Here is a 142,793-nt window from a genome sequence, read left to right as displayed (position 1 = left end):
GCAGGGCGTTGGCAGAGCTGGGCTGCTCTGCTCCTTAGAGAAGGGCTGGCTCTGAAGAGGCAGCGGTTTATTAAACAGGCGGGTAGTACGCTCCGTGTGAGTAACTTGGCCTCTGCAAAAGGACAGCTGCAGTTTGCAGTAGTTGATGTTTTCAGATGCAGTTCGGTGTAGTAATATAATCTGCCTGCCAGCTCCATGTTCTTCGGTGCTCTGTAAGTCAGGCAAGGAAAATGGCTCCAAGAAATAGCGAGCGTGCAGAATTTCAGAGAAGCTGAAAGTGCTGTCTTGTAAAACACAAACACTGATTTTATTTCTGCAGAACAAAGTTCTGCGTAGTGACCCCAAAGTATTGGGGGTTTTTGGTTTGTGAAGCCAAATGCTTGTAGTTCCTTCAAAGCTGAGAGCGATTTATGTCCGCTGAAAAAGGGGAGTAAGAGAAAAGTAAAGCCTAGAAAAAGCTCTTGCATTTTTCTCATCCCTGCAAAGAACAATTTCAGACTTGTAATAGTCCCTGAGTTTTTTCTACTGTACTACTAGTTTTGCTTTTGCTGGTTTCTCTGCTTGCTTATTGCTATAAAGCGCTTCAGCACAGCTCTGGGATTGCTCTTCCTTCAGATCTCCTGGTAACAACCAGGTGGCTCAGTATGTGAAACTGTAAGTCAGTACAAGTCTGTATGTCCAAAATTACATTGATGTAATTAACACACATGAGAAATAACTCACTGGTAACAGAGGGGTGTTATGAACATTTTGCAGTCCATGATTATCACTTGCTGTTGTTCAGATTTTATGTAATTGTTGAAGTCTGTGCTGTAATCTCTGTGGTGCCTCTCAAATGAGGAAGCTTTTTCTTCATATATATAAAAGTAACTTTACTTTTATAATCAAATACACTTCTCTACATTTCTGAGCCACAGCTGCAAGAGGATTTGGCTGATACCTCATTCCTTTGCACCCTAGTTTAGTAAGTCCTTTAAGCATGTGTTTAATTTCAGAAACGTCCAGTTCATATTCAGCAGAGAGTTTAAGAGTGGCCTTAAATCTAAGCATTTCTTACAGTGCCCTGCCATATCAGGATGATAATTAAAGATGGACATTTTTCACAGATTTTCGGTGTTAGGTTGTTGCACTAAATTAATTCTTTATGTAGGCAAAGAGCCATCTGTGGTACAGATTGCTTTCCAAAATCACTCATTTTCCAGGGCTGAAAACATTGCCGACTGCTATGACTTCAGTGCCAGATCATGGCAGCTGTATGTAAACAAGGTGCTTATACCCCCGAGAATGTTTAGGCTGAATCCCCCTTTCCTGGGTGCACCTTTGCCATTACTACAAGCTGAAACTATGTGTGCAAGGCTCTGAGTTTCCCCTTGGTTACTTAAATTCTCCCAAGATTTATTGGGAGCAGGAGGAGGACACAGCTGGGGACAGAAGGTTGCCACCACGCTGACCGGCGATGCTATGTATATTTTATTTCTGGCTAAGCAGAATCAGCGGTTGAAGAGTTTATTGAAGTAATGCTGGTGTTTCTCTGTTCTTCCACCCCAAAACAAGCAACAACCCTTTTTGATTGCTGTTCAGGATGCCAGGCAATAGGTTTAAGGTATGGCTTGCAGTGGTCTGGCGGAAGAGACCAGTTGACTTGGTCTCTGTAAGTGCTGGCACAAGATTAACGTTTCAGGAGGGTTTCAGAACATTAGAAGGGCAGTGAAGAGGACCTGATGAGACGCATGTGGTCAGAGGATGCTGTTTTAGCTACAAAAGCATGGGAGAAGCAGTGATCCAATAGGGGCTCGTTTTGTGGCCGTGTATTGCTGAACTTTAAGGTTGGCCTTTGAAACACTGTTGTTTAATTGATTGATCATTGCAATTAGAAGGATGCTGAGGTGCTGTGGGTTTCTTCTGGCCACAGCAGAGGAGCAGTCTGGGAGCGGGGCACAGGGGAACCAGGTGTAAACCAAAAGTTTGTGTTTCTCTCTTTCAACCTGCTCACCCACTCCGTGCTCCAGCTTTTGCTGACTTCCTAGTGTGTTTCCACATCCCTACGAAGACTTGTATTTTCAGTTGTTGGCTGCCTCCTCTCCTTTCTTTTATATGTTATCTACCTCTAAATACAGAACAGAGAGAAGTGTGTTTTTCTGTACAGTAGAAACAACTTTTTACTGTCTCTGCTATCCCGCTTGGCAATTGGAGGTCCTAGGAGAATGATGCTCATGTAAACAGGCCTGTGATGAGAAAGAAGAGATTTAGAAGGGATTTGAGAAGATTTACTAAGACATGAGAAGAAGATCATTCCTCCTCCTAGCAATCCTGATCCGGAGGTGATCCCAAAAATTATAGGGGCTGTAAGCCCTGAACAGCCTTGTGTGGTTGATAAGTGGTTATGATAGACCAGTTCTGTTTCAGGATAAATTTAGAAATTGCAGAAAAGTGATTTCCCAGAACTGCCTGGTTTTTGGCCTCAGGCATGGGTTAGCTGGATATTCAGTTAGGATACTTGTATTTAGCCTCTGGAGCAGATTTGCTAGAAGTAGTGATGTTCATGGTGGGGACTGAAGTTTGAACAGGTTATTTTAGAAGAAGACTTTGTAAACTGCTGTGTCGGAGGCAGCCAAAGCAATGGCTTCATCTTCGGGTTGTGTTACAGAGTCTGTGGTCACGCTAAGCTTGCAGCACACACAGATGTTCTGCAGAGACAAGTCTTCTTTCCGTATCACTCCTCCTGATCTGAGATGCTGGTTTTAGCTGTAAAGAAAACACTGCTTGATGAAGTAGTCTCCATGACTGTGCTTTTGTGTTTAAAACGCAACAGATGGCATCTGGTTTCACTCTTGAGTGCATTTCATAGATTTACCTTAAATTTCTTTCGTTTACTGATGAGACTCCAAGTTGACATTATGTTCTGTGTTAGACCTGCAGCTCCACATCCTGAGCAGGTTATCTTGTTAGACAGAACTATGAAAATAAAATAAACAGAAAAGTGCATTTAATAGCAGACAGTTATTCTTATGGAATGCACCCCATAATTTTGGGGAAATATAGTTGATGACAGTTTGTAGCTGTGTTTTTATTTTCAGGTATACGTAACATTGGAGACTAAGAAATGCTTGGGTTTAGGAGTGCACAGGCTTTGCGGTAGGAAATACTGGACATGCTCCCTTAGGATACTGTTGAAGGACCAAGCTGGCTTTTCTCTCTTGTATGATTTCCTACTGTATAGTGTGGTGATCAGTGGACTGAGAAATTAGCATTGAATATTTTGAATCCAATTATTAAGTATTTGATCTGATATTGGAGGGTAGGTTATGCAATCCTGAATTCCAGTGTCTGAACCCACTGCATTTCATGTTTGTGTGAGGCACTGTAAGAAGTTAGTCATCATTTCTTGTTCAGGTGAACTTTTACTCTTTTCCTCAGCATCAAAACTATTCAAATTAGTGTGTAATCTATAAAACTTTCTTATATAAGAAACATTATGGGGGTTTTCCTACTTTTCTGGGGCATTTGGAATACTTGGAAACGCCTGAAGTATGAAAGCTGAGTTTGTTAAATGTCTTTCAAATTTATGAATGGTCAATTTGTTTTAACCCATTCTAGCATGTACTAGTTGCACATGTTTTCTGAGTCTCATGTACATTGCATATTGATGGTTACAAAAATGAGGAGCAGCAAGAAAGTGTTTGTGTACACTAGCATTTTGTATTTCACTAAAGATTGTGGGTGCAAAGTTGATCATATGTATACAAAGCCTCTATTACCCAAACGCTTCTGCAAATAGCATTGAAGTTCTATTTTTTCAGATTCCAAAGAGGTCTTGGGTTTAGACGCTGGTGACTGCATTAAGCACCGTGCTGGGGTTTTCACAGGAGCATTTGCTGGCTTCATTTAAATTGCCCCTGCCATGGATGTGTTGTGCAGTTCCAGTATCCTGGCCCAGTAGACGCCATTCTTTGTTTATCCCAGGTCACAGTCTGTCCCATCTAGTATTTTCTGTGTAATATTATAATAACAGTAATAAAAATAACATAAGGTTAAAAATCATTTTAGTTTAATTGCCGTACAGATGAGAGCATCTAAATTGTAGCGTTTCCTGGCTTTTTCACTGCAGCCATAATGCTGAGGGGTTGGTTTAAGAAAAAAAAAAAAGTTATTTTTCTTTTCTTCTTTTCTTTATCGCATGAATCTAGGAGCTGATGCTTTCAGAATAAACCCACAGCTGTTGTCAGACTCGCATTAAGATCATAAGAGCTGGCAACACTACTGAGTTTGTTTTGCTTTAGCCGAAGTCCAGCTCAGAAATCTGGAGGGGATATCCCCAGGAAATAACACCTTGAGTTCCCACACTGCATTCCTTGCCCGTTTGTAAAACTGTGGGATAAATCTTCCTAACACGAGATTTTGCTTAACCTACTAAGGCGTTTTGTTCGTCTTCTGATCTCTTCTGCCCTCCTCTTCCTCTCCCCTCCGTTTAAAACCTGTTATCTCTGTACCGGAAAACACGCCTACTGGCACCACCGAATTTCAGACCCTTGTTACCCAGCACAATTTCTGCAGCTTTTGAATGTGGGCAGAGCTTTCACTTGTGTGTTACTTTTTTTTTTTTTTCCCCCCCCTCTCTCACTTATCTTCCCTCTTCTTAAAAATATCTCTCCCGTATCTGCAGGAAGCCAGGAGCTGCTCTGTGTTGGTGCAGGCTTTCCTCTCCCTCTTTCCGCCGCTCCCTGGCCCTGGGCCATCCTATCTGCTCTCCTGCAAGATGCAAAGAGATTCAGCACAGGAGTACAGTATGACTCCTCCTTTGCCACAGACAAGTCTACTTGGGTGATGCTGGGAGGTTTAAAAAACATTATCTGTCATATTTTGTTATGTGGCAAATGGGCAGGAGGTGATGCTGTGGTTTGAGCAATCTAATCAGTTCCCAGATTGAGTAGGGCATGGGCTTGAAAGTATTTTGTAGGCTTGTTTGCTTCTCCTCTCACCTGGTTTGGGGTTGGCATCCTTCTTTGAGCCACCTTTCCACAGGTGAAGGGCTACCTGGTAAGTCTGTCCTTTCTTGAAGCCATCAATTCCCCTTCTGGGTTTACCTCCATGGGACAGAAGACTGCAGCAGAAGCAGCAGGGACCAAAGCTGGAGAGCTTCTTCCAGGATTTTTCAGTGCAACATGGCATAGTTGTGTGCGGGGTGGAGCTAGTAAACACTGTGAATCTTACCCGTCAGTCCCTGCTTTTTTTGAACCAAGCAAGATACTTCTGCAAAAGTTGGGCTTGGAGATGTTGCTGATGAAATTTTCAGTTCACTGGTATCATTTACATGGGAAGCTGTTGAAAAGGGAGGCTGAGAAAGAATTGACCCAGGACGGTTAAACCTCATAAGATGACAGATTTCCCTTGTTGCTGGCAGACTGCAGCAAACTGAATTTTTGTGTTGAACGGAAGCAGATTTTCTGACTTATCAAATGCTGGAGTTCCTATGTACATTTTTGTTAATAAGTCTTCAGTACGTTACTTGCATATCTGTGTTTATCTCCTAGTAGACCAGCTTGGCTGTGTACTTATATACAACCACTACAGAAATTTGTAATCTGTACAAAATAAGCATCTTTCACGACCAGGGCAAAATACATGACTGCAAAGTGCTTTCTCCTGCAAGAAAGTGTGTTTTTAATATCTCTCAGTAAAACCCAGGGCTTGCAGTAAGACATGCAGGAAAGACAAATGGTTAAGCTCAGTCTACAAAGACGAAAAGCAGGAGTGTTGTCTTGTATGATCTACGTGGCCTTGGAAGCGATTGCATGAACAGAAATGGTGCTGTGCAAACAAGGTAACACTTTGCAAATACCCATTTGTCCTCTCTGCTGCGGACCATCAGTGCCAGGATGCAGCAGTGTATGAAAGGGATGATTTGAAGGAGTCAATAGATTGAGCCATCCATGACCCTACTGCTTAATTTTGTGCAACGTAGGTGACTGCTACTAAAAATGAGAGCTTGGAGTTGTTTGTAGTTGACTGGGTGTAAGAAAGGTCTTGGGTTTTCGTAAGGTTTAAAGCCCTTTATAAAGTGTAACACAGATCGGCAGCCTGAATATGAAAAGACATTTCTGTCTTTCTAAGTAGAAGTGATTATTTGATCTGTCTAGGCCGTGTGAAAGTGGCAGACTGCAGGAGGGGTAGGCGCACTCACAGTGTTGCAGAGGACTCTGCCTGACATCTTGCTCCAGATTTTGAGGCTTTTGAAGTCGCTGAGGGTCCTTTAAGGCTCAGGTCATGCAGGCTGCTTTGTGGGTGCTGATTTCAAGATGCCTGTAAGTGTCCTTGAAGCTGATGAGAAAACGCAGCAGACTCGTCACGCTTTGTTCCTGACAGTTTGGCTGATGTTTTCCCCATGAGTGGGTGAATATGGGTTTTGTACTGACTGCCTCGTTGTACTCTGAGAGTGGCCACCAGTGCGGTGGTTTCTCATATATGACAGCTGAAAAGAAAAATACTCCAGACAGAAATGTCTGTGTTTCATTGATAAAGGAAGTTAATTTCTGTACTCACTTGTAATGGCTCATTGACTTCAGTGCCTCCATGGAGTTATGCTAATCACCACCAAAAACCGGACACTTCCTTCTGTTTCTCTATGGAAATACTGATTCTGTTTAAATCAAGAGTAATTCTGCTGAAGGTCAATTGAGTTAAATGGTGGTGAAGTGGAAGTCATAGGTTTGCTTTGTCTGAATTTCCTTGCAATTTAACCGAAAGTGAGTCATAGAAGGGGGCAGGTGGTTGTGCCAGGGCAGAGAAGAGCAGGGGCAGCCACTGCCACCACCATCATCTATCTGCACAGGTTTCTCTGCTGTATAATGAACCGTCTGACTGTTTCCCCACCCTACTCTGCCCATTCCTGTTGCTGGTCATGGTATGATTTGCTCATTATGACTTTGCTTTCTAAATTGCGTGGCTTCCCAGAGAGGTAGCCCTGTGGTTTGCTAGGCGGGTACTTGCCTATTAGAAAGGTTTACTACTTTTAAAGAAAGAAACCAGTCAGCAAAGGTGCTGAAATCTATGTGTAATTTTACCTGATTGATGATATACGTTTGCTCTATATGTACCTTCTTGAATTCTGAATTATTTGCATACAGCCACAGCTCTGACCCTTCTAGGGAAATCTGTAGCTGTGCTGCAAATGGAGATCTGGAGATGCCTGTTGTGACAGGGGCTGGTCTTCACAATGGGGAGGGGACATCACAGAATCATAGAATAGTTTGGGCTTGAAGAGACCTGTAAAGGTCATCTAGTTCAACCCCCCAACCCAGCTCTCAGCTGGGGCTGGATCATGGTACATGGCGCCCTGGTGAAATTTCCATTTCTCATACCCCTGAGCAGGTCAGCATAAATTCCCATTCTCGTAACATCCCTGTGTGCCTCTGCGTCTGTCCTGGGAAGATTAAAACAGATTTTGGGTTTCCTGAATCTGTTATGATTCAGAATATAATCTATAAACCTGAAGCTTTAGGTGAAGACCTCAAGAGAAATGTTTCCTCATCCCCATAAAACGTGCAGTATAGCCACTGTGCAGCTCAGTGAGACCTGAAGAATTACTGCTTTGAGTCACAGGTTTGTGCAAAATCAGGGTTTGACATTCAAAAAGAGATGACTGAATAAAAATTTCTATTGAATGCATGTAACTGACGAGTTATTTTTTCATTCTGATCTACAACATCTTTTTTTCCTTTCTTTCCTTTTGATTGGTAAAAGGAAAATCTGTGATAGTGCTGCAGAAGGACAGCTGTCTCACAATATTGAGAACATCTCGCACAGAAGCAGTTTCACAGATCAAGCTAAAATTCCTTACAGGAGTAAAAAAATCGCTATGATATGATGGCTGTTGGATGTTTGTGAAGCAGTGTGCTGGTTTCGGTGTGGAAATTGTGTTGTCTGTACCATGATAATCCTTGTACCTTCTAACCTGTCCCTCTGCAGTTCTGTCTTTCAGTTGTCTGTTCTGCTACAGCTGCTTTGGTGATCTTCACCTGCAATGAATTTGTTTTAAAAAGCATTGTGGTGCCCTTTGCTGCTAGTCTCTCTTAGTCTGGGGGAAAAAAAAAAACCAAAACCAAAACAAACAGGTGTCTCTGCCTGAGAAGGACCTTGTGAAAATAAAGCTTGTGGCTGGCATTAACTCAAAGTCACATTAATTTTCAAGACTGAGAAGTGTGCGTGTGTATTTGTCTGTCTGGCCTTGGAGCCGGTGCTCTGTTTTGCTCGGTCCGTTGAGTAGATGACTGTCCAGAGTGAAGAACAGCGTGCATGTCCTGCAGTGCAGCATCCTTCCTCGCCTGCAGGTTAACCCGTGCTTGTTCTATTGCAGAGAGGAAGCCAGGGAACCGGACTCTTGGGGCACCTTGTCTCACACTGTGCACTCGGGGGACTACAGTGTGAAGCATCACCGTGGGCTCGATGTTTACATGCTGACGGCCGAAGCCAGGGAAGGGGTAGCGGCCAGCTGGGAGAGTGACATACGGCACCTTCAGCGGCACATACAGAGCCACCAGCACATGGTAAGGAAAATGCTGATGTGATGAAAGAGAGGGCTTCCGTGCCTTCGGGGGCATATTTACCTAGATGTTTTCTCTGGATGTCATTATCAAACATCCAGGTGATCACCTGCCTATTTTTTTCTCTTTTGAGCATGGGGAGATCTGATCAAGCTGTATTAGGCAGCAACTTTTCTCTCTTGGAAGAGGAGCAGGCTCAGAGCTGTGTAACTCGGGCTCTGCTTGGCCTCATGAGCGCTCTCTGCTCCCAGCTGCTGCTCTCTCCATTAGGTTGGGACCCACTTGGATGGGCAATGAAACCTCTCTGGAGGTGTGCTGTCCCTCCGGTCTGCCTGGCAGCCATCGGGCAGCGTGAGGCAGGCTCTGAGTGAGGTTGGGTTTGCAGGGGATGAGCACGGTGGGTGCGTCTGTTCAGATGGGAAGTTCAGGGTCAAAGAGGAGACTAAGGGAAAAGTCTCTGGGGGTAGGTGATGGAGAAAACAGCTGCTTCCTTAGCACCTTGGCGTAGGACTTGGAGGACAAGCCTGCCCTGGCTGCACGGGCTGTGTCCCCATAGTGGGTTCCCTCACTGCATTCCTCTCAGACCCTACAGCAGTCAGACTGCAGGAGCCATGGGGCTTTGGAAGGGCCTCCTCTCCCTGCCTTAGAATCAATGATACAGGGTCTCAGCTGGGATTGGAAGGTGAAACAGCAGGACACTTTCATTCCACTTCTTAGAAACACCCATGCATCTTGCACAGCTGGTATCACTTGTGGGTGTTCCTTTATCAGATCATATATTCCCCATTACAGAGGTTTATGATCTAAATAACAGGATATTTTTGTTCCTTTAAGAAAGGGCAGAGTTATTGACTGCAGACAGCAGGGGGGACATTCAGAGGTATGGGCCACTGTGAGCCATTTTCACCCTTCCCTGGGTGTCTGAGATGTTAATTACTCCTGAACTCAGCAGGAACTGGTGGCATGAGTGGCAAACCCAAGCTAACTATGAAAATCACTTCCCTTTTCTGTCAAAAGACACCAAAGTATGGCCAGCATATCCAGTTTGCTGCTTTTTTGCTCATGCAACTGCCAGATGGGTGCATTTTGCCTAACAATGAAATCAGAAAAAACAACTTTTTCTTTCCAGCACTATTCCACTTTGCATCTAATCTGATTTGAGTTTGGAAAGCAGCCCTGTAATTATTTCATTTAGGTTCATTTCGGGTCAGTTAAAAGCCAGTTGGCTTCCTTTTGGAGACGGCTCTGTTTTTCAGGGTATCAGCAGAGTGACTTCACCGTGAAGATGCTGGGGCTGCCTCAGCCACTCCTTTTGAAAAAGCTCGCTTGTTCCTAAGCAAGTGTGGCTGCTGTCTGTGTCTGTCCATCCTGTCTGGGAGCAGCAGTGTGGACTCTCTGCTCTGCTGTGGGGTTATAGCCACCAGGTGGCTGGAACACTGTTTCATCCTGTTTGTTTGCTCTTGCAAAAAATAGCTGCCGCCTGCATGTACCACTGCACGCAAAGCCATGTGTCTCATACCCGGTGCTATGTGATGCATGGAGGTGCCATGCTGCCTGCCTCCAATTGTAACTTGTCTGGGGATGCTTCAAAAACGGGGAGCTCTTACATAGGTGACAACATGTGTGGGAGCTGGCTAGCAGGACTATTTCAAACAGGAGATTCATGGCAAACACCAGAAGTACCTTTACTTGTGTGTGATTCAGTGGCAGTGCTCATCATTTGCACACTTCAGTGTGTGGGAAGATGAGTAAATGTGAGATTCTCAATGTAGCAGTGATGATTTTAAACACTATTTGTATATGCCATACCCAGAAATTCCCTTTGATACATCATCATATTGGGTGTTTTAATATTCAGAGGGAAAAGGGGGTGTTTAAGCTAACATTTTTGGTATGAAATTCTATTTCTCTGAGAGCTAGAGGCTTAAACAGAATCTGCAGGGACCTGTTCAAGTCAGGCTTCTAGTGTGCATGTATATGTTTTGGAGTATGTTTACAAATAAATGCAAAAAACCCCAATTTGAAATAGTTCATTAGAGTTTTGCGTTTGTGGAGTCACAGGCACTTGGTGAGAAGCCAGTGTGACCTCCAAAAGTTTACAGTGCAAATGCCCAGGCAAATCAAGGGAGCTCTGTAGGGTGTACATTAGTAGGATTGAGGTTGCTTGTTAATTTAACAAGTTACTTTTTCTAAGATGTGAACATTGATATGCTACAGAGAAGGGAATAAAAAAAGGTGGCATTGAAGCAGACAGTTCTTTTTAAGTAAAGGTTTGAGTGTATTAAACTATAAAAGCTTGGGGGATCCTAGACAAAGCAGATGCTCTGGAAGGAAAATGCAGATTAGACAAGAATTGTATTATTGTGGAACAGTAGTGACATATTCATGTATTAATTTTAATAGCATGTCATAATTTTCAAATTTTTATTTCCATTTGGGAAATAAATTTCAGATATTTAGTTACATATGCAATTCTCAGGAATAGATTAGATGTTTAGTTCAGTCCTAGGAGTAGGAGACAAGCGGTGGTGTTTGGACATGGTCAGCCAGTTCCCACGTCTGAAGTAGCAGTTTTGTCAATATAGGGAAAATTGAGCAATGCTGATGAAAAGTGGAGAGTGCCATCGGGCAGGGATCTAAAGTTGCTCTTGAGCAGCATTTATTCAAGCCCTTTGGGACCAGGCTTGGTATATATTTGCATTATTTGGTAGACTAAATTCTGCTGTTTACTGATCTTGAATTTAAGTGCACTCAAGAAATATGACTACAGCTGTTTGAAGAGCAATTACAAAGATTATAGTTCTTAGTGGTGACAGATGGTGTAACAAGGAGGGTAGAGGGACAAATTTCAACTTTGGGGTGTTCAGGCTGGCCATTAGGAAAAACTTCTTCATGGGAGGGTGGTGTGGCATGGCAACAGGCTGCCCAGCAAGGTGGTGGGTACACCTTCATTGGAGGTTTCAGGGACTTGGCAAGATAACGTCCTGGTTGACTTGATGCTGTGTTGGTGACGGTCCAACTTCATGCAGGAGGCTGGACTAGGTGACCTCCAGATACTCTTCTCAACCACAGTTTCTGTCATTCTAATAATTTCTGTATTACTGTGTAACAAAACCAACATGTAAAACACCCACTGTGGTATGTTTGTTACTCCGTCCCAGGCAACACTTGGTAGAGATACAGAGTGAGCAGGAGTCACATGGGTTATGGAGATAGAGATCTTGTACATGGTGGAGGCAGTGTAAATATCTGACAGAGCAAAGTAATTTTTTTTTTTTTTTGTCTTGTTATAGAGTGCTAGGCAGAACACAGAGCCTGTACTGGGAGATTCTGGAGTCAGCTGTGCTAAAGGAGCAGAGCCAGATGGTCACCCAACCACTACCTCTCAGAGCCTAGAGGAAATGGCAAGAGAAGGAAGGCAGAAAAATCCATCTGATCTTGTTCAACTGGACATTGGGCAGCTCTCAGACCAAAACCACCAGGAGGAGAAATGCAACAGCAGGAGTTTGGGAGCTTTTAACGATGTACCAAATGACTTGCTGAGCCTGGGGGATGCAAAGAGCCCAGAGTGCTTCTGTGAAAGTAAAAATACAGTGATGTTGAGTAAAAAGGAAGAGGAGGGGCCAACCTCTGCTGAAGGCTCTGGGACTGTATCAGATGAGAAGGACTGCACAGTGAGCCTGTGTACAAGTGTAAACGGTGCTGTAAATCTTCCATCCTGTGGAAATACAAATGAGGAAGCTGGAATGACATCTGCTGGAGTTGTTCTGGATCAAGCTGGCTTGTGCACTGAAGATAGTCCCCATCAGGAAGCACAAGCTGCTGAGGAGTGTGCAGCTGACAGTGCTATTACTGAGGTTGAAACTGCCGGCGAAGCCCCAGCTTCCTTGAAGGGCGTGGATGTGGCTATGGGCCAAACTGAATGCAGGAACTGTACAGGGGCGGCCGAGAGGGCTGCGGGCCAGCAGCAGGTAGAGAATGGGATGGCTGAGGTCGGTGAAAGGAGGGCTGCAAACCTAGAAGAGCAATCACCAGCTAAGGAAGAGTCAGCCAGTGCTGCTCAGCCCTTACTTGGTGGTTTTAATGGCACTGAGCATGCAGATGGGGAGGATGCAAATGTGGGAGTGATACCGGCATGTAACAGTACGAATGCAGATGGTGGCACTGGTGATGTCTCTGTTGACCTTTGCAAGACTGGCAATAACAAGGAGACTGGAGCGGACTCATGCACTGATCGGGTAAACAATGGATTCTTGGAAAGCCAAGGCGATGCCCATGTCACAGCAAGGCAGGATGTCACTGTGAGCGCCGGGGCGGTGTTGCCAGCAGTCAGTGGGGTGACGGTTCCTGCATGTACAACAAAACCGGGTCCTGGTCTAGAAATCCATGGCAGAGGTAAGAGTGGGGAGCGAGAAGGGCAAGTGGAAGCAGGTTGCACAAGTGAGAAATACAGCCTGCCTTCACTGGAAGACAGTGTGGGAACTGATGGCCCTGATGCTAAACCTGAAAACGATGATGTTAGTGGATCTAATCAAAGCAATGCAGAACCCACGTGTTGCCAGGAGAGCAGTAAGATCACTGAACACACGGCTGAAGCAATGGAGGGCAGCGAAGCCCACAAAGAGGAGCCAGTAGGAACTGATACCAGCAGCAGCGGAGATGGAGGAAGCGCAGATTCGGCAGATGGAGGTCAGGAAGTTGCTAGCTGTCACCCTTCTGCTGATCAGACTGTCGTTACAGATGAAATGGGTGACAGCTTCAAACCGGACACTGCTCAGGAGAGCAAGCATGAGCCTGCATTGCTCCTTTCAGAAGATGGGAGCACATGCCTGGCAGAAAAAGAGCCTGCACAAACTGAAGCAGAGATAGCAGCGGAAAGTGCTTTGGAGCAGGAGGGGTTGAGCAGTGAGGTGAAATCACTCGCTCCCCTACCTAGAGGAGAGGAACAGGCTGTGAGTCAGGAGGGAGATGCTGCAGTGGCACCTCCCGGGCAGCAGGCAGCCCTGCAAGGTAATGACGCTGGATTAGCTCCATGTGCCAAGGGCGCAGACTGTGCAGAGGATAATTTAATAGGCACACCCTCTGTAATTCATAATGAAGTATCTAAACAAAACCAGGAAGTGGTGGCGGCGGCAGCAGGCTCGGCAGAGCTCGCCTGGCAGCGCGGCAGGGAGCATGGCAGGGTAGCTGCCAGAGCCAGCTGGTCTGGGGACCATGTGGGGGATGAGGGCTCTCCAGGGCAGAGCCTCTCCCAGCAGGCTGAAGGAGGCAAAGCTGAGCCTGAGCGGGAGGTTTGTGCGAGTGGCGTGGAGCAGGTTTTTTCAGAGCAACTTCTTGCTGCTGTTGTGAAACCCTCTGTCTGCAGTCAGGAGGGCCCTGTGGCAGATGGCAGTGGTGTGGATGCAGGGCTGAAAGGGACGGTTCATGCTGAGGAAGTGTGCAAGACTGGGGCAGTGGGTGCAGAAGAAGGCGCCATGCACAGACCTGCATCAGCAGGAGAGTCACCGGGTACAGAGAGCTGCGCTTGTCCGGGTGTGGGGCTGAATCAAGAATACGATCCCAGTCAAACCCTACAGCGAATCTCCCCATGCAGCAGCACCTCTGATTTAAAGGGTGCCTCAGAAATGGGAGCCCTCAGTGATGTCAGTGAGGGTAAGGAAGTGTTAATGCCAGTGACAATAACCCCCATTGCAGTGTATCCAGAAGAGCAGGAGGATACGGAAAGTGTGCTTCCCCGGGCAGCACTTCAGCCCATTGCAGAAGAGCCCACGTGTGACAGTGACTCCAGCACCGACACCGTTTGTCTGGCTGGTGAGAGCAGTGCTGGTCCTGCTGCAAGAACATCTCAGGGGGAGGTCTTGGCTGAGCCCGATGGAAAGCGAAGCCGAGCTGTACCCGAATCGCCCTTCTTGCCGTGTTCGTGCCGTTTACATGCTGTTGAGTCACTGGAAAATGGGGGAGTAAAGAGTTTGGTTTCAGCAGATGATGGCTCCTCTCCGGATAAAGTTCCTAAAATGGTAAAAAGTTTTGATGCGGTGGTTTTTGCAGGAGAGACACCTTGTTCCCCTGAATTACCAGCCTCAGAAAAAGTGGGGCTTGAGCCCCAGGCTGCATTGGATGTGGGAGCCAGCCTTAATGGAGAAATGGATTTAAATTCCTCAACAAAGAAGAATGTGAGTCCAGCAGTGCAACAAGCTGAGCCTGTTACAGGTAGGAAAAATCAGTTGGTTTCCTACTTTTTCGTTTTTTCTTTGTAGGAGTACCTCTAGCATCTCATTAGCAAAGGAAGAGGAATAAGAGCAGGAGACCTGCTTTGCAGAGGAAGGGTGGGTTTTGGGGTGGGAGGGCTTCGTCTGAGAAAGAAGAGATCTGAAGTTACATATTAAAACTTTCAATTCAAATGCGAGTTGATTGGCTGGCACTGGAGGTAAGGGCAGGACATTGTCTCCTATGAATTTGTGCAGAAGAATTTCTAGCACGTGAATTCTCCCTGGGGAAGGAATGAATGGGAGGGAGCTCTCTGGATTACTGTATCTTCAAGTTAAATGCTTTTATGTGAGCATGAGCCTTTATTTACTTAGTGCTATTTCTTTGCTTCTCCCCTTTATTTTTGCTAACGTGGAGTCAGAGCTCTCTTGCATTTTCTTTGCTTGTCTACTCGAAACAGCTGCCAGTGTCCTTCTGAACTGTGCAAAGCTACTTCCTAATTGGCGGTATTAGGTCATTTTAGAAAAGCTAGCAAGCCCTACCCCCACCGCCTTTTCCGGGCTGTAAAACTTTTTTGTCCGGCAGAGCAGCCAGTGGTGTTTTCCAGTGCATTTAAGAAGTACTGGAACTCAGACGATGAGTTTTGCTTGCTGCCATCGGCTGGGAAGTGGGACCGGCATTCCCGGCAGATGAGCGGTGATGGGGGAGAACAGTGGGACTTGGGGGACGGCGTAGACATCTGGTGCCCATGCGACAGGACTTAATAGAAAACGTCACCAGGTAACTGTAGAAAGGGAAATAAAGGGATAAACTGAATGAAACAGAAAAGGATTTGTTGCTTCAGCCTGGAATTAAATCATAGGTGAATTTGCTACTGAAGCATGGAGCTAATCTGATCTTTATATTCCACCTGTTCAGGCAGCTGTTAAATGGAAGCAGCTGAACTTTTTCAGTTGCCATTTTTTTCTTTGCTATGAAAAAAATGATATGGTGCCTCTTGCTTTCCCAGTAACAAACAAACAAACCAATTAAAAAACCCAACAACTGTCACAATATAAATCATGACGCTTTAGAGCTATAAAGCTATTTCACTGCTTTAATGCTGGGAGCTGTTTCTTCAGTCCAAATGCAGAATGGGGTGATGGCAGAGGATTTGTTCTGATATGCGGTTGCAGAATAACTGCGGGCAGGGGAAAGGATTGATTTGAAGGGGGGAGTCAGTGGTGGGTCTAACAAATCCTTTATTTGTGGAGTTCAGGGTGTTTAGAAGGTTTATGTGTCAGGAGATAATGAGTAAACATTAGTCAGGAGATCATTAGTAAGTAACTAGAAAGATTTAAAAGTGGATTAGAAAGCTGCTTTCAGAAAGAGCCTATTTTAGTGCTGTGGCAGATTGACATTCAATAGGACGGGAGTGGCTGTAAGTCAATACCTGGCAGGGCTCCTTTTTTGGGGGAGCCTCCCGCTCTGCCAGCTTCGTCCATATAGTCCAGGTCTTTATCTCTGATTGGGTTCTTGGGGGCATGACGTTGTCTAGGCGAGGTTTTAAAAGGAGAAGGGACTAAACAGTCCAATAAAATAGTGTCTGAAGTAGGAAAGTAATATTAAGGCATCATTCTGTGTTAGGGTATGGAAAGGGTGGAGGTGAAGAAAGAAGGTGATCCTGTTACTGATTTAAAATGCATAAGGATTTAGAGCCAAAAGATCTTGGAATACAACAGTCTGACCTCTCCATAGGAAGAACTGTTTATTTGCTGCTGCACAAAGCAAAATTTCGGCTGGAATATCTTCTCTTCTCTTAAAGAACTTTAGGATTGCTCAGAGGCAAAATATTAGGGAAGCCCAAATAAAATACTAGCTTTAAGTGGAGACAAGTGATTGCTACAAATCCAAGCTCGCTATTTGAAGTATTTTCGAGATTAATCTCCTATAAAGCAGCATCTAGAAGTCTGGTATGGCAGTAATTCAAGAAAACAGATATATTGTTTATTATTATCGCTCTGTACGTTCTTCATGCCAATGTCTAAGCTTTGGGTAGTGCATTTTGTGTACTGGTTCAGTGGCAGCCTTCAACTTTTTGCATTAATTCTCCTTTGCTGTGTCAGTGCTTGGGAGTTCTCCCTGCAGCCTGGGTTTGTGCAGAGTATTTTGTAGCCATGCAGGAGTCGTCAGTGGTCAGAATGAATCAGATCTTTTTTCAATAGATTACGATAAAGCCTTCCCAAAGGAAGTATAGGTCACAAGGCTGTTTCTCAGAAACGCGTGTGGTCAGAGGGTTTATTGTTATGCTAATTTATCAGAGATGTAACCAGCTGGTAATTGCTGTTGCCATTACTCCAAATCATTGAGCTCTTTAATTTTTTCATTTATATTGTGAAATTGCTCCCAAATATTTATCTGTTTATCTCATTGCCTCCACTTAGTTTTAGCCTACCCCCAAAACAGAGACTTCAAAGGGCTAATTGCCTTATCCATTGCCTGAAGGAAGGCGATGAAGCTAGAAGATCCTACTTTCATAAGGCAGCTCCTCATGCTGTTAGCTTCAGACTCAGAACTGCATTACAGCTGAGTATCAGGTTCTGCAAGCACATTATATGCCAGTCAGGCAGATAGATGCTACTCATTAAAAAAGCAGGCAGTTAGGATGTGAAATCATACCACAGTAGCCAGACTAGGTGAGAAGAGAAGAAACGGCATGTGTTTATGCTGACAAAACAACTCCAAGTAGATGCAGCTTCTTGGCAGAGAACAATCCTGGTAAAGTTAGGTTGTATGGTTGGGGTTTGGCATCTTAAATTAACAAATACTGTAATCACAGCTCCCTTACTCTTCTGGGGGAAATATCCTTAGCATTATCTCTTGCAAATCTCAGCATTTAAAGGAAACATTCATTGCCAGGTAGAAGAATATCACCTTATCTTGAATTTTACCAGTCTTTGCCTCATTCTCATCAATGGCATTTTCCCCATGGAAGAGCACATACTACAATTTCCTTCCCCTGTTAGAGTAGCAGGATGAGCCAATAACAAATGTCATTGACGATACCACACGTGCAGTGAGGCACTCTATGCCCCAGAGACCTCTGTGATAGCATTTCATTTGAGATACTTTTCTTAAGAGAAGTTTAGGAAGAAGTGGCAGAGTGCAAAAAGTTGTCCCCTTGAATTTCATCCTGAGGGTATAAGCCTTTGTTCTTACCCAGCGTGGAGAATCACTACACTGCTTGCTTCTCCTGTCCTCAGTGCACCGCAGGTGTCTTCTTTGCATGTTCTGTCTTTGGACCAAAATCTCAACCGTTGTGGCTTTGCCACAACCCCAAGCAGATCTCATTACAACCATGTTCTCTGCTTTGTCAACAAATGGGATTCGCAGAAATTTGTAGCATTACCTTTGAGAATTTGCCCACAAACTCACCTAACTGGGGCAAAATCATGCCAATTTGTCTTAATGATGTTGTATTAGTTTATCAACAGAACACTGCAAAACCATACAGTCCCAAAATCAAAGGTAGACTTTAATGCCAATGGAAAACCCATTGGTGAGAGTTGCTAGAGCAATTTCCCCGTGAAGATGGGAGGCACCTCTTGCAAAATCCCTGAACTGGTAAACTCACTGCAAACATATGTCGCCCTTAAGAAGGCATTGTCATCCATCAAGTGTTTGTTTTTAGAGAAATGAGAGAGGGAGCAGGATTAGAGGGGGGTTTAGCCCTAACACAGCCACTCTTCGTCTGCACGGCTTTGGTCAGATCACTCTTCTAAAAGTCTCCCGTGTGTCATGAGAGTCATTAGCTTAGGGTTGAGAGAGTATTAAGACATTGGCTTACTGGGAAAAGGTGCACAGAAGGGAACCCCAGGGGAATGGTGACTAATGAAAGCTTTGCTGGGCAGTGAAAGCAGCTGGGACATGATGTTTGTACCACTGCGGTGGTGACACTGTCATGGGAGCATGAGGAAGGGGAAAATCAGCTGGGACTTTGTAAACTCCAGCAGAAAAGGGTTTGCCTTCCTAATCCAGGGACCTAATCATCATCCTTAAGGCAGTGCAGGTGGGCTAAATTTTTGAAGCTTGTGGTTATTTTTTTTCAACACTTAAAATACCTGTTGAGAGAAGGCAGGGCTGGTTTCTTGCATTATCTCCAGGTTATGGTAAGAATTAAAACAGCAAAAATTTTGGTTCTTTAATTAGAACAACAGGAACCAAGAAAATACATGGGCAAATACATGCACATTTACTCAGCCTCTCCTAGAGCTTTTCAGGAGTTTTACCCTGTTCTTGCTGCTGTTTCATAGTTCCTTTCAGTCCCAGACATGATAGTTGTTAGAACTCATAACAAACAAGCAGCAAAGTCAGGAATGAAACCAGATGTTGGAAGTTAAAATGGACTTGTTGAAGGGGTTTTTGGGGTTGGATTGTCTTTTTGTTTCGGTTTTTTTTTTTTTTTTTTTGTAGACTGGTTTGAATAAACAGAAAAATAGCAGCAGCACTGAAAAAAGTTTGTTTTTTAAATTGTACAAACCGTCTGTTTTCACAGGGAAGCTGGAAATGAAAACTGAAGATGAAGTGGATTTTTTGAAAGATCATAATGAGAGCACAGCCCATGAGGAAGCGGTGAGTGCCACTTATACAATGTCACCTTGTCTTTTTCTGTGCTTTTTAAAGAAAAGCCACCGCTCCTCCGGCCAGCCGCATAACCTGCTGGTTTCCTTTCTGTAGCCCTTGCAAAGCTGAACGGTGTCCATCACCATGACGTTGCTTTAGCCTTTTAAAAACACTGTGGGCTTTTTTAGACCTTGTGTTTTTCAACCACTGGATTAAGCCACGTTTATGGTGTCTTAAGTTGGTGATGTAATGATTAACCCAAGAGGTTCCTCTTGAGACAGGGTTGTGTCAATATTTGTGTATAATTTGACAAAAGCCATGCCCTGTAATGCGCTTGGAGCTGTGATGTTGCGTGTGGGCCAGCAGCGTCTCCAAGGTCCCTGCACGCAGCTGCCACCTGTGTGGCCCTGGCGAGTCTCTCTGTCCCCTCTCATGCTTTGTCCTTCCAGGGAGCTCTTGGCAGAGGGGACTGTAGCTGTGGTCAGCGTCCGTGTGTGCACAGGCTCCAAGGTCTAAAGGCATCACTGGCTGGGAGTGTTTGTGCCTTTGCTGGGAGAAAATTTAATAATGGGAAGGCATACAGGGAAACCCCATCTTCCTCATGTTGGTGAAACAATGTAAAAAGGTCATGCCAGGGATCAGAAGCCAGTTGGTATTATTTTCTATGACTTGTGCTTTGCATGTTTAAGGACTGTCTCTGATTTATAAAAAAACCCAAACACCAAAACAACCTGCGAGTACTGGGCTTGACAGGAAAGTGGTTTTGGTTTAAAGCACCCCTAATACATATTCTGCTTTATCAAGAGCTGGGGTTTTTTTGGTCTTACCTTTCCTAGCTGGATTTGCATTTGCTCCTATATTTTATATATAGTTTCTTGTTCCTGAAAAAGAAAGTGTTTTGTAAATGTTGAATCGCGCACAGCCTGTGCTGGTGCACGTTGCCATTGAGCAGCTGTGTTTGTGTGTTAACGTACCATTATGAAGCTGTTAAAAGAGAAAATATTGCAGGGATGAGTTAACATTGCAGGGTGGAGCACTAAAAAACTTTGCTCATCCCACAGTAAAGCTCTTTAGGCAGTGAACAGTCTTGCCAAAGCTTGTAATAAAATCAGGTTTATTATGTTTTTAACAAGTTAGGACTTAATTTCTGTAGCTGTTTGCTCAGTGAGCTAGCCAGGGACTAGAGCAAATAACCTTCCAAGCTAAAATTTGTGCTGTCTGATAAGTAATTCTTTTGTTACTGGAATGCATGAGTGTAAAGATGCTGATGATCTTTATTATTTTTTTTTATTAACCAACCCTTTATTAAAGGTAATTTTCATGACTAAGGTATCTGTAGAAAAGTAAGATATCTTTAGAAAATGCAAATGAGAGCACTGCCTTTTCATTTAAAAGAGGGGAAAAAAGAAAAGAAACATGTTCAATGTGGCTTTCATTTTGCATGTTTTACAGGCATTCTGATTTTTTGTGTGTGTGCTTTCTTCTCTTCTTCCTCACCATCCCACCCTGTCAAACACCTCTTTAGAAATGCGGCTTTTCTGGTGCAGGAATGGGAGTGCCAGGGGAATGGAAAGTTTGCTGCAGGACTGACAGGGTTTCCTGTTGCTAAGTTCAACAGAAACAAAATAACAACTGCACTATGTTGAGGTCATGTAAAAAAAAAATCAGTAGAAGACTTAAAAATAGAGCTTAATTCACACATGTAGGTTGGGTAGGGAGCTGGCCGGTAAAAGCCATCACAAAGTGTGCATCTTCTGCCACGTCCTTTCTCTGCTTTATTTAGTGCTGACTTTTTTTGTAGCCAGAAGTCTTTCAGGTGCTCATTGCCTTCTCATTACAGAGTCATTCTGTGGTTGGTAAAAGTGGTTTTCTTAACTTCTTGCAAATAGAAATATTGTTGCTTGCACCTGGTCAGGAGCTGCAGCTATTTAGCAGTCTCACTGCTGCTGTCAGCAGCTTTGGACCTTGGGAACCACACTAACTCCTGTTTTATGGGTTAGAATTTCGCACAATGCTGTCTATAAATATGCAATGGCAATGCAGGACGCTCTGTATGCGCACAGACTATTAAAACAAATATGTGTTGGAGTCTAAAAAGTGCTACTCCTTGTATAGTGCAATCAGGCTGAATGACAGTAAGCTTCAGCACACTGGAAAGAGAAGGGGGGATATCCTTCTTGTGAGCTGGTTTCTGAAGGCTGGAAATGAGCTGGATTAGTGATGCCAGTGTTACATGTGTAAGGTTGCACATGCTTTCTCCTGTGGTCATTTCAGAAAGCTTTGCCTGAGAGAGGCTCTTGCACATGTCATGAAAAAGCTGCAGCTGAAAACTGTTTAGGAAAATAACGGTTTGTAGAGTTATAAGCACTGTAAAGAAAATAATGGAAAAATGTTTTTTTCCAATTAATATGTTTTTTTTTTAAAAGTGCCTGTTTCTTAAATCTCTAGAATGTTTTCTCCGAGGTTGTATTTGTTCAGCTATAGAAATTCTGTAACCAGAATTTCCCAAGCTTCTTTCATGTTGGACAGTGGGTGCTCATCTTGCCAGAGACTCCTCTGGTTCTTATCTTCCTGCTTTGTTTGTGGATCTTGAGTAGAGTTGGGGCAATAACTTGATGTGATCTATTAGAATCAGACCTTAGCATTTTTAAACTTGAATAACTTTAGATTCTTAACTCCGATGAGAAATCTGGTTTGGCTTCAGCATACTGTGATATTAAAATAATTTAGAAATGGCATCTGGTGGCTCCAGCTTATGGAAGTAAAGCGACAGTTTGAAATTAACTGTACCCTGATATACTTCTCTTCTTGTGCTGGTTCCAGAAAATCAGTTATGATTCATTATTTGCTGAATCTTTGTCTTCATGTGGCAGGATGAATAAGGTCACACTGCTGGGTTCATCCGACGGCTTTGATTATCTAAGCCTGTGACTGACAAATTGTAGCTGGCTGACCCCAGAAACAGAGTTCACTGGGAAATAGCCTTCTCGTATTTATTAATTTAATTAGTTAGTTCCTATTGAATTTAATGCATCCTACCTTTACCAGATGATTTAGTTTTTAATTAAAGTCTGTATTTTCAGAAGTTGCAGCCTGCCAGCTCAATGTGGCATGTCTAAATATCTTCACAGAGATTGAAGCTTGAAAAAGATTTGCACTTTCTTCTCTACAGTGATCCAAGTAATGCAGTAATGTGTGATATGTCAGCAAGGGCACTTTCTGGGGGAAAACTTGCAATATTTTCAGTCATGATTTGGAAGATGGAAGTATGTTTATAACACTCTTGCATGACATCAAGTTGGAAGGGGTTGCAGACACTTGGGAGAGCAGGGTCAGGGTTCGGAGTGACCTTGAGAAATTGGAGAGTGCATCCAGATAAGAGATAAAAGCAGCCATAGAGTGCTTCATTTGCAAAAAAGAAATCCAAATGCTCATTTCCTAAGTCAAGTTTAAGCTGGAGAGGGATGGGTAGAAAAAGACTGAGGAATTTTAGTGGACCACAAGTGAATCATCAGCAAGAGGGTATTGCAAAAGAGACACATCTTGTTTTGAGTTACACTGAAGGAGTGTCCTCCATAAGGTAACTTACTTGTGCATGGCCCTGTGGAGGCATCATCAGTGTCATTGAATCTGGGTTTGGGTGCCCTGCTTTGAGGAGGACACAGGCATACTGGAAAGTGTCCAGAAGGAAACAACAAGAAGAGATTAAGAAACGTGAGAAGAGGTCGAAAGAAGTAATTTTATTTTTCAGTGCAACAAAAAGAAAACTGTTGTGCAATCTAGCAGTCTGCCAACATGTAATAGTGGTTATTAAAGTCCTAGATTTCCATGGCAGTTTAATTTACTGATTTGCTAATTTGCCAGGGTGATTTAGGCTAGATGTTGAGAAAACATCCTGTAACCATCATGAAACTGTCGCAAGACCACCTAGGGAGGCTAGGAAACCTCCTTCCCTGGGAGTTGTTACAGATAAGATAGATGATGCTCTGTCAGGACAGAGCCCTAGGTCTGTTGTTGCCCATTGCTTTAGGTTTGTAGGCCTCCAGGTTTGTGCTTTGCTGAACAGTGAGAAGAGGAGGGAGCTGTTTGGCTGGAGTCTGGCAGGGTGTACAAAGAAGGGAGGGAGGGGGCAGGGAGGGGAGAACTGCAGGAGATGGAGGTGGGAAGAGGGGGTGGGCTGGGCTGGGTGGAAGAGGGCTTGTGGGAGAGAGGAGAGACCCACACAGCATTGAGATGGGTGTTGGAATGGACAGTAGGTGTGAAAGATCCAGAGATCTTTTTCTTGCTCCCATCTGTAGTCTTCTGTGTTTCTCTTTCCTGTAGGAAGAGTAGATAATTCCAGTAGATAAATGGAGAAGATAATGGCCCAGATGTACAGTGTCACCCCACTCTAGTGGCTGGTCCTTAGGAGGACAGCCTGGTGCCCATGCTGGTCGTTGGTCAAGTAGTAGAGAGACGCTTCACAGCTTAAAACTGCTGAACCTTGTTGGTGACCCAAGGCAAGGGGAGTCATTGTAGTTCTCCAGGCTCCATTTCCTTTTCATAGGAAAGAGCTTCTTTAATAAACTGCTCACCCCGAGGACCTGCTAAAATTCAGGTTGTCGGTGCTCACTGAAGTTCATGTTCGCCATCTGCCTGTGTGTACATATGTATGTACTATGGAATGGGGATTGCAAATCCCTGTTTTCCAAAGGGCCTGCAGAACAATGTGGGAAGCTTCCCAACAGCGTGGGCAATTTCAGAGCGAGTGGCTGAAGTGCTAGAAATGAATTGGAGCGATGGAAATTGCAGCCTTAACAATAGGCTGCATCCTCACCCTGCCTCTTTAAAATCACTTGTGTAACTCTTTCTTCATAAATGCTGTCCTGTAACTACAGTAAACATGGAAAAACTTAGCCAAATGCCCTAAGCCTGGCATTAGTGCTAAAGGGTGACACACACATACCCATCGGGTCAAGACTCTGGGCTAGTCATCAGTGAGGCCCTTTCTCACACCCAACAGCATCCTGTGTCTGCCCTGGATGATCGAAGCAGAGGCTCAAGAGAACTAGGAGGAGGTTGTGTCAGACGGTCAACCCCTGAGTGAATTCATCACTGTGCCGAATATATTGCCCTGGGCTTTGCTGTTTATTCTGTGCATTGCTGCATAAGCCACTGAGTCCACGGTACATGCTGCAGGGAGTTAGTGAAAGTGGGGGGGAGAAAAAGAAAATCAAAACAGGCTGTAATTCTTGTTTGGCCTTTACTATTACTTGTGCTTTGAAATCTATAGCAGGAAGGCATTTATACCACTATTGCAGCAGGTTTTTTTGGTCCTATGCTTAACTTCTCTGGGTGCTGCAGTTCTGATGCCTTTTTATCCTGAATGCTGCTAATCCTCAGCTTGAGATAGTAGTTCCCAAGATCAGTCACAGGATTCATGGATGTTAGCGAGCGAAGCAGGAACGTAGACACCAAGCCAAATCCCAGACTTGGTGCAAAGATGCTGCTCTCAAGTTTGGCTCAGCACAAGCCTGCGGCAGGATGGGCCAGATGAAGGTGCCCACGCCACCCCCACAGCTTGCTGTGGTCCCAGGGCTTGTGCTAGCCATCGCTGATCTCTAGAGATGGTGAGTTACTTTTCCTCCCCAATGCCTTCCCCTTCAGCCACTACACTGTTTTTTAGAGTAGAGGCAAATATTGCTGTGTGTAGCCCAGATAGTCTGGTTTTTTTCATTACTTCATAATTTCCTCTAGTAAAACATCTGGCTCTGCCATCCTCCCAGTATCAACTGCAAAGGAAGTTTATCCCTCAGCTTCTTCACACTAATTGATAAAAGCATCAAAAGTTACCTGCAATTTTAATTACCATCTGCAAATGTTGTTGCCTTGAAGGCAGATCTGTGTATGTATTCCTGCCGTGGTCTTGAGATGGATGCAGATGAAAGATAACTGATAATTACAAATCTTCTGCAATGCTTGCTTCAGACAAGGGGATTCAGTCATACAAGTTATTTAACATCAGTGTATTAAAGTAGCTTTCTGAGGCCCTTTTTAGGATCAGGATTCCATGATTTCACAAGTTCGTAAAACACAGAGCTAAAGCATTTCTAGTACAGAAAATCCTGGTTTTGGAGTTCTCTTCCAGTGGTTAGATACGTTCATTTTTTTTTAATGCAATCCTGAAAGTATGGATCCATAAAATAATGGATGTATAAGACTGTTACTGTAGCAAAGGAATGCTGGCACTGAATATTGTACCTTGAGAAGGGAAATACTGTGCTGGTTTTGAATGGTTCAGTCTTCTGTATCATATGGATTCCGTTATTTGTGTTTGAAATCTCTTAAAGTTTTGTGGTGTAACTGTTGTATGGTAGACATGGTTACTGCACACTGAATTCCTGGTCTAAATATAGAGGAAATTAAGATGTTGACATGGGAGACCAAATGTGGACTTTTCAATGGAGACTGCGTTATTATGACAAATGGGTACTTTGCTGTGTCACATCACTGGGTTTTTATCCTTCTGAAGGAACCTTTCTAGCTCCATTCCGATATTTTGGAAGCGCAGGTTGTCACCCTACAATGAATGTAGAGAAGCCAGCATTTATGTTTCCCTGTAGACTTAAGATTTTGCAGTTCATTGGTAGTTACATAGCCTTAGAGGCAAACCTCATTAATATGAGAAGTAGGTTTTTAATTATATTACCATATGTTTGTTCTGGTGTTTTGTGAGAAGTCATGGACTAGTGCTTCAGTTCTCTTGCCATCCTACACTAACTGCTGTCCTACGTGGCAGGTTTTGGGTTTTTTTAAGTATAGTTTTTTCAGGATGTGGGAAAGCTTTTTGGGACAATTTGTGCCAAATCCAGAAAGTCGCCTGAAAGGTGAACCACAGCGAGAAGTGACACGTGGAGGGAGAAGGTCCCTGGGTACCTCTGAATCATGGCTTCAGCAGCGACAGCTGCTGGTGGGCACCATGGTTCCTCCTGCGCTGTGTCAGCACAAGTGTTCGGGAGGTAGTGCTGTGAATGGGCCAGGTTCGAAAGGGAGATGGCACCTGGGCAAAGCTGTTGTTCTGGGTTCCAAGCAGCGTCTGGCTTTTGGGGAGCTTTGGACTGTAACCGTATGTATGAGGAGCGGCGTTCTTCCCACTTTGATGGAAGAGCCGTAAATGAGACGCGGCATTTAGAAGGTGAAGTTAAACAAGCTGAGACTGTGGGAAGGACAGTAAAAACTTTGAAGGGTGAAAATAGTTAATTCTTTGCGTGAGTTACTGGAGGAAGGTGTGAGCTCTCCATTGCTTCCAGTGTTTCTGTTGGGACTGGATGTCCTATGAATGATATGCTGCAGCTCTAAATAAACTGCCAAACCAGTGCTAGAACTGGTGCAGGGTTGCATTGCCTGTCCTGTGCTGTAATGGAGGTCTGTATGGACTTGATGTTTGTGTGATACCTCCTGGCTTAAAGATCTCCATTACAAGGTGAAACCCAGCAGTGCAATCTGAGAGCCCACAGACAGGGACAACTGTCTGAGAGATGAGCAGGACTCTTGCCTGTTACTTTTCAGCAGCAGCATCTAGCAGTATCCAGGCATGTTATTTCTGACTGAAACTTGCAGCAAAGGATGAAAAGAATGGTGTTAGTAAGAAGAACAGTGTAAAGGACTAAAGAGAGAGAGTTGTGTGTAGAGCTAGAATGCAGTTTAGAAAGAATACATAAATGTTTCCATTCTTGCAGTGTGAATTGTTATGAAAATATATTTGGTGTTTTACCCAGTACTGTTAAAACTCCTTCTGTGGAAGCATGGAATTAGAATGCATTTAGGCTTGGAGCAGTTGCACAGATTCCCCTTCTGCTACCATTCTCAGCCTTTACCCCCTGCCCTACCAATGTTTTTAGGCTGTCTGTCTTCCCTTATTTTCATGCAAAAGTGGATTTTTTTCCTCCAGCGTCTCTGCTGTTACTGCTCAGTGTCATGTATGCATCCTGGTGTGGCACAAAGTAACTCAACTGTGTTACAGAATGTTTCTGGGATCAAACTGGTGTTAAAACACTAGATGAGGTAAAAGCCTGGATGATTACTAAATGTTTGCCTTTCCATGCAGCACCCTTGCTCACACTGAGAAGACTGACTGCTCTCTGGCTTTGTCAGGGACATCTTTCCTGCTGTCTGGTCTGCACTGTGCGGAGTGGTAGTATGGGGCAGTTTGGTGGTGATGGAGAGGTCCATAAGCTTGGGACTGTGAAACAGGAATAGATGGTTAGTGTTGCAGTGGATGATTAAAATATATTGTCTCTGCAGAAGGACTGAGTGATTTGATATCCAAGCATATGATATCTAAAATAAAAGTACTTGACTGGTATGGAAGGGAGGGGGTTTGGCTGAGCAGAGGCAGCTGCCAGTCAGAATTAAAAACTCCAGAGTTTTTAATGCACCAGCAGTGCACTGGTGTTGTGTTTGGCCATGGTCAGCCATAGCTGTCCTTACTGTTGCGGTAGCAAATTCATCAGAACTTTCAGGGAAAGAAAACTTCTGAATTTTGGTAGAAGGCTTGTATTGGTCATAGTCACACCAAAGAAGTAGTGATGTCTCCAAATGCAGATCCTGTAAAAAGCATGGACAGTAGTGACTTTTTTTATGGGACCCCAGAGCAGGTAGGTGTTAAGGGATAAGAGAGTTTTTTCTCGCTGCCGCTTACCTCCTTGCGTTGCCAGTTTGTTGGTTTTACTCCTGTGGTCTGTGTTTTGGACTTCTGCTTTGGAATAACCCCACCATGGAGGCTGTAACAAGAATGTGACAGTGTTTTGCAATGATTTAATAAAATCTACTTGATCAGCTGTATAGGAATTAGCAGATGGGAGCAAATTCTAAACCAGGCTTCCTTTTGCACTTGGTCTCTCACAGCTAAAAAGGTTCTTCTCCTTCCACCTTTTCTTTCTGCTTCACTTCTGCATTAAGTTCATACCTAAATAAGCGCGTATTTGACGTAGCTAACTTTCTGGTTTTCTTTTAAGCAGTGGTGAACATAGCTGCTGCCTGCCTTTTGGCTTATTGTGTTTATCATCTTAGCGCCAGCGATGTACTCATTGAAAATGAAGGCGGCAGCTGTGCCCAAGAGACTAATCCAAAAGATAGAGCCAATATTTCTGGGTTATTTCATTTGCTTTTTCTTCTGTTTATGTAGTCCAAATCAGAGGAATGGTTGCTAGCCTGTGTTTAACCTGAGTTAAGCTACTCTCCTTTCAGATCTTCAGAAGGACTAATGCTTGACTTAGGATTTTCTCAGCCTTGTTAGATACTGCTTCTCCATAAAGACTGCCTTGATGTATATACCCTGATACCAGTACCGCCACGATAATAGTAGTTTCACCTTATTTATGCACTTAGTTATTTGGGGGCTTATTCTTGCCTGTGGGAAGTACAGCGCCTTTATCACATACCGCCTGCCTCCCTGTCCTGAAGCATTTGCATCCTCTCTACTGCAGCCACTGATACGGTCTCTGCAAGTACCGTGGCGCTGGATCTGCCTCTCTTTTACGAACTGGCTGTGTTCTCTCTTATTATGTGTTGTCCTTCCAGCTGGTGAGATAAGAGGCAGGAACGTGAAGCCTCGCCCTCGCTAACTCATTAGTCTGAGCCCTGGTACTGAGTCTGCTTAGCATCAAGTGACTTGTTTTTCTTCTGTCTGAGACTGTACTTACCTCCATAAATCACAAGGAGATCATAATCCTGACTTGCTTGACACTGAACTTTTGCTTGATTTCTTAACACAGCTGGATGCATTAAATGCCTAAAAGTGGTTGGGAGAGGTATTATTTCCAAAATACACATTTTCAAAGGCTGGAGGTGAAGTTCTCTGAAACGTTAGTTTCAATCTGAGATCTTGTGCTTGGGAATGTAGAAATCTCTTGTGCCCTGCCAACACAGCACACTGCAGAACACATTGATTCTTACTTAAGACATGGACAGGGGTGGGCTGTTAAACTCTGCAGAGATTTAAGAAGTGTTTCTTGGTGCTTTGTTCCAAGTAATATTTTTATTTTAGCTCACTGACCGTCACAAGGTAAGAAAATGCGTGTTCGCCCACTTGCCCACAAGGAGGTGGACAAGTCTTAGCTTCAAATCCCTGCACATAAGGAGTAAAAAAAGAGCGGTAATGTACCTTTTTGAGCCTTCTAAAGGAGAAGGAGGGTTGCTTTTCAAATATTCCCACCTGCCAGGTGCCTGAAGTGAGGCATTGACTGTAGAGATTGGGGTCTCACGGCGTTAAAAAAGGGAGGGGGAGAAAGAGTCCTTTGCTCCTGCTGCATGGGCTGAAATGGGTTTTAAGGAATTTTGCAAATTCTGGTTTTAATTGTGTTTTGAGGAGACATGGAGAGAAACCTCTGAAGGCTTTTTGTTCATAACCGGACATTTGGGGGACAGCATTTGATTTTGCTTGTCAAGGCTTGTCTATTACATGTATTCTTTGAGGAAGCTGAGGTTTACTTCATGTGTTGTAAGCTGCAAAAGGCACCCAGAAAAGTGTAGATGGATCCTCTGCCTGCCTTATAAATCTAAATATATAGACTAAATAAATAACTTCTTTCTGGGCTTAAAATCCTTACAGCGCACGAGACAACAAAAATTTGCATCTTGGAGTAGCTCCTAGAATTCTTTAATGCTGAAATACATCCTCTGCTTGTGAACCTGGGGCTTTCCCTCCTTTAGATAAGTGGTTTCTGTTCAAACTGGCTTTTCTTGCAACTGTCCTTTTGGGCAAGGCTTGGCACAATTCAGTCAATACTGATGGTGACCCTAGGAGTACATGGCAGGAAAATCAGAAATTTTGAAGTTAAGATCAAACAAGTCGTATCAGTTAAAAAGAGCAAGGGGAACTAAAAAAAAATAAATCAGTGCTTTGAGTATTAGCTTTCTCTGGCTCTCGACAGTTGGAATGTCATTGAAAAAATTATTTTTAGAGCACTTTAAAAGCTCGATAAGTTTTCTTCTCTTTCAAGAAACAGAATTTATATGGAAACATACTGTTTCAAGCAACAGCTGAATTAAATGTTGAAAAATGGGATATTTTGGTTGAATTTATATTTACTTTTTTAAGGTAAGTATTAGTCTCCCAAGAAAATTACATTCTGTTTTTATGCATGTCTTTATGTGAGCAATGCACGTTCCCTATCTGCTAAGTAGTGCTCTCTGGAGCATCAAATAACTTTTGGCAGGTTGGCTTTTAAAATATATTGTGTGTTATCTTTTACGGGGGATATTGGCAGATGTCTGGATCCCAGCAATGAAATAGCAGGAGAGGGAGGCAAGACAAACCTGGGGTTTATTGTGGAGTGCTGTTGGAAGGGGAAAGGGGTGCCAAGACGACGGGTAGTGGAGCGTGCTCTGGGCGAGGGTTTTAGCTCCCTTGTGCAGGGCAGAAAGCTGCAGCAGGGGATGTGTTGGGTCAGTATTTAGGTGAGTAAGCGAGGTAATGTAGATGCCCGTTTGGGAGCTGTATTTCCTTTATTTCTTGCCTGAGGCTGCTGAGCAGGACCAGACTTGGGGCACACTCTGACTTCTTTTTCTCCGAACTCCCGGGACAGGGGAGGGAACAGGGTGCTGACTGTGGCCACTAAAGAGAGACCAAAGTCAGGAAAGGAACCCAACTAATATTTTCTTCTAGTCCTACTGATTGACCTAGCCAAACAAAGCATAAAATAACAACAGCTGTTGAAAAAAGTCTAGATCGGGTGCCTGTACCAACAGATGTTTCGATAAGCCATTGATTTTTAAGTTGTCCCAGCTTAAATACAGTATGGGGGTGAAAAGGGTCAAAAGGGTAGAATGTATCTAAGACAGGTTTCTCTGCTTAGGAGAACTTTATAGGCTGTCAGTGAAGCTGTAAACAAAGTTGCACCAGAATATATAGTGGCTTTTAGTTTAAATTCTGTCTTTTAGCTTGTTACTGGCTGCTTGGGTTAACAAAAACAATATTTTTCTTCCAATAGCTTTCAGATCTTTTGCTGGGTATTTTTTCTTATGCTTCTGCATTAAATAAGCCCATTTAACAAAACCTGATCCTCTTATAAACATGGAATAATGACAGTATCCCACATATGGGTTTCATTAATTTTTGCATGTTTTGAAGTTGCCTTTTTTTCTCCGAAAGACTAACTTCAGAAACAGCAGAGATTAATGCTACATAATAGCCAAAATGACTAGCTGAGCAGTCAGCAATTCTGACTTGGGATAGTTAAATTATTTAACCATTGCGTAACAAAAAAGGGTATTTTTTTCAGTATGGAATGATGCTACATAATCGGTACTCCTCCCAGTTGCTATTACTGGTTGGTTTTGATTGAACTGGCATCAGTTCTGCTGATTATCTGCAAGCTTTCTTGCTTCTGAATCTTGTAAATATTTGGGATTTTAGCCTTGAGAGTGAGCGTCAGATTATTTCCCCCTTTCTTCCTAAGAAAACAAAACCAACCCTTTCCTTGTAGTCACTGGCGAGAAATTTTAGATGCTCAGTTTTCCTTATCTGCAGTGTGGTGACCTTTGCAGCTCTTGGGATAGTTCGAATCAGAAGGATAACCCAGGGAAATTGCAGGGTTCCCAAATACAATAAACGCTGGGGGTTTTGACGTTTTTGGCCCCATTTGTCATTATCCATTGGCTTGAATTTGTTTATTTATCTATTGGTTAAAGCTTTTAAATATATTGAAGTGCAGCAGCTGTGGCAAGTGGGGAATGAGAGAGGGGAGCACAAAAACCCAGAAATGAAAGTTTTCCTGAAACACCTCTATTGGCCTGATATTCCCAGTGTTTGCAGGGACATTCCCTACCTTTACCTGAGTGGAAAGGAACAGGAGCAGGCTTTGGATCCAGTTTTCCAGTTAGGAATTATCCTTGCAGCAACAAATGTTACTGTAAAGGGGTCTTTGAGAAGCTGGTAGAGGAGGTGTAGCATATGTTAGTTTATAACCTTAGAAATAAATATTTTATTATTTTCCTGGAGCAGTGTCAACAGCTGAGAAAATTCCTCACTAATGACTATGCTTCCATGTATCTGGCTGTTAATTATACATATGTTTTATGTCCTGAAATTCCTTTAGGAATACTTTCTGAAAATGGGCGAAAGGGAACATATTTAGCATGTATTGGTATAGCAGTCCTTAATGATGGCTTTGTGGGCTCAATGAATCCTTACCCTTGCATATATGTCTTTATACCAGAGGGATAAAAGTGGGGTAAAAATTGGTAAAAACAGGTTTCTTCCACAGGATCAGCATTCTTTCCTGGGATTTTGAGCTGTAAAGACATGTTTGTTTAATATTCTTACAAAGGACTACCAGGGAAATGGATAAAACAGTGAGCAAATGAATACTCATGTGGTCCTAAAGCAGACCTCCCAGGCAGGAGCTGGAATCCAAATGCCTCCTCGCAAAGTTTGCGTTGGATTTTATTTCAAGTTTCCAAATGCATGTAGAGAGGGCATGAAAATACTGGTTGGATGTGAGTATAGGTAGGAGGGTGAGCTGGAGTGTCTGTTATTGCTGGGGAGAGTGGGGCTCTCAGAGCATCTCAGTTACCAATTGGGTCTGAGATTGTCCTCCCCAACAAAGCAAACCGAAAAACTGGAAGGGCAAAACAAATACCACAGTGTCTTCAATCCCCTGCCTTCATTAGCAGCCAAGGAAAAAATTGACCTGGAAATATGATGGGCGCCTTTGTACGGTGCTTTGCTTTCCCACCACTTCCCCTCCCAGATTTTCAAGTTACAAGATGAAAGAAGAGATAACTTTTCCCTTTTGACAGGGTGCCCAGCCAGGCAGGACAATATACTGAGTTGCGTGGGCTTCCCAGGGGCTCAGTCCTAAGGACTTCAATTAAAAGGGGAAAGGAAAGGAAGAAAGACAGGGAGGGGGGGGGGGGGGGGGGGGGAGAGAAAAGAAAAAAAAAAAGAGGGAAGCTGAATCATTTTCTGGCATGATTTATTCATTTGAATGACCCTTCTCTGTTTTTCAGTTACATTACAATGCCTTAAACTGGAGGCATAAAAGAATGGTAAAAGTTGAATAATTTCCTCCATTCAAGATGTGTCATTTTTATATTGTCTATTAATTTTACTCACTGATACCATACGTCATATTTATTGGGCTTTATCCACCAATTCATCTATGTAATCTGCTGTCCTGTCTCTGTTTTTAGCTAAATACGTAAGTTCTTTAGACAGAAGCATCCACCAAACATATCATGGCACTGATCTCATGTTATGGCAAAGCATCCGGGGGGTGGCTCAAGTGATGTCTGTCTGCTCCTGTGCTATGCCTACAGCAATGGGTATCATGCTGTTATTTTGGAATACAATATCATGTTTTCTGTACTCTGCAAATGTGAGGTGGTCTGTTTTCCTGCACAAAAACTCATCCTAATTTTTAACCTCATACCTTGAACTTTAAGGCTTTACACTTTCAGGAATTTGTCATTATGGGATAATGGAACATATATTTTTATTTGCATAGATCAATACCTTCTTATATCCTATATCTATCCCAGTGATGCCAGAATATGCTTTTTCATTATGCATGGAACAATAATGAAAAATTCCTTTGAGTTTTGCATTTGTGAACTTCAGCAGCAGCTTCAGGCTGGGCTGAGCCAGCTGTGAAACCAAAGCAATATCTCCCATCCAGATCTCTTGGTTGACAATTGTGTTATTCTTTATAAAAGACCCCATTATTTTTGTGTTTTACGCAATCTGTAGATCATTAGACCCTGTGCCCCGGTGGGAAGTGTCTGAGCGTGGGAGCAGCTGGTGTCCCAGAGGACGCAGGGGACCTGAAGCACAAGTTGCTTCTGGGAGACTGATTTGCTTCTGCAGTTTGTAGCTCAGGTACTCCTTGACAGTCTGTCCCACTTTATCCGCTCATGTTTTCCCCTCCCCATTTTCAGGATACTGGAATTCACAGGGCAAAACAACATGTCCCGTGTTTGACAGCAAGAAGTATTTCTCTCAGCTCCCATAACACACTAAATAAATATCTGTGGCATGATCCAAGATCCCACAGTACTTCAGCCAGCCAGACATCTCGATTTGCGGTTATTTTTGGTAAATGCAGAACTAGTTGTTGCAAACCGATGTAAAGTCAGCTGAGGGGCTGCTAATCTCTTGTGTGGGAGGTGTTTCTCCTGTAGCCATTTGGGAGCAGTAAGATGGGCAGTTGACTTCCTCTGGGAGGATGTTCAGGCATGCTCCGTGGCAGACCAAAGCTTCAGCATTTTTCTGAAGGTTATTTGGACAATAGAAATTCCTGAGAAATGTACACTGAGTCTCTGAGAAATATTAGAAAAGGGAAGGTCAGGAAATGGTTGAAGGTCTCTCAAGGTGGTTTTGTGTTTTCTCAAAACACATGCTCCACGTATCTGTATGTCTGACAGCTTTCCAGGCCTTTCCCATTCCTCCTTCATGGTTCTTCAGCTGTCCGTTAGACGATTATGTCTTTGAGCTCAAACTCGGGCTGCAGCTGTACAGTGAGGTTTTTTGATGTAAAATTCAGCTCAGTCATGTTGCCCCAAAGCCATGATACAGCTCTGCAAGGAAATGTCTCACCTTTGCATAAAGATCTGATTGATTTAAATAGGGAGGTTTGGGGAGAGTCAGGGCTACCTGGGCTGGAGAACTTGTGTTGGTACCAAGGATTAAGTCAAGCTGGTGAATATTGAGGTGTTTTAGGACCAGAACTGTGAAGGTTTGCTGCCTGGATCGCTGACCTTCTCCCTTACAGCAGTGTGGCGCTCACTATGGATGAGATTTCTGTGACATCTGATCATGGCGGGCTGTCCATGTCCCTCTCCATGACTCCTCTTTTCATGCCCTACCTTGAAGGGGAATCCACAATCATGACCAGCCTTTTGGGGCCACCCCACAGAAACCACTGCTTGGTGGGGTGCTAGCAGGTCATGCCGTGGCTGGAGGGATGTGGCCCTGGTCCAAAGTGCCACAGTGGGGATGCAGGCAGACAGGCAGGGTGGGAACAGGTTGGTCACAAAGCTCCTTTCAGTGCTCCTGCAAAAATGAGAAATGCATTATCTAACATCTAGGGCTTTTTACCAAGGTCTGTGGCGTGAGTGCTCACTAGTGCTCAGCAACTGGCTGGCCTTCTTCAAAATCCACATATGAGCATTCATCTCTGCCTTCTCTCACAGGGGTGCTGACCTGCCTCCCGGCAGACACGATGGATGTGTGCTCCCTTCCACATTGGATGCGCTCCTCTTACAGGCTTTGCAGTATTAGAATGCAGCTTTCCTTTGCCTTATTTAGTTTTAGAAAAAAAAGGGGGTTGTTTTGTCTATCTTTGCAAATGCCAGAAACATAAAATTTTAAAAACCCTTTCCAAAAAGCTGATTTCTTTTAAGAAAAGAGCAATTGAAATTGTAATTCTTCTCTCTTACTGCCTGATGAATTTATTATCTCTTGTGTTTAGTGCCCAAAAGTGGGTTTTGACTTGCTTAAAACAGGGAGAATTTTTTCCTTTCATCTACTGCTCCATTAGTTCCTATCAGAGCCGCAGTTAAAAAAGTTCATACGCCTGAGTATTTCTGCAGATTGCATCATTTTCAGTGTTTCATAACGATATGGCAAAAGTAATTTGAAACAGATAACAACAGTGCAGTCTGTTTCAGAATAACCATGATTTCCTTGTCATTAAGAGGTCTGTTAGCGGGTAGAGGAGGAGGAGTTTTATCTGGATGAGTTACAGATCATATGGTGCGATCGAGTGCCTTTTTTTTTTTTTTTTTTTTTTTTCTCCCCCTCTTTCCCTCACTTGAAATCCACAGAGCTGGACTTTGGTTTGGATATGAAACGATTGGATAGTTTCAAACTCCTGTCTGCACAAAGTGGCTCAGCACTTCCAGATGTTTTCAATAAGGAGCCCAGAACTGTCGCATCAGCAGCCGGTGGCCTGGACTGCTGTTTGCGTCTCTGCTCCATTTTGAGCAACTCTCTGAGAAAAAAAAGAGAATTATTTACTTATTGGAGTAGTTTATTTTTTTTATTTAATCTTTATCCTCTGATTGCCTGGTGCATTGTTATTTCTGGGCATAAATATTATATACTGTGTAAACATGCGTACAGCATTCAAGAGACTGCCTTAAATAGATGGACAAAGGAGACTGGAAACCTTTGTTCTGCTTCGTCCGGGCTGAGTCTGTCTTCTGCATCTGCTCGGCATGCCTGTGTGTATATAAGCTGTGTGCAAGGCAAGATTTCTAGCCTGAAACAATGCAGCAAAAGCCCCACCTAATGTGGGAAGAGAGTGATGGTCTCCCAAGGGGAAGCATGTCTGGCACATTATCTTCTATTTGTTTATATTAAGTTTCTCCCCCCCCCTTCGACAGCAAAGTCTGGAAATGAAGATGGGATGGACTTTGGGTGTCTGTAGTCATCACTGGCCTCCTGATCTTGGCTGTGAGTCAGGAACATAACCACAGAAAAACTCTTGGAACAAATTAGGGATTTAGAAGCTTAAATTTGAAAAGAAAAAGAGGGGGGGGGGGGATGGATGTATTTTTGGTATTTTTTGTTAGTTTGTTTGTGTTGATTATTTCCTTCTGTGGCTGAAGTTTTAGAGGAGTCCAAAGAGATCATCTGGCAACCTTTCATAGATGAAAACAAATAATTATGGGGGAAGGCGGGTCCTCATCTTGACTCACAGGTAGGGCATGGACGTGTACTGAGTCCTGGGATGGATCCTGTACCCAGAGTCACCCTTCCTGCTGCTGGCCTGGCAGCTTCCCTGGCCAGCTCTTGCCACCTGCCTGCATTTCCCACCTGAATTTTCTGTTCCCTCCTGCCCCATGAGGGCATATGTTGGGTTCCTTGTGGCTTTTGGCCATACCAAGATGCTTGTGCACAGCTGAGAAAACGGCCTCTTTTTAACTTCCTGGAACATCTCCCAGTGTGTCTTCCACCTCCCTTGGCTACAGATGTTTCTCATTTCTCCTTACCTGTAGGAAAGGTGAAATAATGAGCCACAAAAGCTGGGTATTGATGCAGCTACAAGTCAGACTGATCTTGCATCTCTGTGGAAGATGTGCTGTCGCAGTTAGTAATGATGCTCACCTAACAGTCTCCTCTGCAAAGTGGGCATTGCTTGCACCCTGTGGCTGAACATCTCATTCTGGTTGGCAGAGGAGCTCTGTGGTTCAAAGGTAAAATGCTTTAAGGAGTGCCTGGACAGAGCTGTGCAACTGTCATTTGGATAAATCTAGGCCTTACATACATACCGGCAGTCGTAATTAAATTGATTTGAAAACAAAATTAACTGCTGTATCAGTTAAAAAAAAAATGCGCGTGTCCCATAATGAAACATTAAAACATCATTAAGGCACAGCAACTGCTGGAAATTCCTTTACCTGAACTAAATTCACACACTTTGTTTATAGGTTCCTGTCTTGTAAATTTAGATTTGAGGAAATCCCTGCCTTTTATGGTAGTGTTTGAAGGGCTGGAATGCTGTCACAGCCATTTCTGATTCCTCATCTCGACGGGCACATGATCGCTGGGATTCATTACTTGCGGAGAAAACTGGTGGCTCCAGAAAGTCCCCAAAGCACTACCACATTTTGTGTGTGTCCCAATACTGAAAGCAGAAGCTCTGCTCGTTGTTAAGGAGAAGAGTCATTGGCTGAGATCTCGAGCTGGGAATTGTAACTGTAAGAGAGCCTGGTAGAGGAGATCCTCCTCGGTTCAGCTGGTGGTGTGGTGGAGATGAAGCTTTGGGTTGCCAGGGAGAGATGGAGCCTAATGAAAGTGGGGGCAGATACCTCGCATTGACTAGGTAAGAGCGTACCTGTGTCACTTACCGGGAGGAGCTCATCCGCTGCGAGTCCCAGGCTGCTCCAGCGCATGAGGACATATTCACGGTGTGATGCCCAAGGGTGGACCTTCGAGTCACGGCTGGCCACCATGCCACCAAGCCACGCTGTAGTCTTAGGAAAAAATACCCTTCTCGGCTTGCTTACTGAGTCTGCTAAATCTAGAGAGTAATTATGCTTTTGCGTAATCTGACTGTACGGCTTGGGGGTGTCATGTCCAGGAGAGCCTAAAATAGTACTTTGTGTTTCTATAAACTGTTCTTCAGCATTTTACCAAACAGGCACAGAGGGGAGTCAGTTCCTGTGTTACTCACGGGGAGGCAGCTGGTGCAATGTTTTTGGATGGCCAGAAGACTGAGTAGCACTGGAACGAGAAGAGTTGGAGTGCCCACTTGCAGCGGATGGGTTTAGACCTCCCTTGGAAGACTCTTCTTGTATTCAAATGCCAAAAATTCACTTTTAATCCGTATCGGCAGGCTGCAGGGTTTGAGTCACCATTGCCAGAGCTTGAGCTGGTTGTTACAGAGCGCCTCATACAACCAGGGGACCAGGGCCACCCTACTGGGCTGGATGAAAAGACCTACAAACCCTTAACTAAGCTCCATGAGAGGAGCGAATCCCCGCAGCAGGAGATGGGCCAGTTCACCCCGTACCGCAGAGGATGGCTTTTTGGAGATCTGCAATTAAGCGTTGGGCTGATAAGCACAGTTTCCGATGTCTGTGTTTCCTTCTTGCAACACAGGATTAACGATTCCTGCATTTCCAGCTTCTCTGCAGAAAAGCAGCAAGTTCTGCTCTCTGCAAACTCCCAACCACATACTCCCCCCCCTCCCCTTTCCCTTTTCTTCTCTGTCTTTTTTTCTTTTTTTTTTTTTTTTAACCGCCCCCATTCCCTTTTGAATCGGTGAATGAGAGAATGTCTAAAGCCAGGGAAGTATGGAAAGACTTCATCCCTCGAGAGGTCAGGGTGGGGTGGAAAGCGGAGGGGGCTGCAAGGGGGCAGTTTGAAAACAGGAAACCATGTGGCAGTGTGCATGCAGGGCCCAGCTGATGTGAATGAGCTATTGAGAGGGGAGAGACACTCTGACTGGCCCAGCATTAGAAAGACGAAAAAACTTTAGGGGTTTTGTGTTTTGGGGTTTTTTTTGTTTGTTTGTTTTTTGTGTGGTTTGGTTTTTCTTTTTTTTTTTTGTTTTTTTTAAATAGAGCTCTGTCCTTCAACTAGAATAAAAGAGAGAAAACTTTCTGGACAGCAAGTTGGGGAAATCTTTTGCTGGTGTTGGGAACAAAAAAAAATAAAGCATGGCTGATTTCCTTTTTTTTTTCTTTTTTTTTATTCTTTTTTTTTTTTTTTTCTTCTTGTATCTGTGTGTGCGCACTGTTTAAATCTTAAGTTTCCATTCCTGTTTTGGGGAAGCATTAAGCGTGAAATCGTCTTTCATTCACCTGGCCTGGGGGAGAGGCAAGAGTCCTTTTACCTCTCTGAACAGACATCCCTTTGCTGCTCAGTCTCTTTCTGGACCGAGCAAACACACCAAGTGCCTGCAGCCGAAGGTGGAAGAGGCTGGCGAAGTAAAGCTCCTGCTTTTTCTTCCTCCCCTCCCTCCTCTTTTTTTTTTTTTTTTTTTTTTTCCCCCCTCTCTCTGAAGAGATGAATCATGCTCCCACAACTGCAAAGAAATTTTGAAAGCTGGGAGAACACTGGTCCATGACTAAAAAGGCAAGTAGTGACGTCCCAGCCCAAATCAGGAGGGAGTGGCTTTATTTCATTATTTTCTTTCCTTTTGCCCTGTGCTGTCATTAGAAATTTGAACTTAATGCAAAACCAAGCCCTCCTGTCTGGTGAACAGTGAACTGACTGGAAAGGAGGAAAGTACCTTTTTTTATTGTTCCTTTCAGTGCAGGGGGCTGTGAAAGAAAAAATCACGCTGGTGACAGTATTTACATTGGATACGGTGATCGGCGCTTTTTTTTTCCTTTTTGTTTCTTCCTGAATTAGACCCGTCGTGGCTGAGCCTACCTTCTGCCTTCCCTCTCGGATCGTCAGGGTTCCTGCTGCACACATCTGGCTTTTGTTCTCTTTTTGGGCAAGATTTTCATTCTGGTGCTTTTTGGATATCAAAGTTGTCTGGAAAACATTTTATTTTATGATTGTTACTATAACAGGAAGGCTGATACCGTTCTTAGCAGTTGCAAAAAAAATAATCCTATATGTATAAAGCTCTCTTCAAATATCTTTTGTTTGCTATAAGTTCCTGCATTGCCTGTATAAGCAAATCTGTTCCGAGAAGACTTTATCAGCTGGTCGCAGCTCTGGGATTTTCTTTTTCCTGTTGGGAGGCTCGAACAGGCTGGTGTGTGGAGCCACCGGGACTCCAGTGCTGAGACACTGTGAGAGGTCTGGAGCACGCCTGGCCGTGGTCAGCCCCGGGTTCATGGTGGGCTCTGCTCCTCCGCTCCCAGCTTTTTGGAAAAAATGTACGAACGCCACAAGAGGCGATACAGCCTGTGCGACATTTCCAAGGTGGACAGGACTGTAGATGTTGTGTTGTTAAAGGTATGATGTTTGTGTACACTTATGTATGGCTTCCTTTCCCAGTCTCCAGCGGGTTGATCTGTTCCCTGCTGTGCCTGTGTCGACAGCTGGATGGTGCAGAGAGGGGGAACAGGTGGAAGAGCTCTCACCGTTAAGCAAGGAGATGGCTTTGAGTGCTATCAAACCATTTCATGCCATTTCTCTGCAACCAGATAATCTCATGTGGCATGCAATCAGATACTCGGAGAGCTCTCTCTGGCCATCTTCCCTGTCCTCTGACATTAAATGGTCCCCTCCTGTTTTGGAAGAAGGTTTCAAAATTGCTTGCAGGTGGATTTTCTGTGTCAGGTGCTGTTGGGCAAAGGGGTTTTATTTCCAGTGGTCGCTTTTGGGATTGAAATGCACGGGTCCTCTGAAAGATGTATTCTGCCAAAAAAGGCATGGTGGGTCCTCCTCTGCCTCTGTTTTTTATTTGTGTTCGAAGGGTGTTGCTGTCAGTCTTATTGTTTGGGTGTGAGTTTTGTCTGCAGATGGGTTGGAGCAAGAGTCAGAAGTGGCTGTGGGCTAATTGTCCCAGTGTGTTCCTCCTCTAATCTAAAATTAGCAAGTGCTCCACCAAATGGCACAATGGCAGTCTGGGAATGTCCTGTCTCCGTAACAGCTTTTTGGAGCTTCAGCAGTTTCCTGGCAAAGTGGATGGAAATAGAAAAGCAGCCAGAGGGACTGCAAAACACAGCCCAGCTTAGAGATCTGAACTCCTGGAAGAGCATTCTCTTTCCTTCTCACTTTTTCTCTCTTTTCTTTTCTTAGCTGAGGCAGCAGGTTTCTGTGTGATCATATGGCTTCCTTTTTTATGGTTTTTGCTTCATGCCCTTGTTTCTGAGTTGGGTCGAGAATATATAAAAAAAATATTTTCACATTATTCTTGTTCTACTTTATCTGCACTTGTTAGTTTGCTTTGTTTAGGATTAACAGTATTTTCCTTTAATTCACTGTATCCTTTGGGTTTTGGTGACACAAATAGCCATAACTTGTTTTCTCTACTAACTCAGTTTTGTTGAGTATTTATGAACTGTCATGTTAAGGATGCTGGTTGAGGATTGAATCCATGGTATACAATCTCTAGACACCCTACGAGTCATTAAAATATATAGACATCCATTGCACACACTACTTGTGTGAAATGACTGCTTAATAATTCTTGGGAAAAGAGCCTGACAACTTTCATTGCTGATACAAAAAAAACAATCTTTTTCTTTATAAAGAGTATCTGAATGCTTGGGTTGAAATGTAATTCTCTATAATTATCTGACTTCAGTATTTCTGATGTCGTCAGTTCCCTGAATTAGTTTTTGTTCAACAAAGCTTAGATGTTTTAACAAAATGTGGCTCTTGTTAGTTCCCACTAGTATTTTCCTAATTGAGTTTCAAAACTGTGGGTTATACTGTCTGTTCCTGCAAATGACTCAGTGTTCATATATGTCTGCGTGTGTGCACGCATTGCTGCTCCGAACATAGACTGTACAAGCTGCAGATGGTTAAAATAGGAGGGTGCTAGTGACAGCTATAGTTACAATCAAGTTTAGCTCGATTTTTAAATAATTCTTCATGTTTTAGCTGGTTTCTAGAACCTAATCGGTACATGAAATTGAATTTGATGATGTAGGGATCCAAGCCAGCCCTAGAGTGCGTCAGTGGCAGATCATCTCTTGACGTTAATGGCAATTGGATCAGACCCTAAATGAGGGAGCTGGGGGGTTGGGGTTTTTTTGTTGTGTTTGTTTTAAATTAAAATACTTAAATAAAACTGTACCTTACTTAGGTAGCCATATTTTTCGTGAGTTAAGAGGACAGAGTTTCTTAAGTGTCAAGTATTGAAAAGCAAGTAAATATCCTTACAACAAAAGCAAACCCACATAATAGGATCCATTAAGTCTTTGATCTGAATGAAATTCTAACAAGAGATCTGCAAAGCACCAAGGAGCTGTCAGTTTGGCCTACAGATTGACTGGAACAAGCTGTCTTTTCTTTCAGTGGTAGATGAATATGTTCTTTGCTTCTTTTTAAGATGGGGAATTCAGTAATCATGGCATATGAAAAAAAAAAAAACAGCTGGTGGAGAACTACAACTGGAACAAGTTGTGAACAAAGAAGATCTTGTGTCATTTCGGTTACTAAATGTTTATAGATGGGATTATGTTTGCATTGATTGCAACCATTCTTGGATAATCACAGAAGAATTGTGGTTCCTAGCAAGTATTTTGCAACGCATGTGTCTTCTGAAGGGTCAGTGTGTTGGGGCTCAAATTTTCCATTTTTAAGTTGTGCCTGAAACAGTGGCTTGTGAAGTTACCAAAAAAAAAAAAAAAAAAGCCAACAAACAAAAACAAAACCAAAAACAAAACCAAAAACAACCAACAAAAACCTCAGCAATTTTGGGGGCTGATGCACACAACTATTTTTAGCTTTAACATTGTTTCTTCCTGTTCCCCATATACAAAAAAGCAAGAGGCAATGGTAAATCAGCATTCTAGCCTCTGTGTTGGAGGTAGGACTTCATCTTTGCTGCAGCTCTTTTTGCTGCAGTAGCGATGCAAACTTCATGAACTTGGTTACGAGCATAGTGGTTTGACACTGTACAGGGAAGCCTGGATGATGCAGAAATGGCAGAAAAAATTGCCATCATCTTTCCTGCGGGGATTGTATTGTAGCAGATGAGGGAGAAGATCTGAGGCATGTGCAGTATCTCGTCTGACCAATTCACTGAGCTCTGAGCAACTACGTGCAGGGTGAAGTAGTCTGTGCTGTTATTCAAAGACCCAAGATGGGAAGTCTCAGTGTGCCCTTGTGTGAGTTGGCAGCCCCACGTCATTTTATGTTGCACCTGCTACCACAAATATAACTATCTAGGGACAGAATATGGAAACCACACTGGCTGGCACCTTGCAAATACACGTGAAGTCAGACAAGCGTCCAGGTCTGGATGAACAGGCTGTGCTTTGCAGATTTAGAAAATAAGAAATGGGCTCACTTTGAGAGTGGCAGACTGGAAATATTTTATAATTGCTCATTGCCTATATCTACATTCCACCTTTGTACATGGATGTTCAAACTGTTAAGTATAGGCAGAAGGTGTAAATTTTTTCATAACTGGGGAAACAAGGTTTGATTTAGCTCCTCTTAGAAGAACAGATCCCATTCAGCTTCCAGTTAAAGATCAGAATATTATTCAATGTTATAAAAATAATTAAGGCATTTTGAAATTAAAGGAGCAGGTTATAAATTAGTTATTCTGCTCCCTGGAAGAGGACTGCTCTGGTAGATCTACCTCAGGGCTGAAGAAGATCCTCTGGAATGAACCCTGCCCACTGAAGGCAAAGTGCAATATGCAGCATCCTAAGCTAAAAGTAGTATGTGGAGAAGGTCCCCAAATTAACTGAAACTAAGGTTTCTTCCATTGTATGTTATCATACTTACAAAGCTTTTTTTTCTTTTATGTGTTTTTGGTTATTTGATACGTAAGCATGTTCATTCCTACTTTGGGGTTCTTCTTCTGAGGGAGATGATGTCCTCAGATGATGGGTGTGCAGTGTGTCATCAAACTTTGTGCCCTAAAATGACTCCGAACTTTAATCCTGCATCTGTCCACGCTGGTTTGGTTATAGAAGGGGCAGCAGGAGAAGAGTGCATTTATAATCATGTGGAGAGCTTTTGAGTTTTCCTGTTTCTGTCTCATGTAGAATTAGAACTGGAAGGATAACTTAAAACTTAATGTGTTTTCACCTTAGGCCCATACATATTTGTGGGAATTTTGCTCCCATTTCAGTTGAAATGTTTTTTATGCAAAGCCATTGCTGTTATTTTCAAAGCTTAAAAGTTTGTTGTTACCAGGACTCTTAATTCTGCTGGTGGAGGACATCCCAGTGTCAATTGCTGGAAAATGTTCTTGGGGCACATGTTCCTTTCCCCAGTTGGGATGTTGTCAGGGGAAAAGTGCACTCTAGGAATTCAGCATTGCTCTTCAACCACAAAGTGCTAATTTATTCAGTCATGTAAAATGCCCTGTGGCTGTAGGAGCCTCTTACGGTGTAATCCTTTAGTGTAGTGCTCTATAGCACTGCTCACTTGTTGCTGTGAGCAAGGTCACTTTTGGACCTCCTTGAAAAAAAAGTTGTCCTGATATGGTGTTGCCAATTCATAAAGGCAGAAGGCTCAATGTAGGATATTCACGGTGCTAGAAGATAAATCTCTACAGAAATCATTGCAGAAATGCAAGTGTTGTCTCTTTTCCGCATACATTGGAGGACGGTCTTTTTGTTCCTCAGCTGCATGGTAAAACCTTCCCCTAAAGCTAAAAAAATACACGGGGAGATTACGAAAAATTTAAATTAAAAAAAAAAAATATCTGGAATTTGCAAGCAAATTGATATGTCTGCTCTTAATATCATCTGGCAAGACAATTGCCAAAGCAGTGATTGTTCTTAATGTGAGTTTTATGTATATGGAGGGGTTTTGCATCAACAGCTGTTGAAGGACGACAGCGGAAATTCCTTCCCCAGGCGCCCCATCCCTCATGCTCCTTTTGAAAGAGGTTTGGAGGATCTTGAAAGGTGGTTTATGTGAAGGGGATGAATCAACTGTAGCTTCAGTTTCTAATTCAGGAATTGGAGGTGACAGCATAATTCCATCATAAATGGAATTGTAAAGGTAGAAGTTGCTCAGAATAAACATTGAATTCCAGTTATGAGTACAAATTTCTTCAATAAAAACTATCCTACAGGAAATTTTCATGAACAGGTAGTTCCAAAAGATAATGAAGATTTGCACTGATTTTTTTAAAAAAAATCATTTTCATTCCTGAGTATTAAACAGATCAGTTATAAATGAACGTAAAGTGTTGCTTGTTTTCTGCTATTTTTGTTCTTCAATGGGTATTTCAAATCTTTCCTAGTTAGGAAAGGTTTCAGTTATTGCTCAGTACGGTGTGCAAGTACTTAATGATACACCAAGCAAGCTGGAATTACTGTACTGAATATTTTCCTATGTGCAATGGTATATGGTTTTAGCTGCAAGGTGGAACTTACTCTGGAAGTTGGAGGGGCAGGGGGCGCAGAGAAGAGAGAAATTGAAACTTGTAAATTTAGGACAAAGCTAAAACAATAAGGAGGAAAGATGAATCTCTAGAGTTTTGCTGGGAAATGGAAGTTAAAATAATGTGGTTCCTTCTGCTCTAGAGATGTTGATTTATATCGCTACCAGTGAGGCTGACAAGTGCAAACTTTTAGAATAGTGGAAGACTTCCTGAGACGTCAGCGTGTTTTCTTTATTGTAAAATGGAGGGCAAGAAGAGTTAAAATAAAAACAGAGGGAAAAGGGACTTTTCCACGGTGGAAAGGTAGGAGAGGTGCAGGTATTGACTGGCCCTGGAGGTGAGTGTTTCTAGCCAGCCCTCCGCTGTGCTGCTCTGCCAGAAGCAGACATTTTTGAGATGTCTTCTGGGAAGGAGGTCCTGATTCTGCTTTTCATGGGCAGGCACAGCATAGGACCACGAGCCCTGGAGGGGGCTAGATAACTCCTCAGCCAAGACTCTCATGCAGGGGGAGAGGAAGGAGGAGCCTGGGAACGGAGGCTGGGGTCACTCATCATTCCTGCATGATGGAGGACATCCCAGGCTTGGTCTTGCAGGTTGTCCAGCACTGCCCTTTTCTTATGCAGAGAGGCTTCTGCATTAAGTCACATCAGGTTTCAAAGTCGGTGTCTGCAGGAAGATGACTCTGAGAGTCAAGGAATATATGCATGTGTGCCCAGAAAGAACAATCAAACTGTCTGCTGCTTGCAGCTCCAGCTGGTGTCCTCAAGCCCTCTTTGGACATTTAGTCCTCTAGCGTTTCCGAGGCAAACAGAAAATCCTTAGGGATTCAGGTTTTGGTGCCTGGGGATGTGCTTCCATGATTCATTCTGTGTCTGAGCTGCAGATAAACACATTCAGGCTTCTGCATGGAAAAATAGCTGGTTCCCTCCTGGCACTTTTTCAAAAACTGCATATTGAAACTGTGTTCCCAGAGGCTGTTTCATAGTCCCATCTGCCATCTGAACACCACTGCATCCTCTGCTCCCACCCCAAAGACCTGGGATGCCCAGGATCGATGGGCTATAAGCAGTGTGGGCAAGGCAGAAAGTGCATGGGGGTTTTATCATCTTCTGTGGCCAGCAGCCTGCAGTCCTGTTGTTTGGCTTCTCTTAGCAAAACAGAGACTAAGGGAAGAAGGGAGGAATAGTTTTGTTACATTTAATGCACACATGTCCGCAAAATCCCAAGACAACCTCATTTCAAATTCCTTGATACTGATGCATTCCCCAACCACTGATGTGTTCAGGTGCTTTTACAATGGTATTTTCTCTACAGCCCTTACTGTCCGTACCTGCAGTCACTAGTCCTGAACAAATACGAGCAAAATGCAGTTGTTGAGGAGGGATTTCAGTACTCAGTCCTGGGCTGTGGATAGTAGGGTCTGTGTTTTGAGTATCTGTGGACCACCCAGTTTCCTGAGAGCATGCAGTAAACCTCCCTCAAATCCTGTCTGGGCTCGTTTTGGCAGAGGGAATACTTGTATATAGTAGTGGTTTCCTTTGTTTGTATTTTGATGATGATGGTGATTATTATTCCTGAATTAGGGCTACTGAGGTAAATACTTAGTCCCTAATATTTTATTTTGTACATAATGAGGTATATCTGAAACAGCACCTTAAACCTCAGTGTTACTCTCTCATTACTTCTTTTAATAGAAAAAAAAAAAAGACATCTTCAATACTTGGCAAAGTTGCAGGGCTGAGGAGAGAGCTGGCTGGGTAATGGGAAAAATACTCAAATCTCTTTTGAACAAATGCCAATGTCTATAATGCATTTTCAGTGAATGACTCAATTGGTTCTATTAAAGGAAAAAATATAATGTTAATTCAGCCTAATACAGTTTATTCTATTACCAATCAACTGATAGGCTTGCTCTTCTTCATATTTTGCTTTCTTACTGCTAATTTTTGAACAGCATGTTTAATTACTGGTTTCCAGTAGTGGATATCAGTATAAATCAGGAGTAGTTCCCTTAAATTTGATGGAGATACATTGGCTGAAGACTAAGGAGGATCAGGCTCAATATGATGAAGTAGGACTTAGGTGCAAGTCAGTCAGAAGGAGGCAGAATTCGATTTTATATCTGAAATGGATCATTCCTTCATTCGTGTGGACTTCAGCACATTTGCATTTGCCCTCCTGTGTGTGTTCAGGCTCAACCTCTAGATTTGCCTTTAAGAAAATGTAAGACAGCGTGCTGCAAAGTAGATTCTGCTTTGTCTGGAGAGAAAAAAGTATTAGCATGACATTTATTGATTTTACAGTCATCGTGATATTTATTGACTTTACAGCTCTTTTAAGGCTAATGAACTATGTATCAATTATGCTGCGAGGTGTAATCGCTAAGGTTAGATACCCCTCAGCCTCGCTGAGAACAGGGTTATCTTTCTTCCATTGGAAGAATCCGAAGCGACCCACTGTTCATGCAAGAGTTAAAATTCAAAATCCCTTGTGTCACTTTGGAAAACAAAACAAACAAACAAAAAGGTAATTGTTGTATTTGTTTGCAAAAGCCTTCCTCAGACTGCCTCTCTTTCCCCCTCCACCTCTCATTTAATATATATATATATATAGTATATGTTAAAGGAGGAAGATGGGCATGCCAGTGTGTGTGTACGTGTGCTGAGTAGAGGTACAGGGAAGGATGGGATCTCTTATGTATGTGTGTATAGGGGTCTTACGGCATCTTAGATGAATGTGTGTGTAATGCACCTGTATGAGCAGAGGCAGCGAGCAACTGATAGGAAGTGTACATCGTATCTAAAAAAATAGCCTGTAAAATTGCACGGAGGTGAGGAGGGACGTCTGGGTCACCTTGACACCTGACTCTGGTAGAGCATGAGGTCTCCTTCACCTCTTCTGGGAGACTCCTGCGCATTTTTCCACTCTCAGATCTTCTCTGCTCCTTCCCCATCTCCCCCAGCAAGGGCTGCTGACTGGGGAAGGTCACAACACCCTCGCTGCTGGAGGATTTTAGGGGCACGTTGGATTAAGACCTCTCAGATTATAATTGAGCCTGACTTGGAGCAGCAGAAAGGGACTAGCTGACCTGTCAAAGGCCCTTCCAACCCCGCTTTGTCATCACAGAAGTATGGAGGAGGACAAAACTGAAGGAAGAAAAATGTGCTGTAGAAAGTAGCTGACAGGTCTGGGGGAGCAGAGTGTTGACTCTGCGGTGTGGCGAGCAGGGGGGGAGCGGAGGTGCTGGCAGGAGCCCCTCCAGTGAAGGGCAGGGGGATGCAGCCAGACGGGTGAGGAGCACCAGCCAACAACTGCAAATAACAAGTTCCATGATCTCAGCAGGAAAGGGAAGAAAGATGTGGGTCATTAGTCAAAGCAGCAAGTCAGGTCAAGGGTAGGAGAGTCTTGGGTTTTCATTATTAAAAAAAAGAATAAAAATAAAAAAGCAGTGCATTTTACAACATGGGAGAAAGGAGAGCATCAAGGGGATGAGAATCCGGCAAGAGACTGCAAAAATGGAGCAGGAGCATGGAGGAGAATTAAAGACAGGTCAGGGGCAAGAAGTAAATAGTAAAAATTCTCTATTTGACAAAGGGAGGGGAAAGGAAATTATTTCAGTAGGGAAAAGAAAAAACAGAGAGGGTAGGAAAAACAGCTGGCATGTAAGATCAGACAAAGTCATCACTTTCAGTAGCTTTTTTGTAGCTACAACATAACATGCAAGATCCTGTGTGTTGATGCAGGTCAGGAGGGGAAGCAACCTCTGAATTTCCTGATGTGGGGCATGGGATTGTGCAGGTGAGATTTGCTTGCATTTGACAAATAAAGGCATCCAGCTAAGAGAAATGGCAGAGCTGCTGAAACAGAGAGAGCAAAGGGGCTTCTGGAGTCTACCAGCTGTAGACAAAAGCGATGGGGAATGTACGTTGGATGAGCCAAAGGTTGTCGATAGTCCAGCAGACTTCAGAATCAGAATGTTGGACAGCACAACCCAACTGAGGAAGAGTAAAGTACAGGCAGACGGAGGAGAAGGCTAACAGATCAGTCATCCTCACTGAAAGACTGAAAGTCACAGAAAGGGCGAGGGACACGGTGAGGTGATAAGGACTGTGTTGAAATAAACCATGTGATGTGTCTCAGTGTTAAAGTGGAGGTTTCTAACTTCAACATCTCAGTTAATGCACACACAGAGTGCTTCTGGTACTCACCGTGACCTGGGCACTTCCCTAGCCCTTATTTCCGCATTATCAGAGTGCCTTGCTACTTTTAAGGTAGTTATCTGTACAGCGAGATGGGTGGTAAGGAATTGCTATTCTGTAGATAGTGAACCGAGGCATAAAGCAGAGGAGTATCTTGCCTCTAGTCCCACTACAAATGGAAGTGAGAATTGAAGCCAGGTTTCTTCAGTCCTCAACTAGTAGCTTAAACGCTGGCTCATTCTGCCTCTGAACTCCTGCCTTGAGCAGAAGCCACCTTGAAGTCATACTTTCCATGGAGAAGTAGTTTTTTGGCATATTTTAATGGTTTGTTTAGTGATGCTAAAAAAAAAAAAAAAGTTGTAAGTTACTTTTGACATTTCTATTATTGGGACAAAATTAAGCCATAACTATATATCTGCAGGTCGATGCAGTGTGACATTGCAGAAGAGGCTCACGGGGATGTTAGCGTGAGTGGCCTTTCTTTGATTTGCTCTGTTCTGGTTTTCAGATAAACCGTGAAAGCTGGTGTTCACTGGAGCCATGTCCCAATTCTTCCCTGCTGGAGCGCAAGCGGACGCGGGAGTCCTCAGGTGAGCAGCATGTCAGTGGCAGCTCTGAATGAGCAGCCCTGCAGTTCTCCTCTTTTCTTTCCTTCTTTTCCTTCTTATTTTTGACATCCTTGACTCAACGGGCAAAGTACATAAACTAAAGAAAATGTGTAATGAATCTTCCATGAGTCATTGTTAGCACATGGTTGTGGCGCTTGACTTGCAGTGAGCCATGTGGTGTGTCACCTTCTTAATTAATTATGCATTTAAAGTACTTCAGTATTCCAGTTTTTTCATTTATTTTTTTTAAATAAACTTGAAAAGTGTGATGGGGCATACAGACATGGTTTCTAGCTGAAAGGATAATACAACAAAAGAAAAATTACAAATTTAAACTCCTGAATCCATATTTAGATCCAAATGAGTGTTGGGGGTTGTTTGTTTTTTTTTTTTTGGGGGGGGGGGGCGTGTTGGGTTTTTTTTTATTTATTTCCCTCTGAAAGTTGCCATGATTTCCAGGCTTCGGGAAGCAGGAAGGCTGTTCAGAGCCATCGTTCCCACACCCTGCCCACCAGCCATGCCGAGCTCCCAGCCCTGCGTGCTGGCTGGCTCTTGTTGGCTCTTTCACTGGGACAGAAAATCTTGTCTGAGCAAGTTTCAAAGAGGGATTGGTGTCCAAGATAAGGAAAAAAAACATTTCCTTTCATTGAATTATACATGTTCAAAACAAGTACAATAATTTATGAGGGCCCTGAATGTGACTTTGCTTGGACTGTTCATAGAGAGGATGCTTCTTGCTTTGCTGTCATTACAAGCAGGGGTCTCACCTGGATCTCCTTCAATTTATCTGAAAAACTGGAAAAAAAGAAAATCACTGAAATTGAATGTGAAATTCAAACGCAGCCTTTTTAGAGTGTAAGCTAAGAAGGGATAATGTGGGTGACTGACACGAGGGGTTTATTCTAAGTAGAAGTTCTAGCTCCCAACAAATCAAGTAAGCACTTTTTTATTTAAAAATAATAGTCATCTGTTTAGAGTAGTGATGAGCTGTGATTAGCTCTTTCAGGGGTGTTTTACAGGAAAACCTGTGGGTTCACCATGCTGCTTCTTTCCTAATTATGTCCCCAAATCCTTTGCCTTTTGGTATGGTATTTTTATGCTTCAGGCAAGAGGTAATTGCACTGTGACTGCAGTGTGATGTGTGATCCTTTGGCTTGCCAAATCTATAACTGTGTGTTCATACAGATCAGTATTATTTAGATAATTATGAATTATTTTAATACAATATCATACCATAGAAATATAATAGTATGTTAGCAGGTATCCATATATACAAATAAATATTAATAATTGTAGTATTATGTGACTGTAACACAAGGACAAAGAAGCAGGTTTTCAAGTTCAGTTCTCTCTGGTAGGACTGAAGCAGCAGGAAGATCTCGGGCTCTGCAGGTTCTCGCCTTTCTGGAAATAATGTTGTTACTGCACACGCATCCCTCCAGCTGCACTGTGATGCTGTGCAGTGTAGAGAGGGCAAGAAAAATCTGGCCACACCTAACAGCAATAAAATCACTAGCTGTTGTGATATGGTTAACTTAAAAATAAACAACTTGATAGGGAATTAGACCTTTTTCACCAGCTGAAATGGCTTGTAAGGACAGAGTCCTCACATCTTAGAAAGTAACTCCAGAAATTGTAGCTTCTCATTTTCTGTCAATGCTTTTGAAATGTGAAATGCCTGGAGGAGTGTAGCAGATCTGTAGTTTTCGGCATGGAATTGGAGGGCTCAGCCCTGTCGTGGAGAGCACGAGGGTTTGGAAAATGTACGTAACAGAGTTGCATGGAAACTTTCTTCTTCCTAGGGCTTTTTACTGTGTAATATCTTTTGTCTCTCTGTTATGTGCAGTAGTGTGTTACCATCATCGTTGTGTATTCACGTGCACCTCCACACAGAGTTGCTGATAAGCACAGTTGCGCTGTAGCCCAGCATGCGCAGCGAGCAGGGGTGTACGTGTGATGGGGCTCACGGTCCCCGTGTCATGGCAGTGCTGTCGCTGGGGCTTGCCAGGTCATGGCTGCGGGAGATGGAGCTCAGCCTGTGCAATGCCTGTGAATTTAAAGCAAAGAAAACAAATCTGATGAGCTAACTGAGAAAAGGGGGGGGTGGGAAGACACCCCCCAAAACAACGGAAAATAAAGGAGAGCGGAGGGAAGAGAGAGTTTGGGAATCAGTTTCTCAGTGTAGATGAGCTGAGCTGTGTGTGGGTCCCCATCACTCGGCTCCTCATTGTCCTTCCTCACCACTTCAGCTCCCCTGCCCCTCAGAGGCTCCTGCAGAGGAGGCTTCGCTGCCTCTTGTGATTTATTATCAGGGCGAGGTATCTGTCCCTTGGCACATCTGGACCGTCCCCACTGATTTTCCACTGGAACGTGGCTTGAGCCCCTTTGTTTTTCAGTCTGGGCTGTGGACTTGCTCTGCTGGCTGCCAGCTGGACGGCCGGCACCCTGGCCTGCTCCCTTACAGCCTCTCCATCTCTTCTTTGATTTTCCCTTCTTATTTTTCCCCTCTCTTCTTCTCTTCCCCCTCCCTTCTCCCCTTCGGTGATGGAAAAGCAGTTCGGATTTTCCAGGTTTACCGAAAGGGGAACAGGACCGGGGAGCCACTGCGCTGCCTTCAATAAGTGCTTTTCCAATTCTCCGTGGTGTGGAAAATCCTCTGTGGGGTAATGGGGTTTCTGACTGGCTTTGGCGCTCCCCTCTGCCCTAAACGGGGGCAGCCCCGCTGCCATCAATAAATTATCAGTATTTTCTCTGACAGTGGAGTGCTCTCATCAGCTGGGCTGCAGCTATGGTGTTTGATAGCTGCTGTCAGGCACAGATTAAGGATGGGAAAGAGAAAAACATGGCTTCAAGCTACCCAAACCGGTTGTCATTGCATCGATGTGAAGCTTGATGTCACCAAGGATGGAGTTAGTCAGGTGTAATTTCAGAATGAACCAATATTTTATTTCCCTGGCTCCTCTCCAGGGAACTAAGCATGTTTTTGATATGTTTAGTTAGAGCAGGTTGCAAAATAACACCTTTTTTGGTTTAAAAGCACTAACAATTAGAAAATATTTTGAGCTGGGAGAAAAGAATGTTCAGTTATTGCCAAAACTGTCGTTAATATTTTTGCCTGAAGGCTGAGCAAATGAAATGATATACAGGCATTATTTTATGCAAATACATGTCTGTTAAGGTTTTTGGAAAGGAAAAGCTTTCTCAGTGGCTGTGGTCTATTTCTGTGCTGCTGATCACCCCAATACAAACAGCTGAAAGCATTTTAGGAAAAAGATGCAATATGCTTATATTTCAACATCAAGAGTTATGAAAGCTGAGAATTTAAAAAAACACTTTTTTTTTTTTTAATTGCAAAAAAGTGAAGTTTGTCATGGAAGTTGTTCGTACTAACACTTTTTTAATGAGAGGTATAGAAGAAGGAATGAAATAATTGTCCCAATATGCATTAAAAGCACCTTGGCATTTAGAGGGAATTGATTCTTTGGTTGAGATAGAAAGCCGATATCGTCAAGTTATATTTCTGCATTTATTGACTATGAATATAATTCTGTAGTTGTTGCAATCGATGGGAAACATCCTGTTATGCTCAGTGTGAGGTCCCTGATATATTGCATATTTATCAGCACTTCAAGCTACAAGCATATATGGCTGTTTAATGCAGAATTTTCTTGCACCATGTACTTCGAAGATGCATTAAAAAGGAATTTTGAACTCTTGAATAAATTATTTGAAAATTTGCAGGAACGGTTTTGGGAGGTGAACACAATTTATAAAGCTGCATTTACTGTTGTTTTTAAATCCTTGAATTTACTGAGAGTGTGTGAGTTGGATCTTCAGATGCTACAGAAAGCATCAGCTCGTAACTCTTTCTGCTTTGCTCCCATAGAATGTGAGAACTTCTTGGAGGATGGGCTGAGTAGCGTCTGTGCTTCATCACAGGGTGTTCTTAAGAGAGAGTCCGGGAGCGAGTCTGACCTCTTCCCCTTGCCTGGTGATGGGATGGAAGACCTTGTCTTTGGAAAGGTAGGAAAGTCTGGTTGGGATATGGTTAAAAAAAGCTCTGAGGCTTGATTCAATAAACCTGTACTGCAAACTCAGATCATTTTGGTTTCACTGGTGAGTTAGAAACCTGGAAGCTATTATCCTGAAACGGAATAGATGGGAAGGATCCGGTCCCCTCTTTGGATGCGGCAACATAAGGGATATATTTACTTGCAGCAGAATTCCAAAAACCATGGAGCCCTGGAGTTAAAAACAGTGGAGTTAAAAAGATTAAAGTAATTTTGACTATCCAAAAGTAAATCAGGCACTAGAGGAACAGTTGAAAAGGTAGATATTTTTGCAAGGCCATTAGGGATTGCACAGATGATATGAAAACTCATGTAACAAAGAGCTTTTCTCCAGCAAACGATGACCTCTGTGCTGACACCTTCAGAATTATATACTGTAATTCTCAGGGGAACCAATGTTTTTCTGTAAATTCAGTGTAACTCCCTGAAAAGGAAGGAAACACTCACTCTAAATACTTAAGGCCAATTCCAATGAATAGTTTTGTTGCCTAGGTGACATAGCTTTAATGCCTTTTTGCATGCAAGCAGAATGAAAACCTTTTCAGGTTTGCTTAAAATCAACAACAGAAGTCATTGCTAACCTTAGTCATCCCTGTGTCCTTTGTGTAGCTCACAGCTGAGGAGGGGAAAGAGGAGTGGGTGAGACCTGAGGCACGGGGTCAGCCTCCTAAACAGAGGATGCCTCCCTTTAGCATCGGTCTTTTGCTGTCTGCATCAGAGGAGCCTGAATTTATTTAGAGGGTGATTAGGTTTTGCTTTTCAAGAACCATCTTGCTGGTAATTTATCATCTTCTTGCCATAAGTAGTTGATGAAGAAGGACCCAGAAAGAAGACAGTGATGCAGAATCAAAGGGGCTGTGAACCTTCTTTAGATCAGCCATCATGTTGGTCTCAGCTCCGTGAAATCACATGCTTAAGTTCAGCCCCAGCTTACCTTTCTGAGCAGGCATGATTCCTCCTCTAAAACACCAGACTTTCAGAGCAGGTTTCACACTGTCTTTCAGATAAATATATTTAATAAAACAAAATTCTCGTTGCTTAAATCAAATCAGATGATGGTGAATATTTTCCAGCAGGACGGGAAACACCACAGCCCAGGCTAAGTGATCTCATTTGCTATAAATGAACAGTAAAGTCATCCTTAATGCACGTGGTAGGGCACAGAGCTCACCAGCCTCACCCTTTCCCATTTTGCTCTCGAAGTGATGCGAGACCCTGAGTTGTGAGAATATAAGGCTGTTTGGCAGAACAGAAGACTGGCTTCAGTTTTCTCGAGTGGCACAAACTATGACAGCTGACTGCCATTTGATCCTGATTTAATGCTTGTATGGGGATGTGTGGGAGAAGAGTGCTGTGGGAACACAGTAAATTTTATATTGTACAGGATTTTAGCTTTTTCCCTTTCTTATGTGGAAAGTTTCTTCCTCCAAATAGAAGGAAGAATCGAAACTTAAAAAGAACACATATTGCAATGTAGTAGGGATGTTGCAGGGAAAAAGAGGTGGTGGTGGCGGAAGCAGATCTTCAATTGCCATGGAGAGTGGGCAGATGGAGGAGATTATTTTCTTTGTAGAGAGGGAATTTCTTAATTTGGCAGCCTTTGCATTGTTCTCATTACACAGTGGACTGCAGACTTTGTCTACAGATAGGTTGAAAAGGTTCCTGAACTGAATTTAGGAAGTTATTCAGAGCTAATCTCAACCTCAGTCACTTTTTTTGTCTCTGTTTTGCTGACTAACTCAGTTACTTGTCTCCTTTCTCAGAATCTTTCTGAGTACCTTTTCTGTAGTTATTTCTAGAAGGACTAGAGACTCTAATTTAGTGTTGTGAGCTCATTCCTTAATTCAGTCTTTTTTGGTTTTAGACTGCTGAGCCCAGTTGGTAGAAAGGCAAGTTACAAATATTTCCAGTAACCACTCAAATAAGTGCTGGATATAATCTTTCTTCTGAGAAATATTGTAAGAGGCATGTCCTTGTTGTAGTTGGTTAGTTATAAGCCTATTAAATAGTACAATTTCCATATCAAACTGGGAAGAGAGAGAGCCTGTTCATGAACAAAAGGAGAATCTCAAATACTGTCATGATGGTTATCGTTATTACTAGTCCTGTTCCTGTTTCCCCTTTGTATGGAGCAAGAGTTGAATTTTTGTCTGTTAGAGTTGTTCCTTATTGTTTAAATCACTCCTCCTCTGTTCACTGATCAATATATTAAAAGAAATTTTGCAAGAACAAGTCATTGTCTGTCCAGGGTCTTTGGGCTGCTTTTATAGACATCACTTGAAATTTACAGATTTTAAGCCCTGGTTCTGTCCCAGGACCGTGAAGATTTGGGGTCTGTGGGGTCACAAAATCTGCAGGTACTTTAAACTGTCCCTGGTGTTTCAGTGCATGCTCTCCTTACCGTCTTCCTTGCCGTCTCCTGTGCTTGTCTTGGTTTTCTTTTTTCTCTGAAGGACATGTGCTGAGCTGTGTAACATGAACTGCTGGGTTCAGAGAGCTTTAGCCCTAAAACCTGACTTGTTTTTTCAGACTTTAGAGGCTGTCGCTGAAATCCAGAAATCGTTTCCAATGTGAGGCCTAAGGCTTCAGCAAAATGTTTTATTTTTTTGCATCAGCACTTCATTCCCATGTCCGCGTCACCCTGCTTTTCCTCCTCTGTCTCACCCAGCCATCTGGGCAGGCTTTGCAACGCCCTCCTGCTGGAATGATTAATGCTGCATAAGGTCATTTCTCACAATCATCTGGCAACATCCTGGGGTGTAGCCCATACACTTTGCTCATCTTAACTTTTAACCTGCCACTGAAATTCAGCATTACTGGGAAGTTTTTTAATGTGCCTCTTGCGAAATGATTCAGACGAAAAGGCCCTTGGGAAGTCAGGAACCCACAGATCATTGCCAAAGGAAGGGGTTGCAGCTCAACCCCTTGAATTTTAAGTTCTGCCTTTGTTTTGGTTTGCTCAAGGAAAGACACAAATATGTAAATACTTTGCATTTGGTTTTTTATAATTATTGTTTCTCTTAAAAAGAAACCAAAACCACAAAAAAAACCCAACAACCATGCAAAAAAATTCAAAGCCAAAGGAGTGGAAGTTTGAAGGGAGAGTCTTTCACCAGGGGAAGACTCCTCCACTCCAAATCATAAAAGTTATTACAAATAATTAGTAGGAGGTCACTATTGAAGTTAATTTTAGGCAAACAGGAGCCACAGGCAAATCCAGGTAAAAAATGACACTGTTAGATTGTATATCAAGCCAACCAAAGATGTTGACTCCTTTAATGGAATGGTAAACGTCAGGGTGCCAGAGTGTGAGTTTTTACTTTGTCGTCTTTTTTTTTTTTTTTTTTAAATACTGTAACACCTTGAATGTTTTTGTCACATGGAAGATCATGGGACCACGTAACTTTGTGTCTCAGCATTTTGCATGTTGTCACCCCAAAAATGATTGAAAGAACATTTTAATTCCATTTATCAAGACCACCTACAGACGGAGGGATTTAGTTGAAGAATTTGTCTTATATCCACACCATCCTGGTGATTTCTCTTATCCTTATTCATAAAGAAGTACATACATTTTATTCTCAGAAAACTCACCTTTTATGCCTTATCTCATTTTTTCTTACTAGCTTCTCACCAAGTGCTTTTTTGAGAGCAAAGAAAATGCCCATTAGCACATGTCTGTAAAAGCTTTCTTCAGCCATGAGTGTTATGGTTACAGTTAACGATTGAATTCATTGAGGTGCAATGCAGCAAACCTAACTTGAGGAAAATTAATATTTCTTTAATGTTTCATTTTTACTGTAGGAAAAGAGCATTAGAGAACCATTTCTGTTCTGCAAGCAGGGTATTTTCTTACTCAAATAGGATTAAAGACCAATGTATATTTACTGGCACTTGGCCAGATAGCTAATTTTTTGCAGAGGTGGCTATAACACAGATGTGTCTTAGATATGTCGGCCACGCTTGGCATTTTGCAGACAGAGTCCTTGTCTTTCATATTAACTATTTTTCTTTGTCTGAAAAATAAGTAAATCATCTAAATGAAGACAGTATATATTTAGAGAAGTAAGCATGGGCTACAAGATCAAGGGAGTTGTTTATTGTGTTCTGTAGTCAGTCAGATGCTCAAGGTAAAAGTTAAAACGGACAAAATATATTTCACGTTTTTCAAATATCTCTTTGAACTGCACTTTATGATAGAAACCCTAAATCTTCCCTGCTAGGGAAGCGGTTTTCATTCTGCATTTTAAACTGGAGCAGTATTCTCATCTCAGAAATATGAATTCCTCTTTTTTACTCTAATTCCTTCCTATATAATTTGCTGTTCTGCACTATTGTTGCTAGATTCACTTCCAAATTTAATGTTTCCAAACTGTCCCATCCTTCCACGGTACAGCTGGCGGGTAGTCATCTCTCCTCCTGCTGTGCAGCCCTAAAGTCTAACAGTATTTTCCTGTGTCTCAGAAAAGCAAAGCAGACTGTTTCCTCTACTGAAGAAGTATTATCCACATAATGACTACTTAATTTGTCTGGATTTAAGCAATTCAGTAAGCTCTCATCATGACTCACACAAATATCAGTTTATCTTGAATAACGTCAAACATCGTCAAAAACTTCACAGGGCATACATTTCAGTTCTCTCTCCTTTTAACCTACATTTCCTATTTAAATATCAGTCAAATCCAGTACTTTAAATTACAGTATAAGTTTACCATTTAAGTATTTACAGAAATTCACCATTAATATTTGACATTCCTTTACCATGAAGTGAATGCTTTTGGAGGGATGTATTTTTAGTGTGTTTTCAATATTTTGTGTTTAAAAGGTATATTTTACTTCAGTGGTGTGCTGTGGATGTTGAAATTTTTTTTCTCTTTTTTTTCGTTGATGGATGGGAGAGGGGAAATAGTGTAACAGCATTTATTTAAACCACCTTGGGAACATTATTGTGTTCCTGTTTAACCAAAATAAACATAAAAAACAGCCAAACTTGAAACAGGGCTTCCCTCTAAATAGTGAAATATTTGATTAGAATACTTTTTTAACATCTTAGTTTATTTTTATTGAGTTTAACAAAAAGCTTTTAGCTTATAATGTGTGCCCATCAAAAAAGCACAGAAGAGCAAAAGTGTCGGAGCATTTAACACTGCTGGCTCTGAGTGGAGTCCGGGTGGCACGGTCCGAGGTGAGGACTGCCGTGGGGCAGCACCGCTCCCCTTCATCCCACCCTGCGTGGGTTTTGATGCCCATCTCTCCCTTCTGAGAATGGCATTTTGTAGCCTGTTGTCTTATGCCAAACGAGAACTGACAGCCTGAAGCTCCTTGAGTGCTCAGCTTCTGCTGAGACCCACCAAGCCTGCTATTTGGAGACAATTAACCGCTGTGGCTTTGCTGAATAGTCTATTATATATGGTCTGACAGATCATTCTGCCTGTTATTATTTTAAATGATACAGCACAGGGCTCTGCAGGAGAATAAATTGAAACTTCCCACGTCAGTCCCTTGAGGCAAACACCATTTCAGACTGAAGGTGATGTCACAGAGATGCTTGTGTTTTTTATGCTAGCCACGAGGAACACAGAATATGCACAGGCTCTTTTCAGGCTGTATGGTCAGCACGTGGCCTTTGGCCAAAGAGAACCAGTTTGGCTTCTATTTAACTGCTTTTGGAGCAAACTAAACCAAAAAATTGCAGTATGACTTGAGACCTGTAATACAGGGCAGCTGATCCTGTGGAACAATACTTTTCAATTACAGTTGGATTTGAAAAATGCTGTAAACTCTGACATTAACTTTCTGCTTAATGGAAAGTAGTGGGGGACAGGGATTTAAGCTTCTCCTCCCCCCCCCTCTGCCCCGGGTCTGTTTTCTAGTACTGAATAATTGTCCCTTTTGTGCTGCATGATGCAGTGGAACAGTGTGATGCTCTTGAGCTCTCGTGGCTGAGAGCTGCAAACCCATCCCAGGTCCTACAGGACAGGCCAGAGTTTGTCATCAGGAGTCATGATGACCCAGTTCCACATTATCTGCTCTGTGTAAACCTTTGGTGGTTTTATGGCACCTTGACCGAAAACAAGTTTAGCCAGAAGTGGTGAGAGGAGCAGGATTTGCTGTGCAGGGTGAAATGTGGAACTGGTGAGAGGAAGGCAGGCAGAGGACCCAAGCTGGGAGCCCAGGGTTATGGCAGCCAGGGACTTGTGGGGTGGAAGAGATTGTTCTGCAGAACATTTCAACCGCTTTTGAAACCAGAGCAAAAAGTCTTGCTTCTGTGATGGTTAATTTGCCTTGCGCTATCAGCTAGGAAATCCCTCAGCTCATGTGAAATATAAAATATTCACATTTATTTAAAATGTTACATGTATTCACATCATTGGAAGTGTTCAAGGTCAGGATAGATTGGGCTTTGAGCAACCTGATCTAGTTAAATGATGTCCCTGCCAGTGGCAGCAGGGGTGGACTAGATATTTAAAGGTCCATTCCAAACCAAATCAGTCTATGATTCTACTTGAATATATTTTTAATTTTTCTTATCCACAGCAACCTGAAGAGGAGCAGTCTGCGTGTGATGTCACCAGCTCCAGTTCCTCTGCTGATGACACCATGTCCCTGGAGAGGAACTCATCCCTGGGCAGCGACACATCCCTTCCGTTCCCACCGGTGGTGAACTTCATCCAGCCCAAGGACAGGCACAGCCTGGACGGTAGCTGCACCAACATGGTGGCCACAGAGGGAGGAGAGAAGGAAGAGGAGCTGGACAGTATCACAGATGTGCCCACCCATTCCTCTGTCTTACGAAACTCCATGCGGCCACTGTCACCTTTCCGTCGACACAGTTGGGGGCCAGGGAAGAATGCCACCAACGAAGCAGAAATAAATCAGAGGAGGTGAGTGAAGAGCTGTTTTGATTTACTTTGCACCCATGCATGCATATTTATCTATGCTTTAGACTCGGCATGATAAAACAGAAAACTGAGGATATCACTTCTGATTATTTCTTTTTTACTGAAAGTGGTGAAGACAATCTCCTAATGTATGTTTGTTTGTTTCTTTTTAAATTAACTTTCTGGATTGAAGTACTTAATGCCTACAGTACATTTGAGCTTTCCAGAGCAAATGGAATTACCTTGGGACAGGTCTTCCATTTGAACTGTCACCATCCCTTTGTATACAAAGGGCTTTGTTAAAGAAATTATTGGAGCGTTAAATCTCATTGACCACAAAATAAACATGACCATTATTGCTCTGTATGTATTCAGAGGGAGCACAGGGCACCAGGATTTTAAAAAAAGTGTGGAGGCTTCTCAGTGGTGAGATAGGTAGTCCCTGTTTCACAGAATTGGTTTCACCTCAGTCTCTCATGGACAGTAAGTCCCATCTAATGCATCACTGGTGTCCCTGGTGATACCCAGGAATACTCAAAAGGGAAGTTTTCCCATTTTTTTTCTTTTAGAAGATAGAAGAGGGAGAGGTGTAATAGTCACATGAGTGTGTAGATGCTGGTGTCAAGTGACTGTGGGAAGAAAAGGTGCTCAGCCCCCCATCTCAATGGGGGAAAAGATGAAGCAAAGGAAGGCACACACCAGTAAAGTAATTGGTGTAAGGTCCCCGGCCGCGCTCTGCATTGTTCAGCATCTGGGCTGCCAGATGCTTGGAGTCAAACCCTGCGTTTTCTGAAGTCAGTGGAGGTTTGGCCAGTGTTTTTAATGCACTTCAATGCTTTCAGAGCAGGAATGGCAAGTTATTTTAGCAGGATCAGGGTGCTGTATCTTCCTGTCCCTCCGGCATAGACCTGCAGCTCACAGAGGCTTCAAGCCTAGGGATGCAGCACAGTGCTGCTGTCCAGGCTGCCTGCTGCCATCTTCATGGCCACAGGTTTGCTTTTAAGATAAATGGAGCCATTGCATTTGGTGATGCCATTAAATTAAAACTGGCTGCTCACAACAAGTCCTTTTAAATTGTTACTGAACCATTTGGATAATCCAGTGAGAGACAGCATCCTTCCATTAGAAATGTGTGCATCCTTTACACATTAGGACCCATTGGGTGTCACCAAAGGAATATGATAGACCCTTCAGATTTTAAAGCCAACGCTGAAAAACATTCAGGACCCTCTAAGTAACATAGGGTGAAAGATTTTAATTTTTTTTGTTGCTGTTGCTGTTTACCACTGCCACCTTTTTTTGGCTTCATTCCTGGTCCCCAGGTAATACTTATATAAATTAAGTTATACATATCTTTTTAAAGCTACAAAAGAGTCAGCATGAGGTACGCATGCAGGTTTATGACAGAATGAGTCCATAAGCTCATAAACTCTTTTGAAAAGATTTATTTTTAAGTGTAGGACCTGTTATGTATGGGTTTCTGAGGGTAATAAACTGCATAGCTGGCAATTACTGCTAACACTTAACAGATGGGGTTAAATTCTCCTGCATCAGGCTTTGGAGGCTGTTTCTGATATGGGAAAATACATTCATTGTCAATGTAAGAAAATTTGAGTTAAAGGAAGAGTAATTATTCTCGTATGTTCTTAGATACAGCTGCTGCTACATAAGGATAGCTGTCACATAGGTTAATTAAAAAAGAAAAGCTGGATAGGTCTCTGGTGCTGATTTGGTTCCTGTTTGTCTTTATGTTTCTGTTACAAAGGAATTTGGATTATTTGGGTTTTGGGGGTTTTGGGTGTGTTTTTTTTTTTTCTTTGTTCTTTTCATACTTGGCTGTTGTGATGTTGGTGATGTTGGGATTCTGGTTGCTTAGTGAACAGCAACAAATACTGAGGAAATGGAGCCCAAACAAGCGACTTTCAGATAAATTCAGGGTGTTTGCTTATTCATTTATTTCACATGCAGTAGATAATTTTCCACTTAAAGGGGAAAAGCCCTAGTAACTTGACTTTTGCAAACCTTTGAAATGAAGTACCGTGGAGCACAAGCCTTAGCTAAGGTTTGTCCTGCTGACAAGCAGGACCTGTGCCGCTCCCACCACCTGTCACCCCTTGTCCGTGCTCCCTCTCTTCCTCTGGGCACCCATGGCACTCCTTTGCTCCATAGGTGAGCAGGTTGCACTCACGAAATAAGCAGAAAACAAACCAAATAAAGTGTAATTGCCACCAAACCCAACCCAAGGCTTAGAACAGGGCTGTGCAGCCGGGAAGAAATGGGGTGGCAGGCTGCATGGTCAGCTGAGCTAGAAGAGGTGTCTCCTGGCCCAGCAAAGACTTGCCGTCTGCTCCAGCCCTCCACGCCAAAAATAGTCTTTCCCCTTTTGGCAGAAGTAGCCAAATCAAGCTTAAATAGAGCTGCTGATACAGGACCCAAAGAGCCTATGGGGAAAAAAAAAAATCAGTCTTTTGTAGGACCTGGTCTTTTCCAGTGTTACATGTTTTCTGTTTCCAAGAGGGATAAGCATAAAGGAGTTTTCACAGAAAAGATAAGAAAAAATGTAATCATCTTAAACAAAATGTGAAAACATGCTCAGTTCCCCTCCGCTTCCCCTTTTTCCTCAAATGCATTTCATGGATAATCCTCATGTCTACATTTTGCTATTGAAAATACAAAGAAAACTAATAAGGCTGCCACAAAAGGATGTTCATCCTTCACTTAATTCCTGACATTCATAGCGGATTTAAAATGCCTGTCTTTCAACAATGATGCAGTGTTTTTAACATTTAGTTCCAAGGAAAGAAATGCTTGATGGATTAAGCACTGCAAATCTGGAGCTGGTGTTAATCATGGTTGCTAACAGCTTGTGTCAAATAGCTTGTCCTTATCTAAACTTCAAACTCATCTGGCTTTGGCATCAGCTACGTTGCAACATGGTCAATACCTGTGAAACCCTCTTTAGGTAGAAAAAAAACCCAACCCTAAAACACCAACCAAAAAGCAGATTTATTTGTAAACGAGAGCAGAGGAGAAGAAAGACACATTGCTTCATTTCGTATTTAATGGTGCGCTTTCCCTCTACATCCATTCCCTCTGTTGTTTGTGTGTTGGGGATATTATTCCTTCAGCTGCCATTTGTTCATTTTTTTCCATTCAAGTTGCTGACCACTCTCCATGATTCATTTTCAGTTCAATGCGAGTTCTGGGGGATGGTATAAAGAAGCCTCCCATTCATAGGAGAAGGTACAAAGCCAACTAACCTGACTAACTGTTTTGCATTTGAATGTCTACTAACTCCATACTGTCATGTTAGTAAAACTGTAGTATCTCTCAAAGCATTGGCGTTAGAGCTGTGCATCCCGCTTGGCTGCTTTCCCTCTCCGGTCTGACCCAGGGTAGTTTTTCTGACCCACAGAGCACATGCTTGAGCCATTTTCTCCAGGATGATATGATAATAACTTAGAGAAATCTCAGATATTGTTTTGTTGGCCTTTGCCTTGCATAAGATTTGGAGTTGTGTTAAAATAATAGTTTACCTGCAAGCTTGTGCGTAATTTGAATTTAAGGCACCTCAGAGACTCCTGCCAAGGCTTGCAGGAGGGGCACCTGGGGAGGGGATGCATCAGACACGATCTCAGGGTTGGAGTATACTCTGCAGATCTGCAGCTGGTTGAATGAAATGGCTTTAATTTTGCTCTTTTGCTGTTTTTTTTATAAACCATCTTCCTAAAAAATAGAAAATAGGGTATATTTATTTTCTTTACTTCCATGTGTGTTTTTCATCTGTATAGCAAACTTTCAGTTCCTCATCTGACATACAGATATGCATTTTCACTCACGTAACCTTTGTGTTGTCTATTAACACATAAAATAGGACACTTAATTTTTGACACTGCAGACGTGTGGACCCTCCACACTTACACAGTTTTAGGCTAAAAAATGGCAAGTTTAACCTCTCCCCTTCCAGTGGATTAAGCTCTTCTCATCTCCCATGGCCTGCCACCTCTCCTCCTGTGGCCCCTTAACTTAGTATTTTGCTCCTTTTGAAATGGATGGGGTTATATGTGTGTGTAAACAAACTACTGTATTTCCACATATGGAAAAAATGTTACCATAATGTTGTTATCCAAAAAACCCCACTGTGCCTTACCGTGCATCAGCATAAATGATGCCTTATGAGTAGTGCTGTACAGTTCAGGTGAGGGCTCTGAGAAAAAAAAAAAAAGGCACAGGACAGAATGTGGTTTTCTACTTGTACAGAGCCACTTTATTTACATCACTCTGTGCTCTGGAGGAAGAATTGCAGTACTCTTTTTCTCAGTTCATGCAAATGAACCTCTTTTTACCAGTTCTCTGTCAAGGCTCCTCCGCAGGAGCTGTGTTAGTATTTAGAGTCATAATACACTGAAACGCTGAGCTTACCCATAGAATAAGAAAATGTCTCAAATACGCAACCTAAAATACCTAGTCATATCTCAAATGTGCGGTAATTCTTTCATAAGCTTAGTTATTAGTCTCTATTATTTTTTCTGGTCTCCCAACAATTTTGGTACCATCCTCTCTAATCCCAGTTGCAGAGCAACAGCCTGAAACTAATTCCAACAGTTTATGCTTTCCCACAAGGCTGATGTATATAATAGTTCACCCCCCCTCCACAAGTCATCTTCTGTAAATGGGTTTTGCATGCTCTGCATTGATCTTGTTCGGGTTTTATGGTGTTGCCAACAGATTGTGGGTGGCTGCCCAGCAGGACTGTAATTCTGTAAGACTGCTTTCCACAGCCCTTGCCAAAAGGCCTTTTTCCTTTTCTGAAGAGATCTTCCACCACTTCCAGGCTTCCTCTTTACATACACATATGGGTTCTCTCCTTCCCTCCCTCTACTCTTCTGCTTCCCTTCCCTGCAGTTTTAGCGTTTGGGTTTGTAACTGTAACATGGCAATGGTCAGGAATAGAGGCATCTTTTGAAGTGCACTATCTAGTGTAAATGTTGCATCATTTCTCTCCTTGCAATCCTCTCTCCTTCAATTGAAAAGCGACCACACAAGGATTATGGACTTCTGCGAACAAGTCAGCATAAGCTCCGAGAGTTTACCAAGCCCAGTAGTCTTGGGGTGGCCAGCATATGGCTGGGGGAAGCAAGGAAAGGGGAAGCACGTGTGATACCTTCCTTAGGAAACTTTCTCAGTTTCCATCTAGTTTCCACTGGGCTGGTTTTACTGACCTGCTGGGAGGCTGAACCCAAGCCTGAGAGTGCAGACTTGCATGTATGAATGAGGTGGGTTTACTGTAGCCAGGGCTTGGTTCTTAGGATAACAAGAAAGTATTTAGCCCCCCCCTCCCTCACTAATACTTACGTCTGCCACCATAGTTTAGTTGGATGATGGGAATAATGAAGTTCTTGGAAATAATAGCATGTTATGGGAAGGTGTGTCTTCAGGAAGAACACTTACGGTGGTGTGCTGAGAGCTATTGCTGTAGCACACTTGGAGCTTTGGGGTGCAAAGAACAGGTACTCCAGGTGTATCCTCACCCAGTTAGCACCCTTAATAAAACAGGCAGCAATTACCCGAACTCCACCGTAGAACACCAACCATCAAACCCTTCCTGAATGTTTCCAGTGTTGTACTGTGTGGAAACTGTACGAGGACTTGGCAAGAGATGATGCAGTCAGTGGCTTTCAACCTTCCTCTGTGCCCCCTGAGGCTTCTGGCACTCACAGATCCCGGCCCAGCAATGCTTAGACTTGCTTCGTCCTTTCCATAGGCTCCTGGCCTGGAGCAAAGCGTGCTCTGGCCACGTCCTCTCTGTGTGGGGATCACAGGCCAGGGTCTGGGACCAGGACTTGTGCAGTGCTGCTCTGGCAGATCTGTACCGATGCAAAATTCCCTTCAGACGTATGTATCCTGGGCAGCTTTGCCAGGATTTAGGGATCCTTTATGTATCATAGCTGACAAGAAGATTGATTTCTCTCTGTCTGCAAGACCTGCACTTGGGCTGTGAGCTGACAGAGTAAAAGCAGTATTTAAAATATCAACCAAAATATTTGCATTCTGTATTTGAATTTCTTATGTCTTTCATGATGCAACTTGGGACTCTTTGGGGTATGAGAGCTGGAAGGTTTTCTAGTCAAAGTACTATTTAAAGGAGTCTTGATTTAATCCCAAATTGATGGTAAAATGAGCCCATTTTTTTCTTTTTAGCCTTTTTCACAGATTTGCGGTGCCGCATTTAAGAATGTAGCACTCTCCTTATTTTTCCCAAATGTAGCCTGAGGTTATTAATAATTGTATGGAGGGGACTTAATTAAATATCTGTAAGGGATTCTTTTCCTGATTTGGGGATGAGAGATACCAGGAAAAGCTACTCATTACTAACAAAACGGCTGTGTGTGATTACTTATGCAAAATCGGCTTTGGTGTGTTTCAGTCTTGTTTTCCCAAAAAACTTCCCTGTCCACAAGGAGCAGTTTCTTCACTATATTGTATACTGGCTGATGGGATCAGTTTGTGGGAAGCATGGGCTGTCCTGCTGCCTGGTTGGTGGTAACCTTGGTCACTTGGGGCACTCTGGTGTGTTCTGACAGCCAGAAATACCCAGTAGCTACTGCATTATTTCTGAGTTTGTTGGGATGGTTTTTTAAGATATGCAAGAGTGAGTCTTTTAATGTTTCCCCTGTTCTGTAACAATCCAATAATTACAGCCCTTTTCCTTTCTTTGCCTCTTTTGATGTTCCTAGTTTGAGCTGGTGTCCCTCTGGCGTACAGTTCATTGCCATGGGTCCTGACTTTACTTGTAGAAGGTATGGTATAAATAAATGTGCAGCAGCAGCAGCAAAGGAGCACTGCAAACACCCTGTCGTCAGCTTTTCGTGCACCGCCTTTTCCGTTACTGCTCTGGCTGAAGCGTGCAGATGTTTTGTTTGCTTCAACTGCTTTTTCAGCAATTCAGCAACTCTTGGGAATGGGTCCTTCTGAACTGGGGTGCAGGTGAAGGTGGTGGCTGCTTTTCATTGACCTTGAGCATTAAAGCTGCACTGGTGGTTTTTTGCTGCTCTATTCCGTGATGATTTTAAGGTGTGGTTTTTCTGCAACAGTGATCATAACGATAATTGTGACAGCCAAAGAATCAAAACGAGTTCATGTGATTCAGCGCCGCTTTGTTCTGGGTGGATCTCATAAAGGGTTTAAGTTCATACAGACTTGCTCCTTGTAAATTGAAAAATCTAGTTTTTTCTTCAAAGAGAATAATCATGTATAGCTTTCTGTGAAAAACCATTCTTACAGCCGCAGATTAAAATTTCCCAGGTGCTTAAAGCTTACACCTTCAGTAGAAAGTCCCAAAGCTGAGACTGATGCTTGCAGGCCAGATTTTTACCTGATAGTGCCTGGAAGCCAGTCTCCCAGCTTTTATAGCTCTGTAGGTTTCCGCTGATGGTTCTTGCTGGTTGCGTGTAGAGCTATTAAGCTCTTTTTCTGAAGACTAGATATTGAGAAAGAAGTTAATCTCTCCTTCCTGTTACAGATTTAATTACGTTTGGTCTGTATACCCTGACCAACAAATTACAGACCAGTATCAGCCACTGATAACTAGTTTATGGGCTAATAATTGCAGCTTTGAGCTATTTGTGTCACAACAAATGACATGATTTTTTTTTTTCTGTGCTATGTAACATCATTGTTACCACCCTGGGATGCAAGAGAAAAAATGCTTTTCTGACCAAAATAATTGGTAGAAACGGGACTGATTTCTCTCTGCAGAGGTTTTTGAATAAACTTTATAATGCCCACTATTGATATACATTGTTGAGTCAAAATCTTCTTAAAGCAGATTAAATTGTAAATGCCTCAGCCAGTCGTCTTTATCATTAATTGCCATAAAAAAGTCTTAAAAAATTTACTAAATCTTCTTGTTGAAGGTTTATTCCAATTTTTGCTTTGAAGAGGCATATTTATCAGCTACTTAATGCTTCTAAAGGAATGCAGAACATTAATCTCTACTATGCAAGTCTACCTGAATTTAAAGCTCCTTCAGTTGTTTAAATAATCCGTACAGTCTATAGTGTTTTCCCTTTCGTTTATTTATGTGTCAGCTTGTTTACCACTTTAGATATCACGATCGCCTCAGGTTGCAATATATATCCAGGGTGGGCCTCACCTCAAACTAACAGGGCTTTGTGAGCATCAAATCAAACATTAGCCACGCAGTTGTGCTACAGTGCTGAGAGGTGAATCTGTAAAACTTGCACATTAACCCAAGCTGGCATTGCAGTGGGTTTATTGATGTTTGGGCATGAGGATCAGAAGCAGAATATTAGGGCCAAGATATATAAAATGGAAATAGTCACATATGAAAGAGGGAATGTTTTGTGTAGGTGAAAAGAGAGTGTAATATTGTCTTTTCTGTAGAGAACGCTTGTCTATCAGCAGCTGTCTCTGCAGAGCTTGGCCAAACCTTTTATTGCTACCAAAAAAAAGCAAAAGTTTGGTATTTTATTTAGCTTTGAGTGACTGGCTCCATTGGACAAGACCTAGTTTCCTCAGCAAATAGTAAATTAAGATTGATTGGCTGATGGAGACAACATCTGTTGAAACTTAAAAAACTAAAAAAACAGAGATAAAAGGAAGAAAAGAAACCAGCTTTGGCAGAAAGAAGGGCATTATCAGTGCCAAAGCTTTGTGCAGTGGTAAGTGCTAAAGAGATTCAGAGGATGTGTCTGCAGAGGTCAATGTTACAGGCAGCCTAGAGCTGAGTTTGTGGCTGCTGGGAGTGCTGTCGGTCCAAGACAGGCAGCACAGTGCTATACAAGGTAGTTTAATTTGGGTGGCTTTATTCCAAGGGAGAGCCTAACCAAAAGCTAGCGAAGAGAAAATATGTGAGAATATCAAAATCTTTAAAAGGAGTGTTTCTAGATGCTCCTGTGCACCACACAAGAAGGGGAGGGAGGAGGAAATAACCAGGAAAGACTATTGACCAGGAGCTGGAATGGGCATTCAGGCAACTACTGTGTCCCATTAAAGGCACCAAGATGCTGCTATTTGTTCTGAAGGAAATAGAACCCCCTCCACTGCTATCTGCACTTGGTCATTGAGAAGTTACATGCTGACACATAACATCAGCATTTCCCTGCACAGTTCCGTTAGAGGTTGCCTTATGTTTTTACACTTGAAGGTGCTATGTGCTGAAAGACACTGGTCTCTGAGTGTTAGCATCTAATAACCTCCGTGGTTTCTCTTCAGTTACAGCCTAGAAGGCCTTGCTGGAGACTCTGGTGAGAACAAGAAGCCCTCTACAAACTTGGAGGCTTCTTCTCTGAGCTCCAAAGATCTCGGACAGAGTCCGCTTGCCAGCAATCAGTGTGGGTCCCTGGTCTTGCTCACTGAAGAACTCGAGCAAAGAGAAATCAGAGACTACAGTCACCAGGTAAAGCTGTCCAACTATTGTTAGATGTCTAGAAAATGCTACATCAGTGTTTTGGAAGTCATTTTGCCAAGTGACAGTCTCACTGTGAAGGCTTCCACCCTATATATTTAATATTATTAAAATCTTCCACCTTTAACATGTAGGAGTTTCCACTGTGTTAAATTTGCTACTTGGTTCTTGGGGCAACATGGTTGATGGGTGAAGCCTTAAAATGAGAACAAGAAACTTCCCAGTTTTCTTCCACTGATTGCATGAGTAATCATGGAAAAGTTGTTAACTTTTTAGCATGGATATAGTGTTAGTATCAATTGCAGGTATTATAAGGCTTCCACAATTAATGCTTGTGCTGCTTTTTGCAGTCAAGAAATACACACAAGTACCAAATGGTAATTTATCTGCAAAAAGTTTCAGGTTTATTTTCGTATCGTAGGAGGACAATAATTTATTTTTTTTTCATAGCTGTAACCAGAATAAAAAGGCTCATTATCATAAGCAACAGTTAAGAAAAATGTTAATTGCATATTAAGAAAATTTAGAGTGATCTCTCTGGAACAGAATTCCACGATAGCTATTTAGGACAGATTGGCCACAACACTATAAGAGTCTTTGCTTATTTTTATTAAAGAAGCAATTCTACTTCTAAATACTCTAAAACCCCTGGATTTCTGAGTTGGAACTTTTAGCCATAGTATTTTCTGGGTTCATGCCAGAATCGTTAGACAGCCAGTCTGTTTACCTCGTAGAGTCACTGCCATACATCAAGGCAGTAAACGGGTCTTACAAGATCTGGCCTGTGGAGCTATTATGTCAAGACTCTCACGTTTCTCTTGCTTTAAGGAATAGCATTTTTGGGGAACACACTGCTAAGCATCAGCTTTTTGACCATGTTGAACCACAATCTAGTTTTGCTGAGGAGTTGGAATCCCAGCAGTAATGTCAGTGGCCATCAGACAGTTGGTAACATCCATCTTGTAGTATCTTGCAAGAAGATTAAGCAGCCAGTGTCTCTGTTACACAATTAGTTGTCATGCGCTTACAAGGCAAAACAAAATGTTACATTTCACCTGTGTGGCACTGATCACAGTTTTTGTGAGTGGTCCTTGCATTTCTTACCTGCTAGCTTTTACTGGGATCATTTACATTTTCCCCTGTTTGAAAGTGAGAATTTCAGTGAACGTGAACACTGAACTGTGATCTGAAGTTAGGATGGTGCTGTTGTTCTTGATATATTTGCTTAGTGTGGGTTTTTTTCTGTTCTGCAGATGCATCAAACATCACAGCCGCAAGGATTTAATTTCTGTTCTTCCACTGTTTCATCTTCACTGACCAAATCTGTGTCGCTAATGTCAATTAGTAAACCAGTGCTGGACAGTGAGTAACACATTTTCCCTTACCCCTTCTACCAACTGTACTAAGTATATCTTAATATGTTCCCAAGGCAGAATTTGACAGTACCTGCTCTTGCTTTCCTATATTATGTGAAATTTATGTTTCACTGCTGCATGGAATTGTGGGGGGAAAGGCATAACTCATTCAGTTTAGATCCGTGGTTTTTCTTCCCATCTGTTTGGGTTTTTTCTTTGTTGTTGTTGTTGTTGTTGTTCTCAATTAGAGTGCTGGTACAAAAACTATTGAGTTATTGAGTTAATTATTTTTTTAACAAGTTTGAATTTTGCATCCTGTCAGGATTTCTTCATTTGATGTCTGGTAAATTCCACTTGAGATCTTATTTTTTGAAATTTGATATATGGAAACTTGAGAACGCACGTCTTGGTCTCCTTGGCAGAGTTTGTTGCTATTTGAGTGAAATGTTTTGGAGCAGTTGGATATAATTTATTGAATCTCATTCCTGAAGAAAATAATAAAAGATGATTAGGTGAAATTTTTCAGTTTAGCTTAATTGAAGCGATAACAAGCACTTAATTTTGCGACTTCACTGCATTGATTCTTTCAGCTGAAAAAATCATTCAGAAGGCTACAGCTGGATGTGCTTAGGAAGGGCCATGTTACATATGTTTTCGTTTTATTAATTGCCAGCCAGAAACAGTATTGATGTTTTAGATCATGTCTTGTCACTCAGTGATGGTCTCTGATCTTTTCCTCTTTATTAACATGATTCTTCCTTGCAATGCTGAATGAGGGAAAGGTGCTTTTAAGAAAGGTGGTTTATTCATTTAGGAGGCTTGCTAGAGGAAGCTCACAGATTATGCTTTGTAAGAGACGTTTTTAAATTCTTCACCATCGTTCTTCCGTGATTAATAAGCATGTGGCCCGACGGATGTGTCCCTCAGCAACAGTAACCAAAACACGGGCAGATCTGCCCTGTGAGAATGCTGGCTCCTGCTCCCCGCAATGGCTCACCCTCTTTCCTCCTTGGCCTGAAGGCCTTCTCTTCTTACTTCTTTTTTTCTTTTTTTTTTAAGTGACTGATTTATTGGCATTGTGTCCAGTTGCTAACCAAACACCAGAAATAACTCAGCTAGCTCCCCGAAAACGCACTGTTGGTGGTGGAGAGAGCCTGGCCAGCTGAGGCTCGCCTCCCTCTCCCTTGGGGTTTTCCTTCAGGCCCACAGAGGGGGGCGGCAGCAGCGGAGGCTTTGTGCCGCCATCTTGGAACTGGGCAGCTCGCCGCCTTTCCGCTCTTCCCTGTCTTACAACCCCCATTAAAAATGCCGCTGAGGCCTGAGCTTGGTGGCAGACAGGTTTGGTTATCCCATCTTCTTCTAGAGCTGGCCTAGCCACAATGGTCTCATTGAGAGAGACGGAGAAGAGAAGATGGAGTAAGCTTTCCAGAGGGGCCGTGGAAGAAATAGCAGGGTTAGTCTTCTGCTTTGAGGCAAATGTCTGTGAGTTTTGGACACTGAAATTAAAAATCACTAATGCTTCTGTGAGCCTTCTTTTCTCAGTCGTTAATTTGTGACACCTCAGAAAGGCTTCATTTTTATAGGAGGGTGGTTTCTGAAAATCGATGCATTTGAGGTGGTTGATGTGAGCATCCAAAAAGATTGCTCACCTTGAAAATTTAGCTCACAGATTCTTCTCCCAACTCTGACACTTTGCTGACTTTGGAAACTTCAGTAAATTGCTTCATTCTTCCTCAGTCACTTTGGAAGAGGAGTAGTGTTACTTGAGTTGCAACCATAAGTACACATGAGGTAGTTTAGTGCCTTTTACAAGGAGATTTGGTGTACAAATTCCCTTGTATCACCTAGGATGACATCCATGTTATTGCAGCAGAATGCTTCAGGGTTATGCAGGAATAAACTCTTGATTTCATGGAGGTGAATTTTGGGAAAACTTCTAACTGTTCATTCCACTTGCATAATTTTGTGGTAGGTGTTTAAAAAAAAAAAATCTCTGATCCCTGCAAGTGTTTCTCAATGGGAAGAAAGCAACGTGTTCTGCACAGCTTCAAAAAACAAATCCACATGAATAAACATATGGAGGTTTTCTCTTATTTTTCCTGTTTATTGTCATACTTACTGAGGCAGGAGCAATTTCCAAGACTGAGTTTCTAGCCCGCACTCCATCTGATGTCTCAGATGTTCCAAGAGCTGCTGTGGCCATTCACAACTGTGTTAATCCTGCAGCATTTTATAGAGGGAGGTCACAAGAGCTGTTGGCTGGAGTGCTCGGAAGACTGCTTTCGGCTTTGGAATAGCAAATTTCCAGTGTGGAGCATTGTTTAAAAGCCAGGAACTGCTATAAATAAAACCACTGAAATGGAAGTTGAATTCAACTGCGCTGGAGGAGGTGGTTCTATTTACAGTAAAGTATTATTGTTCATCTTGACTTTTAGTCTAAATAGACAGTAGACTACAGAAGAAAGAAAGCAGTGTTGCCTAGTCATGTTCTTCAGGTCTGAGACACTAGAACAACTCCTTTGAAAGGCAGTCTAAACAAAATTAATGCATGAATCTTGCTAATATTTCTTCAATTTAAATGCCTTTCATTGGATCCCTCTAGGGTTGTTCAGCTTACATTGGAAAAGTATACACATAATTTTAGTCAAATAGCCTCTAGGCGATTGGCATTTATGACTAATGGCTGAAGGAAAATTTCAGGGGAGTTTGCATTGCATTGGGTATTCCTCGGATAGTATTTTTATATGCTGAATTCAGTTTTGGGGTATGATACCAGCAACAGAAAAAATTCTCTTTGTAGCTGTAAGGACATGTTTTATTCAAAGTGTGTAGTAATTCCTGCTTCTTTCACTTGGAATTTTAATACTGATATAGTCTTTAGCCTCTTTTCCTTGTTGTGCAAGCAAATTGATTTATCCGTGCCATGGAATGATTTAAAAGTTCCTGAACATATACACTGAAGGTGTTTAATGTAGATGCTTAGTGTAGGACCCTCAGGTCAGACCTATCCCAGGGGCACTTTCCCCACTGTCTGTCATCTTTCCCGAGGACACACTGATGTACTGTGTGAGCAGTGGGTATCCAGCAAATTGATGTTGGTCAGCTCAGAGATTTCCACCTGTGCTTGTACAACAAGGTTTGGGAAATACAGCCCTTGGGCATCTCCATAAAAAGCTGTGTAGCAATTTCAGTTAAGAGTGGCTAGATGGCCTCTACATCTCTTTTGAGAGAAGATTGTACTTAGAGAGAATTGTTGCAAAGTTGCTGCTCTGCAGGAGCTGCTGTTAAAAATAAATTATGGGAGATTTGATGTCACAGACTGATTGCTGAGTTTGGCACTGTTTGGTAGACATCTTCCAGACAAGAACAGAAGAGGGTGCAGAGGGACTTCTCGTGTTTAAGGCAGTTTCTTTAAAACATGGGCTGTGATTTTTAGAAGAAGGCAGAAAAGATGCTTGTTTTTTCTGTTCTATTTTGGAAGAAAGGAAAGGAAATGTAGTTTCTCCTTTTTAAAGCTGGAAACTTTGACGGGCATAACATTATCAAAATGTTTGGGATTTTTTGGAGATAGAAGTGGCAAGAACCTCCCCAGACAGATGAAGTCAATGCTTCAGATGAAGTATCCTTGCTAATATCCAGCAGCTTTGTTAATATAAATATTTTGGTTTTAACCGCAAAAAACCACCTTTAAACAAATATCTTCACTTCTAGTTTGATTCCCTGGCAGTTATTTCAGTGAAGCAGATGCCCTTTGTCCAGAGATCCACTATTTTGTTGGTATTCTGTTTGGGAAAATAAGTGTTCACGTGTACATCTTCATTAAGAGGTCCTATACAAGATGCCAGCAAAAATAAGGAAAACTTTAAACCTCAAGTCATGCATGCAGTGAGACCTGCATCCTCTGAAACCTTCATCCTCTGCACGTTCTCAATTCTTTGTTTCTTATGCCTTTTCTGAAGCCAGCTGCTTTGCAGACGTTTCCTTTGCTTTGGTTTTAGTTTGCTTTGGCTGCTTTCCTCTCCTTTTTATTATTAAATGTATTTTCAAGCATGCTCTAATGTCTGCTGTTAACCCACTTCTCAGCCCAGGGCCGGACTCGACCATCGAGACGAATCTCCTTCTCCTTCAGCATCTCTCCACTCATTCCTAAGTCTAAAACTCTCTTTTCTATTGGCTCTTCTTCCAGTGATGATGAGGAGAAGTTGGATAGTAAGTAATCGTTTTCTGTGCGTTGCAGCCATTATGGGTGGAATCAAAGGGAAATCTGGTTTTCTCCTTCAGACGTTGAAGTTTTACCTTGCAAACACTGAACTAACCTTTCCGTTGCATGATGTCTAACAGCATTAACTTAGTCGTGAATGCTAACTATTAGAGGAATGAAAGGATTGTAATCCAAAGAGTCTTGTACATCAGCACCATCGTATTTCATCAGGTTAGTTTTGGTCTGTATCCATGTGGCAAATACCATCATATGCCACTGACCAGCAATATAGTTGTTAGCTTTTCATTAAAACCAAAATACTTGTCTGGAGATTGTTGCAGTACATGGAGTTAACAGAAGGGGTAGATTCTTATCCATCATAGGTGAGAGCGAGTACATTCCTCGGTGGAAGCAGGAGAAGAGGAGAGAATCCCTGATATTCTGAAAATCTTGGTTGCAACTTCACAGTTCCCCTACTGAGCAAAAAGCATGCATTGCAGCCAAACACCTAGAATCATTAAGGTGTTCATATCTAGGTCCTGATACTATAATCAGAATAGTTTTGTTGGGGAATAGGCAAGTGTTATATGGTAGCTTTTTATTCCTCCTATGAACTCCATTGCTAAAAGAAACCCAACTAAGGCAGAAGATTGAATTAATTTAGACTCCTCTTGTTTTTTTAAATAGGTTTATCAAAGATAATTGAAAATGTTTCCTATTTCTTAAGCATGTTTTATTAGTCTGTTGAAATAAACCAGAACATGTAATTCTTTATCTAAAGAGAAAATTCATAGCAGCTGCTTTAGTTGGTTCAAATCAAAGGTTTGCAAGGAAACTAGCCCACATCCCTCATGTCCGTACTGGGATGGGGGAAATTGCTTTTCAATTCAGCACATTGTGGCTGCTTCCTGAATTTCAAATAATCTCCACACCATCCATGTTGTAGGTATCTAAATTCTCTTCCTTTCCATTCCCAGTCTTCACTGTGGGTTTGTCCCTTCCTACAGGAAAGTCCTGTGCTCTTCCCAGGTGCGGTCCTACCCACTTCCATATTTAAGCTCCTTCCTCCTTCCCCTTTGCTCTGTCCTTCTCTTCTGCCTTTAACAAAACTCATAATTCATGGTCCTCACAAAGTGAACTGCAAACACAGCTGTGCGTTGATGTCACACTCACACGGTAAAAAGTACGCTTAGCTAAACTGTTGGTGGATTTGGGGTTTTGATTTTTTTTTGGGGGGGGGAGGGGGCACACAGTGGAGTTTTGACTTATTTTTGTTTGTTTTAAGCATCTAACCAGTTAAGTAATTTCTAGTAGTCAGGTTAGGGTATAGCAGTTTTGGTGGTGGGTATTTCTATTAGCCAGTACTTATCTTCTCTCCCTCAATAGTGCTGTTGTTGACAATGAACATTTAAAATAATGTCAGATACTGTCTCAAACAAAAATGTTGCTTTCTTTACCTGTGTGTTATTCCCTCATATTTGAGGGTACTGTGGTGACTTTATATAAAGGTTGGTTTAACCATAGCTATTCATAAGACTGCTTTGGCAGTGGGCATTTTTCATGTAGTAATCCCAGAACAGTTTGTTTATTTTTTCATGTCTTCAGGGTTCATTTCTCATGAGAGGATGGATGTGTTAGCATTGAGATTGTGTTCGCATTTCATTTATTCCTCCTCAGCCTCTCCATGCCTGTTTTTCTCTAGCGTATAGAGAACTATTTGCAGTTTGCTTGATATCATGATATATTTAAGACGTGGATTTCATGTGGCTGGACAAGCCAGTCTGCACAATTTAGAAAATTATTATGAGGCCTTCGGTTTTCTTGACCCACAAATTTTTAATTACTGCCAGCATTAAGCAGTTGCAAGCTAGTTTCTTTTGTTTGCAACATCCTAGTCCAGTCACTGCTTTCTGCATAACAGACCTTGATGAATTATTTCAAGTCCAGCTACCATATGAAATAATTTTGGTGAGTGATGCTTTTTAAAGCTTTAGGTGTTCAGATAAGTACACCAAAATTTGGCTGCTAACCCATATTCTTTGGACACAGATAGCAGTCCTGGCCTTTGAACAAAACTAACTTTTTTTTGTGGGTTGTCAAGTCAGTTTTAACATTTCAGTTTTGAACCTGGTCATGATAGGAAACACAACAATTATGGAAATAAACCTTCCTTCCCCTCTTCTACCTCAGAAAAAAGACCCTGAAGGTGAGAAAATGTGTGCTTTTCTGTGTTTATCTTCACGGGCTTTATAGCTTATAGCAGAGTGTTGATTATATGATGTGATATTGTAACCTAAAATATGAAATCATAAACATACTTTAACCTTGATTTTTGTCTGGATCCATTTTGCCTGCCAGTGTCAAGAATCCCCCATTTTTAAGATAAAACACTATTGCAGTAAAAGATAAATAGTACATAACTGAAGTTCCCATGCAATGCACTTTCTCGAGCTACTGAAAAAGTCACAAATATCAAATTATTCCAGCTCTTGATGCAGTGTTTGTTCATATTTTTTACCTTAACTGCAAAGAAACAAAAAAGTTTGTGAAATACTTAGAATCGAGTCAGACTGATGAATCTATTAAAAAAAGGAAAGACTAAGGAAGCTTAACCCATGTTAAAAGCAAACGAGCTGAAACATGAACCAGAGTCACTGGAACATTAACCAGGGATTTGGGAGTCTGTAAATTACTTGTGTGATCTTACTAGGCACTTAGGTAGTGGATATTATGTGAAAACCGAGGACAGTCCTGAAACTGAATAGTAGATTTCATTTGATATATGTTTCATTATTCTTATGTGTGATGTATTTGGCATAGATCATAAATTAGATAAAAGATTTTGCAAGTGAGATATTAACAGAGATCTCCAAGCAGGGATTAGGTTGTGGGGTATGCCTGTATTTTGGTTTCTTGATATGTAGAAGTGATTCTTCTGTCTCAAGCTGTGTTGATACTTGAACCAACATTCAGAAAATGTGTAATTTAGAATCATAAGGTATAATATTGTATGCACAGTTTTTCGTAATGCACTTACTGCTTTTGGATAGAGGACCATCTTCACCTCTGACGTGAAGTGGCTTTTTTGCATTCACCCTTAGCTTTAATATGTTAAGGTATTGAAGCCAAAGTACTGTTTTTCTTAAAATGTATATGCAGAAGCCTAATAAGATCAGTTGTGCTGCTTCTTGAACTTCAGATAGGACTGCAGACTCTGCTTGTAGTGAGGATTTTTTGGAGTCTTGACAAGCTCAGTTACCCTGGAGAGAGCCCTCTCTCCTCTGGATCATTTCATCCTGATTTTTCAGTATTCTTCGATGGTTCTGGTAAATGGTGTCAGCTACCTAATCTGCTCCAAATGCATTGTGCAAGCAGGTTTCTTGTGCTATAAAGAGAATTTGTGTCATTGGCAGGGCTTCAGCGTCGTGTTAAAAGTCAGACTTTCCTCAAGCACAGTGTTTTGTGACTAAGCCCTAGGCTGGTAATGTTTCATGGAAAATGAAATAAGGCTTCCCTTGTTTCCCTTACCCTTTATGAAGTGCTTCAGGATTTTGATGGGAAAATGAACTATAATTTTATCAAGCAGAAAAGTTTTATACATGAAACCCGGATGTGTTGTACAATAGATTCTTTCTAGTGGTGCATAAATAAAGGCATTGTGGCAGAATAATTCTCATTTATACCTATTGTCATTGAATTGGCAGTTGATTCAGATACCCTGATTTACCGGCAAATTTAAGAGATGCACATCCTTTACTTAATAACTGAAGAACAATAAAAATACTAAGTAGGCTTTCACCTCCATATCTAATTTGAGAGCACCTACAGATACAGGGAAGAGGCTTTATCGTGAGCACATAAAGTCTTTTTTAAACATTCACTTCGGAAAATATTTCCCCTTCCTCTTGAACCATCCAAATATGCAAACTGTGTTTTTGAAAATCAGTGGGCTAAGATTGCAGTCTAACATGTTACCTCCTCACCCCTCCAATCTTTTCCAGGTACGCAGACGTTCAGCAGCCCCCCGGGTTCCTCCGTTCAGAGGTACAGTATTCTCTTCTGGTGAGACTCCTGCAGTGGGCTCTGTTTTGGGCATCCAAAAGCCTTGCTGGCACCATTGCGCTTCAGCTGAAATCACAAGTTGTCAGACTTGTGCAGATCAGGCTAAAGAATATTTTAGATCATAGAATATGAAAGTCTGTTCTAGGTCTTCTCTCTAACAAGGCTTTGTGTTTATTCATAGCTAGTAACACATCAGATTATCTGTTATTGAACAATTATCAGTTTACCCGGTGTTATATTTCACACTAAAAGTAGTTGTTGCTCCCTTCGGTTAATTTTGTCTTACATTTCTGTAACAAAAGCCAAAATGATTGTGGTTTTGTATGTTGCTTTTCATCCCTGCAAGCTGCAGAGGAGATAATCTTTCTGGTGGGTGCTGGCTTTAAAAGCACTTTCCTGGAGGAAGGGCTTTTGAGGCACTGAAGGAGCTGGGTGTCTGGTCTCTGTGTCACTCCGATTAGCTTTGGCTTTGTTTCATGGCTGGAGGCTCTCCACCTCTGCTGGCTGCTGTTTTCTCCTCCTTGGTTTCATTTGTCTTTCTGTTGTTCTGCTTTTGGTTTGCGTTATACTTCCTATTGACAGACCATGACCTTTTTCTTTAATGCAGTAAGTTTTCTCTGTAATTTCTTATTCTTCCATAAAAGCTGAAGAATTCATAGGCTTGTGCATGTAAAGACTGGCACAAAATAGCTGGCATCCCAGAAATGCAAAACTTTATACAAATAACCATTGCTATTTATTACTTAGCATCGATATTCTCATTTCTCAGGAGAGGCTTTGCAGACAGTGTGGTTTCTGTTAAAGACACTGTCTTTACAGAGTTCATTAAATGTCTTTCTCTGAAAGGAGATTTCTCTGTAACAGATGTGTGCGTGTCTATCCCTTTCTGTCTGAAATGATTAAATGACAAGACTGACCATGTATCTGAAATATTTGCCATGTAAATGGGCAGGTGCTGAGCTGGTTAGTGGTTATTTGGCCACGGGAGCAGCAGAGGGTGCTCTGGCATGGTTAGAGAATAGACATTGCTTCAAAACAGGTAAAAGGATTCCTTGAAATACACGACAAACTACTGCATTGGCATTTTGTCTTCACTTTGCCTTTTCCAGTATAATGCCATAAAGCAACCCATGACACAATTGGATAATAAATGCATTTGTCCTTTAAAAAAGATTCTATTCCTTTAATAGATGCTCTGGGAGGGAAAGAAATAAAAACAGCCTCTTTCTTTTTCGATTTCAGCATATCTGAAGAGAGCAGCAGTGTCCCTACTGGTAAAGGCGTAACAAAAGTCAGTCGCACTTTCAGCTACCTCAGGAATAAAATGTCCAGCAGCAAGAAAAGCAAAGTAAGTGCTTCTTGTGATTTATACAGCCATGAAATACCCATAGTAGCAGAGATGAATTCTGTGTTTCAGTGTGTTTCCATAGGGTGCTATTTATGTCTTTGCCTGACTTTTCTTTTTTCTTCCTGTTTTCCTTTTGCGAGGGGAGGATTGTCTATGGGGTAATAGGGAATAGCTACATGGGAAGTCTTAGCGCCCCAAAATTGAAATGTATCTGAGATGATTTTCCTGTGCAATGTTTTTGCCTCTCTTTCCCCACAGAATGAAGCTTCGTTTATTATAGAGAGTAGATTGTGCTCCAGCATGTGTTATAGCTTTGCAGTGATTAATGGGTCTAATTTTTACAGAACTTGAGAAGTGTTCAATAAAATGAGGATGGGAGCTGTAAGAAGAGACTGGCTGCCAAAGACTGCATTGTGTTTCCCTTTTATTTTTACCTTTGCCACAAGGTTCACATGCACTGCTGGACAAATCGCTCAAACCGTGACCGTTGGTGACAGCTAATACTTACATTTTTGCCTTTTTTCCATCCTTGAAACCCGGGAATTTAATTTGCTGAAGGTTAAGCGCTGCTCAGTGCAGCTGAATTTCCTGGGAACAGCATTGGTTAAAGAAATAATTACATTAATGCTAACTACTTAATACAAACGGGCTGTTGTTGACTTGGCTTGTCCCTGAAGATTAATGTATGTTTGGGGTTTTTTTGGCTCGGTTGGATTTTTTACTTGAATCTCATTTCATTTTCTCATGTCTGATAGAAGCTAAGAGTGCCTTACCTCACAGTGGGCAATGTGTATTATATAGTTAGGTGATGTGTAGCTAATATGTTGGTAAATACTATTGAAAGGCTCCTGAGACACATAATGACATGTTCTGATGAGTCTGAATAGCACACGGGAAACAAAATGTGGCATAACGAGCATTGTGCCTACCGCAGAACGAGGCTGGGCTGAAGCATACACAGCTGGGGGGGTCACATTTCACTGCACAGACTTGGGTTTAGCCTTTCCCAACAGAAGCATTTGATGTTTCAGCCTGCACGTTCCTCTAACATAGCTGGGTTTGTGGGCTCTCGTGGTCCTACGCACGTTTTGATATATGTTTTTGGAAGATTGCATCACCGTTGCAATGAGGTACCCTCTTCAGTGAGATCAGTCATCGTAACGCATAGCTCGTCTTTATGTGTCTGCCTTTGAAGATGCAAGCTGCAAGTACCAGTGGCTCAGAGCTGCTGCTGAGCCGCTTTAAGACAATGCTGTTCCCTACTGCAAAGTACAATGTTTAAAAAAAGAAAAAAAGTACGTTTAAATTTGACCTAAATGATTTCTCAGAAGCATTATGATCTATGAAAACCTGTAAGAGTTAAAAAGAAAAAAACAACAAACCTTGAAAGGGGAAGTTGGACAGGAAGAGTGGGTTTCTGCTGCTGTCTGGGTTGTCAAGAGGTACAGAGAGGCTTCAACTTCTTCCCAGCTAGGTTTTACTTTTCTCCAAACCTTCAGAAATGCACAGCTTTCTAAGATGAACCATAAAATAAAGTCCATCTGAGCCTTGTAACAGCATCGGCTCTTCTTGAAAATGGAGCAACCATTTTTAGGGGTTTTTTACATAACTAAAGGAGTGTTTGGAGTACTAACTGGAGGGGACGCTGATGGACGTTTGTGTGAATTTACCCATGTCTGGCATGTACTTTGTGTTATTTGGAGATTAGTCAGCAAATCTCTTGAAGTGAGCAGTGTGCACAGATTCACGTTTGTGAAGTCTAAAACATGCTATATCTCTGTCAAGTAGGAAAAAAAATGTACTCATTTTCTTAATTTTGGTAGAGAGTTTCTAGGAAATGACGACAAAAACATTAGCATGAGTCATTTCTCTTTTTCCTTGACTTGTGCAGTTATTAGGCAGTGCTATACCACCAACAGCATTTCAGTGTATATAGTAAGAGTGGTAAGTGTTTGAAAGGACTAGGAGACAGGGAATATTTGTGACTGACCTGTAAAGCAGGAGTGCAAACACGTGAAAGGGGAAATCTGCAGCGCTTTGTTTACTGAAGTACTACATAGCAACACTGAGGTATGTTAAAATTCACTTTTTCTGTATCCCAAACATCACAGAGGGTTTGATTTATCACTCTATGCCTTTTAAATGGGTGGTCTTCTGTTGACTCCAATTCTAAAATACTAATCCCATCCTTTCCTGCCTGTATTTTTTTTTTTTCAGTATTTGGGTTTTTTTAGCAGTAGAAGCTAGGGTAGATCAAGATGAAAGCAGTAGCAAAGTAGCTAAAATCATCTTCAAGGAAGTTAGCTGTAATCGTCCCACCCTCCCCGTTTTGCTCAACTCCTCTCTGACTGCCTTCCCCCCAGCCGACTGTGCTGGCAGCTCTTGGTCGTTGCGATGGGCTAATGCTGGTGGGGAGCAACTCTCCTGCCTCCAGGGGAAGGATGTCGATAAAATGGAATAAGTTTGCTGAAGTACCACAAATAACAGTGAAGCTAGTAGGACTTAAGCATTGGGAGGTAAGAGCTTTGTGGTTATTTTGGAGCGGGATCTGCTGCTGCAGCGCATGGTCTGTTATTTTGGGCCGTACGACCGAGTTGCGGTACCTGTTGTGTCTGTTAGTGCACACTGGCACTGGTTCAGCCGTGAAGCTGTGCTTCAAGTCATGCTAGCAGCTGCGATAGTGCAGGAAAATGGTTTTGTTTATACAGTCTTTTTAAAAAAAAAAAGTTCCAGTAATTGTCACAGGAGAAAAAAAAAAAAAAGAATAAATAAAATCTCATTTTGTGACCTTGTGTTTCCGTGGTATGGCTGGCATCCCGTGTATGAAGTTTGCCATTTCCTCCTTGAAAGTGGTGCACCCGTTTCCTGTTTTTCCTGGGGACGTTCAGCTTTAATTAAAATGGTTTTTACAGTGATTTTTATGAAGACAGGGTATTATTCCAGACTCTGGAATTACTGGGCTTTGCCGTAAACATCAGGTGCATTTAAAGTATAGATAGGATGCTGACTGTCCTTTCCGCATTTTAAGCATGAGAGTTGCAAGATCTGCCTTGAGCGTAGGGTGATCTTTTGTCCTGAGCTTCACAAATCCTGGCAATAGAGCAAAACTCCAGGTGTAAACTTGGTACCATCAGCCAAGGACTAAACTGTAGCATTCTAGTTCTTGAATGCTTCCAGGATGGATGTGGTTAAAGGTGGGCAGGTGAGCAGGTAGAGAATAGGGCTGTGGAGGTTTACCTGGGGCAGTGATCCGAGCTGATGGCTCAAAAGAGGTTGAGATGTGCTGCAAAGCAGACTCTTCCTGGCAGGTTTTCTGCTTCACACAGGATTATTCCATACAGGAATGCTCCTGGTTTTGCTTATTTGCAGAACAAAATAGCATTTGGGGCCAGTAAATAGACTTTCTGTTTATGAGGCTTCGCAGGGAGAGACTCCAACACTGGCATTTTGCCTGGAGTGTATTGGTAGAGGGGAGACATTAGGCTGAGTTGCTAATTATTTGAGTGTGTCATCAAAGGCTCAAAAGTTTCACTGGCAGTGACTGTAGAGCTCAGTACCTCCTTTAACTGCTTCATGGTGCTTGCTCACATGGGCTGCTCTGCAGCTGTCTGATATTTAGGCTGTGATATTATTTAGCAAAGGGCATGTGGTGTATAAATAAAAAAAATGCAGTGATAAGCTTACAGAAGCCTCTCTTTCAGATGCCATGACATCTGCAGTAACAGTTCAAATGCAGATCTGGAGCTAAGTTGTACAGTAAACATTTTGTAGGGTGGTACATAGAAGGACAAGAAGTCACTACAATTCAAATTTGGAGTTTTTTGATGGAGTTTCCTTTAAAAATTGTTTGGGAAAATTACCAATCCACAAAAGGTTGCAGGGAAAAATGTTACAAATTTTCAGTATTTAGCATTTTCCATCTCAAGTAGCAATAGAAAGGAAAGCAAAAACTCTGCTAAAAGTTGGAGAAGCTGGTTGTGCTTATCATCTTTCCAAAGTTGAGTAGCCCTGAGGTTGAGCCGTGGCTTCTGCAAGACAAGATAATCTTTTATGGTGTTGCTGTTGTTCCTCAGCCTTTCTGTGCTGCCATATTTCAAGAATTTGTGAAAGATTCATTTCCCCAAAAATCTTCACATAGTTACTTGGGGTTACTGTTGAAAAAGTTGCAATTTGGAATGGAAATGGAGGTAGAAATACTTTGACAGGGATGCTGTACAGGCAGCAAGGAAAAGCTTGTGTTCTTCATTAAAAACGCAGTTGCAAAGCACAAGTCTTACAGGTTGGCCTTAAAAATTAACTGTGGTGAAAGTTCAATACAGATTACACATGGTGTTTGTATTTAACACAATTCATTGAATGTGCTGAAGAGATTGATGAGAGCCCAAAAGAAGAAAAGAGGTAAGTCTTAAACCAAGCTAATATAAAACAAAAGTGGAAGAAAATAGGTGCCTTCAGAACAGACTCAATTTAATCTCCACTGGTGAGATACCCATGCAGAAGGCTCTGCAAGTCAATAGTATGTTAATCCACATCTGTGGGGGCTGTAAGCTGATTTTTTTAAGAGCTGTGGAGACACATGACTATTGTTAAGGTGTGTGCCGATCGATATCGTCATAGTGCCAAAAGCAAACGCTGAAGAATTTGTAACTAGAGAACAGACCTCTGCAAAGTAACAAGGCATTTGTTCATTTTCTCTCAGCAGGAAAAAGAGAAAGATAAAGAGAAGACTAAAGAGAAGGACAAAGAATCCAAGGAGAAGGAAAAAGATAAGAAGCTGTTAAACGGACATCTCTTCACTGCAACCTCTGTTGTAGCCCAAGCAACCTGTTACCACTGTATGAAACCTTTCAATAAGGATTCGTACTACTGTGCAAGTAAGTTGGAGGGTCCCCACCCCCATTCCTTTTGGCTTTCATTAAATCTGGCGTGGGAAATGTGAACCTTCAGCTTTATTTTCCTCTTGCTTAAGGATGTGGGGTGGGAGGGAGACTTGGGAGATAGTGATTCATGAGCTGCACATTGCTTTATGGAAGCTGGACTGAAATGAGTTGTGGCTTCAAGGAGGTGTCCTGCAATCTCCTTCCTAGCCCATGCATGGACGTCACAGCATCCCACGGGTTTTTCTGCCCCTGCTTGTTGGGATGTATCAGTCAGCTGGAAGACTTTGGTTATTTCAGCTGTATGTTACGGCTTGGGGTTGAGGTGCTTTGTTCAAGATGGATGGAGGACAGGGAAAGCTGGCTTCGATCATGGCTTTTATTTCCAATGGGGAAAAAAATGTCCCACCCACCTGTAGTGTATTGCTTTAGTTCTCTGAAACACTGCTTCGGTGAGGCCTCAGTGAGAACAGCATGATACAAAAAGGAAATACTAACTCTCTTCTCCCTTTATACATGAAACTGCATCACAGGTCACATGGCAGCTGCCTGTGTGCTTGTGAAGTAGATGCAGTACAACTGCAGGCAGGGCAGTGCAGGAACCACAGCAGAGGGTTTCTGCGAGATTGGTGATTTTGTTCTCTTTTCTTTTCCAACGGTTTCTCATGCCTGTAGCTTGATAAGGTCAGCGGCATTTGTGCGGTCGAGACCAGAATGGTAGCTAGTTTATACAGTGACCAAAAGCTACAGAATATGTAGACAAAAATGTCGTTTTCCCACTGCAGCTCAAGGCTCTCTGTTACTCACTATTAGTAATGTGTTTTACTCCGCTAGCCTAGAGATGAATCAAAGCATGTACGGGAATTGCTCCCAGGCTGGAGCAGGAGGCTCTGTCTCGGTTCCTTCTGGTAGATGAGCAGTGTATAAAACCCCCTCCGGTGAGAGGGGAAGGAGCAGCTAGCTGAATCCCAAATGGCAGTTTCCTGGAAGAGTTCAGCAAATGTGTTTGCATGAGACACGCTCTGTGTCTGCCTGATGGGAAATGGAAAACATCAAGAATTATAGGCTCTCAAATGCATCCTCTCCCTTTCCCCACTCGATTTTCTTAACAGCTTCTGAAGCAACTTAGAAAACCAAGTATATCCCAATTTAACTCTCTATATCCTAATGAGTTAAAATAATCCAACAATGACATATGTTTTAGCATAGATGTTCTTCCCTTATTTTTCAAGGTACAATCGACAATTATTGTAAGTTTCCTGCATCGGCCAGAAAATGATCACGAGGAAAATTTTATCAGGGCTTAGGTTGTAAACTCACATCTAAGAGTGTTCTTTTTCCCATTGCATCTTAAAGTCAGCTATCAAATGCCTTGGAAATGACCGATAACCAGCAGCAGAGGCTCTGTTGTTCGTGTGCTGTTGTAGACTGCTTTTTTCCTGTGGAAGTGGCAGTGCTTTACTGCTATCATCACTACTCTGTCTCGCCTACAGATGATTTTTTTTTAATGTCTTCTAAAGCACTGGATCATCTTAAATCAGTCTCAACTTTTCAATGACGCCCCCAGCTTCCTGAAACAGCTAGTCAATGCTGAAAGATTTAGCATACTCTGAAACAAATGGGCAAGTTAAAAAAATCCCAATTTTTAATAGCTCTCTGCCTGATCTTTTTTATTTTTTTATGATCAGTGATGCAGAAGAAAAGCTTTTGGGGTTTTTAATTGTTAATACTAGTGATACAGAGGAGTTGGAGGAACTTCCTGCCTGCTGAAGAGTTGAACTGGAGGAATAAAGTCCCTGCAACCAGATTTTTTATTAAAAAATCAAAATGCTTTTCTGCTAAAAGGTACATACTGAAGAGCTGCCTTCAGGCTTTCCAGACTTGAGAGTGAATTTAACAGTTCTCAGTTTGTCCACTGTGTCTTTTCATGCACCAGAAGCAGGTTCTGTCCCTCTCCCTTGTTTATTCTGAAAAATGGTACTGCTTGTGGGTTTTTGCAAGAACGCACAGGTCTCTTTCTTGTCTGTCTTGCACAGGAAATTGTGGGACATCGACACAATAGCAACGCCCTTTGGCCTTCCCTTACCCCTCTTAAAATATTAGAAGAATTACTGGCTTTTATTAAGTAAGCCTAAATGTAAGGAATTTTAGGAATGTGAGCATATTTTGTCATTCTGGGCATGGATTTTTTTCCTTTCATATTTCTTCATGAAATAATTCAGAACTGTATGCTTACAGTGTGACATACACTTAAAATGTAATTCATGATCTGTGTTAATATGTGTCTTCATGAATGAGTGGAAATAACAGGTTTTCTCTAAGCTACCAGGTCTCATCTGAGAGCATTTCAATTGTGATCTTTCATCTGTCAGAAGAGTTAATGCTCCAAACCCAATTATCAATTATTATGAAAAGAACCCCAGTTTTAATCATCTTTTGATTCCTAGAAAGCTGCTGGCAGGGATCATGGGCAGACTCAGGGTATTCCAAAAATGATACGGAGCTTTTGCTCTGGCATAGGTGCAGCAAAGGTTTGTGTTAAAGCGTGATGCTCTTTGCTTTGGTAAATACTGTAGTTTCAGACCAAAACAGTGGCTTCAGTCAAGTTTTCATCAGGAAGTCCCAGCCTCACAGGCACCATCACCTGGCAGGTGCTCCTGTTACTTTTTCTGATAATCCTGTTGGTACAGTAGCACTTGATTCCTCTAGTGTAGATCTTGGCTATAATATATCTGAGTTTATGTAAATGAATTTTCCTGTCCTTTTCCTGTCTTTTGGATCCCATAATCCTTGTCTTGGTAAGAACAGTATTTGTGTTTTTAGAGAAAATATTAGCCCTACAAATGGTTTCTGTTTCCGTCTCCTGTTTCTGCTTTCCACCTTACTTTTCTTTCAGAGGAATAACTCCATCTTTTTTTCTTTGGGTTTGTTGTTTGGGTTTTTTTGGGGGGGAGGTGGTGGTTTCTAATTTATGGCCCATTAGGACCCTGGCAACTCAACCTTACGTTGATTTTTAAACAGAATTTCCTATTAAATTCCATGAGGAAATCTTGTTGACAAACAAAGGGCTAATTATCTGGGAGAGTAACCCATTTCGCAGTATCTGTAGCTACTCTCGTAATCCACAATGATGCCTGAAAGTTGTAATTCTCAGTTGGGCAACGTAACAGTTCAGATTACAAACGGCTAAAACTGACCTGTTTTCTTTGGGTTTTTGTTTAATTGGTTGTTCTGGGTTTTTTACTTTTGACAGACTGCAATGCAATTGTTCACAAAGGCTGCAAGGAGAGTTTTTCTTCTTGTGCAAAGGTCAAAATGAAGGTAAGAGATTTCATCTACTCTACTGAATAAACAAAAAAGTTTATTAACAATTCAGCATGCAGATATGTAGCATCTTCTGCCATGCATCCCAAAAATTGTTGGAAAGAGCTTCAGCCTTTGTGCTGTAGTGAATAATTTCTCTGGGCTCTTCCTGAATTCTTCAGAACCACATATTAATACAGTGGTTGTTCCTGGGACTGTGTGAATGCTCCAGGTCAGCACCTCAGGGTGTTAAGTTGGCAGCAAATTCCTGTGTCGTTCCCTGCGGTACACAGGGACCTTATGGTCAGATGGTCTGTCCTGTATTTCAATTAAAATAAAAAAAAACACTGGCAAAATTTAGAGGTGTCCAGCAACCTCAAAGGCCATAACTCTTAATTCTCAGATGCTGCATCCTGTAATACAGCGTTGTGTATATAATGCATAACAAAAGCTATTAAATATGTGTGTTGTTTATATGAGGAACACACAGAATTCTTCCTTGCCCCAAATGTAAGGTACCTCTTTTGCAGTATGGTTCTCCAAGCTAATGTTTATACAATTGTGATTTTCAGTTCTCTTCAGTATTTTCAGCGCTTTCCCTTCTCATTTTCCTATTTGCTGCACATATCTCCATCTGTTATTTTGTTTCATTGATGGCAATGGGGGGCAGGGGGTGCATGTGTGTTTGCGTGCATATATAAATATATATAAATATATATATATATAAAGCCATATACAGCCAAGAACTGATCTGTACTGAGTTGATTCAGAAAAAAACTTAGCTTTTTAATTTTTGTTATGTGGTGCAGCCTGATGGGAGAATGGAGGAAGAAATTACAATGAATTTCATTTTTCTTTCAGCCACAGAGAGGGATGCTGCAAGCACATGATACCTCTTCATTACCCACAGTAACTATGAGAAACAAAAGTAAGAAAGCTTCATTTCCCTCTGCTTGCGTGATGATCTGTATCTGCTGTTCTTAACTGTTCTGACAACTAATATTAGATCTTACGAAAGACAGGCATTTATCAAAGCAGGCATGAGAACATCTTCTGTGCATGACCAGCAATGTTTGGGATTTCAGAAGTTGTACTGAATTTGCACAGAGTTCATTCGCTTCTGCAGTGTCCATGTAGCTTTAATCAAATGTAGTCATCTCAGATTTAGAATAACTACTTGACTGCTGTAGATTGCTGAAAACCTACCACTGATTAAGACCACAAAATCTGGAAGACACAGCCTGTGTCCATGGATGTCTGACACTGGAAAGAGTCCGACTATGAGTATTGCATTAACAGAAATTGTTAAGATTACAAGTGGAGAGGATAACTCGGGGGTTTGTTTGTTTTGTTGTTTTTTTTTTTTATTAAATAGTCTTAAACATTGAGGTACAACTTTTCCAGGCTGTGCTAAGATATATACTGCACTGAGGAGCTACCCAGTGTGACCAAGGGCAAAGACTAGGAGTGAAACAGCCCACATGGGTTTTGTAGTGCCATGAGTTGATAAGCTTATTTACAGACAGCTTGGAGATCACTAAATGGAACCACACTGATAGAGATGTACACATTGTGGTATTTATCATGAAATTGAAAGGTATCACTCCAGAAAGCAGAAATGCATCTGAAGAAGGGAAAATCTGGAATTACTATAAAAGGATTAGTTTAAGGTATGTGATAGTATAGTGAGATAAGGATTTAGTGGTACATACAGATAGAGAAACCTATCTTAAAAGCTTGACCAGAAGCAGGAAGTTGTATATAATTATAGGCCCAGGAAAATTACAAAGCAACATAAGATTGCTACATGTGATTATTTATCAAATAAAATTAAATTTAGTTTCCCAAGTATACATTTCTGGACTTGCAGATACTACCTAGATTTTTTAAGCATCATGCAATGCAGTCAGTTCTGCACAGGAGTCAGTTTTCTTTCCTTTGTATGGCTGTTTCTAACAGCTGAGATCTCCTGGTGACAACTCTAGAAAGAAAAGGAAAAAAAAATTAGAACATGGTTTCTTTAAGTCATTATCATCACAGTTAGCAGTGCAGTTCCCTGAGCTGACTTTTCTCTGACACTTCTCTTCCAGGCTCACAACCGAAGGAGCGCCCTCGGTCTGCAATACTTGCTCCTGATGAAAACACCGTAACCTCAATATTCAATAACAGGAGATCGCAACAGACTACAGCACTTTCGAAAAGTGTCTCAATACAGAACATTGCAGGGTAAGGTTTCTCCCTGCACATGTTATGTGTGTATTACCTGACACTGCAAGCAGAGCGAAATTCAGATCGCATTAAAAATAAATGTGTATACTGTGATTTATGTTAACCAGAAATACCTATATTATATAAGGTACCATCAGTTGTCTTCTGCGCAATCAGATTGTCTGGGTTAGTTGAGTCATGGCATGAATTCAGAGGCATCTGAGTTGGCCTGATTATATCCAAGGCCACTTCACAGAGATGCTCTGGGCTCCAGGAGGAAATTCCCTTGCCTTGGGCTGGGTACTGTGCAAGGACACGTTCACAGGTCAGGTATAGGACTAACTTTTGTGTCCATAACGATAGGGTGAAGGCACAGAGCTGCAGTCTTCATGGTGGTTTAGGACTGCATTGTAGATAATTACAAAAAATCGTAGAAGAAAATCTGATTTATGGTTCCTACACTACTTACATATTGAGCAGTAGTACACACAGGGCAATGGCATGGACTGGCACGTGTTCTGAACAGTTTGTACGTCCTGGCTATTCATGGCAAAATTTATTTCAGTCCGTTTTTCTGATCTCTCACACAGCTAGAGATAAAGACCCTTCGATAGCCTTTTGTGTTGCGTTTTTGCACTGCTTGCACCAATGACAATGTGGATGGGAAGTGACTGTAAAATGGAAAGTAATGAAAAGGAGTTATCCAAACCATAAAACCTCAGGTGTGATTCTTTACAGAAGAAGCACTGTCACTCAGAACTGTAGATCTCACAGCTTGTTGAGCCCCATTATGTAGTTGGTGGAAAACAATTAATAAAAGTACATTTCTGTGCATAACGTACAACAGCTGCTTTGATTTTCAATTCAGATTTAAAATGCCTTTCTTCTGTGTATTTGAAAGTACATATGTCATAAAAGATATTCTGTGTTCTGTTTTCCTGCAGAGTTGGGAACGATGACAGCTTAATACACACTTGGAAATTCCTGTCGCAGTCAACAGACTCCTTACATAAAATCAGCCGGGTGAATGAATCCATGGAGTCACTGGATGACGAAGGTAAGAGATCCCCATGGCATTTATAGCAAAAGGAAGGTCTCAGTGCTGCTTTCCAAAAATAAAAAATCAATTTTGGCATTTCAGGAACTGTTTTCCTTTCTAATGGACAATTAAAGTTCATTTACTTCAATCTTAGAATATTAGTGTGACAAATTAAAGCAAAGCCCCACACAGTAATTTCTTTAGCTTGTTGAATTGTGGGAAAACATTTAAAAGGTTTCATTTACGGCTGAGCTGCTTAGAATATAGCTCAGGGAAAAACATTTCCTCATCTGTACTGCATCTTTGGCCCATTTGTACAGCTACAGATTTTGCACTCTGCCACATTTTCATGCTGATGTCTCACATTTTTTGTTTTTCCCAGAGTGAGGAAAGAAGAAATGTATTGTTTATATTTGTGGGTTTGAAAGTAAAGTCAGTTAAATTAATTTCTTAAGTTTATCTATACCTTTATATATGGTGCATTTTTAGGATCTTATCAGTGTTTATATGTCTTAGCCAGTATTTATGTGAAAAGAGCAGATTGGTCTTAATTTATTAAGGACTAAACAAGGGCATGCTCATGGTGACAGAGAAAATTTCCCAGTTCCTGCACAAATGTATGATCTTTTGTAAAGATATATATGTATGTGTATGTAACGTATGTACTGTTCACTTCTACTTGCATTGGTTCTGGCTTTTTAAGCTTGAAAACACAGGCTTCACATAGGTCTAATTTCCCTTGATTCCGTGATGTAAATGAAGGAAGACAAGCTGAATATTGTGGATTTTAGTTTATCTGTGATGTTGTTGCTTTGCAGATAAAGAATCCATTGTCTTTTATCTGAGCTAGAATTTGGTCTGTGTGAAAATGGTGAACTAGTTTTGTTCAACTAGCAAATAACCTTTGAAAGTGCTTTTCATAACCTGGTCCTTATGTAGTATAATTCCGTATGATCATTTTTGTGTCAGTAAAGGAGAATGTGTGTGATGTCTGCAGTATGACAGAGAAAGCCTAAAAACCTGAATGAGGAGACGGGAATCTCAAATGAGGCAAGGTACCCGCATCTTAATGGCACTTACATTGCTTTGTGAAGGTGCTGACATGAACGAAGGACAGCTGATGGGAGACCTGGAATTAGATTCCAAGCAGCTGGAGGCAGAGTCCTGGAGCCAAGTCGTGGACAGCAAGTTCCTACAGCAGCAAAACAAAGATGTTGTCAAACGACAAGATGTCATTTATGGTGAGATACCTGCATCTTAATTTTTCACTCATTGTAGCTAGCTTCTTGATATACTCACATGCATGGCTTTGGGAAGCTTTAGGTCAGTGAAAAGGAACATTGACTTGGTTTCCTCAGAAGCCAAAGTTTCCTTCTTGAAGTTCTTAGAAACTTAATGTACTCTGTGAAAGCTTGCTTTCTGCATTTCACATCCGGAAGGCGTCAAAAATACCCGGAAATTGCCTCTCCTCATTTGTCTGCTGATGACATTTAAACTCTGTTACAGCAGAGCAGCTAGCTAGGAAGTCTTCTGCCAGACGCAAGAGCTGTCCTGTAAGGCAAAAGCACACTGTTGAGGCTGGCAGTGAGGTGTTAGGAAAGAGCAGATAACAGTGTTGAAGTTTTAGACCTCAGAAACAATGTTCAAAGCTCTTTATTGTGGGATTTCTCTGCCTCGCTGTTTCTCCCACATGTGAAACTATTGACTGATGTTTCAATATCTGACATTAAGTTTTCTGAAGCCACTTAGAGAAGCCTAGTTATGCACGAGCTTTCCAATGGCAGCTTTTTCCTTGTACTGTATACCCGTGCACTCTACAGTGACTTTGGTTTTGATCTTGTCCTCACCCTCTACAGAGCTAATGCAGACGGAAATGCATCATGTCCGCACCTTGAAGATCATGAATGATGTATACAGCGCAGGGATGTTAAAGGAACTGCAATATGATCAGCAAGTTGTGGACAAGATATTTCCCTGCCTGGAAAACTTGCTGCACATCCATAGTCACTTCTTCCAGCGGATTCTGGAAAGGAAGAAGGAGTCATTGGCAGACAAAAGTGAAAAGAACTTTGTTATCAAGAGGATAGGTGACATCCTAGTGAATCAAGTAAGTGCTGGAAAATGCTTGCACTTCGGAGCGCAGCTGGGAACAAGGTGTTCTTCCTTCCCTCCTGTTTATACCTGTCTGATAATCACAGCTGATGACACCTTTACTCTTTACACATGTAAAAATCTCCACCTCTGCTTTTTGAAGCTTTTTTTGCTCTTTCAGAGGAATGTGTAATGATAAAAATTAGTTTATTTTGTGGGAAAGAGAAGCATTCCCTGACAAACACTGCATGGTATGACCATAGCCTGGAGGATAGGCGGTAACCCACAGCAAAGTATGCCCAATGTGTTTCTTGGCTGAGTTACTGATTTGCTATTTAACTTTGGGTGGGTCATTTTACTTTTCTTTATCTGCACTTTCTCCCTTCTTTTTGTCTGTCTTTTTTGTTGTTGGCTTTTAAGCCCTGTGAATAGCATCCGAAATTTTGTGGTAGGTGTGAGCTCAGTGAAGTCCCAAACTCAGCTGTTTACTTTCTAGAGGTCTGCTGGCTTGGTTTAGGATGCTTTGGACTAATCTGGTTTCATTGAGTTTTTTTGAGAGACTGGCAGGCAGCTGGGATATCACACCAGGAGCTCAGTGCAGATTGGACCTGTGTCTCATGTCTTGCAGTTCTCTGGTGAGAGTGCCGAGCGAATGAAGAAAACGTACGGCAAATTCTGCGGGCATCACAATGAGGCAGTAAATAACTTCAAAGATCTGTACTCAAAGGACAAGCGGTTTCAGGCATTTGTCAAGGTAGGGCCTGGTAGAAGAGACCTAACAGATGGGAAAAGTATGGCCTTTCTGCACTCTGGTGACCATTTTGCTACAGGACTGAAATTTTCATCTTTGTTCCTTAGAAAAAAATGAGCAGCTCCCTGGTGAGGCGTCTTGGGATTTCTGAATGTATCTTGTTGGTAACACAGCGAATCACAAAGTACCCCGTCCTTTTACAAAGGATACTGCAGTACACCAAAGGTAGGGACCGGTTCCTCTATTTGAAGCATATATTTGTTCCTCTTATATTGTGTAAAGTTCTTGGATTCTTTTCAGCTGAAGTAGAATTTCTTAGAATAGACCAACTAATCCAGTCGTCATTGTCTCATACCACTGTAACGAGATAACTCAGTTTCATATCTCCATTTAGGATTAATTATTCGGGTGCCTTGATTTAGTTGTTATAAGCCTGTCTGTAGTGAATTATGTAGCAATGTGCTTAGACTCCAAAGTCTCCCGGCTTGGCTTTTTTGGGGTAATGGATAAAATATGTGGTTAATTTGTGCATTTCATCTATACTTTCTCATATACAAAGTATATTGGAATAGTCCCCAGTCTCAACCATATATGTGATAGGTTTTGTGAAACTCTCCTGAAGGGGGAAACATGCAGCCTGTCTTGTGAAAGTATTAAAAGTTAAAATGCAGGAATTTGGAAGGAAGAAGAGGAAGGAAGGAAGTAAAATCAGGAAGTTAAGAGTCCACAAGGATGAAGTGAAATCAAGGTGTTTCTCTTTCTGTTCAAAGAAAATGAAGTGGAACATGAAGACTTGACTCAGTCATTAAACCTCGTTAAAGATGTGATTGCTGCAGTCAACAGCAAAGTCAGCAATTATGAAAAGAAAATGCGTCTTGGTGAGATTTACAACCGGACGGATAGCAAGTCCATCATGAGAATGAAGAGTGGCCAGATGTTTGCAAGAGAGGACTTGAGGCATCGGAAGCTCATCCGAGATGGGCCCGTTTCACTAAAAAATGCAGCTGGCCGGTTAAAAGGTAAGACTATCCTGCCTTCTGCTTGGCGGGGGAATACTGCTTACCCTCTTTGGCTGTAGGATTAGCCCTCAGAAAGGTGTCTCCGACCTTTATTTATTCCTCTGCTTTGAGAAATTTTGACAGCAGCTTTTGCCATGCTGTACACTTACTATCCCTCGCAGCATTTCTGATTTTTGTGTTGTTCCTGGAGTGACAGCAGCTTTTCCTCCTGGTGACTGCATGCCTGCTGAAGGCTTGGGTTGCAGTGACACCTTGGTGCGTCATCCAAGGAGCAGGGTTCCTGGGCGGGGGAGGATCCTTTGGACCAGGAGAACACAGCGGGGCTGCAGTTGCCCAGAGCCGTGAGTCAGTCCTCCATGCCATGATGCACATGTGCAGCAGTTCCAGAAAGCGTGTTCACTGCATCCGAAATCCAGCCTCAGCTTCCCAGTGGCTCTGCCCACCAGCAGCACTGCTGTTCCTTTGCTCCAAGGTCTGCAGTAGGGCTGCTCAGTGTAACCATCCTGGTTTCCCTGGGACTCCAGAGAGGCGTTTGTTGCACTTGTACCTCCTGAGCTGCTGATGCAAACTGTTCAGGAGAGGCTCTGGTGTCCCTGCAGCTGCCACGTTTTAAGTAAACATTTTCTTGAATTGCTTTTTTTTTTTGTTATCAGGTAGAAATAGCTGTTCTAAGGTGCTGTGTTCTGCTGAGCACTGAAGTTCTCTACTGAACTAAACACTAAGTCTCTCAAGGAGGCCTTCAGCTGGGACCACAGTGGCAGTAAGAGCAGACAGGACTGCGTCTCAGGCTTGGCAGGAAGGCTGGGCTTTCCTTCTCTCACTCCAGCATTAGCTGATTAAACTATGGCACTTGGGCATGAATGGGGACTGGGAGCCTGGTGCCGTGCTGTGCAGGGCAACAGTGATAACATGAAATTCCCTATCAGGTTTGATTTATTTTGACGTTTGGGAAACAGGAAGTTTACAGACTGTTTCTAGGCACCCAAGATTGCTACTGACTTTAGATGGTGGATGAAGCAAGTTATGCTGCTGTTGTGAAATCTTGTGATAAGTACAGGCTGCATTTGCATTTCTAAGTCACAGAAATACATAAAATATACCTCTGTCTGTAGAGCAAGCTCCCAGTGAAAGCAGGTCCTGCAAACAAGCTGGAGAGCCCAGAGAGACAGTCGCTAGTTCATACATTCAGGCTGTTTTGCAGGATTTGAAATGGAGCACAGAGAAGTATAGGAAGGACTTTTCTTAGAGGGTTTTAGCATTTCCTCCCTTGCAAACTGCATAGATGTTAGAGGAAGAATGGATTCAAGTGCCGACTTTTGCAAAGCTCCCAGAGCTCATTTTACAGCTTTGATTAAAGTTTGGTGGGTTTTTTATCTGGAATGGATCCTGTCTTCCCAAACCAGAATGGAAGGAATTACCCATGGGATGATTTAACTTTTTGGTTAGCTTCCTCTGTCACAAGGTTTCCCAAGTACATTACACAAAAACTCTTTGTGCTGAGGGCTCTGGGTGGGGCATTATACTTGGTAGTTGCTGTGCAACTTTATGATATGTCATTAGGAGACTTGGAAGGCTGTACATGTGCTCTGGGAAAAGGCTGTATTCTGATGTAAAATCCTCTGTTGGCTTGATATTGTGCTTCCTTCTCCCATGAAAGAAAGCCAGGTCCTGCACCTCACAAGGCTCTGTTGGCTCCCCTTGGAGTCAGCAAGAGTTGTGTTTGTATGTGAGCAGAATTGGTGATGGCGGCTCCTGAAGTCAGTATTTCCTGGGAGAAAAACTTGCAGCTGACAAACATTGCTATTGCAGGCTAATTTCCACTCCGCAAACCACTCATCAAGAGAACCATAAAACCCAGAACTTCCTGTGCAGATACTTTGTTTGAGGGCTAAAATACTGACTATTTGAGAAAACAATGCTTCTATCCAGTAAGCATCTCTAGCTTTCACTGTTATGTCCGTGTCCTAACTGTTTGAAAGTGTGTGGCTGGAGAGGAGCACCCTTTCTCCAACAGATGAGAGCAAATCCTGCAGGTTTCCCAGGTGCTGTTGTGTTCTGCTTAACACAAAGTTGATTCAGAGCTAACCTGACCCAGCATTTGCAGGAGCTGCGCTTGCTCCTCCTGCTAACTGGGAGGTTGACCTTGCTTCCAGGATTTGCCGAAACAGCCCTACTGCTCCCCAACACTGGTTTAATTAAAAGAAAACTTTTTTGGGGTGAGTTGTGTGGTTATACTGCACTGATATGCTTTTTCTTTTGCAGAAGTCCAGGCTGTTCTCCTCTCCGACATGCTTGTATTCCTTCAGGAGAAGGACCAGAAGTATGTCTTTGCCTCACTGGTAAGGCTCCAACCTTTCCTTCTCCTTCCGTTTCTGTGTGAGACACCCTTGCTGTGCGTTGTGCAGCGAAGCCAGGCATTGCCTGCTAAACAACTTAATTTTCTTGCTTACAACATTTTAATTTCGGAGCAGACTCCATTCTTTTTAATGGGAAAACAAGTCTTCATGCCCCACCTCCCTTTTCAGCAGTGCCTTGGCACCGCTGATAATTGGCCTTGAAAGCCTGCCTGTCACTTGATACACTTAACTCCTTTTCAGTTTGTGCAATTCGAAGCAGTGATTGTGGTGGGAGGGGGCAATGGGATAATGCAAACGTTGTAAAAATGAATCTTAGCAGAAGGAAATGTCCCAATACATTGTGAGCTACTATGGGAGACTGAGGAGGTGAAATGCCACTGCAGTAAATTCAACAGAACAGCTTGAAAATAAATGTCAGAGAGATATATTTGTAATGCACAAGACCAAAACCACTAGATTTTGAAGGCAGGCCTCATAAAAGGGCGCTAGGCACACCGACCTGCTAAAGAAAACCTCATACCTAATTGAGGCTGTTGAGGCTGTACCTTGCAGGCATGGTCTAGACTGGCTAAACCTTGTGACCTTTCCACTCTCTGGACATTTTGAAAGCTGATAATTTGTTATTTCAGTGCCATCAATGATCTGCACAGACTCAGTGCCCTGCGCAGGGGGAGCTGATTTGCAGAGAAGTCCTGTGAGTGAGCCGCTACCAAATCACCCCAGTTGTAGCATCCTGTAAAATGCACAAAGGAGCTGACTCATATGCAGATGACACAACAGCAAAGGGATGTTTTAACTGAGCAGGCCGATTACACAAAGACCGTAGCACACAATGAATGTCATCTTACACACAAGTCTTCGCCATCATAGGAGTCAGCTGTGAGCTTCTGCAAACAGCAGGGGTTTTGTGGGATTTGAAAACAAGATGTTGCTGTATCCTAGGGAGAGATTGTGAAGATAATGTGTGTGAAGCAGGCGCTAGCAAACTGCACTAAGTTTAAGGAGCTGTGATATTAATGTGACAGAAAGAGTGTGGGCAGGAGGAGATGAGACCAAAGGTCTTCTGGAGTTAAAGCAAAACATGGTATAGTTTGCAAAAACCACAAAGTCAATTTTAAATAAATTCTTTGTTGAAATGGAAAAAGATGAAATTGCTTTTCCTACAGAACTGGTGGAGGAAAGCAAGCCCTTCCCTGTTCTTTGACCCTGTTAAAATGATTTATTGTTTTAATTAGCTAATAGGTTCATAAAATGTTTACAACCTGAAAGAGGTAGTGGTATGGTTATTGGGACCTTTTCAATGCCAGTTTGCATCTGGGAACTAGTACCGTTCACCCTCACGATTCATTTTGTTCCATCTGAAGGACCAGAAATCCACTGTGATCTCTTTGAAGAAGTTGATTGTACGAGAAGTGGCTCATGAAGAGAAGGGTTTGTTCCTGATCAGTATGGGTGTCAAAGATCCTGAAATGGTGGAAGTCCACGCCAGCTCCAAAGAAGAGCGTAACGGCTGGATACAGATCATTCAAGACACAATGAACACCATGTAAGCTACCAAGCTGTTCTTGCGAGGCAGGTGATCCACATGCTCATGTTCTGGTAGTAATTGAAACATGTCACTGTCCAGGGATAAAGATGAAGATGAAGGAGTTCCTTGTGAGTCTGAGTTTGAAAAGAAAGTGTCGGATGCGAAAGTGAGAGGACTGAAAGGTAAAGTCCTGCCTGGGACGGAGCTGGGGAGCAATTTTTGAAAAAATTACAGGAATTGTGTAGGTTTTGTGGTTGAACTATGACTTTTTTAAAAGGAGCGATAATCCTGCATCCAGCAAATAATTGCAGTCCATGTCTGCACCTCACCTTGCTTGCCTGATTTTTTTACTGAGCCTGCTGGGTGTTGCTGTGCAGGGTTGCGCAGGGCCTGGTTGTATTATCAGGTTCCACTAGATGGGGCCGCTGTCTCAGGAATCACTTGGTTTCCTTGCTGAAGCTTTTATTTTCTGTCTTCATCTCTGTTTTCTGTTCACCCCTACAGAACAACTTCAGCAGAAGGATAAGCAGATCCTCCTCTTGCTGGAGGAGAAGGCTAAGATCTTCCGGGACATGGCAGACAGTTCTGTGCAGGAGGACATGCCAGGCTCCAGGCTACTCTTCAGAGCCAACACAGAAGAGGCACCAAAAGGAGAGGCCATTATGAAAACTGCAATAAATGAAGGTGAGCAGGTCAGGGCGACATGTTCATTTCACTGACCAATAGACCCACCTTCAGTGAAGCCGTCAGTCCTCAAGCACCAGTTTTGCGCAGGGGCTGTCTTCCATCTGTCAGAATAACAGCACAGATAAGGAGATATTGCTACTCATGGTATTATCTCAGGGACAGGTAATGAGGATCAGGAAAGGAAGCAGATATTGATGGCAGCTGAAAGCACAGAAAAGAAGTCAGCACAGAGAGCAACCATGTATTGAGTCTGTGCTGGGGCCAGGAGCAGCACAGGATTTATCCTTGGCTGAAATTTGGACCATCCAAGCTTTTGCTGTGCTTCAGCAAGGTGTGAGAGTGGGGCTCGGATTCTGGCAGGCACTTCTGGTGCCTGCAGGGAGCAAGCAAGTCTGTTGGCAAAGGCAAGGATGGATGGAAACTCAGGCAACTTTCCGGTGTGATTTTTGGAGAGGCTAAAAATTGTTAAATACTGTTGTCAGAGCACACCAGCATTGCCTGGAGGAAGAGAGGGAGGTGTAAGCCTGTGCAGAGCTCCAGGAATTGGAGTTAGTGGTCAGCCGGACTGTTTTTGCAGGGAGAATGCATACTGTTCATATCATTGTCATAGAAATGTGGTTTCTTAGTACAGCAAAGAAGGTGAATTTCTGACCAGAGCTCAGGCGGGGATGAAAATAGTTCAGATGCCTGAGGTGGTCTTTAACAGTGATACCATTGCTTTTTATCAGTTGAACTACTGCAAGACCTAGTGAACAGGAGCCTGGGCACTGCCCTTGGACAGCAGGTCAGTAGCACTGCCATGGAACAAGAAGGAGGAGTTGGCCCTATCTCTCTCCCTAGAAGGGCAGAAACTTTTGGAGGATTTGACAGTCATCAGATGAACGCTTCCAAGGGTGAGTAGTTACACGTGTGCATAGCATTTGTTAATAATAGATGTCACTGTATCCTCTTGCTTCAGAAGGACTCCAGCAACTGATGATTGGGGTTTCCCAGTAATAGTTGGTAGATTAAATAACAGATTAGAAAAAAAGCCTGTGTACAGGTGGAATGATGGTAGCTGAAAACCTATGGCTACGTGAGGATTAAACTTCTCAGCTCCTCACTCCTGTCTCTGTGCTCTCTCTAAATCATCTTTACTTCTTTACTTAATGTGCCATATGAAAGCATTTGGCTTCTTAATAGATTATTTTCTTTATGTTATTATTGTAATATCTGCAGCTCAGATCTTCATTCTTCAGTTATCTTCCAGCAGGAGCCTGTGCTGTTGCATTTGTGAATGGATGAGGATACTACTGAATCAAGCACCTTCTCCCCTGTCTTTGCACTTTATGCATGTGTTCCACATACAACTGCATGTATTAGTCCTGCAGTTAAGTCTGTCTCAAAGAAATGTGTGAATATTTATTTCAGCTGCATACTTGGCTGCTTCCCAATGCACTCTTTCTTTGCCCCAGTCATCAGAAACTTCCCTGTCCTCAAATTCCATTCTTTGTGGTCTCACTCATACTCTCAACACAGCCAGTTTTGCTGCGTTAGTGTCTGTCTCAGCATTGGGATCGTTGGACCTTGTCTGACCTTCTGCATTAAAGGAGCAGTGTTAGCTTCAGACAGTCAGACATGAGAAGTATGTAGAGGTTTTCCCAGCTCTATTGGGAAGCTGCAAAGCCCTCCACAGACTTGTCATCATAATGACAAATAGATTCACACTGGAGGGGCTTGTTTAGGGTTGTGCCTCTCTCTGTTGCAGTGATGAATGGGACAACCTCAGGCTGTTCATTGCCCAGCTCTAGGTTTTCTGTAGAAGTGTCCTTTTCTGAATTAGATTGTAATTCAATAGTTGTAGGGTCTTGGGAGAATTTGGGAAACGAATGCAGGGCCTGTTTGTTGAGCTGGAGGCCAGGAAGCATGAAACCTGGCTTTCATCTCCAGTTCTTCTGTTCACAACCTGTGCAACCTTCAGCAAGGCTTATAACCTGGCTCCCCTTCGTTTTCTCCTCCAGCAAAGCAGAAGGGAGGTGTTTCCTCCTGCAAAGAGGTGGAATGTCCCAGGACATGGCACAGGAGAGAAGGTCTGTTAGGAGGACTTGAGGGTCAGCCTTTAACAGCAAAGCCTGCCTGAGGGGTGGTGGGAGGAGAGGGCCTTTGCACTAGGTACAGTGTCCTTCACATTGCTGCAGATACAGGTGTATGTACAGTTGTTTATCATTAAAAGGGTGGCAGCAGGGAGGTTACCACTGCGGGTGTGGGTTTTCCCCATGGCTGCGTCTCAGCTGGCAGGGGGAGTGCAATAGTCTTGGCAAAAGCTAGAGGACCAAAGAGCTCTGAAACTCCTTTGCCACCCACAATCAAAAGGGCAGCACGGGTGGATGGCTGCAGCCCTCCTGGCCCCACAGGTCGGCTCAGTCCTGCTCAGGAGCACTGTTACGAGCCATCCAGGAGGGAAGTTAGAAAGATAAGTTCCATGTCCTTTTGAAGACCCAGGTTTCTGATAACTAAGGTTAAGGATAAATTGCTAGCATAAAATTACACAGGGTATTGTGCAGCAGCACCTGACCCACCTGTACATTGCACTTGCACAAGAGGCATTGAAATTATACCTGCAATAATATACCCTGATATGATACTGTTACTGTTCTCCATCTGCTCTTACTCTGCCTCATGTCTTCTCAGCAAGTATTCTTTGGTAGACAGCAGTGCTGGGGCTAGACAGAGCACCAATTAGTAGGAATGTGCCAAATTTATCAGCATGTTGTCTGAAACCAAAGTCAATCCTAATCTGAATTCACATCTGCTTTTTCTGGTGGTGCCCTATACACAGGGAGCAAATGCATTTAGTGTCAAGAGCTCCGTGTCCCTTTTTGTGAAACATCTGAGTTTCCTGTATTAAGTTTCTCAGACATTAGCAAGTTCATCTCTGGCTTAAAATGTTGAATAACCGGTGTCAATGCTGGCTTCTTCCTTTAGGTGGAGCAAAAGATGAAGGCGAGGATGCTCAGGACCTTCGGAGAACAGAGTCAGACAGCATTTTAAAGAAGGTATCACTTGCTTTATCTGCCTGGTGCCACGGAGTTCATATTTCAAGAGACTGATAATTCTAGTCCTGAAAAATGCCTGAAGTTCTTGACAATAAGATGTATCCTAATAAGTTAAAAATAACATAAAATTGGAAGTATGCAGCCAAGAACACTTCGCTGTAGCTAAAATCCTGACTTGAAAACCAGTGCAGATCAGTTGTATTCCTTTGTGACACAGGTTATCTGCCATCTGTCTGCAGATCAGCTAAAGCATGTGTTTAATTATGCATCGTTATTAAAATTATAAGGTCAACTATAACCTTGCAGCTATTCTTGCTGTGGATCGATCCATCATATAACTGCAAAATGATACCTAATTAACATTTTATTTTATATGATTTTAACTTGCCTAAAAAACATGCATGAGTTCTCCCAGAATGGAAGACAGAGAGGAGGGAGTTTAATGGGTCTGTCGTTAGTTCAGCTTCAGAACACATTTGCTGTGATTTCTCATTGTCCTCATATTAAATCTGTGATCTTTTGATAGGGTGGAAATGCTAATCTGATGTTCATGTTGAAAAGGAATAACGAGGTAAGAATTGATTCCATTGCTCAGCTGTTTCCTTCATTTAAGTGGCAAGTGAATTTGTCTCAATAGGTGATAATGCAGAAGAAAATACATTTCATTTGCTGAAGCGCATGTAGGCTTTTAAATACATTAAGCTAAACCCACTGTGTCATTTATTTGTTTAACCTTGGATGTTCAGACAGGGAATTCACTGATTGTCATCTGCTTGCCAGCAGGATGATATCTGCTGATTATAGGCAGCAAGGGTTAATTACCACTAGGATGCGCAGGGCTGTATTTATTGTACATCTGCAGACAGAGGGAGTTTAATTTTATGTTGCAGGTGCAGTGAATTGGGGCAATTGGATTTCTATTCTCCCTTTGATACACATTCATAACTCCCAATTAGCATTAATGGCAGAATGAGAAGCAGTTCTCTTAATACTTCTATTGCGGATACTGTGGTAGTTTTTCTTCTTAAAAGTAATTGTAGGATATGAGACATTCAGAGAAATTTTTAGCTAGGCTAAAAATATATTTAGGGATATTGCAGTGCTCCAGAGTAGTTTGTTATGTATTGATGCATGATGTGTTCGCAGCTACCTGTATTTTCAGGGAGCCTCCACGAACCCGCCTGCTGTAGTTGTGTGCCTGCTGTATGGCAGCTTTTCTGTCTAATGACAGTGAGACTTGTGTGGGTCATTGAGAGGGTGAGAGACTACAAATAGCCCACATTAATTTTAAGATTTCTTCTTTTTTCACCCTTGAAGTTTTTTCCCTGCAATTTTTAAGTGAACTGTGGGGTTTCATCCCAATTACTCTAGTTGTTCTTGAGCAAGCTGATGCTGTGGGAAATGGTTTGCAGAGACAACCCGGGAGTTCCCATGAGGTCTGTGCCATTTGGTGTTTCTGCAGATGGTTCCTCCCCTGCCACACTGACGGCTAGGAAAGTGAGGAAGATGATGCCAGGCACCTCTGAGAGATGTCCAAAGGATATATTTGTGTACTGGGGGGTGACACAGTCATGGCAAGTGAAGAGTGAGAAACAGGAAAGTGTAGAAGGATGGTGGTACAGCTTGTCAGACCCACCAGTGGATCACAGTGGAAAAGGAGGGTGCTTTATGCATACCCTGGCACCCAGTGAGATCTAATAGCAACGCTTTTGTTTTCTCGCAGCAGGTCCTCCAAACCATTACCAGCCTCCATAAGCTGCTCAGTGCTTTGCAGGTAGGCTTGGCCGTTCATCCCGCTTTTGCATGCTGCTTGCCCAAACCGCGCATCCTGCCAGCCAGTAACAGCCCCCCATCTCCCCTTCCCCTTCGCCTGTCACATCTGTGCATGGCTCAATAACCTGCTGCTGGCTTGCAGGCAGTGTGCCAGCAGGTTCTAGGAATGAGCTGGTGCCTAAGTGAACCAGTGCTTGCCTGAATTTGAGGAGCTGCTGCAGGAGATGCTCTGCCAGCATCCTCTGGTAGCTCGGCTGTGAGGCAGCAGTGCCAAGTTGCGAATTTCATGGGAGAAGGGGTTCAATACAGCACCCTGAGGTTTTCAGGTATGGAGCCTCTCTCTGTGGAGAGGGTGCTGCAGTGATTTGTCCCCCTCTCTCCTAGGGTGTTGTGCTGCAGCAGGACACTTACATCGAGGACCAGAAGCTGGCTTTGAGTGAGAGGGCTCTGACCCGAAGCTTCTTCCGGCCAGCCTCACTGCTGGAGCAGGAGAAGCAGCGCAACCTGGAGAAGCAGCGCCAGGAGCTGGCCAACCTGAAGAAGCAGCAGATACAGCACCAGGAGGAGAAACGGAGGAGAGAGAAGGAGTGGGAAGTCCGGGAAAAGGAGCTGGCAGAGCAGGAGGCCCACCTGGCCCAGCGAGAGGAGCAGGTCCAGAGAGGGTGGCAGGATCTGGAGCGGGAGCGAGAAGAGCTGCAGGTGAAGAAGGCCTCCTACCAGCTTGACCTGGAGAGGCTTCGCACAGCGCAGAAGCAGCTGGAGAGGGAGAAGGTGCAGTTCAAGCAAGATGTGGAGCGATTTGCTCAAATGCGGCAGGAGTCTGACCGCAACCAGGTAAATGATGCCAATGGCCAGGCTGCTGAGAAAGCTGTGTGCTGCAGGGAGGTCCCGGCTGGCTCCTGGGCCAGCTGCATGCCAGCAGTGATAGACTGATGCCAGTCCAGCCCCAGATGTGCAGGGCCTGGCATTTAAAACTGGCTCTTTGCTTACATGTGACATTCAGAGCTGTGTTTCCTGCACCTCCATAGCTCCTGAGGCATTGCCGGTGTTGATGTAACATGGTTATTCAGGATGCCTGGCAGGTGGTCCTGAGCAGCAGGTGGTAACAACAGTCTGAGCTCTGCCCGCTTTTCTGTGCCGTGTGTTGGTGGACAGCAGAGCAGAAGTGGCTGGCTCGCAGAGGGATGCCCTAGACAATCCCAGGAGGTTGATACTGCCTTTGACACTGGCCTTCACCTCATGGAGGCTGAATTCTGGGCAGCAGTCAGGCAGATGAGATGTCCTTCTCAGAAACCGCCTGAGCGTTGTGAGTTACCTGCACCCTCCAGCCACACTGCAGAGGAAGGCTGTTTGTACGCTTACATCCATCTCCAGAAGCGTTCTTGATGTCCAGCAAAGAGATGTGCATTGTCCTAAAGTGACTGGGCACCTGCAGCCTGGCCATGGCTCAGTCAGCAAAGGTCCCTGGCTCTGCTGCATGAGGCTTCTGGTGTCTGGCTGCCCACAACCAGAAAGAAAAGCCCACATGCTGATTCTGCTCTGGGCATTTTTCAGCAAGCTGGGGTTTATTTTTTTACAACTGCATCAGTCTGGCTGAGGAGAACAAGCATCCATTGGCAAAACATGGGCTGAATTTGATCCTTAAGCCTGTGGTTGATCATTTGCTTGTTTGTAATTCACTAATTCTGAATGTAATTTGCTTAGAGCTGTAGCAAAATTAGTTTATAAATGTTGGATTGCAGAATGGAAATTATTTTGGGTGCCTGAATGGGCTAATTGCAGAGCTCAGCAGTGTGCTCTGGAAAGCAAATCATCAGAGGAGGGCTTGCTCCCTCCAACCCCAGCTCCTGATCAGGCCAGAAGTTTTCTGAGCGCACAGTAAAGCTGTTCCAGCGTCGAGCACATGTCGACACGCAAGGGGCATGGATGCTATAAAAGAGGCTGAGAGGTAAAATAACTGCGAGGCCTGGGGGATTAGAAGGAAGCACCTTTTCAAGGCAGGTATCTTACTGACATTTCAGAGCTATTAATAGAGGGTTCGGTGAGGCTTTGTTGAGCTGTTGTTTTGATCTTGCCTTTGAATGTGCAGGCTCAATTACATCCTGAGACAGCCGTTAGGGGAAAAAAAAAATCAGGAAATTTTTTTTTGCTTTCATCTTTTGCTTGGGAAGGCTTCCTTTGACACATGCCGCTCCAGTGCTGTGTGCTGGCTTTCCCTCCCAGAGAGGCACACTTCTCCTTGGCCTTCTGCCACCATCTGTGTGCGCGAATGATGCAGGGTGAGTCTTGGTATTGAGATCTTAGAGAATATTTGCCCTTGGCTTGTTGATACATAGCATAGTACATGTAGGAGCAAAAGATACCGGAGCATTACTCTTTATATGCCTTGTTTTTTCATCTTAAACAAAAAGGGCTTCTCTCATTGCTTTGCCTGGATGAGCACCACTTTTTCAGCTGGTGAATGGTCTGGATAGATGACAAGAATAACCTCTGAGTGGTCTGGGACACACCTTTCCTATCCAGGTTCTCTGCTAGCCTTTTTCATGCCCCAATGAAACACTTCTCTTTTCCTTTATAGGTTTCAAATCTACACGAGAAACTCGCAAGAGTCCCTTCCCAGTGCAGCATCGATGACTCGTCCAAGCAAAAGAGCCCTTCCCTTCCTAAACAAGGGCACTTTGATGCAGAACTGTCTGTCTCCCCCAAAAGGAACAGTCTTTCAAGGACACACAAAGAGAAAAGCACTTTCCATTTGCTTAGCACAACAAACCAGACTAACAAGGCAGCTGAGGAACATTCCCAGATGCCTACCCGCCTCTTCAGTTTAGCCAAACCAAAGGAGAAGAAGGAAAAGAAGAAAAAGGGCAGGGGACATCGCTCCCAACAATCTGGTGAGTGTCGGGGAACGTCATAGGTGTGTTTTCGCGTTGGTGAGCTGGCTTTTCTCTCCAGCCAGTGAACCTGTGGAAGCCATAAAATCTAGCCTTGAATGTGGATGGTAACACAGGGATGGAGAAGATCAGGTGGATGAGTGGAGTTCCCAGCTTGGAGTGATCTTCTTTGGGGTTTTCTGCCTGTTCTACAGCCCCTGGGGTTGTCAGAGGGACCCACTCTGCTCCCTGCTTCTTCCCTTCCCTCTCCTATCCTGAGCAGCCTCCATGGGCTGGATTCTCCATTTATTTTTCAGCTTGCTCTGCTTTGAGATAGAAAATGTCCTGCTTCAGTGTATGTGCTTTCTGGAGCTGCGGCTGGGATGCTCCTGGCTGTTGCAGCCCCTGTGGCAGTGCTGTCTGCTTTAACTCTGTTGTAGTTTGGAAGCGATACCCGCAGCCCTTCTGGTGGCCTCTCCCTTCCCCTCAAGCCAGTCTATCTTGTCTCTTGATCTGAAAAAAAGCACGCTTTTTTTTTTCTCTGGTAGTTTTGCATCCCCTTAGGACTCAATTCTGCACCTCAAACCTCTGACCCACATGAAATTTGATCTCACGCCATCAGATGACCGGCTTCATCCATATGAAGTCACTGATGTTTTCCAGTTTGGGCACAGGAAAGCTCACCAATTACAAGATGTAATTTCATGGTAGCTCTTAAGGGAACTGCACATCTTTTAAAGCACCCCGTGCATTTGGCAGACAGTGGGGTTTCCATGCACGTGGGGTCCCACTCTGCCTGGTGTATTTCTGTATTCCCATAATGATTCCCACCTGGTTTTTGTGCTGCAGATTCTCACTCGTCAGAAGCACCTCCAGAGGGCGAGGAGATCTTCTGCTGAGCACGGACAGTTCCATCAGTCACTCTCGGCATTGGTACAGTGGACGTCTCCCTGCCTGCTCTACAGCACGCTGCTGGTGCCTGCATCTGACAAGCATCTGGAGGTTTTAAGTAAAACATGTTATGAAGTCTGTTAAGTGGTGGGAAAAGGCCTCTCTCCTGTGGTTTTGCTGAAATCTCACCACGGAGGCTTGACGGCACGGCAAATAGTACCACCGCTCTGTGCAAACCTTGGGTTAAATGGATTGGGATAGATGTTTTCTGTCTCTTCTTACTGCTAAAGGATGAGAGAACATAGCCTTAAGGGGTCTGTGCCTTCAAATTCCCCTTTTCTGGGGAACATAACCAAAACCAAGCATTTAGCAAAAGATTAGGACTCTACAAATGGTGCGAACACACTGGCATATATAGATATACTGTATATATACATATATGTATCTATGTATCCACTGGGATATGCTTACAGTCTGTACAGCCAAGCTTAGCTCGGCCCATGGGGATAGATGATACCTGATGACTTTCAGGGAGCACGTAGATATTAAATATCTTGCCCTTACTGCTCCGATTGTAATGCCATTGACTTGCACACCCCTTTTGTGCTCATGGTATATAGACTGGTTTCGGAAAGGTACCTTACACCAGGAAGCAGTAATAGCATTCAAAACAAAAGTTCAGAGGAAAAAACCAAAATCTAAAGTAATTCTGAAAGATTTCCATGGGACAGAGGATTTAACTGTCAGACTGTTTCCAGAAACAAGCAGAATGTCTTTAAGTATATTTTAAACAATGCAGAAAAGAGAAATATGGTAGCTTGTAAGGCAGTCCCAGGAAGCCAGAACAGACAGTGTTGAAGTGGGAGCAACTCTCAAGCAACTTTTTTTACCCAGTCTCTTTTGAGCTCCAGCTCACTCCTGCCCATCCCCTTAGTAAAGTGGTTTGGTTTTGGTTTGTTTTTTTGGTTTGTTTGGGGGTTTTTGCCAGAATATAGTTCTCCAGTTGCATTTGACATCCCTTCATTACAAGCCTGATGAGTTACTGGAGAGATGGCTGAAAATCTGCTTTTAGGGACCTTTGTTCTGTTGTTTCTATTTTTCTTCCCCTGCGTTTTGTGTTACTGTTGGGCTTCTTTTTCTCTGGGTTTCGTCAGCTTCCCTTGCTCATTTATAAGGTAAAATGAGACAACAGCAATTTCAGAGCACTTCAGTGAGGCATCACAGGTCAGGGGACTGAGTGCTGTGAGCAGAGTGAACTCCAAAGAGGTGGCCCCTAGTCCCTATGCCTGTAAAATACCGTGCGCTTATTAACAATTTCTGGGGAGAAGATATATTCTCATGGACAAAACCACTGTGGGACAGGTCCAAAGGTCCAGCGTGGCAGGTCCATTTCCAGCACCATGGGCTCTAGGGTGAAAGTGTCCATGCATCCCGTGTCACCGTCAGCAGAAGGGGAATGTCTGAGGGTGGCTCTCCCTGTGCTGACTGCCAGGTGTTTGTGCAGCTGTTAAATACAGGGATGTGTTCAATGGGGGAAGAGAAATGCAGCGAGCCAAACTTTTTTCCAAAATTATTGTTCTTCCAGACCCTCTCAGGGGAATTACCCGAGTGGATTTGTAAATGGTTACGAGACGCTATCAGCTTCGAAATAGCTCAAGGGTTTGCTCAGAGTTTGAAGCTGTCAAGTGCATTTCCTTTCCTACCAGTTTTTCTTTAAAAAAAAAAAAATATATATATATATATATTTCTCTTCTTGCACTATTGTTTGGTTTCAATTTGCTCTCTGGCTTCTCACAAGCTAGTAACCTGCAGCAGTTTTCAGAGTTCAGTGCTGATGAGTATCAGCAGCATTGATGGTGAGGTGGATGCGTAGACTGGTCTGTCTTGGTCAGTGCAGGAATCCTAAACCGCCTGCTTGCTTTTGAAGCTCTCTAAATGTTGAAGACTCGGGAAAAGGAAAAGAAAAAAAAAAAAAAAAAAAAAGGAAGAAAGGAAAAAGGTTTGAGATTTATTTTTATTTTGATTTTTTTAAATATTATTTGGTGCTTGTTCTTAATTGCAAGCAGGGCTTGCAAAAATATTTATCTTTCTGTTTATTTGAAAGAGTTCTTTTTTAAAAGAAGTTTACTTGGTTTTATTTTTTTATTTCTTTTTAGTTTTGCTTTTGTTTAGGGGTTTGAGAGGTGGTTTGGTTTTTTTATCCCCTCACCCCCACCCCCCCCTTTTTTTGGTTTTTTTGTTTTCTTATCAAGAAATTGGTAAACCAAATGTTATCTCCCTGGTTCCTGCAAAACCAGGGTTTGGGCAGTGCTGCTTTGCAGCCCATGCCATGGCCAGAGTTACACAATTTCAGCTGAGAGCTTTCTTTAAGGCAGAACATCTTTGGGCCAAAAAAAATTCTGGAGAAAGAAGCAGTGACTTCAGACAAGACGACTCCTATCAGTTAGTTTCTTTGTTTAAATATTTTGTTTAGGTTTTGTCGTACCTCTTGGAGGCAAAAGAAAAAGCAAAGCATGGAGCATCTTGCAGTGATGTGAGGGTTCAGTCGCTTCTCTAGGGAGATACAGGCAGCTCTTCTCCTGAACCTGAAGGGAGCTGAAGGAGGCATGTGCTGGTGTGGTGGTGTTACCTTTTTCATGACAAACCCCCCAGCTTCAGAAAATACCTTCTGCTCTGCTACTTACACATCTGCAAAAATGAATGTGCCAAGCTGAATTTTTTGGAAACCAAAGCAGTGCATGGCTCATGTACTGTTGTGTAAACAGAGATGAGATCCCCGGTACTTCTGAAAGTTCCCCTCAGTCTGTAATAGCCTGTGCCAGTATGAGCTTTTCTTTTTATCCTGCTGTGTTTTCCCCAGTCCCAGCGCATCTTGAATTCACGACACAGGAATGTCCCATGGCTCTGAGAAGGGTATCAAAAGGCATGACCCAGGGCAGCAGGGCTGAGTCTCTGCCTGGCTTGACCATCTCTTCTGATCTGTGCAAATCAAAAAAAAAGAGTGTTCAGTGCCCTAAGTGAAAATAGTACATGCTAAGTGATCTCCTAATGTCCTCATGGTTCCTTGTCACAGAAACCATGGGTGTGAGTCAGAAACATACTGACCAGGGATACTGTGTATCAAAGCTGCTTGTGTTTTAATTTCTGGTGGACAGACCTTTGTCCCTGGAGGTTGTATGTTACTGTATGATTCACTTTTTTGGAATGAAGCCTTTCCTCCCACACTGCTTCCTCCTTGTTTCACCTTTAGGAAGGCAAGGGCTTGTTTTTATGTCTTCAGCCTTTTATTTTTCTCCTCTCAGGTTTTCTTTGGAAAGACTTGGCAGAGGTTCCCAGAGCCAGATTCCCACTCTGATCCCTGCAGGTTGCCTAAGGTTGTCTGCTAGCGTATGGTCCCAGCTTTGCATCACCAAAGCCTTTTCTCTTCCTGGCCTTGAAATTGTGTTTGCTCCAGTTCCATGCCTGGCATCCATCCTGCAGTTGTTGAAAGCATGTTATTTCTTCAGCCCAGCCTGATGCTGTAGCTGGTTCCCATAGCCAGCCACTTGATCCCGTTTGGAGCACCCAAACCACCCTGTTTGGCGTAGGGTTCCTGGGACACAGGGCATACTACGAAATGTCTGTGCAAAGCCCGTATTGTTGGAGGGAGAAGAGGACCCTGCTAGGGCTCTTGGAGCCTTCCTGTGCTAGTGTTTCATAGAGGGGAAAAATCAGACTTTCTTTCCTTGCACTTTTCTTTGCCTGGTCTTTTATCACTGCCCAACAGAAGGGGCTTCAACAACCAGGGAAGTGGGAGCGTGGGCTCAGATGAAGTACAGCAGTGGTCAGTGTTAGCTGGGGGTGCCAGAATACCCTGGTGACAGAGAGTAGCTGTAGCAAATGGTGTGAGACTTGATGGAGTCATGTGAGGTTGGCCTTAGCTTCTTTTAAATGAAGTGATCATCTCAACATGTAACTTGATGTCAATTCGATGCCATAAAGCACTTTAAATGGAACTGGTCTTGTCCCTTATTATTTTGCTTATGTGGAGACAATCAGCTTTGCCATTGCTCCCCTCTCTGCATCCCCAGCAAAATCTGAGCTGTGAGTAGACATTGCTGGTTGGGTTTGGCTTTACCCTGGGAGGAGAGGAAGGGCCAAGCTTTTTGTATTATTTTTAGACCAAAGTGGGTGTGAATCTGACTACAGTCCCACTGCAGACGGGGTGAGTGGCAGGACCAGAGAATTGGCTTATGATGGCTCAGGTATATCCCCTGGGAGAGCCCATGCTGGCATCACCATCACCTTCCTCACACCTCACAGCAGGTACTGCTGCCAGTTGGGAAGCAGTCCTGCCAGCGGTTTGCCCACTATCTCCTTTTCCTTGGAGAAACCCAGAGCGAAGGAGGTGTGGGAGGATGCAGCCGAATGAGTGAAGTGAGGCCCTTCCCGTGCACTAAGTTATATACGGTCCAGGCCATTGGGAGACCTTCTAGATGCCATCCCTGGGGCAGGAGCTCTCACCACCGCTGAGGGTGGACTTTTCTCTTTGCTCTTGAAGTTTGACCGCTGCTGAGAAGCACAGTAATGCCATTAGCTTGTGTGGGTTTGTACTGCCTTTCAAAGGCAAGAGCATCTGTAGAGTCCAATCGTCTTTGCACCTTCCTTGAGGCACTAGGGTATCACGAAGCTGTTGCTGAAACACCCAGATCCAGTCCTTCCGAATGCCGCCGAGTCAGAAGAGGTTCATCAGGTGCCAAATCCCAAGGAGTCTAGGGTATCTGTGGCATGGGGCAAGGGAGGACTGGGTGGGGGGCACAAAAGAATATCTGCTAAAATCCCACAAAACATTCCTTGTTAACCAGAACTCTGGAAATTTTTCTGCCTGCTGGCCAGGTTTGGGAATTTACATAATTTAAGGCACTCTTTTAAATAAAAAAGTCTCCCCTGCTGCTCATAACTCTTGCTTCGTTTGTCAGAAGGGGCAGCAGTCGATGATTCTTGATCCGGTGATGCAGCTAAGTTTTAAAGATAGGTGAGCTGAACTGGCTTAATCTCATGCACCTCATGCTCTTCAGTGATGGGAAGCACAATGCTAGCTCCTTTCCCACCTGCATTTTCAGGACCCTTTCTTTCCACACGCATTTCACTGACACTGATGCTTTGCCCAAATATATTCAGCTTCCATTGCTTGGGGGGAGGGGGGAACAGGATAACATTCACTGCTTTGCATACAGCTGTAAGCTTCGTATGTATTTAAGCTGTCTATAGGTATCCATCCTTTCCATGCTCTGAAATATTTTACTATTTTCTTTATTGATATTAAACACTGACTCAAAAAGAAAAAAAAATAAAAATCTATGTCCAGTTCAGTTCGCCTATGGTTAAACTTTAGCTTGGTGTTTATTTTGTACTAATACAGAATGCACTTGAGTAATTCCCAGAGCATTGAGGAGGTGTATTATAATAACCTGATATACCTCTGCTTTTGGTTTGTTTCTTGAAAAAAAAAAAAAAAAAATGCTTTGCATTTTCATGTTGAACCCGTTAAAAGTTTAAAAAAAAAGTTGAAAAAAATAATTTTTAAAAAAAGAGGGTAAAACCTAATTGCTGTATGTTAATTTGTAATTATGTAAAAAGTGAGCAGGTTATTGACTGTAAAATTCTTCAGTTTTTCTGTGACTTGCCAGAAGCCATTAGGTTTTGTAACAAGCTTTTATTTATCTTCCTTTTTAGTTATCAGCATCAACCTCTTGTAAAGTCATTTTTCCTCTAAATAAATCTGATTTTAAGTCTGAGTTTTCTGCACAATTTATTTCCACACCTTTGGTATTTCTGCTGTTGACCCTTTTGCATCGATGTAGCCCTAACCTGTAATCAAATGTTTGCATTGCTTTTATCATCCAGATTCCAGTCTGTACCCATTGGACCCTTTAACTTGTTTTCCTTCTTTTAGAAGATTTGCATTTTGCTGAAGGGCATATGGCCATAACGATATTCAGCTCCTTGGGTTGTTCTTCCCCGCCACACACAGGGCTTTTCATCATAGTACAAGAAGAGGAAGTGTCACAGCTGCTATCTCAGCCACTTCAGCTCCGTAAGCTGAGATAAATGGCAGTCTGGTGGCTGCGTGTGCTGTCTTGCAGCGTAGAGTTTCTGCAACCTGCTAAAATAGCTCTGCGTCTTCAGCACATCCTGGACACGGGGGACTTATCTCATTTGGCTGAGAGAACTAGAGATGCCACGTCCCATCACAGGGACAGGGATGAAGAGAGGAGGGATGTCTGCACCCACAGTGCAGTGTGCTTTACGTATTTCCACATCCCCTGCAAGAGGAGGCCCAGCAGAAAAGCTGTAGCCAGCGTCCAGGTGGTTCCTCTCCCCCGGGGAGATGAAGGTACGTGGTGTTCTCAGTGCCTGCAGGCATCAGTCCAGGCAGAGGAGGGTGCCAAAAGTACAGAGCCAAAGCAGAGTTTGCTCCACAGCACGATGAGGAGCCAGCACAGAAGACCACGATGGCTGGAGTTTCTCCACCATTTTTTCTTTTACCTATAAAAGCAATCACAGCTGCCCTTGTGCCGCGGGTGCTGCGCAGGACTGAAGCGTCTTCTCCCCAGGTGGAAAGAGCAGCGAGACCTGCCCCCTTCATCCTCTGCGTATTGATCTTGAGGCAGAGGCATTGCTTCATTTTACATGTATTATTTCACTTGTCTTTAGAGGTGAGATACAGAAGGAGAGAGGATGCCTGAGGAGAATCAGTTGCATTGATCAAAGCCTCCAGGTCGTCGCCGTGAGCACTGCTTGGCAGCGTTGGGTTGTTTAACAGGCGCTAGGAAATGCCAACCCGCCCTCCTGCGCGCTGTTCGCCTGCAGTGCAGCGCACGCACGTATTTTCCCCTCTCCTCACATCTGCGCTGCATGTGCTGTTCTAAAACCCTGAAGCATGTCAGTGAGCCCAAGCCTATGCCCTGTCACGCAGCACTCGCTCCGAGATGGGCAGCTCCCTGGGTGTGTGAGACAGGAGATGAAAGAGCGCCTTTATCTCCACGGCTGGTCAGTAGTCCTCATTTTGTTTGCACTCCCATTCGTCCCAGCTCGCCTATTTACCCAAGCAAATAAAAGCTTTTGCCGAACCGTCGGCTCCTGTGTGTGGTGTTTAAAGAGCACGTTTTTCTGTGGCCCCTCTTGGCTCTGCAAGCTGGATGCCGAACAAAAGCACTGCCTGGGTTACCCCAAGCCTTTGCATTGCTGCGGTGGAACAACGGCTGCTGCTGGCGCTGTGAGCTGCTACTGCTGGCAGCCCTGGTTCACCAGGCTGCTACGGTATCACCGGCGTTGGCCACGGGAGGAGGAAGAGCACGTTTACTGATGACAAATCACGTGTAGAAAATCGGATTCTTGTGGAATCAAACTCCTGGCAGGGAAAGGTGCAGAGCAAAGCAGGCAGCATGTGCTTCTCTGGTCCCACACAGCACCAACCGAAGCAGCCCCGTTTCCGTAGGCCAGAGCGGGGCCTGGCATGCAATGCAAATTGCCTTTGCCAGAAGAGGAAACAACCCCACGGCTCCAGGCCACCTACACCAGCTTTCCACAACTTCATCTGCAGTCCGTGCTCTGAGCTGTCACGGCACAGGTAAGATGTTGAAATGAATGTTCTCCCCAGACCACATGGGTCAATTATTTTAGACGGTCCCTGAGTAGCAGCGATGTTTTTCTGAGCATCCCAAGTTTCTTACCCAACCCCAGCTTTTCCTTAGCTGCTAAGGTTCCAGCAAAAATCTCTGCAGGGCTGTGTGGTGGGTCATCTGGATGTGGTAGGATTTTCACTGGCACCTTTACCTAAAAGGGGTTCTAAAGGATCTTTACACTTGGACGAGACACCAAAAGGAGCATGGAGAGGCTCTCTGGAAATAACGGTTTAGTGACACCTTTAACAGTTGTGTTATCTGCGTTTCCCCTTTCCTGCCCGTGCTGGGTTCGGTCCCAGCGCTGGCTGCAGGGTGAGAAATTGGAGGTCTGGGAGGACACAGGTGCGAGCTGGGCTGGGGCTTGCAGACAGGCTGCTCATTCATGCGGGTTTTATTAAGAAGGGAAGGCAAAACCCTAATTAGTTCAGTGAGTGAGATGCCCTGTGATCAGATACAAGGTGAATGGTAAAGGAATGACTTACCTTTGCTGTTGCAGGCACCTGGATTTTGTTCATTAGAGGGATGTTAAACACTGCAAACGTGTTGATTTGTTTGGGGTGGGAATATGTTTGGATTGAGGGGGAAATAATGTTTGATACTAGCAACTGATACGAGAGCCTGTACACGCGAGCACCCCTAGCCTTCGCAGGGATGAGCAGACCCCGTGTCTCGTGTCCCTCGTGTCCTCCCAAAAGCTATTTTTCACACCTCTTGAGATACCCCTTGAATGAGGCTTTCCTCCAGAGCCTCTCTCCTGCCCTCTGTTCCATCGTGGCTCAGGGGAGGATGCTCAGGTTCAGGACGAGCTCCCACTGCCTGCACAGCCCTGTCCCGCTCTCCCTGTATCCTGGGACTCCTTTGCGTGTCAATATTTTTTTTTTTTTTTCCGACAGGGCTATAAACAGCAACCTTCGCTTTTGGGTGGATGACATCCCAGCACCTCAGCCAGGCGTTGCCAGTAGGATGGAGCCAAGGTTTATTTCCCCAGAGGGGCAGGGCTGAGCCCCAGGAGAGTCCCTGGCAGGGTTCGTTCAGGCCCCTTTGCTCTCTCCTTTCTTTACGGTCCATCCCTTGCACAGATGTAGGTTAGCTGGCAACTCCCGATACCCCCTGACCTCTCGCCGCAGCCTGGCGTCTTTCCCTCCGGCGCTTGGCGTCTCCAGACGCTCTTTCTTTCCCCTATCCTTCCACCAAAGAGCTGCTTCTCACTGGCTGCATCTTTCCAGTGAGCCTAAATAGACAGGAGCCTAATTAGAGCCAAGCAGGAGCAGTGAGTCATTAGCAGAGCCCTGTGGGAAGGCCCGGAGCAGCCGTGAGCCCAGCAGGGCGGCAGCGTGGGCAGGGGAGGGGGCCGGGGGGCGGCGGGTGCTTGGCTGGGCGCAGAGGAGCGGCTGTGGGAGGGAAGCAGCTCCTGTTGGGGTGTGCGTGTGTAATTCCTCCAGACGGTGACCCAGGAATGGAGCAGGGGGTTACCCACCTCCCTGCACCTGCTGGGGAGCCGAGCGGCCGGGCACCCGGCACTGCTGGGCTCGCATCAGGGCAGGGGGCGTCCGTCCCTCCTACCCAGCTGGGCAGTGTTAGAAAACAAAAGAGCTTTTCCTGGCGGACTTTGAGGTTTTTTTCTCCTTTTGTTTCTACTCATCCCTTTTAATACACGGCTCTCCCCCAGGACGGAGCAAAGCCAGCGTCCTGGGGACTGGCTGCCTGCTGGTGGCTGTAGGGACAAGGAACCCTGCTGGGGGGGACAAAGCGAGTGAGGGGAGCAGCAAAGGGCAGAATTTCAATGTTTTCTCTGGATGGAGCTGCAGGGCTGGGGTTAGGTGTGATGCCGGGACTGAGAGACGGGACTTTCTATCGGTCAGTAAATCATGTCCTAGCTGAGATTGCCAGCAGCCTTTCAAGAAGCACAAGTTGTGCCGTGTGGCATGGCCCTGGACCTTTCCTCCAGCCTCAGCTGGGAGGGGAGGGCTTCCCAAGAGAGCCAGAACTGAAAAAAACACACATTATTTGATTCCCGAGCTCCGTGGTCCCCGGGGGCTGTCAGAAGGAATGAAAGGACACGTCAGATAGCCAGGGTGAGTCTTCTTGGGCTCTTCCCCCATCTTCACATGGAGGGGGGCTGCACAGAGGGGTCCTTGTCCGCCGTGTCTCTGAGACGCGGCCATCAGTGGTGCAGCGTGTGCTGGGGAGCGGGAAGTGAGATGTCCAGGCGCTGACAGCGTGAAAGCCAGGCTTTCTTCCACCTAATTGGATTTGCTATTCAGCTGAGAAACGCTGAATGGCCTGGGTGGGCCCTGAGCTTGGGATTTCAGTGAGGAAGTCAGAACGACCCGGTAAAGTAGGTCACGCTGCTGCAAACAGGGTTGATGGCTTTGCACAACAGCCAATGATGTTAAATAAGGAGGTGGTGAGACGGAAAGAAAAGGGAGATTGTAAGGAAGGAAGAATAAATGATCTCAGCCTCTGCTGTTCACCCCCACCAGGAGCCCCTGCTGCAGGCTCCCATCCTGGGGACACCAGCAGTGCTGCCCGTACCTGGAGGGTACTGAGCTCCGGCTCTGCACTGGGGGGAGAGGGATTGGGCCCAGTTAAAATTTCCAGTTGGTGGTGGGGAGCTGGGGGCAGTGGTTTCTTAACTTCATTTGCGAGCAGCGTTTCCTGAGGGGGCAGGTTGTGAGCCTGGACCCTCTGCAGAGACTAAAACGTGTTGCGTTTATCCCAAGGGAGAAGGTGCGTGGGGAATAGGAAAACAATGTGACATGAGACATATCACAAGGAGAATGTGCAATGCCAGGGCATTAATTAATGTGCAGAAGACGACAAGCCAAGGACACGAGGCTTCAGTGCTCTGTGTAGACACGGATGAATTTGAAAGCGTGTTGGTTGACTGGAAAAAACACTCCTCCACTCCAATTATGTGTCTAAAACGCCAGAGCCAGCCTCTGGATGGATGTGGGGCTTCCTTAGACGCTGGAGGTATTAAATCACCAGCGACTCTGCTTTTAATTGACTCTGGTGACAAAGAGAGAGTAAGCTCAGATGCTAATTCCCTGTAGGGCTTCACTGCACAATAGTACTATTTCAAGGGCAGCTGGGGTCAGGCTGGGAAAATGTGTATCTAAAAACCAATAAGGCACTATAAATTTAATTTAAATGAGTCATAGGAGTATCAGCCTTTTGCATCTGAGGAGGTTCAGCATGGTCGATCCCTGGGGATGGAGGTCCCGAGACCTGAGTCTGGGAGAGGTGCAGTCCCACTAGCTGCTTGCCCGATCCCATCTCCCTGCCCTCTCCTCCCAGATGCTTTTCAGAGGGCGAGAAGCTGTTACAGAGCTGGAGAACCAAAGCGGAGAGAGCCCGCGACTGAGCCTGAAACGAGCCGTGTCCTGGCCAAGCTCTCTGGTGTCACCGGGTCCCTGCAAAACAAGGCGGAGGTAGGTGTGGGACAAGCGCCCCTTCGGTGGCCCGGGGCTGCCGGCAGCAGTTTGCTGCCATGCCTGGGTCTGAGCAAGGGCCGGATCCTTGCGAGAGCCTGCACCTCTGGGGGTCTCGGTGCCAGGCTCCTGGGCACCACATGGGGAAGATGTCCGATCTCCGACACCCCGCAGCGAGGGCTGGCTATAGCATGTGGGCATGTTTCCCGGGAGCCTGGGAACACACAGCCCCTGTAGTGCCACCAGACAAGACTCTTTCCCAAGTGCTCGCTCCCAGACAAAGCCGAGCGTGACCTGCTGAGTTGGCAAAAAAGCAAAACAAATCACGTTTACATTGCTTCCCCTGTACCTCCCGGTAAAACCCAGCCCCGCTTGGGCTGTAGCTTTATTCTGCCTGTTACATCCGTTTCCATCTCCTACTCCCCTTTTACTTTGTTGCTGCTAACCAAGAAACCTTTGTATTTTGCAATGCATTTAATTCCATAGCAACAGGTTGCTGCTGTCACAGCAGCTGCTGATTGCTTTTGAATTGTCTTTCAGGCAAGCTCCAGAATAAATACAAAAGAGCAGGTCTTTGCATGGCTCATATCAAAGCTAGCCAGTCGCAAAGCCTCCCGAGCTGGTATTTAAAGTCCCAGAGTCCCATATAAAACCTGAATCAACAAAACTGAAAGGGATTTCATTCACACACTCCCTTTTTCCCTCTCCTGCTCATCAAACAGTAATTTCTAGCCTGAATTGGTTTCCCAAAGGGCTCTTTAATAAGCTTTTTTCTATGGAGCTTTACACTTGTATCTGCCCAACTCACATCAGCTAATGCTGCTGCCCACCCAGCTCCCACGGGCCAGGAGACATGTTCCCAGTCTCCTTAACAGCTCAGAAATTCAGGCTCCAAATCCCCTTGAGACGGTGCGTGATACCCACAGGTGGTTTTGCTTCCCAAGCCCAACAGGCCCTGCTAGTAAGGGGAAGCAAACGTGAACGTGCAAGGTCGTGTTTTGCTGCTCTGATGCGCTCATGTTCCCAGTCCCGAGCAAAGCTGGAGCTGCTGGTCTCGTAGCAGGGGAGAACCCAGAACCTTCCCAGAGCAGGGCTGGATCAGTCCCCTGCTCCTCCAGGATGGGGAGAGATGCACACAGAGGAGAAGCGTGAACAGGAGCCCCAGCTGGAAAGCCCATCTCGCCTGTCAATGGGCCCCTTTCTTGGGAGCTGCAGCAGCCAAGTGAAGGCAAATCAGAAAAACAGAAGTATAAATTCCTCTCATTTTCCTTAGAAATTACTGGCTTTCCCTGCAGGAGTACGGCCGTGTCTAGGTTGGGCCCCCTCAACCTATTTGGCAGGTGTTAGGAGAACTTGCAAGTCTGCAATGCTAAAATCATGGCACAGTCAAGCTGAGCGAGAACAGCCATGGAGGAGGAGACACATGATGTCCTCGGGACACAAGAAGCCCCGGACTTGATTCCCAGATCTACCACTACCCTTGGACGAGGCACTTGACAATGTGCCTCAGTTTCCCAAGCGCTGAAGCAATAATAATTACAGCTGGGCTGGTTGCTTAGCAGGTTGTTTGTGAACCGCCCCGCCGAGTGCCAACCCTGTTATTATTCCTCGGCCCTGTTATTAGACCTAAATCCAACTTGCTGAAGAATGAAGACTCCTGTGAAAAACACACAAACGGTTTCCCAGATCATCATTTTTATTAAAGTTCACAAGCAGCTGAAGGAAAGAAAAAAGAAAAAAAAGAAAAAAAAAAAAAGACTAGAAGATGTAAATAAACGTCATTCAGAGCATCGTGGACTGGCTGGGCACAAAGCGTGTTCTTCCCGGCAGCACTGGGCACTTGCTGCTCCAAAAAGACCTTTGTTGTTTGAAGCCGTGTCAAGGCTTTTCATCACATTGCATCATGCAGCTGGCCAGGCTACAGCTTAACCTAATCCAGGGGTGAAAGGCAAGCCCAGAGCATCTGCAGGACCAGATCTGCTGTGGAGGAAAGCGGGATGCTGGGGCAGTGCAGGACCAGTCTTGAGCAGTCGCCAGCCCTGGAAGAGGCTGGTCAGGAGCCGGACCCCTGTATCAACAGCCAAAAGCCACGTGCCTCCCTCCACAGCATGAATGAGGAGTGACTCGGGCTGACAGCTCTTGCGTGGATAAACCCAAACGCAGTTGGCAGCCGGCGTGCGTGGCTCAGCCGGGGCGGGCAGGCACCCTGCCGTCAGCAACGCTCACATCTCTCCAAGGCGAGGCCAGGGCGTGCGGTGCAGCGGGAAGGGGCAGGGGGTCCCTCCCCAGGGTGGGGGTCCCTCCCCAGCCCGCGCTGCCAGCCCTGAGGGGCTCCCCTAGCCCGCCGGCTTTCCCTCCGAGGCCCCGCTCGAGGCAAGATGCCCACTTCCAAGGCGCGAGCTTTGCCCTGCTGCACCTCTGCTCGTTTACTAATTACGCCCTCACCCACGCGCTGCTCAGTGGCTGCGGGCGGCTCAGAAGAGCGGCTCGAAGCACGCAGCGGGGTTTATCTGGTGACTATCTCGGCAGCAGTGCCGGTGCCTTGGCACGCTAACAGAGCCGTCGCGCTCTTCCCAGCAGCTGCGTGCGGGGAGCTGCCCAGCCTCCGACCAAATCGCAACCGGCTGTAGTGAGGAAAGGGGGAAGAAAAAAAAAAAAGGGTAATAGAAAGGCCCGAAGTACAAAACAAAAGGCACCTGCCCTGTTTTGCTGCAGTACCCAGCGCTGCTGGCAGCTGCCCCAAGCTCCCACACTTTAATGTTTCAACAGCCTCCGCAGAGCGGCCAGAGGATGGGGAGAGCCAGGTGCTCTCAACCCATTTTGCCTTTAAACAAAACTTCCAAATCACCCAAACAGCAGGCACTGCCAATGGTAAGTTCGCTGTGTCTAAAAAAAAATATTACTATCTCTGAACCCCCTCAAACGAGTAACAAAAAGCACCTAACGGCCCCCCCCATGCTGTGCTTGCCAAGGGATGCAGCCTCCATCCCCCCAGTCCCGTGAGGCCACCGGTGCCCACGAGCCGTCCCCGTGCCCCTGCGCCCAGCCCGGCAGCCAGCGCTCCCGGCTCCTCGCCATCTCCACGTGGTGCCCAGCGGCAGGGCTGGGTGGCCCTGGTGCCCCCTGGCATGATGCCGGCAGCGGGGCTGGCCGTGCCTCCGACTCCTGGTGCCAGGAAGGGATGTGAAAGGCTCCTCGGAGTCCTGGGCGCGAGGACGGGAGGGAATTCGGTCACTGTGTCGGCTCCAGCAGTGAGACAGGGGACATGGATGTGACTCTGGCATCTGGGGAGGGAAAGAGAAATCTCATTAGCAAGCATGATGCTCGGCTCAGCCCGCGCAGGGGACCACCAGAAAAGGGATGGCACGTTAGCAGCTATCGAGGTGACCCCCCACCCCGAATCCCAGAGAAGGGTGGAGGTGGAAAGCAGCTGGTTTACTTGGGGTTTGGGGTGTGCTTTGCTTTTGCAGGAGAGGGGAGAGAGCGGGCGTTCAGCTGGGGAGGGCTCAGAGCACTGGGGAGCCAGACAGAGCTGGCCCAGAAACTTCCATGGACATGAGACAAGGGAATGAAAAGTTGAGCGAAATGAAGTTTTAGGTGGTTTGCTTTTTTTTTTTTTTTTTTTTCCTAGGGCAGGGAGGAGGGCCCAAGAACTGGAACAGACAAAACAAAAAGACCCTTTTTCTCTTTTTCCGCAGGTTCCTCCAAAACCACCCATATGACTGACGTTTCCAAGAGGTTGATTAATCCAGTCTGAGGCCAAGCTCAGACTGCACATGTTTCCATCTGCCCAGGGTTAGGAAAAGCCTGATTTTCATTGACTTTCCTCCCCAGGCCAGCCACTCCCTTCCAACGCTGCCTGATAAACTGGCTTCAGAGACAACCAGCCGCTTGGAAAGAGCAGCAACAGCAAAAAAAACTGCAGTCCCTGTTTATCCAGCCTCGCTGTTACACGCATGCAAATGGATTTCCCTAGGAGCCACCAAGAGAAACCAGCTGTGACTTTGTTCTGGCAACACAAGCGAGCTTCTAACAGGTTGCAAGCAACCAACCCAGCAGCACGCAGGTGAGCTACAGCATTTAGGAGATTATGCCGGGTTATTTGTAGGCTGCCGTTCGCAGGCACGCGGGGCTTCTGCATGGGAAGATGTCTGGCTGCAAGAGGGGCTCCGTGGTCAGAGTCAGGAGTGATGCACAGCAACAAAACCCTGCAGCTTCTTGCAAGGTAAGGGCTGGCCAAGCGCTGCTCCACGTGGAAGGGAAGCCAAACCAGGCAGCAGTAAAACTGTCTTTGCAAAAGGCTCGTTGTCTAATCTGTAATTAAGGAGTCAGGAAAAGTCACTGAACAGATCCAACATTTAGTGAGACCACGGTAGCAAAAGACAGTTCCGATCCCGGCATGCTGCCTAAATCCTTGCCAAAGCTTTGGAGCCAAAGTTCAGCTTTTAGGTGCGAGAGCAGCCTCGGAAACCTGCAGCTTGGCCGCCCAGCACCCACCCAACAGCAGGCACCAGCTGTTGGAGCCACCCCACAGCCCTTGCAGGAGCCAAACCCACCAAAGGGCTCCAGTGGGAGCCACAAAATGGGCTCTGAGCATTGAAGTGAGCCCCCGGAGTGAGTGCCTGAGCCGTGCCCGGCCACCAGCCTCCGCTCCCTCCAACCCAGGCCACAAGGAGGATCCTGCAGGAGCTGAAAGGCACTGGGAGGGGAACCCCCAGCTCTGGCTGCTGAGGGGTTTGGCTCATCCCCATTCGGTGTGAGATGGGAGCTCTGACATCTCCACCACAGGGGAGCACCTGAGGCTCAGGAGGCAGCACAGAGGGACGCAGGGACCCCCCTCCCCGTTTCATTTTCCCAGGCTGGACCATACAATCTACAGCTCCCTCACCCCCAGTGACCGTCTCAACCCCCAGCTGAAGGCTCCTCTCTCTGGCCCGAGCCCATCTGTGGCTCTGCCCCACCAAAATGAAAGCGTCACACAGGATGGATAGTTTGGAGAAGCCACTTTTAATTTGGAAACAGGCAGCTTGGAGAACCTGTTCCTGGTACGGCCTAAAGTCACCTCCTAGGAGATGTAGAGTCATCCCCATCCGCTGTCACTGCCCAGGACTGCAAGAGACCACCCAGCATCATCCCCTGGGCTCCTGGCCAGGCTTTGCTCGTGTTTATAAACACGAGAACCTTCATTAGCAGAGTGCTCAGTATTTTATTTCCCCTTTGTATCAATTCAACTCCTCGACAGGAGGGAGGAGACTGGGCTTTCATGCTTCATATTGCTAATCACGCTTGATCCCTGGAATTAACTGCAGGTAATAAGCACTAAATTAATGTCACACGGCATCCTTGGCAGGGGTGCTGGGACCTCTGCCGAAAGGTGCCCCGGCTCCAGCTGGGAAGGGTGAAGGCCATGCCCTCGAGGAGACATTTCCAGCCGATCGGTTTTATGCTTGAAATGAAAAGCCTGCTTGGTGTTCCATGATCAACATTTTTCAAGGACGTATTACTTGGGTTTCAGGGCCAGTAAGAATGCAGCCTCACCAGCCTGTAGGTGAGGAGGTTGCCTTTTTTTTCCACGAGTACGAAGCACCACTTCCTACTGTGCGAGTGCCCAGGCCCTTCCCCACCAGCCCAGCTTGCTCTGCTCTGAGGGCACCTGGGATGGTTCCTCCTGAGCCTTTTCCAGCTGAGGGTAGTTCCTATAGGATTCGCACTCCCAAAGCACACCAGCACCCGGGCACAGGCTGGCCAACCCGTCTTCTGGGAGCCCCTACTTGAAGAAGTCCCACAGAGACTAAAATAGGTGTTGCAGCAGAGACCTTACATGGTGGGAGCTACAAGCCAAGAAGACCCCTCAGCCAGACGATCGACAGCGTAGTTGCAGGACCCTATAGCCAGTTACCCCAGTTCCTGGGCCCAGTTTTGGCACAGAGGCAGCCAGGACAACCAAGGCAAGCACGTGGGACACGGCTGGTGCAGCATGGACAATGCAGCACATCACAGACATTCAGGTGTGGCCTTCACCCACCCATCTTGGTGCTTTATTTAAGCAGCTGTCACAGTGGTTAGGGCCATAACAATAACTTAAGTTAAAAAAAAAAATAATCTCAAGAAAAATAACATGAAGAGGCATTCTGTATGGCAAGAACTCATGCATATTTTAAATCCTACTTCCAACCAAAGAGTGGAAGCGAAGCCAAAATCACGCAGTGACTTTTCACCAGTTTCATTTGCAGGTTGGCATATTACAGTTCCTAGGGTTTTTGTGTTTATGCCAGCCTCCAGATTACAGGGGGACAAAAACCACCTTCACAACCCCCACACGGCTGTTTATTAGATCGGAGCAACGCACATACAGTACGGAGGAAAAAAGGTAGGAGAGGAAAATAACATCTCTGTGACTTTGGAGACTGCTTTTTATTCAGTGGCTAAAGAACCGACTTGCACCTGAAAACGTTCCCTATTCCTATCCCCAGCAGTACGGCTGGTGTGGAGCTTTAATATTCAGATGCATCTGCCACCAGAGAAAATTAATTTTCAGCTCTAGGATAGCTCTTAATGGGAGGCCCCATTGACCGGAGCTGAAAATGATGGAGTCCTCACACTCCTTGCTGCAACATTTAATAGCGGAGTGGCAGTTAATTAGATTACTGAGCCACTTCGACAGATGCTAGGCAACGCCTGAGGAGGAGAATTTGGAAAGGCCATTATCTTCCAGTGCTGGGAAAGCTCTCAGAGATCCCATTTTAACCCCTTCCACTCTTGCCCTGCCCTCACTGTGGTCCAACCCATGTTAAAACCAGGTGTTAACACAAATCAAAGGCCATTAATCAAAAAATAATGGGTGCTTCTTTTCCCCCTGAGAAAAGCAGGTGGTCATGTTGGGCAAACGCCTGGCAGAGGTGCCAGGAGCTCCTCCTTGGTTCCCAGTTGTCATCAAAAGAGATGCTCACTTGGAGATGCCAGTAATTTCACCCGCTGGGCGATTCCCAGGCGCACCAACCACACCGAGTGGGAAGCAGGGAAGCGAGAGGGTGTTAGAGGGTTTGGGCAGCATTCCTTCCTCCCCCTGTCAAGTGAAGTGGATTTTGATGAGCCTATGGAAGAATTTCCCTCCCCACAGTGCCCACTTTCCAAATAAAACCGTAAGCAAAGCTTGTCAATCCCGCCCCCATACGCGAGAGTTTCCCAGGTCCTTCAGCCAGCTGGGATGCACTCCCCAGCCACCAAAGCAGGGTTGTGTGTGTTGCTGGCACTGTGAAACCTGCAGACTGAGCTAGCAGAGGTGTTACAGGCTTCCTGGGAAGATGATGCTATCCAAGCGTTGCCCATGTCAGTACCTGCTTTCACAATGCAAGGTGAGAAGAGCTTTTGGCCTTTCCGGCCAGCTGCATCGCAGCACAGACTGGTGAAGACGCACAAAGCTCTGTGGAGTGAAACTGCTAACCCAAACGGCAACCAGACATCCCCCGCTGGGGAGGAGAGAGGAGGAATCAATAGCCCCGACCCTGTGGCTTTGCAACAGCACCTTCTCCGAGCAAGCAAGAACCGGAGCACCAGAATGAGACAGGACATCGTCAGTTCCCACCGACTTTCTTACTCTCACACACCCCCGAACACCGATAAACACATTCTTCTTCTGGTTACAAAACCCCTTCCCTCCCACTCAGGTCTCACACAGAAGTCTCAGAAGTTCTGATTTAACAAGCAACAGTTTGGATGTTAAATAAACACCAGGACCATCAAATACATCATGGCTTCTAAGCTTTTGCCTCTGCTACCCACTGAAATATAAATACAGCGCATAAAAAGAGATCCAGCGTTTGCCAGCATCCCAAGGGTCACTTGCCTACATATGCTTCAGCTTCAAATAAATCACCCAGATACACAACAAAGATATCGAACTACTGAGACTTTTTCCAAAGCACTTGTTACCTTCGTATCTCCCAGGACCTGCATGCAAGCGCTTTTGGAAAACTTAACCCCTCAACCGCATGGGGAGAGGATGCATTCCACGGTGACAGCGGTGAGAGCAGGCGTGGACACATCTGCCCTCCCCTACCCACCCACAGAAGGATGACGCTGGCACATCCAGCTAGCTTGGAGCACAGGGAGAGGAGCTGTGGCCTGCTTGCAACCATCCACCTCTTAAGATACCGGGAGGATCATCTGGAAACAAGAGAAACCCGGAGCTAGCGCGACTTACAACAGAGGCGATTATTCTTTTCTGGCGCCGCATCCCGCCTTTAAACGTACCCTTCTCGTAAAACGTGAGCAACCTGGAACCCGTGGCTTTGGCATGGCATGTTGCAGATGCAATTGAGGCAAGACAGCAAGTTTCAATTTAAGAGGAGAAGACCCTTACCTTATTGACCTCCTGGATACAAGCCCCCGCGCCCTGACCCTCATCATGATGGCAAGTGCTTCCAAGTGCTGACAAAAGCTGTGGGGATGAGCGAGTAAGGCACCGTTGTGATACAGTTCCACGTGTCTGATGTAGGGTCGTAGCAGTCCAGCGTTTTGCATCTCTGAGTGCCAAAGTAACCTCCCACCACGTAGAGTTTATTCCCCGAGGCCAAAGCGTGGCATGACATGCGCTTGGCTGTCATGTCCCCGATGCGCGTCCACTGGTCTGTTTCGCAGTCAAAGCGGTAGGCGGATGCTGCCGTGAACTCGGTGTCTCCTCCCATGATGAAAATCTGGCTGCCCAGGACAGCAGCTGCCGTGTAGCGCCAGGGCTGTGGGCACTCAGCTTTGATCATCCACCGATTCTCAGCTGGATCATAGCACTGGACTTTGGACGCCAAGTCTCGGTGAATGCTGGTCCCACCAAAGACAAACAGCTTGAGCCTGGCGCTCACCACCGCAGCATTGCTCACTCCGTCTCTCAAAGGAGCCACCATCGTCCATTTGTTGGACAGGGGATCGTACTTCTCTACTTGCTTCAAGGAAACCGAAGGAGATGCAGGAAAGATTCCAGCTACTGCAGTGTGCCCGCCAACCACGTACAGGCAGTTTTCCAGTTCAGCCGAGCCATGCCCAAACCGAGCTATTAACATCGGGGCTGCTTTTGACCATTCCTCATGAACGGTGTCGTACACCCACACGTCTTTCGAGACCCCGTTCTCTGAGCCCCTGCCTCCAGTGATATACACTTTGCAGCCGATGGCACAGGCACTAAACTCCTTCCGGGGACTCGGCAGGTCTGCTTTGGGGATAATCTCCTTGGCTTTGTGATCCACTTGGTAGATCTTATCACACATGAAGGTCTGTCCTCCCAGGATCAGCAAGGTGTGCCCAGCTTTGCGAGGCCTGGCACAGGGACTGGTGACCACCCCATCATTCTGGAGGATCTTCTTCTTGCACTGAATAGCTTCATCCAAGACAAGCTTGTTCCTTTCGTCCACCATGATCAAGTCCTCACAAGCCAAGGCCTCCCTGAGGCATTCAGAAGGAAGCAAGGCCAGACGAACATTCCTCAGAAGTTCTGGGAGATAAGCTTTCCGCTCATCCAGATCGTATTTCACCCACTGGATGACAGCCTTAAAGACCTTTTCTTCATCCTCGATTTCCAGCTCATCGCTGGAAATGAGGTCCAGCAGAGTGTCCTTGGAAAGGTTGTTGAAGTCCTCACTCTTGTGAACAGTCTCAAAGTTGACCAGGCACATCCTCCAGGAGAGTTCATAGAGCCGCCGGCACTGATGGGCATCCGAGAGCAGCATCATGCCCAGGCAGTTGGAAGGGTAGAGGTTCTTCTCCAGGAACTCGGCCGCCGCGTCTCGGACGTCGTGGAACTGCAGCATGTCTCCAGCCTCCAGGAGGGACTCGGCATTCTCCTCATTGATGATGATCCGAGAGGAATAAGCAAAGTCCAGCAGTAGCTCCAGCACCTCTGGGTGGAGGCTGTCATGGAAGTTCACCTCATCATCCAGGCTCTCCCGGAGGCCATTGCTAAACATGGCTTCGAAGTATCTGCTGGAGGCAGCCAGCACTGCCCGATGACACGGGAACGACCTGTTTCCTGCCCAAAGGGTGACATCGGTGAACATGCAGTGCTTCCGCAGGGTGTTCAGATGGGACAAGACGCAGTCCGGGTGGGAAGCTTTGTGAAAAAGCAAGATGTTCATGGAGCCGGTGCTAGTCCGGGATTTACGGTTCTCGTGGACGCTGACTGACATGATGACAGAGCTCTTGCCTGCAAAGAAACAAAGAGAAGAAACGTTATTCTCTTGTCATTACTGACGTAAGGCACGGAGAATATATGCATTTGCTATGCAACACTGGTAGACTGTCAATGGACCTCAGACATGGAGCACCAGCTGACCCTCCTGCTCTGCGGGTGCTCCTGCACCCTGGCTTGCAGAGCCCGTGCCTCCTGCACCCCCACACCCTCCAAAAATTTAGCTGAGGCTGAGCAGGGTGGGAAGGCAGAGCCGGGTGAAGGGGGAAATTCTGCACTTTGGTTTCAGCAACAGAGCAACAAAGTGAAGCAATCAAAACCCAAACTTGATGGTAAATTGTCTCAACAGCCCCTGGAGGGTATTGGCAAACCGCAGAAGAGTTGCTTTTCCTTAGAAAACAGCATTAAGAGAGCACTCTATCCAGGAGAAAGGGCATCGGTCTGCTCTTGGCTCAGCAGAAGTCAAGTTTGGCTTCTGATTTTAATGAAGATTACTGCAGGTTTAGGAAAGGCAATTGCTACAGGTTTTATTTATAGAATATTTAGCTACATGCACAAGCCAAAAGTTTTGAACAAATTTTACCAAACCCTTTCATTGTAGTTTTTGTTGGTAAAACTCACCAGACACTTCATGTGACTCAAACATTTCGCAGGACAGATTGACATCAGAGAATAAGACAACAGAGACAGCTAAATCATGCTTTTTAACAGACGGGCAGAAGCAAACACAAGGCTTTTATTAGCTACTATTTCATTTAAGTGCTACCTGATACCTAACCTTGCCTGTAGAAGAAAAAACCCTTTGGACCAATCAAATTAATACTACTTAGATGATAAAATCCAAGTAATTTACTCCAAAATATTTTAGCCAGCTCTATTTTGTTCCCCATTTAACTAAAGCAGACACAGTCCTCTTACAGCAGAAAGTCAGTACTGAACTTAGTAGCACAACTGTCTTAAGGTTTGAAAAATCAGTCCAAAAGAAAAAAAAAACAAAAAACCCACCAAAAAACAGGGTCAGCCTGCTGTGCCTCTGCTCCAGGCCCCCGTGACAGCGGACACAGCAAAGCCATCACAGGCACGACACTAGATGTGTTTCTCAGTAAAAGAGACTCTTCCTGGCTAAAAGTAGAATTTGCAGGTGGCCAGCTCACTAAATGGGCTAAAAATGGGGCATGTCAGAACTTGGGGTGGTGGGTGGTGTCTGAATTGTCCCAGGAGCGTTTCATCTCTCAGGGCAGGCAGGACCCTGTTGGGATGCCCAGGAGCATCAGGGGCTGCCACCTTCAGCTCAGCTTCCCTGCCAACACAGGGCAGCCACCGGGAACAGCTACAGCCTGGGGAAAGTGGGCCTAATTCCCAGGAAAAAGGGGTTGCTTGAGAAACTGTGTCCAGCTCTGCTACATCTCCTCTCTCACCCCACACTATTTTTCTATCCCTTTTCTACCCTGCCTTCCCCAAAACACTGCACTTTTGCTTTGCAGGCTGCAAACACCGGGGCTAAAATTCCACGGCATGCCCCTCCACCCACCTAACTGTTTAGAAATCAGTAATTAGCCGCACAGATCTAGCTGGGGAAGGGTTTTTAGTTGGGTTCTTCTTGTTGTTGTTTTTCAGTTGGTTTTTTAACTTGCATTTTGCAGCCCAAGGTTTCCCAAGGGTCTTTTCTCCCCTGCAAGCACAAGGTCTACAGATCAGCCCTGTCCCCCCGGCCAGCCGGAGCTGGCTGCACTCAGGGTCCCGGGGGAAGCCACGGAATGCCAAGAACGGACACGGTGCTCCCAGACTGCTGGCAGGTCACAGCCTTGACCTGGCCGAGACCTGGAGCCGCACAAGCCTCCCACGCTCCACGGGTGGATGACCTCAAGCGGAGGTGGATGGCCAGATAAGCTGCCTGACTCACGCTCTGCCCGTGCATTTCCTACCCCCTGCTTCTCCAGCACCTCCAAGAGTCCAAATCCGACAAATAGTTGTGGGCACATCCCTCCTTCTGCACCCGCTGCCGTGAATTATTGAGGTTGGTCTTCCTGAGGCCTCACTCCCTCCTCAGGGCTGTGTCACAGTCCGAGGAAAAGGCCTCTCTGTGCAGAAACGATAGCTTGCCCGAGCAGCCACAACTTCTGCTTGGTCTCTGAACCAGGCAGGAGCACTGACACGGATATTCGGGTTGGATATGTGCATGCTCATCGCCAAAATCCCTGCAGCCCGCGGCTGAGGCCACCGAGCTCATTCCCCTTGTGATGAGGCTGCGCAGAATCCAGGCTCCAAAACAGGAAGGAAAACGCCATTACGGAGCAGCACTTTGAAGTGCATCTGAGGGAAATGGTTTCTAACATCTGCATCCAGTGCAGGGACAAGACTAATTTAAGAGGTGATATGGATTTCTGTGTCAAAGCTCTGTAACGCAGAAGCAAGGAATACAAATGCAACATTTATGAGTCTGCTAAAAGCTATTGATTTAGGTTCCTGTTCCTACAACCTCAGAAACCACCTGCCATTGCTATTGCTTTCTTTGCCTGCAGATCCGGTCAGCTGTCCAGTGTTAACCTTTGATCTGCTTATGCACAAAGTGTTAAGGCAATTTATATAGGACAGCTATCGAAACAAACAAAAAGATTGCAGGAAGGCAGCATCATTTTTTCTGACACTAAGATTAGCGAAGCCACTGCTCAGCGTGGAAGGAGCAGGTCATTTAGAAATTAAAAATATCTATATAAAAGCTGCAGCAGAGCCACTTTATATATATATACAGACACATATATGTACACACACATACATATATATAAAAAAACCTCAGGCTTCTAACATCAAACATCTTGCCCAGGGCACTGGGTAACCCAATAATATTTCTATCCAACGGGTATTGAACAGCATCCAGGGAATAAATGGGCAGGTTCCAGTCCAGTCCCCAGTAGCACTGCTCTTCATATCGCCTTGTCCCACTACAGGCACCAACTGATCCCCCGGTACAGCTGCAAGCCTGAGCGCTAAATGGGCCACAGCCACAGCCCCTTTACTTGGCTCCTCCTGGAGCCAGGTTATGACACTAATGTCACCGGTCACAGATCAGCAGGGCTAGACAGACTATTAAACCGAAACTAAAGCAGCCTCTGAACTCCCGTGTCAGCCATCTCACCAGCAAGTTTCGCCTGCGGTTTTCAGCAACTTCCAAACACCTTGTTTTGAGGGCTTCTTGCATGCCTGCTATAGGTGGGCACAAGCAGAGAAGTGGCAGGTATTAATTCTTCCCCTCACAAACACGCCCCGCTGCATCTCTCAGTCTACCAGAGAACTTGGCACCATCCCACCCATATCAGATAAACAGAAACTGCAGGCAGCAGCTATTTCATCTGATGGGTTTCTTCCAAAAAGTAACAGCCTTATAAACCTCAGAAGCCTGTAACTCAAAGGACCTTCTACATTTTTCATGATGTGCACATGTGTGCTCCAATTTAAGCAATATTTAACTGCAGCGATGAACAGGCTGGACCCGTGACATGTGCTTTTATAGGAACTTCTCTGAAGCAGATGCATGCAGAGCAGAATTTGGCCCCCACCACATCCCTCGTTTGCCTTACCCAGCTACTGAGCTAAAGAGAAAAAACAGAACTGCTCAGAGCGAGGAATATTTTGCACAAAGAAAGCTGTCAGTGGCCCCTGCCAAGCTCCCACCTGCTCTATGAGAACTCAGGGGGTTATCGGAGCTCCCAGCGACATCCTCTATCATGCAGAAAGTTATCACCAGAACAGACGTGTCAACGTGAACAGCAGAAGGCATGACCTGAACAAACTGGATCTTGGATTTCTCCATGCTGAATTTATTTTTTTTTCTTCGAAAGGCAGTTATTGAAAAAATAAATGTCTACTGCATAGCCTTTTAGAAGGATCTTACTGCATGAGGCAGACGATAACCCTTCTTCCATATGGATGAGGGCAGAGGGGCACCAGCTTTTTGACAGATACCCAACGCCGTGTGCTGGCTCCGGTATTCCCCTGGCTGTCTGCAGCCGTTGTACAGCAGGTATAGGAAAGGCAGGGTTTTTTTCCAGCAGAGCACGATAAGGGCGCTTTGGAAATCCTTCCCCTCACCCACGCAGGGCAGACAGCAACCCCGAAGGAGGGTAGGAGTTGGCTCAGGGAGAAAAGACCCCTTGAATCTCAGCTCATGACCAAAACAGCCCAGCGGTCTCTCTGGACAGGACAAAGCTGGCAAACAGAACGAGGGGAAAAAAACAAGACCACAGGGCTGGCCGAACTCCGCACCCGAACAACAGCCCCAGTGCTCCCGCCCGAGCGCCTCTTGCCCCCTACAAACCATGCCCCAGCAAAACACTGTCCCTGCCAGGCCGGTGTGTCACCATGCTGGAGCCCTGCTGGTACAGGTCACGTAGGAGAAACACTCCATCACCTCTTGAAAAATCCAAGCGGCACTTAGAAATCAGCTACTTGGAAGCTGTATCAGGCCCTGGTCCCCAGTCACAAGAGCTACAAACGAGAGGAGGGCTCGGAAGGACGATTGATACATGGCCTATATTTAGCTAGGCGAGGGGTTCCCCCCTCCACCTTAAACCAGCGGGCTGTCCACACATCTCCAGTCGCATTTGCTATCTGCAGGGAGTTGCCAGCTGCAACGCCGCTGCTTTTCAAGAGGACAGTATCCGACAGCAAATACGACGCTCCCCAGTGGGACTTCAGGGGATCAAGAATCACTTCTGCTTAGAGGGCAAAACTACAGGATTTATAAGCGTTCTCCCAAGACCGTGAAGGTTGGCTAAACACCGACAAAGAGCCCAAATCCCATGAACCAGAGCTGGCACTTTCTGTTCGCCCATCAGACTTCCAGAGAAGCAGCGAGCACGACACGTTCCGTTTTGCCCCACTCAACCATGAACTATGTAAAGCTGTAAATAAGTAAATAAATAAGCAGTAAGGTTCCCCACAGGCTTAGCTCAGAAGACCTGGAAGAAGCTGCTCGCGCCACGGCAGAGATGCATTGCCAAGCAGTCAGCCATACAGGCCCTCCACGTATGGACTGCACTACAACCTATAGCTGGCTCCTTCCAAACCAGAGCAGACCCGCCTCGAGCAGCCAGCGATGGCTGCTTTTGCAGGGAGGCAGGCGTAAAGGTTCGTTTTTATTTTCTCTCTAATTTCACAATACCAACCCTCTGGGGTGAAATGCTGTCTTGAATTCAGCCAAAGTTCACCTTCCCCCTAGAAGCGGTAGGATAAATTCTCTACCCATTAGTAGCATGACTGCTCCTCATCCCAAATGTCTGTACCTTTCCAACGCCTTTCACGGACTCCACCACCTGGTGCTTAGGCCAGCAGCATCATCCCAGGGCAAAGTTACTGGTATAGAACAGATTTCCCCCTTTTTACTGTACAGAGTAGCAAACTAGAAATCTAAAGTCACCTATTGCGTTGCCTTCACGAAGGTGAGCTCCTTGCAAAGCCACTTAGAGGAGAAAAAGCAGTGTGGCAACACACTGGTCAAACACAGAACCCAGATACAGCTGCACTTCAGATGCAATTTTCCGGCATTGGTGACCATCAAAAGATTGAAGAAGGGGGATCTATTACATGCAGGCATTCACGTGCTCACAGACACTGCTCGAGCTTCAAAAGCAGAAAAAAACCAACAGAAAACAGGAAAAGATGACGGGGGAGGGAGACGGAAAAGCAAGAAATGGGAAGGAACACATTTTTTTCAGATGATGTTCGTGTCCTTGCATAACACAGCGGACTATCAGGTACACAACTTGGAACTGCTTGAAATGCTCGACACTAATAATGCCCTTCTGTAAAGAGTGCTTGAGATGAAAAGGAATTAAAATAGCACCTGGCATTTGGTGCAGCACTGCACTTGCCGAGCGTGGAGCCTGGGCTGCTGCCAGGTGGGCAGCAAAGGACCTTCCCCACACCATCTCCCAGGCACGCTGCCTGCTCTGTCCATGCTCCTGCGTGCCTGGATGCAGACTTTGCTCCCTAACAAATCAGGTCATTGCCAGCAATTCCGGTGAATTCAGTGGTTTTCCCATGTCAGCCAAATCTGTTCTTGTTTTCTTCAGGATGACTAACGCAGCAAAGATGCAACTGTGATTTTGCATGCTGGAATTCCAGCAACGCAACTGCAGTGAATCAGAGGGTATCTCTGTTGCAGAGCTGGATTTGGCCTTCCTGACAAACTCTTGTTTCATCACATTTTCACACAGGCAAGCAAAGGAAAGACCACTGACTTCATCCCCCCAGCACAGAATTTCTGATCCTGCCCTAGCCTTTGAGAATGGAAGGCATCGTTATCATTTCTTCTCGATTCTCACTTTCTAGCCTAGCCTGTATATCCTAGACAGAAAACAGAGAGACCATGTGAAAGGCTCCTTCTGTTTGCTCAGACAGAAACTGGGAGGTTTTCCAAGCCCAATTCTGTAGGCTCCAGGAGATCATTGTCTAGAGAAGGTCCGGGCACATATCTGAACATCAACATGCTCAGTAAAGCAAAGCTGCACTCAGAAACTTGGTCTGTCCATCACTGCTTCGTACCCCATTCTCACCGGTACCCACCATTCCTCCCTTTAAACCCGTGCTCCACTCTGAGCCCAAAGCCACCACAAGAATCTACTGAATGCCACTTACTACAGAGAACAAAAGCAGTATTGCCAAGCTGTACCAATTAGTGAGGTTCTTGTTCTATCTTGCAAAACCACTGGTAAAAGGGGCAGTAGTGCCTCAAATCTGTAAGACATGAACTAATCTGAGCCAAAGGCGACCATGTTCCAACCAAAATAAAAATACCCGTAGGAAATCCGCTTTGCATGCAATACATGCAGTTTTATTTGCAAATCAGATGTTGGACTTGCTACTTAGCAACTGAGATCTTCCATAAAGCTTCTTGAGCTACCTGTGAGGCAATCAAATAAAGTTCACATTCACCACTAAGCACACTGGCTTTGCAGTTCCTGGGAATACCACACCCTCCTACAACCACCATCCAAATGGGGATAAATAATGCTTTTAGCCACAGTCCAGGCTCCAGACAATAGCTTTTCATTGCTACGCCTTAACCCCAGTGGATCTTTTCAGAGCCCATGATTCGTTTCAGAGGCTGCTGTGGGGTTTTCTCCCCCCCCCCCAGCCCTCTGGCTCCACTACTGAATAAATCCCATTCTGCCAGATCAATCACAGTCGCTTTGCAAAATGAATGGGGGGCTGCAGAGGAAGCATGCAGTCCGGTCGCCCAAATTATTCTCAAAAAGGCTCCAGAATGGAAACAATCTACTTCATCCCAGTATCGACCCCAGCCCCATCTGGGCAGGATAAAGTCCTTTTCAAGCAAGCCAACTTGCTAACGTGCTGCGAAGGCAAAAGGCCTTTGGTACTTCAAATATAGAGGAGCGGAACCACATGCCACTTCCCAGGGAGAGTTTAGAAGATGAGATGTGGTATACATCAAATTAATGCCAGAATAACCACCGCAAGCTGCTGACTCCAGAAAGCACATTCAGATCCTCCCACTCTCTGTGGGCTGTGCCCGGCTCCCTGCGCTGAGGCTGCCAGAGCTGGTGGCTCCAATGGTCAGGCTAACCAGAAGCCCTGCAACAGACGCTGGTACCAAACGGGTCTGTCTGCCTGCTGTCACGGCAGGATTTCAGTTTTGTGCCTGGGGTTTTGCTTCGTCTTCCCCATGCCCCTACCAGGCAGAAGATCTCGGTGCAACTGCCAGGTTCGATCTGCAGGGGCTCGTTTGCAATTCTGGCCAGCCTTCAGAGCCTTGGAGGTGGGGGGCCCTCATGCCTCCTAAACGGATTAGCCCCGCACGTGGCTGGGCATGGAAGACAGCCATTCCCAACTAGACTGCAAAGCACTGACAGGTATTGAAGGGTCTGGGGCTGCAAGACAGAGCACTGCTCATTGCCCTCTGGCTCTGGACAGAAAGAACAAATGTGACACCCATCTCTGCTTTTTTCATTTCAGTACTAACAGCATCAAACCACACGCTCAGCCTGCAAGTTCTGGACCAGCATGGGAGCGCTGCTGCAGCCGAGGCTATCCTGGGCATCTGTGGACACATTGCAAAACAAACCAGAGTGATTGCCAGTGTGCTACAGTAATAAATTTGCCTTGCCACAATCTGACAGGCTGTCATAGAAAACTGGAAGTCTTTGCAAAGTCTAATGGTCAGCAAGCAGACGGTGGTTGTGGGACATGCAGCGTTCCCAGGCTTGAGAGATGCGGGGAAGACAGAGCAGCCTGTACTGGCTGGAGTGATACTAATAGTCTCTGTGGGGATATAAAGTTGATAAGAAAAGACAGACCGATGCGAGGGTGGTTAAACGTCAGGCCAGGGGGCTTGGGGCAGTTTGTTACAGCTAAATGCTTCCTGGCCAGCATTCTTGCAGCCACTGTTTTAAGCAATGCCAGCGACGTCCTCTGCAATTCAATTACAGTCTATAAAAGAGGGGAGGAAATCTACTCCTCAGCTCGAGTGCTGACACTGCTTCTTCAAACCTGCCCCTTCCACAATCCCTGAGCGTCAGCCGACACCGCGGACACCCTGGGCCAGCTCTGCCCGTCCTGCTCCACCTACTCATGCCCAAGGCCAAGGCACTGCTCAACACCCTCTCTTTTGTAATGCTGCCACTTCCCTCCTCATCTCGCAACACGCTGCCCGTCTTCTTCCACCTCCACAGATGGCCGCATCCTGCCCTTCCTGTTTCACTCACCTACCTCCTATACGTTGCCTAAAACCTCCTCCGGCTGCTGAGCAGGATCTGGACTCCCGCAGGCTTTGGGGAGCGGCAGGTTACCACTGCAGGGACAAAAATGCTATCATAATTCACACGTACGTATGGACACATGGATGTGCACATACTCTGTGCTCCCACCGTGTCCAGCACTCACTCCAGCACTGGAGGGAGCATGTGATGTATCAGACACATGCTCATTTTAACACGTCTGGAGTATGTGTCATGCAGCATCTTGTCATCTGTTCCCAGGCTGTCTGCCTTCATGAATTTCATTTGCCTAGCTCCTTCAGTCGAAGGATTTTCAACTGGCCTGACCTGCTCCCCAAAAGCACACCTGAGGCACCGTCCCCACTGCCTGAGCTACCTGAACCTGCCCCCAACACAGCACGGGAGGCTACCGTGGGGCACGCCACGCAGGACTTCAGATAACAATATAATCTCAAATACTTGAGAAAATGAACAAAAAAGGGATAGGAAATTTAAGTACCTCAGTCCTGAAGCTGCTTACGGTCTCCTGTGCCCCCAGGTGCAACTGATTTGTTTCTGCAGCCGATTTCACTGTTTGTTTCACTCTCATAATTTTCACCCTTGCGCCCACCTCACACCTTCCCGCTGCAGAGCAAACTTCCACCTATGCCTCCTCCCCATGTATTTTACTCAGTATGGCCTTATCACAGAGATAAACCAGAGCAGATGGTTAGGGTTAAAAGACACAAAAGAGGCAAAATGTGTTTTCAGATAAGATTTGATCTTAAGCAGCAAACAGAACAAGGAAATCAGAGAGGCCCCAGAAAGGGTCCCCTCTCACCAAGGAGTCAGACCCCTTGAGAGATGGACAGAGAAAAGAAAGCTGGGGAGATCAGGCCTGTTTTACACCTACTCAGAGGACCCAGAGCAGCAATGGATAACACAGCTGAGCTACCAGGAGCAGCTGGCCGCCACCAGAACCCCGCAGGGTGTGTTACACACATCTCAGGTTGCTCCTTAGGTAAGTTCAATAAAAACAAGTGTCACAAGACACAGGAAGGAGGGCGAAGACAAGGGAAGTTGTCAAAGTATAAAGGTTATAGAGCTGCTTATTCTTCCAGCAGCTCTGGGTCTGTCCTGGAGAGCAACAGGTACGCTCGGATAGAGACTACAACAGTGGTGGCCCATGGCACCCTGACCAAGGAGCGACTGCAGCGGGTCGCAAGAGAAGACAGGCAGAGGTCGCCAGAAAAGAGAATAGAAACCGGTTATGAAGCCAGGGCTCGCCGTACGAAACGCACGAACCATTCAGGTGTCTGCTGCGGGAAGGCTGAGGACGGGAGATTTTGCAAGCAGAGATTTGGCTGGCCCAAGCCCCCCAGCCCAACTACAGCTGCAAGTGGATGGACGAAATAAATTAAGAAAAACCCCAAACCTACCGAATGGGCTTTTAACTTTGTTAAACGTGGAGGGGCCTGTAAGGACAGCAGGGGTGCAGAACTATTTTTTCATCCCTGCCAGCTCAGCTCAGCCATCCACCCACCCCTGCCCACCCCTGCCGGCCCGGCTCCGGGCGCTGGTGTCACTGTGCCGGCTGGGGCGGGCTTGCGAGGGACAGATGGAGAAGGGAAAACGAAAAGGGAAAAGCAACCGCTTCACTTCCATATTCTCCAAGAGGAGTATTTAGCAGATCAATTTTTTTTTTTTTTTTTTTTTTTGCTTTAGAAGAGCAAAGCCCCCACCTCCCTGCCCAGCTCGCTGCCAGCCTTGCATACCAGCTGAGCCCGCCGCTTGGAGCCCGGGCATGCGGGTGCCTCCTGCCGGGGTGCCCCGCCGCCGGCCGGCAGCCCCCTGCCCTCCCCTGGCCCCCAAGCCCCGCAGAGGCCAACCCGGCCTGGCCAAGCGGGGCCGGAGCCGGCTCGGGAACGGCGCCTTCCCCCCCGCCCCAGCCCGGGAGAGTCACTCACCCGCTCGCTGCGCGCCGACAGCGCCGGGAGCCGAAGCCCCGGCCGCGCAGGGCGGAGGGAGGCGGAGGGAGGGAGGCGGCGGGCGGCCGCGGGGCGGTGCGGGGCGGTCCCGGCCCACGCGTGGGGCGATGCGCGGCGGCGGCCCGGCCCCGCGCTCCGCCTGGGCACAATGTAACCGGCGGCGGGATCCTGCCTCGCGTGGGGCTCCGGGGGCGGGGCCGGCCGCGGCCGCGGCCACTCAGGGCGCGCCCAGAACGTGACGCGCCCCGCCGGCTCGGCCCCCTGCGGAGCGGCGCATGGGAGGGGGCGGGCGCAGGCGGAGAGTAGCGGCCAATAGCAGGACAGGAAGGCGGCTTGGGGGCGGGACGAGGGTGGCCCGGAACTCCCCAGGTCCTAAAGCCCGCCTTCCGTTGTGTCGGCCCTGCGGA

The 142,793-nt window shown here is 44.5% G+C and overlaps 2 protein-coding genes across 3 annotated transcripts; one reads left to right on the top strand and one right to left on the bottom strand.

Moving 5' to 3' along the window:
- The first annotated feature begins 40,021 nt into the window (after positions 1 to 40,021).
- AKAP13 (A-kinase anchoring protein 13) lies at positions 40,022 to 116,183 on the top strand. Its single transcript, XM_055795227.1, has 30 exons — positions 40,022 to 40,752; positions 50,531 to 50,612; positions 54,517 to 54,653; positions 61,238 to 61,584; positions 70,819 to 71,002; positions 72,265 to 72,373; positions 76,441 to 76,575; positions 80,569 to 80,611; positions 81,872 to 81,977; positions 86,680 to 86,851; positions 90,108 to 90,175; positions 91,019 to 91,085; positions 92,248 to 92,383; positions 93,310 to 93,422; positions 94,499 to 94,645; positions 95,261 to 95,511; positions 96,124 to 96,249; positions 96,354 to 96,471; positions 97,017 to 97,265; positions 99,528 to 99,604; positions 100,987 to 101,168; positions 101,250 to 101,332; positions 101,655 to 101,834; positions 102,566 to 102,730; positions 104,802 to 104,872; positions 105,399 to 105,443; positions 106,596 to 106,646; positions 107,030 to 107,479; positions 109,224 to 109,536; positions 110,365 to 116,183. Exons 1-30 carry the CDS (start codon positions 40,672 to 40,674, stop codon positions 110,412 to 110,414), a joined length of 4,338 nt encoding a protein of 1,445 aa, XP_055651202.1. The 5' UTR covers positions 40,022 to 40,671; the 3' UTR covers positions 110,415 to 116,183.
- A 7,002-nt stretch (positions 116,184 to 123,185) lies between these two features.
- Positions 123,186 to 142,527, bottom strand: KLHL25 (kelch like family member 25). 2 transcript variants are annotated; one of them, XM_055817857.1, is made up of 3 exons: positions 142,366 to 142,527; positions 129,870 to 131,699; positions 123,186 to 124,791 (listed from the first exon to the last, which is right to left on the bottom strand). In XM_055817857.1, exon 2 carries the CDS (start codon positions 131,680 to 131,682, stop codon positions 129,913 to 129,915), a length of 1,770 nt encoding a protein of 589 aa, XP_055673832.1. In that variant the 5' UTR covers positions 131,683 to 131,699; positions 142,366 to 142,527; the 3' UTR covers positions 123,186 to 124,791; positions 129,870 to 129,912. The 2 variants fall into 2 exon arrangements, with proteins under 2 accessions (XP_055673832.1, XP_013158714.2); XM_013303260.3 differs by lacking the exon at positions 142,366 to 142,527 and adding an exon at positions 134,821 to 136,166.
- Between the last annotated feature and the right edge of the window lie 266 nt (positions 142,528 to 142,793).

This window comes from Falco peregrinus, chromosome 1, assembly GCF_023634155.1.
Source record: "Falco peregrinus isolate bFalPer1 chromosome 1, bFalPer1.pri, whole genome shotgun sequence".
Taxonomy (NCBI): Eukaryota; Metazoa; Chordata; class Aves; order Falconiformes; family Falconidae; genus Falco; species Falco peregrinus.
The sequence above is the reverse complement of the archived record's forward strand: the minus strand, read 5'-3'. Positions and strand labels throughout refer to the sequence as shown.

Bases quoted from the DNA above. Each gene is read 5' to 3' on its own strand.
- AKAP13 (XM_055795227.1), top strand. From the start codon at position 40,672: ATGTACGAACGCCACAAGAGGCGATACAGCCTGTGCGACATTTCCAAG. The intron at 105,444-106,595 runs GTAAGAATTGAT...GTTTTCTCGCAG, and splicing joins TGTTGAAAAGGAATAACGAG to CAGGTCCTCCAAACCATTAC. The intron at 107,480-109,223 runs GTAAATGATGCC...TTTCCTTTATAG, and splicing joins AGGAGTCTGACCGCAACCAG to GTTTCAAATCTACACGAGAA.
- KLHL25 (XM_055817857.1), bottom strand. From the start codon at position 131,682: ATGTCAGTCAGCGTCCACGAGAACCGTAAATCCCGGACTAGCACCGGC.